This window comes from Parasteatoda tepidariorum, chromosome 1, assembly GCF_982258835.1.
Source record: "Parasteatoda tepidariorum strain Cologne lab strain chromosome 1, Ptep-v5.0, whole genome shotgun sequence".
NCBI classification, from domain to species: Eukaryota; Metazoa; Arthropoda; class Arachnida; order Araneae; family Theridiidae; genus Parasteatoda; species Parasteatoda tepidariorum.
This window is the reverse complement of record NC_141755.1, coordinates 94,369,092-94,505,959: the sequence shown is the minus strand read 5'-3', so window position 1 is coordinate 94,505,959 and position 136,868 is coordinate 94,369,092. Positions and strand designations below refer to the sequence as shown.

At 30.3% G+C, this 136,868-nt stretch overlaps 1 protein-coding gene across 2 annotated transcripts; it reads right to left on the bottom strand.

Annotated features, from left to right (window-relative positions):
• Positions 1–51,602: 51,602 nt before the first annotated feature.
• LOC107441408 (prostaglandin E2 receptor EP3 subtype-like) lies at positions 51,603–127,074 on the bottom strand. 2 transcript variants are annotated; one of them, XM_016054648.4, is made up of 4 exons: positions 125,848–127,074; positions 56,725–57,141; positions 55,086–55,329; positions 51,603–52,445 (listed from the first exon to the last, which is right to left on the bottom strand). In XM_016054648.4, exons 1-4 carry the CDS (start codon positions 126,337–126,339, stop codon positions 52,258–52,260), a joined length of 1,341 nt encoding a protein of 446 aa, XP_015910134.1. In that variant the 5' UTR covers positions 126,340–127,074; the 3' UTR covers positions 51,603–52,257. The 2 variants fall into 2 exon arrangements, with proteins under 2 accessions (XP_015910134.1, XP_015910136.1); XM_016054650.4 differs by having other exon boundaries at positions 55,107–55,329; positions 125,848–127,064.
• Between the last annotated feature and the right edge of the window lie 9,794 nt (positions 127,075–136,868).

The following is a 136,868-nucleotide window of genomic DNA, read 5'->3' as shown; positions in this document are numbered from 1 at the left end:
GTTACTTAACAAAATCTATTTTGGCCCATTATGTGACCCCTAAATAGTGTATAAAAATTTCCTGTGTGGCGATTGTTTGGTATACAGAACTGTAATTTCTGGCAGAGTTTGAAAATTATAAGTTAATATTAAAGGGAGTTACGGAGTGAGTGGTGTGCGTAGCTCCGGAGTCGCAATTTATCCGTTTTTCAGCTATTATTCCCTCTTTCCCAAGGAAAAATAATTATTTTTATATATATAACACTTTATTCATGTTGAAATATCGAAAAATAAATTTAAAAAAATAAAATAAAGTAAATAGAAGAAAAAAATTAACCCGTGACCAGGACCGAACCCCTGACCAACGAGTCTACAAACTTCGTTACCCATGCCGCTAACAACCACGCCACGACTCACATATTGCTTACACGAATATATAGCTTAAAGAACTTCCTTCCGGTTAATTTACAAAATCTATTTTGGCCCATTATGTGCCCCCTAATTAGTGTATAAAAATTTCCTTTGGCACGATTGTTTTGTATATAAAACTCTAATTTCTGGCAGAGTTTGAAAATTATAAGTTAATATTAAAGGGAGTTACGGAGTGAGTGGTGTGCGTAGCTCCGGAGTCGAAATTTATCCGTTTTTCAGCTATTATTCCCACTTTCCCAAAGAAAAATAATTATTTTTATATATATAACACTTTATTCACGTTGAAATATCGAAAAATAAATTTTAAAAAATAAATTTAAAAAAATAAATTTAAAAAAAAAATTTTAAGAAATAAATTTTAAAAAATAAAATAAAGTCAATAGAAAAAAAAATTTAAAATTAACCCGTGACCAGGACCAAACCCCTGACCAACGAGTCTACAAACTTCGTTACCCATGCCGCTAACAACCACGCCACGACTCACATATTGCTTCCACGAATATATAGCTTAAAGAACTTCCTTCCGGTTACATAACAAAATCTATTTTGGCCCATTATGTGCCCCCTAATTAGTGAATAAAAATTTCCTTTGTGGCGATTGTTTGGTATATAGAACTCTAATTTCTGGCAGAGTTTGAAAATTATAAGTTAATATTAAAGGGAGTTACGGAGTGAGTCGTGTTCGTAGCTCCGGAGTCGAAATTTATCCGTTTTTCAGCTATTATTCCCTCTTTCCCAAAGAAAATTAATTATTTTTATATACATAACACTTTATTCACGTTGAAGTATCAAAAAATAAATTTAAAAAAATAAAATAAAGTAAATAGAAAAAAAAATAACCCGTGAGAAGGTCCGAACCCCTGACCATCGAGTCTACAAACTTCTTTACGCATGCCGTTAACAACCACGCCACGACTCACACGTTGCTTCCACGAATATATAGCTTAAAGAACTTCCATCCGGTTACTTAACAAAATCTATTTTAGCCCATTATGTGCCCCCTAATTAGTGCATAAAAATTTCCTTTGTGGCGATTGTTTAGTATATAGAACTCTAATTTCTGGCAGAGTTTGAAAATTATAAGTTAATATTAAAGGGAGTTACGGAATGAGTCGTGTGCGTAGCTCCGGAATCGAAATTTATCCGGTTTTCAGTTATTATTCCAACTTTCCCAAAGAAAAATAATTATTTTTATATATATAACACTTTATTCACGTTGAAATATCGAAAAATAAATTTAAAAACATAAAATAAAGTAAGTCGGAAAAAAAATTAAAAATTAAAACGTAACCAGGACCGAACCCCTGACCACCGAGTCTACAAACTTCTTTTCGCACGCCGCTAACAACCACGCCACGACTCACATATTGCTTCCACGAATATATAGCTTAAAGAACTTCTTTTCCATTTAATTAACAAAAATTATTTTGGCCCATTATGAGCCCCCTAATTAGTGTATAAAAATTTCCTTTGGTACGATTGTTTTGCATCTAAAACTCTAATTTCTGGCAGAGTTTGAAAATTATAAGTTAATATTAAAGGGAGTTACGGAGTGAGTCATGTGCGTAGCTCCGGAGTTGAAATTTATCCGCTTTTCAGCTATTATTCCCTCTTTCCCAAAGAAAAATAATTATTTTTATATATATAACACTTTATTCACGTTGAAATATCGAAAAATAAATTTAAAAAAATAAAATAAAGTAAATAGAAAAAAAAATTAACCCGTGAGTAGGTCCGAACCCCTGACCACCGAGTCAACAAACTTCTTTACGCATGCCGCTAACAACCACGCCACGACTCACACGTTGCTTCCACGAATATATAGCTTAAAGAACTTCCTTCCGGTTACTTAACATAATCTATTTTGGCCCATTTTGTGCCCCCTAATTAGTTTATAAAAATTTCCTTTGTGGCGATTGTTTGGTATATAGAACTCTAATTTCTGGCAGAGTTTGAAAATTATAAGTTAATATTAAAGGGAGTTACGGAGTGAGTCGTGTGCGTAGCTCCGGAGTCGAAATTTAACCGTTTTTCAGCTATTATTCCCTCTTTCCCAAAGAAAAATAATTATTTTTATATATAAACACTTTATTCACGTTGAAATATCGAAAAATAAATTTAAAAAAATAGAATAAAGAAAGTAGGAAAAAAAATTAAAAATTAACCCGTTACCAGGACCGAACCCCTGACCACCGAGTCTACAAACTTCTTTACGCATGCCGCTAACAACCACGCCACGACTCACATTTTGCTTCCACGAATATATAGATTAAAGAACTTCGTTCCGGTTACTTAACAAAATCTATTTTGGCCCATTATGTGACCCCTAAATAGTGTATAAAAATTTCCTGTGTGGCGATTGTTTGGTATACAGAACTGTAATTTCTGGCAGAGTTTGAAAATTATAAGTTAATATTAAAGGGAGTTACGGAGTGAGTGGTGTGCGTAGCTCCGGAGTCGCAATTTATCCGTTTTTCAGCTATTATTCCCTCTTTCCCAAGGAAAAATAATTATTTTTATATATATAACACTTTATTCATGTTGAAATATCGAAAAATAAATTTAAAAAAATAAAATAAAGTAAATAGAAGAAAAAAATTAACCCGTGACCAGGACCGAACCCCTGACCAACGAGTCTACAAACTTCGTTACCCATGCCGCTAACAACCACGCCACGTCTCACATATTGCTTACACGAATATATAGCTTAAAGAACTTCCTTCCGGTTAATTTACAAAATCTATTTTGGCCCATTATGTGCCCCCTAATTAGTGAATAAAAATTTCCTTTGTGGCGATTGTTTGGTATATAGAACTCTAATTTCTGGCAGAGTTTGAAAATTATAAGTTAATTTTAAAGGGAGTTACGGAATGAGTCGTGTGCGTAGCTCCGGAATCGAAATTTATCCGGTTTTCAGTTATTATTCCAACTTTCCCAAAGAAAAATAATTATTTTTATATATATAACACTTTATTCACGTTGAAATATCGAAAAATAAATTTAAAAACATAAAATAAAGTAAGTCGGAAAAAAAATTAAAAATTAAAACGTAACCAGGACCGAACCCCTGACCACCGAGTCTACAAACTTCTTTTCGCACGCCGCTAACAACCACGCCACGACTCACATATTGCTTCCACGAATATATAGCTTAAAGAACTTCTTTTCCATTTAATTAACAAAAATTATTTTGGCCCATTATGAGCCCCCTAATTAGTGTATAAAAATTTCCTTTGGTACGATTGTTTTGCATCTAAAACTCTAATTTCTGGCAGAGTTTGAAAATTATAAGTTAATATTAAAGGGAGTTACGGAGTGAGTCATGTGCGTAGCTCCGGAGTTGAAATTTATCCGCTTTTCAGCTATTATTCCCTCTTTCCCAAAGAAAAATAATTATTTTTATATATATAACACTTTATTCACGTTGAAATATCGAAAAATAAATTTAAAAAAATAAAATAAAGTAAATAGAAAAAAAAATTAACCCGTGAGTAGGTCCGAACCCCTGACCACCGAGTCAACAAACTTCTTTACGCATGCCGCTAACAACCACGCCACGACTCACACGTTGCTTCCACGAATATATAGCTTAAAGAACTTCCTTCCGGTTACTTAACATAATCTATTTTGGCCCATTTTGTGCCCCCTAATTAGTTTATAAAAATTTCCTTTGTGGCGATTGTTTGGTATATAGAACTCTAATTTCTGGCAGAGTTTGAAAATTATAAGTTAATATTAAAGGGAGTTACGGAGTGAGTCGTGTGCGTAGCTCCGGAGTCGAAATTTAACCGTTTTTCAGCTATTATTCCCTCTTTCCCAAAGAAAAATAATTATTTTTATATATAAAACACTTTATTCACGTTGAAATATCGAAAAATAAATTTAAAAAAATAGAATAAAGAAAGTAGGAAAAAAAATTAAAAATTAACCCGTTACCAGGACCGAACCCCTGACCACCGAGTCTACAAACTTCTTTACGCATGCCGCTAACAACCACGCCACGACTCACATTTTGCTTCCACGAATATATAGATTAAAGAACTTCGTTCCGGTTACTTAACAAAATCTATTTTGGCCCATTATGTGACCCCTAAATAGTGTATAAAAATTTCCTGTGTGGCGATTGTTTGGTATACAGAACTGTAATTTCTGGCAGAGTTTGAAAATTATAAGTTAATATTAAAGGGAGTTGCGGAGTGAGTGGTGTGCGTAGCTCCGGAGTCGCAATTTATCCGTTTTTCAGCTATTATTCCCTCTTTCCCAAGGAAAAATAATTATTTTTATATATATAACACTTTATTCATGTTGAAATATCGAAAAATAAATTTAAAAAAATAAAATAAAGTTAATAGAAAAAAAAAATTAATCCGTGAAAAGGTCCGAACCCCTGACCACCGAGTCTACAAACTTCTCTACCCATGGCGCTAATAACCCCACCACGACTCACACGTTGCTTCCACGAATATATAGCTTAAAGAACTTCCTTCCGGTTACATAACAAAATCTATTTTGGCCCATTATGTGCCCCCTAATTAGTGAATAAAAATTTCCTTTGTGGCGATTGTTTGGTATATAGAACTCTAATTTCTGGCAGAGTTTGAAAATTATAAGTTAATATTAAAGGGAAGTACGGAGTGAGTCGTGTTCGTAGCTCCGGAGTCGAAATTTATCCGTTTTTCAGCTATTATTCCCTCTTTCCCAAAGAAAATTAATTATTTTTATATATATAACACTTTATTCACGTTGAAGTATCAAAAAATAAATTTAAAAAAATAAAATAAAGTAAATAGAAAAAAAAATTAACCCGTGAGAAGGTCCGAACCCCTGACCATCGAGTCTACAAACTTCTTTACGCATGCCGTTAACAACCACGCCACGACTCACACGTTGCTTCCACAAATATATAGCTTAAAGAACTTCCATCCGGTTACTTAACAAAATCTATTTTAGCCCATTATGTGCCCCCTAATTAGTGCATAAAAATTTCCTTTGTGGCGATTGTTTAGTATATAGAACTCTAATTTCTGGCAGAGTTTGAAAATTATAAGTTAATATTAAAGGGAGTTACGGAATGAGTCGTGTGCGTAGCTCCGGAATCGAAATTTATCCGGTTTTCAGTTATTATTCCAACTTTCCCAAAGAAAAATAATTATTTTTATATATATAACACTTTATTCACGTTGAAATATCGAAAAATAAATTTAAAAACATAAAATAAAGTAAGTCGGAAAAAAAATTAAAAATTAAAACGTAACCAGGACCGAACCCCTGACCACCGAGTCTACAAACTTCTTTTCGCACGCCGCTAACAACCACGCCACGACTCACATATTGCTTCCACGAATATATAGCTTAAAGAACTTCTTTTCCATTTAATTAACAAAAATTATTTTGGCCCATTATGAGCCCCCTAATTAGTGTATAAAAATTTCCTTTGGTACGATTGTTTTGCATCTAAAACTCTAATTTCTGGCAGAGTTTGAAAATTATAAGTTAATATTAAAGGGAGTTACGGAGTGAGTCATGTGCGTAGCTCCGGAGTTGAAATTTATCCGCTTTTCAGCTATTTTTCCCTCTTTCCCAAAGAAAAATAATTATTTTTATATATATAACACTTTATTCACGTTGAAATATCGAAAAATAAATTTAAAAAAATAAAATAAAGTAAATAGAAAAAAAAAATTAACCCGTGAGTAGGTCCGAACCCCTGACCACCGAGTCAACAACCTTCTTTCCGCATGCCGCTAACAACCACGCCACGACTCACACGTTGCTTCCACGAATATATAGCTTAAAGAACTTTCTTCCGGTTACTTAACATAATCTATTTTGGCCCATTTTGTGCCCCCTAATTAGTTTATAAAAATTTCCTTCGTGGCGATTGTTTGGTATATAGAACTCTAATTTCTGGCAGAGTTTGAAAATTATAAGTTAATATTAAAGGGAGTTACGGAGTGAGTCGTGTGCGTAGCTCCGGAGTCGAAATTTAACCGTTTTTCAGCTATTATTCCCTCTTTCCCAAAGAAAAATAATTATTTTTATATATAAAACACTTTATTCACGTTGAAATATCGAAAAATAAATTTAAAAAAATAGAATAAAGAAAGTAGGAAAAAAAATTAAAAATTAACCCGTTACCAGGACCGAACCCCTGACCACCGAGTCTACAAACTTCTTTACGCATGCCGCTAACAACCACGCCACGACTCACATTTTGCTTCCACGAATATATAGATTAAAGAACTTCGTTCCGGTTACTTAACAAAATCTATTTTGGCCCATTATGTGACCCCTAAATAGTGTATAAAAATTTCCTGTGTGGCGATTGTTTGGTATACAGAACTGTAATTTCTGGCAGAGTTTGAAAATTATAAGTTAATATTAAAGGGAGTTACGGAGTGAGAGGTGTGCGTAGCTCCGGAGTCGCAATTTATCCGTTTTTCAGCTATTATTCCCTCTTTCCCAAGGAAAAATAATTATTTTTATATATATAACACTTTATTCATGTTGAAATATCGAAAAATAAATTTAAAAAAATAAAATAAAGTTAATAGAAAAAAAAAATTAATCCGTGAAAAGGTCCGAACCCCTGACCACCGAGTCTACAAACTTCTCTACCCATGGCGCTTATAACCCCACCACGACTCACACGTTGCATCCACGAATATATAGCTTAAAGAACTTCCTTCCGGTTACATAACAAAATCTATTTTGGCCCATTATGTGCCCCCTAATTAGTGAATAAAAATTTCCTTTGTGGCGATTGTTTGGTATATAGAACTCTAATTTCTGGCAGAGTTTGAAAATTATAAGTTAATATTAAAGGGAGTTACGGAGTGAGTCGTGTTCGTAGCTCCGGAGTCGAAATTTATCCGTTTTTCAGCTATTATTCCCTCTTTCCCAAAGAAAAATAATTATTTTTATATATATAACTCTTTATTCACGTTGAAGTATCAAAAAATAAATTTAAAAAAATAAAATAAAGTAAATAGAAAAAAAAATTAACCCGTGAGTAGGTCCGAACCCCTTACCATCGAGTCTACAAACTTCTTTACGCATGCCGTTAACAACCACGCCACGACTCCCACGTTGCTTCCACGAATATATAGCTTAAAGAACTTCCATCCGGTTACTTAACAAAATCTATTTTAGCCCATTATGTGCCCCCTAATTAGTGCATAAAAATTTCCTTTGTGGCGATTGTTTAGTATATAGAACTCTAATTTCTGGCAGAGTTTGAAAATTATAAGTTAATATTAAAGGGAGTTACGGAGTGAGTCGTGTGCGTAGCTCCGGAGTCGAAATTTAACCGTTTTTCAGCTATTATTCCCTCTTTCCCAAAGAAAAATAATTATTTTTATATATAAAACACTTTATTCACGTTGAAATATCGAAAAATAAATTTAAAAAAATAGAATAAAGAAAGTAGGAAAAAAAAATTAAAAATTAACCCGTTACCAGGACCGAACCCCTGACCACCGAGTCTACAAACTTCTTTACGCATGCCGCTAACAACCACGCCACGACTCACATATTGTTTCCACGAATATATAGATTAAAGAACTTCGTTCCGGTTACTTAACAAAATCTATTTTGGCCCATTATGTGCCCCCTAATTAGTGCATAAAAATTTCCTTTGTGGCGATTGTTTAGTATATAGAACTCTAATTTCTGGCAGAGTTTGAAAATTATAAGTTAATATTAAAGGGAGTTACGGAGTGAGTGGTGTGCGTAGCTCCGGAGTCGCAATTTATCCGTTTTTCAGCTATTATTCCCTCTTTCCCAAGGAAAAATAATTATTTTTATATATATAACACTTTATTCATGTTGAAATATCGAAAAATAAATTTAAAAAAATAAAATAATGTAAATAGAAGAAAAAAATTGACCCGTGACCAGGACCGAACCCCTGACCAACGAGTCTACAAACTTCGTTACCCATGCCGCTAACAACCACGCCACGACTCACATATTGCTTACACGAATATATAGCTTAAAGAACTTCCTTCCGGTTAATTTACAAAATCTATTTTGGCCCATTATGTGCCCCCTAATTTGTGTATAAAAATTTCCTTTGGCACGATTGTTTTGTATATAAAACTCTAATTTCTGGCAGAGTTTGAAAATTATAAAATAATATTAAAGGGAGTTACGGAGTGAGTCGTGTGCGTAGCTCCGGAGTCGAAATTTATCCGTTTTTCAGCTATTATTCCCTCTTTCCCAAAGGAAAATAATTATTTTTATATATATAACACTTTATTCACGTTGAAATATCGAAAAATGAATTTTAAAAAATAAATTTTAAAAAATAAATTTTAAAAAATAAAATAAAGTAAATAGAAAAAGAAATTAAAAATTAACCCGTGACCAGGACCGAACCCCTGACCAACGAGTCTACAAACTTCGTTACCCATGCCGCTAACAACCACGCCACGACTCACATATTGCTTCCACGAATATATAGCTTAAAGAACTTCCTTCCGGTTAATTTACAAAATCTATTTTGGCCCATTACGTGCCCCCTAATTAGTGTATAAAAATTTCCTTTGGTACGATTGTTTGGTATATTAAACTCTAATTTCTGGCAGAGTTTGAAAATTATAAGTTAATATTAAAGGGAGTTACGGAGTGAGTCGTGTACGTAGCTCCGGAGTCGAAATTTATCCGTTTTTCAGCTATTATTCCCTCTTTCCCAAAGGAAAATAATTATTTTTATATATATAACACTTTATTCACGTTGAAATATCGAAAAATAAATTTTAAAAAATAAATTTTAAAAAATAAAATAAAGTAAATAGATAAAAAAATTAAAAATTTACCCGTGACCAGGACCGAACCCCTGACCAACGAGTCTACAAACTTCGTTACCCATGCCGCTAACAACCACGCCAAGACTCACATATTGCTTCCACGAATATATAGCTTAAAGAACTCCCTTCCGATTAATTTACAAAATCTATTTTGGCCCATTATGTGCCCCCTAATTAGTGTATAAAAATTTCCTTTGGTACGATTGTTTGGTATATAAAACTCTAATTTCTGGCAGAGTGTGAAAATTTTAAGTTAATATTAAAGGGAGTTACGGAGTGAGTCGTGTGCGTAGCTCCAGAGTCGAAATTTATCCGTTTTTCAGCTATTATTCCCTCTTTCCCAAAGGAAAAAAATTATTTTTATATATATAACACTTTATTCACGTTGAAATATCGAAAAATAAATTTTAAAAAATACATTTTAAAAAATAAAATAAAGTAAGTAGAAAAAAAAATTAAAAATTATATCGTGACCAGGACCGAACCCCTGACCAACGAGTCTACAAACTTCGTTACCCATGCCGCTAACAACCACGCCACGACTCACATATTGCTTCCACGAATATATAGCTTAAAGAACTTCCTTCCGGTTAATTTACAAAATCTATTTTGGCCCATTATGTGCCCCCTAATTAGTGTATAAAAATTTCCTTTGGTACGATTGTTTGGTATATAAAACTCTAATTTCTGGCAGAGTTTAAAAATTATAAGTTAATATTAAAGGGAGTTACGGAGTGAGTCGTGTTCGTAGCTCCGGATTCGAAATTTATCCGTTTTTCAGCTATTATTCCCTCTTTCCCAATGAAAAAATAATTATTTTTATATATATAACTCTTTATTCACGTTGAAGTATCAAAAAATAAATTTAAAAAAATAAAATAAAGTAAATAGAAAAAAAAATTAACCCGTGAGTAGGTCCGAACCCCTGACCATCGAGTCTACAAACTTCTTTACGCATGCCGTTAACAACCACGCCACGACTCCCACGTTGCTTCCACGAATATATAGCTTAAAGAACTTCCATCCGGTTACTTAACAAAATCTATTTTAGCCCATTATGTGCCCCCTAATTAGTGCATAAAAATTTCCTTTGTGGCGATTGTTTAGTATATAGAACTCTAATTTCTGGCAGAGTTTGAAAATTATAAGTTAATATTAAAGGGAGTTACGGAGTGAGTCGTGTGCGTAGCTCCGGAGTCGAAATTTATCCGTTTTTCAGCTATTATTCCCTCTTTCCCAAGGAAAAATAATTATTTTTATATATATAACACTTTATTCATGTTGAAATATCGAAAAATAAATTTAAAAAAATAAAATAAAGTAAATAGAAGAAAAAAATTAACCCGTGACCAGGACCGAACCCCTGACCAACGAGTCTACAAACTTCGTTACCCATGCCGCTAACAACCACGCCACGACTCACATATTGCTTACACGAATATATAGCTTAAAGAACTTCCTTCCGGTTAATTTACAAAATCTATTTTGGCCCATTATGTGCCCCCTAATTAGTGTATAAAAATTTCCTTTGGCACGATTGTTTTGTATATAAAACTCTAATTTCTGGCAGAGTTTGAAAATTATAAGTTAATATTAAAGGGAGTTACGGAGTGAGTCGTGTGCGTAGCTCCGGAGTCGAAATTTATCCGTTTTTCAGCTATTATTCCCTCTTTCCCAAAGGAAAATAATTATTTTTATATATATAACACTTTATTCACGTTGAAATATCGAAAAATAAATTTTAAAAAATAAATTTTAAAAAATAAATTTTAAAAAATAAATTTTAAGTAATAAATTTTAAAATATAAATTTTAAAAAATAAAATAAAGTAAATAGAAAAGAAATTAAAAATTAACCCGTGACCAGGACCGAACCCCTGACCAACGAGTCTACAAACTTCGTTACCCATGCCGCTAACAACCACGCCACGACTCACATATTGCTTCCACGAATATATAGCTTCAAGAACTTCCTTCCGGTTAATTTACAAAATCTATTTTGGCCCATTACGTGCCCCCTAATTAGTGTATAAAAATTTCCTTTGGTACGATTGTTTGGTATATTAAACTCTAATTTCTGGCAGAGTTTAAAAATTATAAGTTAATATTAAAGGGAGTTACGGAGTGAGTCGTGTTCGTAGCTCCGGATTCGAAATTTATCCGTTTTTCAGCTATTATTCCCTCTTTCCCAATGAAAAATAATTATTTTTATATATATAACTCTTTATTCACGTTGAAGTATCAAAAAATAAATTTAAAAAAATAAAATAAAGTAAATAGAAAAAAAAATTAACCCGTGAGTAGGTCCGAACCCCTGACCATCGAGTCTACAAACTTCTTTACGCATGCCGTTAACAACCACGCCACGACTCCCACGTTGCTTCCACGAATATATAGCTTAAAGAACTTCCATCCGGTTACTTAACAAAATCTATTTTAGCCCATTATGTGCCCCCTAATTAGTGCATAAAAATTTCCTTTGTGGCGATTGTTTAGTATATAGAACTCTAATTTCTGGCAGAGTTTGAAAATTATAAGTTAATATTAAAGGGAGTTACGGAGTGAGTCGTGTGCGTAGCTCCGGAGTCGAAATTTATCCGTTTTTCAGCTATTATTCCCTCTTTCCCAAGGAAAAATAATTATTTTTATATATATAACACTTTATTCATGTTGAAATATCGAAAAATAAATTTAAAAAAATAAAATAAAGTAAATAGAAGAAAAAAATTAACCCGTGACCAGGACCGAACCCCTGACCAACGAGTCTACAAACTTCGTTACCCATGCCGCTAACAACCACGCCACGACTCACATATTGCTTACACGAATATATAGCTTAAAGAACTTCCTTCCGGTTAATTTACAAAATCTATTTTGGCCCATTATGTGCCCCCTAATTAGTGTATAAAAATTTCCTTTGGCACGATTGTTTTGTATATAAAACTCTAATTTCTGGCAGAGTTTGAAAATTATAAGTTAATATTAAAGGGAGTTACGGAGTGAGTCGTGTTCGTAGCTCCGGATTCGAAATTTATCCGTTTTTCAGCTATTATTCCCTCTTTCCCAATGAAAAATAATTATTTTTATATATATAACTCTTTATTCACGTTGAAGTATCAAAAAATAAATTTAAAAAAATAAAATAAAGTAAATAGAAAAAAAAATTAACCCGTGAGTAGGTCCGAACCCCTGACCATCGAGTCTACAAACTTCTTTACGCATGCCGTTAACAACCACGCCACGACTCCCACGTTGCTTCCACGAATATATAGCTTAAAGAACTTCCATCCGGTTACTTAACAAAATCTATTTTAGCCCATTATGTGCCCCCTAATTAGTGCATAAAAATTTCCTTTGTGGCGATTGTTTAGTATATAGAACTCTAATTTCTGGCAGAGTTTGAAAATTATAAGTTAATATTAAAGGGAGTTACGGAGTGAGTCGTGTGCGTAGCTCCGGAGTCGAAATTTATCCGTTTTTCAGCTATTATTCCCTCTTTCCCAAGGAAAAATAATTATTTTTATATATATAACACTTTATTCATGTTGAAATATCGAAAAATAAATTTAAAAAAATAAAATAAAGTAAATAGAAGAAAAAAATTAACCCGTGACCAGGACCGAACCCCTGACCAACGAGTCTACAAACTTCGTTACCCATGCCGCTAACAACCACGCCACGACTCACATATTGCTTACACGAATATATAGCTTAAAGAACTTCCTTCCGGTTAATTTACAAAATCTATTTTGGCCCATTATGTGCCCCCTAATTAGTGTATAAAAATTTCCTTTGGCACGATTGTTTTGTATATAAAACTCTAATTTCTGGCAGAGTTTGAAAATTATAAGTTAATATTAAAGGGAGTTACGGAGTGAGTCGTGTTCGTAGCTCCGGATTCGAAATTTATCCGTTTTTCAGCTATTATTCCCTCTTTCCCAATGAAAAATAATTATTTTTATATATATAACTCTTTATTCACGTTGAAGTATCAAAAAATAAATTTAAAAAAATAAAATAAAGTAAATAGAAAAAAAAATTAACCCGTGAGTAGGTCCGAACCCCTGACCATCGAGTCTACAAACTTCTTTACGCATGCCGTTAACAACCACGCCACGACTCCCACGTTGCTTCCACGAATATATAGCTTAAAGAACTTCCATCCGGTTACTTAACAAAATCTATTTTAGCCCATTATGTGCCCCCTAATTAGTGCATAAAAATTTCCTTTGTGGCGATTGTTTAGTATATAGAACTCTAATTTCTGGCAGAGTTTGAAAATTATAAGTTAATATTAAAGGGAGTTACGGAGTGAGTCGTGTGCGTAGCTCCGGAGTCGAAATTTATCCGTTTTTCAGCTATTATTCCCTCTTTCCCAAGGAAAAATAATTATTTTTATATATATAACACTTTATTCATGTTGAAATATCGAAAAATAAATTTAAAAAAATAAAATAAAGTAAATAGAAGAAAAAAATTAACCCGTGACCAGGACCGAACCCCTGACCAACGAGTCTACAAACTTCGTTACCCATGCCGCTAACAACCACGCCACGACTCACATATTGCTTACACGAATATATAGCTTAAAGAACTTCCTTCCGGTTAATTTACAAAATCTATTTTGGCCCATTATGTGCCCCCTAATTAGTGTATAAAAATTTCCTTTGGCACGATTGTTTTGTATATAAAACTCTAATTTCTGGCAGAGTTTGAAAATTATAAGTTAATATTAAAGGGAGTTACGGAGTGAGTCGTGTGCGTAGCTCCGGAGTCGAAATTTATCCGTTTTTCAGCTATTATTCCCTCTTTCCCAAAGGAAAATAATTATTTTTATATATATAACACTTTATTCACGTTGAAATATCGAAAAATAAATTTTAAAAAATAAATTTTAAAAAATAAATTTTAAAAAATAAATTTTAAGTAATAAATTTTAAAAAATAAATTTTAAAAAATAAAATAAAGTAAATAGAAAAGAAATTAAAAATTAACCCGTGACCAGGACCGAACCCCTGACCAACGAGTCTACAAACTTCGTTACCCATGCCGCTAACAACCACGCCACGACTCACATATTGCTTCCACGAATATATAGCTTCAAGAACTTCCTTCCGGTTAATTTACAAAATCTATTTTGGCCCATTACGTGCCCCCTAATTAGTGTATAAAAATTTCCTTTGGTACGATTGTTTGGTATATTAAACTCTAATTTCTGGCAGAGTTTGAAAATTATAAGTTAATATTAAAGGGAGTTACGGAGTGAGTCGTGTACGTAGCTCCGGAGTCGAAATTTATCCGTTTTTCAGCTATTATTCCCTCTTTCCCAAAGGAAAATAATTATTTTTATATATATAACACTTTATTCACGTTGAAATATCGAAAAATAAATTTTAAAAAATAAATTTTAAAAAATAAAATAAAGTAAATAGATAAAAAAATTAAAAATTTACCCGTGACTAGGACCGAACCCCTGACCAACGAGTCTACAAACTTCGTTACCCATGCCGCTAACAACCACGCCAAGACTCACATATTGCTTCCACGAATATATAGCTTAAAGAACTCCCTTCCGATTAATTTACAAAATCTATTTTGGCCCATTATGTGCCCCCTAATTAGTGTATAAAAATTTCCTTTGGTACGATTGTTTGGTATATAAAACTCTAATTTCTGGCAGAGTGTGAAAATTTTAAGTTAATATTAAAGGGAGTTACGGAGTGAGTCGTGTGCGTAGCTCCGGAGTCGAAATTTATCCGTTTTTCAGCTATTATTCCCTCTTTCCCAAAGGAAAATAATTATTTTTATATATATAACACTTTATTCACGTTGAAATATCGAAAAATAAATTTTAAAAAATAAATTTTAAAAAATAAATTTTAAAAAATAAATTTTAAGTAATAAATTTTAAAAAATAAATTTTAAAAAATAAAATAAAGTAAATAGAAAAGAAATTAAAAATTAACCCGTGACCAGGACCGAACCCCTGACCAACGAGTCTACAAACTTCGTTACCCATGCCGCTAACAACCACGCCACGACTCACATATTGCTTCCACGAATATATAGCTTCAAGAACTTCCTTCCGGTTAATTTACAAAATCTATTTTGGCCCATTACGTGCCCCCTAATTAGTGTATAAAAATTTCCTTTGGTACGATTGTTTGGTATATTAAACTCTAATTTCTGGCAGAGTTTGAAAATTATAAGTTAATATTAAAGGGAGTTACGGAGTGAGTCGTGTACGTAGCTCCGGAGTCGAAATTTATCCGTTTTTCAGCTATTATTCCCTCTTTCCCAAAGGAAAATAATTATTTTTATATATATAACACTTTATTCACGTTGAAATATCGAAAAATAAATTTTAAAAAATAAATTTTAAAAAATAAAATAAAGTAAATAGATAAAAAAATTAAAAATTTACCCGTGACTAGGACCGAACCCCTGACCAACGAGTCTACAAACTTCGTTACCCATGCCGCTAACAACCACGCCAAGACTCACATATTGCTTCCACGAATATATAGCTTAAAGAACTCCCTTCCGATTAATTTACAAAATCTATTTTGGCCCATTATGTGCCCCCTAATTAGTGTATAAAAATTTCCTTTGGTACGATTGTTTGGTATATAAAACTCTAATTTCGGGCAGAGTGTGAAAATTTTAAGTTAATATTAAAGGGAGTTACGGAGTGAGTCGTGTGCGTAGCTCCGGAGTCGAAATTTATCCGTTTTTCAGCTATTATTCCCTCTTTCCCAAAGGAAAAAAATTATTTTTATATATATAACACTTTATTCACGTTGAAATATTGAAAAATAAATTTTAAAAAATACATTTTAAAAAATAAAATAAAATAAGTAGAAAAAAAAATTAAAAATTATATCGTGACCAGGACCGAACCCCTGACCAACGAGTCTACAAACTTCGTTACCCATGCCGCTAACAACCACGCCACGACTCACATATTGCTTCCACGAATATATAGCTTAAAGAACTTCCTTCCGGTTAATTTACAAAATCTATTTTGGCCCATTATGTGCCCCCTAATTAGTGTATAAAAATTTCCTTTGGTACGATTGTTTGGTATATAAAACTCTAATTTCTGGCAGAGTTTAAAAATTATAAGTTAATATTAAAGGGAGTTACGGAGTGAGTCGTGTTCGTAGCTCCGGAGTCGAAATTTATCCGTTTTTCAGCTATTATTCCCTCTTTCCCAAAGAAAAATAATTATTTTTATATATATAACTCTTTATTCACGTTGAAGTATCAAAAAATAAATTTAAAAAAATAAAATAAAGTAAATAGAAAAAAAAATTAACCCGTGAGTAGGTCCGAACCCCTGACCATCGAGTCTACAAACTTCTTTACGCATGCCGTTAACAACCACGCCACGACTCCCACGTTGCTTCCACGAATATATAGCTTAAAGAACTTCCATCCGGTTACTTAACAAAATCTATTTTAGCCCATTATGTGCCCCCTAATAAGTGCATAAAAATTTCCTTTGTGGCGATTGTTTAGTATATAGAACTCTAATTTCTTGTAGAGTTTGAAAATTATAAGTTAATATTAAAGGGAGTTACGGAGTGAGTCGTGTGCGTAGCTCCGGAGTCGAAATTTAACCGTTTTTCAGCTATTATTCCCTCTTTCCCAAAGAAAAATAATTATTTTTATATATAAAACACTTTATTCACGTTGAAATATCAAAAAATAAATTTAAAAAAATAGAATAAAGAAAGTAGGAAAAAAAATTAAAAATTAACCCGTTACCAGGACCGAACCCCTGACCACCGAGTCTACAAACTTCTTTACGCATGCCGCTAACAACCACGCCACGACTCACATATTGCTTCCACGAATATATAGATTAAAGAACTTCGTTCCGGTTACTTAACAAAATCTATTTTGGCCCATTATGTGACCCCTAAATAGTGTATAAAAATTTCCTGTGTGGCGATTGTTTGGTATACAGAACTGTAATTTCTGGCAGAGTTTGAAAATTATAAGTTAATATTAAAGGGAGTTACGGAGTGAGTGGTGTGCGTAGCTCCGGAGTCGCAATTTATCCGTTTTTCAGCTATTATTCCCTCTTTCCCAAGGAAAAATAATTATTTTTATATATATAACACTTTATTCATGTTGAAATATCGAAAAATAAATTTAAGAAAATAAAATAAAGTAAATAGAAGAAAAAAATTAACCCGTGACCTGGACCGAACCCCTGACCAACGAGTCTACAAACTTCGTTACCCATGCCGCTAACATTCACGCCACGACTCACATATTGCTTACACGAATATATAGCTTAAAGAACTTCCTTCCGGTTAATTTACAAAATCTATTTTGGTCCATTATGTGCCCCCTAATTAGTGTATAAAAATTTCCTTTGGTACGATTGTTTGGTATATAAAACTCTAATTTCTGGCAGAGTTTGAAAATTATAAGTTAATATTAAAGGGAGTTACGGAGTGAGTCGTGTGCGTAGCTCCGGAGTCGAAATTTATCCGTTTTTCAGCTATTATTCCCTCTTTCCCAAAGGAAAATAATTATTTTTATATATATAACACTTTATTCACGTTGAAATATCGAAAAATAAATTTTAAAAAATAAATTTTAAAAAATAAAATAAAGTAAATAGAAAAAGAAATTAAAAATTAACCCGTGACCAGGACCGAACCCCTGACCAACGAGTCTACACACTTCGTTACCCATGCCGCTACCAACCACGCTACGACTCACATATTGCTTCCACGAATATATAGCTTAAAAAACTTCCTTCCGGTTAATTTATAAAATCTATTTTGGCCCATTACGTGCCCCCTAATTAGTGTATAAAAATTTCCTTTGGTACGATTGTTTGGTATATTAAACTCTAATTTCTGGCAGAGTTTGAAAATTATAAGTTAATATTAAAGGGAGTTACGGAGTGAGTCGTGTACGTAGCTCCGGAGTCGAAATTTATCCGTTTTTCAGCTATTATTCCCTCTTTCCCAAAGGAAAATAATTATTTTTATATATATAACACTTTATTCACATTGAAATATCGAAAAATAAATTTTAAAAAATAAATTTTAAAAAATAAAATAAAGTAAATAGAAAAAAAAATTAAAAATTTACCCGTGACCAGGACCGAACCCCTGACCAACGAGTCTACAAACTTCGTTACCCATGCCGCTAACAACCACGCCACGACTCACATATTGCTTCCACGAATATATAGCTTAAAGAACTCCCTTCCGATAAATTTACAAAATCTATTTTGGCCCATTATGTGCCCCCTAATAAGTGTATAAAAATTTCCTTTGGTACGATTGTTTGGTATATAAAACTCTAATTTCTGGCAGAGTGTGAAAATTATAAGTTAATATTAAAGGGAGTTACGGAGTGAATCGTGTGCGTAGCTCCGGAGTCGAAATTTATCCTTTTTTCAGCTATTATTCCCTCTTTCCCAAAGGAAAATAATTATTTTTATATATATAACACTTTATTCACGTTGAAATATCGAAAAATAAATTTTAAAAAATAAATTTTAAAAAATAAATTTCAAAAAATAAAGTAAATAGAAAAAGAAATTAAAAATTTACCCGTGACCAGGACCGAACCCCTGACCAACGAGTCTACAAACTTCGTTACCCATGCCGCTAACAACCACGCTACGACTCACATATTGCTTCCACGAATATATAGCTTAAAGAACTTCCTTCCGGTTAATTTACAAAATCTATTTTGGCCCATTACGTGCCCCCTAATTAGTGTATAAAAATTTCCTTTGGTACGATTGTTTGGTATATTAAACTCTAATTTCTGGCAGAGTTTGAAAATTATAAGTTAATATTAAAGGGAGTTACGGAGTGAGTCGTGTACGTAGCTCCGGAGTCGAAATTTATCCGTTTTTCAGCTATTATTCCCTCTTTCCCAAAGGAAAATAATTATTTTTATATATATAACACTTTATTCACATTGAAATATCGAAAAATAAATTTTAAAAAATAAATTTTAAAAAATAAAATAAAGTAAATAGAAAAAAAAAATTAAAAATTTGCCCGTGACCAGGACCGAACCCCTGACCAATGAGTCTACAAACTTCGTTACCCATGCCGCTACCAACCACGCCACGACTCACATATTGCTTCCACGAATATATAGTTTAAAGAACTTCCTTCCGGTTAATTTACAAAATCTATTTTGGCCCATTATGTGCCTCCTAATTAGTGTATAAAAATTTCCTTTGGTACGATTGTTTGGTATATAAAACTCTAATTTCTGGCAGAGTGTGAAAATTATAAGTTAATATTAAAGGGAGTTACGGAGTGAGTCGTGTGCGTAGCTCCGGAGTCGAAATTTATCCGTTTTTCAGCTATTATTCCCTCTTTCCCAAAGGAAAATAATTATTTTTATATATATAACACTTTATTCACGTTGAAATATCGAAAAATAAATTTTAAAAAATAAAATAAAGTAAATAGAAAAAAAACTTAAAAATTATATCGTGACCAGGACCGAACCCCTGACCAACGAGTCTACAAACTTCGTTACCCATGCCGCTCACAACCACGCCACGACTCACATATTGCTTCCACGAATATATAGCTTAAAGAACTTCCTTCCGGTTAATTTACAAAATCTATTTTGGCCCATTATGTGCCCCCTAATAAGTGTATAAAAATTTCCTTTGGTACGATTGTTTGGTATATAAAACTCTAATTTCTGGCAGAGTGTGAAAATTATAAGTTAATATTAAAGGGAGTTACGGAGTGAATCGTGTGCGTAGCTCCGGAGTCGAAATTTATCCTTTTTTCAGCTATTATTCCCTCTTTCCCAAAGGAAAATAATTATTTTTATATATATAACACTTTATTCACGTTGAAATATCGAAAAATAAATTTTAAAAAATAAATTTTAAAAAATAAATTTCAAAAAATAAAATAAAGTAAATAGAAAAAGAAATTAAAAATTTACCCGTGACCAGGACCGAACCCCTGACCAACGAGTCTACAAACTTCGTTACCCATGCCGCTAACAACCACGCCACGACTCACATATTGCTTCCACGAATATATAGCTTAAAGAACTTCCTTCCGGTTAATTTACAAAATCTATTTTGGCCCATTATGTGCCCCCTAATTAGTGTATAAAAATTTCCTTTGGTACGATTGTTTGGTATATAAAACTCTAATTTCTGGCAGAGTTTGAAAATTATAAGTTAATATTAAAGGGAGTTACGGAGTGAGTCGTGTGCGTAGCTCCGGAGTCGAAATTTATCCGTTTTTCAGCTATTATTCCCTCTTTCCCAAAGGAAAATAATTATTTTTATATATATAACACTTTACTCACGTTGAAATATCGAAAAATAAATTTTAAAAAATAAATTTTAAAAAATAAAATAAAGTAAATAGAAAAAGAAATTAAAAATTAACCCGTGACCAGGACCGAACCCCTGACCAACGAGTCTACAAACTTCGTTACCCATGCCGCTAACAACCACGCTACGACTCTTATATTGCTTCCACGAATATATAGCTTAAAGAACTTCCTTCCGGTTAATTTACAAAATCTATTTTGGCCCATTACGTGCCCCCTAATTAGTGTATAAAAATTTCCTTTGGTACGATTGTTTGGTATATTAAACTCTAATTTCTGGCAGAGTTTGAAAATTATAAGTTAATATTAAAGGGAGTTACGGAGTGAGTCGTGTACGTAGCTCCGGAGTCGAAATTTATCCGTTTTTCAGCTATTATTCCCTCTTTCCCAAAGGAAAATAATTATTTTTATATATATAACACTTTATTCACATTGAAATATCGAAAAATAAATTTTAAAAAATAAATTTTAAAAAATAAAATAAAGTAAATAGAAAAAAAACTTAAAAATTATATCGTGACCAGGACCGAACCCCTGACCAACGAGTCTACAAACTTCGTTACCCATGCCGCTCACAACCACGCCACGACTCACATATTGCTTCCACGAATATATAGCTTAAAGAACTTCCTTCCGGTTAATTTACAAAATCTATTTTGGCCCATTATGTGCCCCCTAATTAGTGTATAAAAATTTCCTTTGGTACGATTGTTTGGTATATAAAACTCTAATTTCTGGCGGAGTTTGAAAATTGTAAGTTAATATTAAAGGGAGTTACGGAGTGAGTCGTGTGCGTAGCTCCGGAGTCGAAATTTATCCGTTTTTCAGCTATTATTCTCTCTTTCCCAAAGGAAAATAATTATTTTTATATATATAACACTTTATTCACGTTGAAATATCGAAAAATAAATTTTAAAAAATAAATTTTAAAAAATAAATTTCAAAAAATAAAATAAAGTAAATAGAAAAAGAAATTAAAAATTTAAACGTGACCAGGACCGAACCCCTGACCAACGAGGCTACAAACTTCGTTACCCATGCCGCTAACAACCACGCCACGACTCACATATTGCTTCCACGAATATATAGCTTAAAGAACTTCCTTCCGATTAATTTACAAAATCTATCTTGGCCCATTATGTGCCCCCTAATTAGTGTATAAAAATTTCCTTTGGTACGATTGTTTGTTATATAAAACTCTAATTTCTGGCAGAGTGTGAAAATTATAAGTTAATATTAAAGGGAGTTACGGAGTGAGTCGTGTGCGTAGCTCCGGAGTAGAAATTTATCCGTTTTTAAGCTATTATTGCCTCTTTCCCAAAGGAAAATAATTATTTTTATATATATAACACTTTATTCACGTTGAAATATCGAAAAATAAATTTTAAAAAATAAATTTTAAAAAATAAAATAAAGTAAATAGAAAAAAAACTTAAAAATTATATCGTGACCAGGACCGAACCCCTGACCAACGAGTCTACAAACTTCGTTACCCATGCCGCTCACAACCACGCCACGACTCACATATTGCTTCCACGAATATATAGCTTAAAGAACTTCCTTCCGGTTAATTTACAAAATCTATTTTGGCCCATTATGTGCCCCCTAATTAGTGTATAAAAATTTCCTTTGGTACGATTGTTTGGTATATAAAACTCTAATTTCTGGCAGAGTTTGAAAATTATAAGTTAATATTAAAGGGAGTTACGGAGTGAGTCGTGTGCGTAGCTCCGGAGTCGAAATTTATCCGTTTTTCAGCTATTATTCTCTCTTTCCCAAAGGAAAATAATTATTTTTATATATATAACACTTTATTCACGTTGAAATATCGAAAAATAAATTTTAAAAAATAAATTTTAAAAAATAAATTTTAAAAAATAAAATAAAGTAAATAGAAAAAGAAATTAAAAATTTAAACGTGACCAGGACCGAACCCCTGACCAACGAGTCTACAAACTTCGTTACCCATGCCGCTAACAACCACGCCACGACTCACATATTGCTTCCACGAATATATAGCTTAAAGAACTTCCTTCCGGTTAATTTACAAAATCTATTTTGGCCCATTATGTGCCCCCTAATTAGTGTATAAAAATTTCCTTTGTGGCGATTGTTTGGTATATAGAACTCTAATTTCTGGCAGAGTTTGAAAATTATAAGTTAATATTAAAGGGAGTTACGGAGTGAGTCGTGTGCGTAGCTCCGGAGTCGAAATTTATCCGTTTTTCAGCTATTATTCCCTCTTTCCCAAAGGAAAATAATTATTTTTATATATATAACACTTTATTCACGTTGAATATCGAAAAATAAATTTTAAAAAATAAATTTTAAAAAATAAAATAAAGTAAATAGAAAAAAAACTTAAAAATTATATCGTGACCAGGACCGAACCCCTGACCAACGAGTCTACAAACTTCGTTACCCATGCCGCTAACATCCACGCCACGACTCACATATTGCTTCCACGAATATATAGCTTAAAGAACTTCCTTCCGGTTAATTTACAAAATCTATTTTGGCCCATTATGAGCCCCCTAATTAGTGTATAAAAATTTCCTTTGGTACGATTGTTTGGTATATAAAACTCTAATTTCTGGCAGAGTTTGAAAATTATAAGTTAATATTAAAGGGAGTTACGGAGTGAGTCGTGTGCGTAGCTCCGGAGTCGAAATTTATCCGTTTTTCAGCTATTATTCCCTCTTTCCCAAAGGAAAATAATTATTTTTATATATATAACACTTTATTCACGTTGAAATATCGAAAAATAAATTTTAAAAAATAAATTTTAAAAAATAAATTTCAAAAAATAAAACAAAGTAAATAGAAAAAGAAATTAAAAATTTACCCGTGACCAGGACCGAACCCCTGACCAACGGGTCTACAAACTTCGTTACCCATGCCGCTAACAACCACGCCACGACTCACATATTGCTTCTACGAATATATAGCTTAAAGAACTTCCTTCCGGTTAATTTACAAAATCTATTTTGGCCCATTATGTGCCCCCTAATTAGTGTATAAAAATTTCCTTTGTGGCGATTGTTTGGTATATAGAACTCTAATTTCTGGCAGAGTTTGAAAATTATAAGTTAATATTAAAGGGAGTTACGGAGTGAGTCGTGTGCGTAGCTCCGGAGTCGAAATTTATCCGTTTTTCAGCTATTATTCCCTCTTTCCCAAAGGAAAATAATTATTTTTATATATATAACACTTTATTCACGTTGAAATATCGAAAAATAAATTTTAAAAAATAAAATAAAGTAAATAGAAAAAAAAATTAAAAATTAACCCGTGACCAGGACCGAACCCCTGACCAACGAGTCTACAAACTTCGTTACCCATGCCGCTAACAACCACGCCACGACTCACATATTGCTTCCACGAATATATAGCTTAAAGAACTTCCTTCCGGTTAATTTACAAAATCTATTTTGGCCCATTACGTGCCCCCTAATTAGTGTATAAAAATTTCCTTTGGTACGATTGTTTGGTATATTAAACTCTAATTTCTGGCAGAGTTTGAAAATTATAAGTTAATATTAAAGGGAGTTACGGAGTGAGTCGTGTACGAAGTTCCGGAGTCGAAATTTATCCGTTTTCAGCTATTATTCCCTCTTTCCCAAAGGAAAATAATTATTTTTATATATATAACACTTTATTCACGTTGAAATATCGAAAAATAAATTTTAAAAAATAAATTTTAAAAAATAAAATAAAGTAAATAGAAAAAAAAATTAAAAATTAACCCGTGACCAGGACCGAACCCCTGACCAACGAGCCTACAAACTTCGTTACCCATGCCGCTAACAACCACGCCACGACTCACATATTGCTTCCACGAATATATAGCTTAAAGAACTTCCTTCCGGTTAATTTACAAAATCTATTTTGGCCCATTATGTGCCCCCTAATTAGTGTATAAAAATTTCCTTTGGTACGATTGTTTGGTATATAAAACTCTAATTTCTGGCAGAGTGTGAAAATTATAAGTTAATATTAAAGGGAGTTACGGAGTGAGTCGTGTGCGTAGCTCCGGAGTCGAAATTTATCCGTTTTTCAGCTATTATTCCCTCTTTCCCAAAGGGAAAAAATTATTTTTATATATATAACACTTTATTCACGTTGAAATATCGAAAAATAAATTTTAAAAAATACATTTTAAAAAATAAAATAAAGTAAGTAGAAAAAAAAATTAAAAATTATATCATGACCAGGACCGAACCCCTGACCAACGAGTCTACAAACTTCGTTACCCATGCCGCTAACAACCACGCCACGACTCACATATTGCTTCCACGAATATATAGCTTAAAGAACTTCCTTCCGGTTAATTTACAAAATCTATTTTGGCCCATTATGTGCCCCCTAATTAGTGTATAAAAATTTCCTTTGTGGCGATTGTTTGGTATATAGAACTCTAATTTCTGGCAGAGTTTGAAAATTATAAGTTAATATTAAAGGGAGTTACGGAGTGAGTCGTGTGCGTAGCTCCGGAGTCAAAATTTATCCGTTTTTCAGCTATTATTCCCTCTTTTCCAAAGGAAAATAATTATTTTTATATATAAAACACTTTATTCACGTTGAAATATCGAAAAATAAATTTTAAAAAATAAAATAAAGTAAAAAGAAAAAAAAATTTAAAATTAACCCGTGACCAGGACCGAACCCCTGACCAACGAGTCTACAAACTTCGTTACCCATGCCGCTAACAACCACGCCACGACTCACATATTGCTTCCACGAATATATAGCTTAAAGAACTTCCTTCCGGTTAATTTACAAAATCTATTTTGGCCCATTATGTGCCCCCTAATTAGTGTATAAAAATTTCCTTTGTGGCGATTGTTTGGTATATAGATCTCTAATTTCTGGCAGAGTTTGAAAATTATAAGTTAATATTAAAGGGAGTTACGGAGTGAGTCGTGTGCGTAGCTCCGGAGTCGAAATTTATCCGTTTTTCAGCTATTATTCCCTCTTTCCCAAAGGAAAATAATTATTTTTATATATAAAACACTTTATTCACGTTGAAATATCGAAAAATAAATTTTAAAAAATAAAATAAAGTAAAAAGAAAAAAAAATTAAAAATTAACCCGTGACCAGGACCGAACCCCTGACCAACGAGTCTACAAACTTCGTTACCCATGCCGCTAACAACCACGCCACGACTCACATATTACTTCCACGAATATATAGCTTAAAGAACTTCCTTCCGGTTAATTTACAAAATCTATTTTAGCCCATTACGTGCCCCCTAATTAGTGTATAAAAATTTCCTTTGGTACGATTGTTTGGTATATTAAACTCTAATTTCTGGCAGAGTTTGAAAATTATAAGTTAATATTAAAGGGAGTTACGGAGTGAGTCGTGTACGTAGCTCCGGAGTCGAAATTTATCCGTTTTTCAGCTATTATTCCCTCTTTCCCAAAGGAAAATAATTATTTTTATATATATAACACTTTATTCACGTTGAAATATCGAAAAATAAATTTTAAAAAATAAATTTTAAAAAGTAAAATAAAGTAAATAGATAAAAAAATTAAAAATTTACCCGTGACCAGGACCGAACCCCTGACCAACGAGTCTACAAACTTCGTTACCCATGCCGCTAACAACCACGCCACGACTCACATATTGCTTACACGAATATATAGCTTAAAGAACTTCCTTCCGGTTAATTTACAAAATCTATTTTGGCCCATTATGTGCCCCCTAATTAGTGTATAAAAATTTCCTTTGGCACGATTGTTTTGTATATAAAACTCTAATTTCTGGCGGAGTTTGAAAATTATAAGTTAATATTAAAGGGAGTTACGGAGTGAGTGGTGTGCGTAGCTCCGGAGTCGAAATTTATCCGTTTTTCAGCTATTATTCCCACTTTCCCAAAGAAAAATAATTATTTTTATATATATAACACTTTATTCACGTTGAAATATCGAAAAATAAATTTTAAAAAATAAATTTAAAAAAATAAATTTAAAAAAAAAATTTTAAGAAATAAATTTTAAAAAATAAAATAAAGTCAATAGAAAAAAAAATTTAAAATTAACCCGTGACCAGGACCAAACCCCTGACCAACGAGTCTACAAACTTCGTTACCCATGCCGCTAACAACCACGCCACGACTCACATATTGCTTCCACGAATATATAGCTTAAAGAACTTCCTTCCGGTTACATAACAAAATCTATTTTGGCCCATTATGTGCCCCCTAATTAGTGAATAAAAATTTCCTTTGTGGCGATTGTTTGGTATATAGAACTCTAATTTCTGGCAGAGTTTGAAAATTATAAGTTAATATTAAAGGGAGTTACGGAATGAGTCGTGTGCGTAGCTCCGGAATCGAAATTTATCCGGTTTTCAGTTATTATTCCAACTTTCCCAAAGAAAAATAATTATTTTTATATATATAACACTTTATTCACGTTGAAATATCGAAAAATAAATTTAAAAACATAAAATAAAGTAAGTCGGAAAAAAAATTAAAAATTAAAACGTAACCAGGACCGAACCCCTGACCACCGAGTCTACAAACTTCTTTTCGCACGCCGCTAACAACCACGCCACGACTCACATATTGCTTCCACGAATATATAGCTTAAAGAACTTCTTTTCCATTTAATTAACAAAAATTATTTTGGCCCATTATGAGCCCCCTAATTAGTGTATAAAAATTTCCTTTGGTACGATTGTTTTGCATCTAAAACTCTAATTTCTGGCAGAGTTTGAAAATTATAAGTTAATATTAAAGGGAGTTACGGAGTGAGTCATGTGCGTAGCTCCGGAGTTGAAATTTATCCGCTTTTCAGCTATTATTCCCTCTTTCCCAAAGAAAAATAATTATTTTTATATATATAACACTTTATTCACGTTGAAATATCGAAAAATAAATTTAAAAAAATAAAATAAAGTAAATAGAAAAAAAAATTAACCCGTGAGTAGGTCCGAACCCCTGACCACCGAGTCAACAAACTTCTTTACGCATGCCGCTAACAACCACGCCACGACTCACACGTTGCTTCCACGAATATATAGCTTAAAGAACTTCCTTCCGGTTACTTAACATAATCTATTTTGGCCCATTTTGTGCCCCCTAATTAGTTTATAAAAATTTCCTTTGTGGCGATTGTTTGGTATATAGAACTCTAATTTCTGGCAGAGTTTGAAAATTATAAGTTAATATTAAAGGGAGTTACGGAGTGAGTCGTGTGCGTAGCTCCGGAGTCGAAATTTAACCGTTTTTCAGCTATTATTCCCTCTTTCCCAAAGAAAAATAATTATTTTTATATATAAAACACTTTATTCACGTTGAAATATCGAAAAATAAATTTAAAAAAATAGAATAAAGTAAATAGAAAAAAAACTTAAAAATTATATCGTGACCAGGACCGAACCCCTGACCAACGAGTCTACAAACTTCGTTACCCATGCCGCTCACAACCACGCCACGACTCACATATTGCTTCCACGAATATATAGCTTAAAGAACTTCCTTCCGGTTAATTTACAAAATCTATTTTGGCCCATTATGTGCCCCCTAATTAGTGTATAAAAATTTCCTTTGGTACGATTGTTTGGTATATAAAACTCTAATTTCTGGCAGAGTTTGAAAATTATAAGTTAATATTAAAGGGAGTTACGGAGTGAGTCGTGTGCGTTGCTCCGGAGTCGAAATTTATCCGTTTTTCAGCTATTATTCTCTCTTTCCCAAAGGAAAATAATTATTTTTATATATATAACACTTTATTCACGTTGAAATATCGAAAAATAAATTTTAAAAAATAAATTTTAAAAAATAAATTTTAAAAAATAAAATAAAGTAAATAGAAAAAGAAATTAAAAATTTAAACGTGACCAGGACCGAACCCCTGACCAACGAGTCTACAAACTTCGTTACCCATGCCGCTAACAACCACGCCACGACTCACATATTGCTTCCACGAATATATAGCTTAAAGAACTTCCTTCCGGTTAATTTACAAAATCTATTTTGGCCCATTATGTGCCCCCTAATTAGTGTATAAAAATTTCCTTTGTGGCGATTGTTTGGTATATAGAACTCTAATTTCTGGCAGAGTTTGAAAATTATAAGTTAATATTAAAGGGAGTTACGGAGTGAGTCGTGTGCGTAGCTCCGGAGTCGAAATTTATCCGTTTTTCAGCTATTATTCCCTCTTTCCCAAAGGAAAATAATTATTTTTATATATATAACACTTTATTCACGTTGAATATCGAAAAATAAATTTTAAAAAATAAATTTTAAAAAATAAAATAAAGTAAATAGAAAAAAAACTTAAAAATTATATCGTGACCAGGACCGAACCCCTGACCAACGAGTCTACAAACTTCGTTACCCATGCCGCTAACATCCACGCCACGACTCACATATTGCTTCCACGAATATATAGCTTAAAGAACTTCCTTCCGGTTAATTTACAAAATCTATTTTGGCCCATTATGAGCCCCCTAATTAGTGTATAAAAATTTCCTTTGGTACGATTGTTTGGTATATAAAACTCTAATTTCTGGCAGAGTTTGAAAATTATAAGTTAATATTAAAGGGAGTTACGGAGTGAGTCGTGTGCGTAGCTCCGGAGTCGAAATTTATCCGTTTTTCAGCTATTATTCCCTCTTTCCCAAAGGAAAATAATTATTTTTATATATATAACACTTTATTCACGTTGAAATATCGAAAAATAAATTTTAAAAAATAAATTTTAAAAAATAAATTTCAAAAAATAAAACAAAGTAAATAGAAAAAGAAATTAAAAATTTACCCGTGACCAGGACCGAACCCCTGACCAACGGGTCTACAAACTTCGTTACCCATGCCGCTAACAACCACGCCACGACTCACATATTGCTTCTACGAATATATAGCTTAAAGAACTTCCTTCCGGTTAATTTACAAAATCTATTTTGGCCCATTATGTGCCCACTAATTAGTGTATAAAAATTTCCTTTGTGGCGATTGTTTGGTATATAGAACTCTAATTTCTGGCAGAGTTTGAAAATTATAAGTTAATATTAAAGGGAGTTACGGAGTGAGTCGTGTGCGTAGCTCCGGAGTCGAAATTTATCCGTTTTTCAGCTATTATTCCCTCTTTCCCAAAGGAAAATAATTATTTTTATATATATAACACTTTATTCACGTTGAAATATCGAAAAATAAATTTTAAAAAATAAAATAAAGTAAATAGAAAAAAAAATTAAAAATTAACCCGTGACCAGGACCGAACCCCTGACCAACGAGTCTACAAACTTCGTTACCCATGCCGCTAACAACCACGCCACGACTCACATATTGCTTCCACGAATATATAGCTTAAAGAACTTCCTTCCGGTTAATTTACAAAATCTATTTTGGCTCATTACGTGCCCCCTAATTAGTGTATAAAAATTTCCTTTGGTACGATTGTTTGGTATATTAAACTCTAATTTCTGGCAGAGTTTGAAAATTATAAGTTAATATTAAAGGGAGTTACGGAGTGAGTCGTGTACGTAGTTCCGGAGTCGAAATTTATCCGTTTTCAGCTATTATTCCCTCTTTCCCAAAGGAAAATAATTATTTTTATATATATAACACTTTATTCACGTTGAAATATCGAAAAATAAATTTTAAAAAATAAATTTTAAAAAATAAAATAAAGTAAATAGAAAAAAAAATTAAAAATTAACCCGTGACCAGGACCGAACCCCTGACCAACGAGCCTACAAACTTCGTTACCCATGCCGCTAACAACCACGCCACGACTCACATATTGCTTCCACGAATATATAGCTTAAAGAACTTCCTTCCGGTTAATTTACAAAATCTATTTTGGCCCATTATGTGCCCCCTAATTAGTGTATAAAAATTTCCTTTGGTACGATTGTTTGGTATATAAAACTCTAATTTCTGGCAGAGTGTGAAAATTATAAGTTAATATTAAAGGGAGTTACGGAGTGAGTCGTGTGCGTAGCTCCGGAGTCGAAATTTATCCGTTTTTCAGCTATTATTCCCTCTTTCAAAAAGGGAAAAAATTATTTTTATATATATAACACTTTATTCACGTTGAAATATCGAAAAATAAATTTTAAAAAATACATTTTAAAAAATAAAATAAAGTAAGTAGAAAAAAAAATTAAAAATTATATCATGACCAGGACCGAACCCCTGACCAACGAGTCTACAAACTTCGTTACCCATGCCGCTAACAACCACGCCACGACTCACATATTGCTTCCACGAATATATAGCTTAAAGAACTTCCTTCCGGTTAATTTACAAAATCTATTTTGGCCCATTATGTGCCCCCTAATTAGTGTATAAAAATTTCCTTTGTGGCGATTGTTTCGTATATAGAACTCTAATTTCTGGCAGAGTTTGAAAATTATAAGTTAATATTAAAGGGAGTTACGGAGTGAGTCGTGTGCGTAGCTCCGGAGTCAAAATTTATCCGTTTTTCAGCTATTATTCCCTCTTTCCCAAAGGAAAATAATTATTTTTATATATAAAACACTTTATTCACGTTGAAATATCGAAAAATAAATTTTAAAAAATAAAATAAAGTAAAAAGAAAAAAAAATTTAAAATTAACCCGTGACCAGGACCGAACCCCTGACCAACGAGTCTACAAACTTCGTTACCCATGCCGCTAACAACCACGCCACGACTCACATATTGCTTCCACGAATATATAGCTTAAAGAACTTCCTTCCGGTTAATTTACAAAATCTATTTTGGCCCATTATGTGCCCCCTAATTAGTGTATAAAAATTTCCTTTGTGGCGATTGTTTGGTATATAGAACTCTAATTTCTGGCAGAGTTTGAAAATTATAAGTTAATATTAAAGGGAGTTACGGAGTGAGTCGTGTGCGTAGCTCCGGAGTCGAAATTTATCCGTTTTTCAGCTATTATTCCCTCTTTCCCAAAGGAAAATAATTATTTTTATATATAAAACACTTTATTCACGTTGAAATATCGAAAAATAAATTTTAAAAAATAAAATAAAGTAAAAAGAAAAAAAAATTAAAAATTAACCCGTGACCAGGACCGAACCCCTGACCAACGAGTCTACAAACTTCGTTACCCATGCCGCTAACAACCACGCCACGACTCACATATTGCTTCCACGAATATATAGCTTAAAGAACTTCCTTCCGGTTAATTTACAAAATCTATTTTAGCCCATTACGTGCCCCCTAATTAGTGTATAAAAATTTCCTTTGGTACGATTGTTTGGTATATTAAACTCTAATTTCTGGCAGAGTTTGAAAATTATAAGTTAATATTAAAGGGAGTTACGGAGTGAGTCGTGTACGTAGCTCCGGAGTCGAAATTTATCCGTTTTTCAGCTATTATTCCCTCTTTCCCAAAGGAAAATAATTATTTTTATATATATAACACTTTATTCACGTTGAAATATCGAAAAATAAATTTTAAAAAATAAATTTTAAAAAGTAAAATAAAGTAAATAGATAAAAAAATTAAAAATTTACCCGTGACCAGGACCGAACCCCTGACCAACGAGTCTACAAACTTCGTTACCCATGCCGCTAACAACCACGCCACGACTCACATATTGCTTACACGAATATATAGCTTAAAGAACTTCCTTCCGGTTAATTTACAAAATCTATTTTGGCCCATTATGTGCCCCCTAATTAGTGTATAAAAATTTCCTTTGGCACGATTGTTTTGTATATAAAACTCTAATTTCTGGCGGAGTTTGAAAATTATAAGTTAATATTAAAGGGAGTTACGGAGTGAGTGGTGTGCGTAGCTCCGGAGTCGAAATTTATCCGTTTTTCAGCTATTATTCCCACTTTCCCAAAGAAAAATAATTATTTTTATATATATAACACTTTATTCACGTTGAAATATCGAAAAATAAATTTTAAAAAATAAATTTAAAAAAATAAATTTAAAAAAAAAAATTTTAAGAAATAAATTTTAAAAAATAAAATAAAGTCAATAGAAAAAAAAATTTAAAATTAACCCGTGACCAGGACCAAACCCCTGACCAACGAGTCTACAAACTTCGTTACCCATGCCGCTAACAACCACGCCACGACTCACATATTGCTTCCACGAATATATAGCTTAAAGAACTTCCTTCCGGTTACATAACAAAATCTATTTTGGCCCATTATGTGCCCCCTAATTAGTGAATAAAAATTTCCTTTGTGGCGATTGTTTGGTATATAGAACTCTAATTTCTGGCAGAGTTTGAAAATTATAAGTTAATATTAAAGGGAGTTACGGAATGAGTCGTGTGCGTAGCTCCGGAATCGAAATTTATCCGGTTTTCAGTTATTATTCCAACTTTCCCAAAGAAAAATAATTATTTTTATATATATAACACTTTATTCACGTTGAAATATCGAAAAATAAATTTAAAAACATAAAATAAAGTAAGTCGGAAAAAAAATTAAAAATTAAAACGTAACCAGGACCGAACCCCTGACCACCGAGTCTACAAACTTCTTTTCGCACGCCGCTAACAACCACGCCACGACTCACATATTGCTTCCACGAATATATAGCTTAAAGAACTTCTTTTCCATTTAATTAACAAAAATTATTTTGGCCCATTATGAGCCCCCTAATTAGTGTATAAAAATTTCCTTTGGTACGATTGTTTTGCATCTAAAACTCTAATTTCTGGCAGAGTTTGAAAATTATAAGTTAATATTAAAGGGAGTTACGGAGTGAGTCATGTGCGTAGCTCCGGAGTTGAAATTTATCCGCTTTTCAGCTATTATTCCCTCTTTCCCAAAGAAAAATAATTATTTTTATATATATAACACTTTATTCACGTTGAAATATCGAAAAATAAATTTAAAAAAATAAAATAAAGTAAATAGAAAAAAAAATTAACCCGTGAGTAGGTCCGAACCCCTGACCACCGAGTCAACAAACTTCTTTACGCATGCCGCTAACAACCACGCCACGACTCACACGTTGCTTCCACGAATATATAGCTTAAAGAACTTCCTTCCGGTTACTTAACATAATCTATTTTGGCCCATTTTGTGCCCCCTAATTAGTTTATAAAAATTTCCTTTGTGGCGATTGTTTGGTATATAGAACTCTAATTTCTGGCAGAGTTTGAAAATTATAAGTTAATATTAAAGGGATTTACGGAGTGAGTCGTGTGCGTAGCTCCGGAGTCGAAATTTAACCGTTTTTCAGCTATTATTCCCTCTTTCCCAAAGAAAAATAATTATTTTTATATATAAAACACTTTATTCACGTTGAAATATCGAAAAATAAATTTAAAAAAATAGAATAAAGAAAGTAGGAAAAAAAATTAAAAATTAACCCGTTACCAGGACCGAACCCCTGACCACCGAGTCTACAAACTTCTTTACGCATGCCGCTAACAACCACGCCACGACTCACATTTTGCTGTCACGAATATATAGATTAAAGAACTTCGTTCCGGTTACTTAACAAAATCTATTTTGGCCCATTATGTGACCCCTAAATAGTGTATAAAAATTTCCTGTGTGGCGATTGTTTGGTATACAGAACTGTAATTTCTGGCAGAGTTTGAAAATTATAAGTTAATATTAAAGGGAGTTACGGAGTGAGTGGTGTGCGTAGCTCCGGAGTCGCAATTTATCCGTTTTTCAGCTATTATTCCCTCTTTCCCAAGGAAAAATAATTATTTTTATATATATAACACTTTATTCATGTTGAAATATCGAAAAATAAATTTAAAAAAATAAAATAAAGTTAATAGAAAAAAAAATTTAATCCGTGAAAAGGTCCGAACCCCTGACCACCGAGTCTACAAACTTCTCTACCCATGGCGCTAATAACCCCACCACGACTCACACGTTGCTTCCACGAATATATAGCTTAAAGAACTTCCTTCCGGTTACATAACAAAATCTATTTTGGCCCATTATGTGCCCCCTAATTAGTGAATAAAAATTTCCTTTGTGGCGATTGTTTGGTATATAGAACTCTAATTTCTGGCAGAGTTTGAAAATTATAAGTTAATATTAAAGGGAAGTACGGAGTGAGTCGTGTTCGTAGCTCCGGAGTCGAAATTTATCCGTTTTTCAGCTATTATTCCCTCTTTCCCAAAGAAAATTAATTATTTTTATATATATAACACTTTATTCACGTTGAAGTATCAAAAAATAAATTTAAAAAAATAAAATAAAGTAAATAGAAAAAAAAATTAACCCGTGAGAAGGTCCGAACCCCTGACCATCGAGTCTACAAACTTCTTTTCGCATGCCGTTAACAACCACGCCACGACTCACACGTTGCTTCCACAAATATATAGCTTAAAGAACTTCCATCCGGTTACTTAACAAAATCTATTTTAGCCCATTATGTGCCCCCTAATTAGTGCATAAAAATTTCCTTTGTGGCGATTGTTTAGTATATAGAACTCTAATTTCTGGCAGAGTTTGAAAATTATAAGTTAATATTAAAGGGAGTTACGGAATGAGTCGTGTGCGTAGCTCCGGAATCGAAATTTATCCGGTTTTCAGTTATTATTCCAACATTCCCAAAGGAAAAAAATTATTTTTATATATATAACACTTTATTCACGTTGAAATATCGAAAAATAAATTTTAAAAAATACATTTTAAAAAATAAAATAAAGTAAGTAGAAAAAAAAATTAAAAATTATATCGTGACCAGGACCGAACCCCTGACCAACGAGTCTACAAACTTCGTTACCCATGCCGCTAACAACCACGCCACGACTCACATATTGCTTCCACGAATATATAGCTTAAAGAACTTCCTTCCGGTTAATTTACAAAATATATTTTGCCCCATTATGTGCCCCCTAATTAGTGTATAAAAATTTCCTTTGTGGCGATTGTTTGGTATATAGAACTCTAATTTCTGGCAGAGTTTGAAAATTATAAGTTAATATTAAAGGGAGTTACGGAGTGAGTCGTGTGCGTAGCTCCGGAGTCGAAATTTATCCGTTTTTCAGCTATTATTCCCTCTCTCCCAAAGAAAAATAATTATTTTTATATATATAACACTTTATTCACGTTGAAATTTCGAAAAATAAATTTTAAAAAATAAATTTAAAAAAATAAATTTTAAAAAATAAATTTTAAGAAATAAATTTTAAAAAATAAAATAAAGTAAATAGAAAAAAAAATTAAAATTAACCCGTGACCAGGACCGAACCCCTGACCAACGAGTCTACAAACTTCGTTACCCATGCCGCTAACAACCACGCCACGACTCACATATTACTTCCACGAATATATAGCTTAAAGAACTTCGTTCCGGTTACTTAACAAAATCTATTTTGGCCCATTATGTGCCCCCTAATTAGTGCATAAAAATTTCCTTTGGTACGATTGTTTTGTATATAAAACTCTAATTTCTGGCAGAGTTTGAAAATTATAAGTTAATATTAAAGGGAGTTACGGAGTGAGTCGTGTGCGTAGCTCCGGAGTCAAAATTTATCCGTTTTTCAGCTATTATTCCCTCTTTCAAAAAGGGAAAAAATTATTTTTATATATATAACACTTTATTCACGTTGAAATATCGAAAAATAAATTTTAAAAAATACATTTTAAAAAATAAAATAAAGTAAGTAGAAAAAAAAATTAAAAATTATATCATGACCAGGACCGAACCCCTGACCAACGAGTCTACAAACTTCGTTACCCATGCCGCTAACAACCACGCCACGACTCACATATTGCTTCCACGAATATATAGCTTAAAGAACTTCCTTCCGGTTAATTTACAAAATCTATTTTGGCCCATTATGTGCCCCCTAATTAGTGTATAAAAATTTCCTTTGTGGCGATTGTTTCGTATATAGAACTCTAATTTCTGGCAGAGTTTGAAAATTATAAGTTAATATTAAAGGGAGTTACGGAGTGAGTCGTGTGCGTAGCTCCGGAGTCAAAATTTATCCGTTTTTCAGCTATTATTCCCTCTTTCCCAAAGGAAAATAATTATTTTTATATATAAAACACTTTATTCACGTTGAAATATCGAAAAATAAATTTTAAAAAATAAAATAAAGTAAAAAGAAAAAAAAATTTAAAATTAACCCGTGACCAGGACCGAACCCCTGACCAACGAGTCTACAAACTTCGTTACCCATGCCGCTAACAACCACGCCACGACTCACATATTGCTTCCACGAATATATAGCTTAAAGAACTTCCTTCCGGTTAATTTACAAAATCTATTTTGGCCCATTATGTGCCCCCTAATTAGTGTATAAAAATTTCCTTTGTGGCGATTGTTTGGTATATAGAACTCTAATTTCTGGCAGAGTTTGAAAATTATAAGTTAATATTAAAGGGAGTTACGGAGTGAGTCGTGTGCGTAGCTCCGGAGTCGAAATTTATCCGTTTTTCAGCTATTATTCCCTCTTTCCCAAAGGAAAATAATTATTTTTATATATAAAACACTTTATTCACGTTGAAATATCGAAAAATAAATTTTAAAAAATAAAATAAAGTAAAAAGAAAAAAAAATTAAAAATTAACCCGTGACCAGGACCGAACCCCTGACCAACGAGTCTACAAACTTCGTTACCCATGCCGCTAACAACCACGCCACGACTCACATATTGCTTCCACGAATATATAGCTTAAAGAACTTCCTTCCGGTTAATTTACAAAATCTATTTTAGCCCATTACGTGCCCCCTAATTAGTGTATAAAAATTTCCTTTGGTACGATTGTTTGGTATATTAAACTCTAATTTCTGGCAGAGTTTGAAAATTATAAGTTAATATTAAAGGGAGTTACGGAGTGAGTCGTGTACGTAGCTCCGGAGTCGAAATTTATCCGTTTTTCAGCTATTATTCCCTCTTTCCCAAAGGAAAATAATTATTTTTATATATATAACACTTTATTCACGTTGAAATATCGAAAAATAAATTTTAAAAAATAAATTTTAAAAAGTAAAATAAAGTAAATAGATAAAAAAATTAAAAATTTACCCGTGACCAGGACCGAACCCCTGACCAACGAGTCTACAAACTTCGTTACCCATGCCGCTAACAACCACGCCACGACTCACATATTGCTTACACGAATATATAGCTTAAAGAACTTCCTTCCGGTTAATTTACAAAATCTATTTTGGCCCATTATGTGCCCCCTAATTAGTGTATAAAAATTTCCTTTGGCACGATTGTTTTGTATATAAAACTCTAATTTCTGGCGGAGTTTGAAAATTATAAGTTAATATTAAAGGGAGTTACGGAGTGAGTGGTGTGCGTAGCTCCGGAGTCGAAATTTATCCGTTTTTCAGCTATTATTCCCACTTTCCCAAAGAAAAATAATTATTTTTATATATATAACACTTTATTCACGTTGAAATATCGAAAAATAAATTTTAAAAAATAAATTTAAAAAAATAAATTTAAAAAAAAAAATTTTAAGAAATAAATTTTAAAAAATAAAATAAAGTCAATAGAAAAAAAAATTTAAAATTAACCCGTGACCAGGACCAAACCCCTGACCAACGAGTCTACAAACTTCGTTACCCATGCCGCTAACAACCACGCCACGACTCACATATTGCTTCCACGAATATATAGCTTAAAGAACTTCCTTCCGGTTACATAACAAAATCTATTTTGGCCCATTATGTGCCCCCTAATTAGTGAATAAAAATTTCCTTTGTGGCGATTGTTTGGTATATAGAACTCTAATTTCTGGCAGAGTTTGAAAATTATAAGTTAATATTAAAGGGAGTTACGGAATGAGTCGTGTGCGTAGCTCCGGAATCGAAATTTATCCGGTTTTCAGTTATTATTCCAACTTTCCCAAAGAAAAATAATTATTTTTATATATATAACACTTTATTCACGTTGAAATATCGAAAAATAAATTTAAAAACATAAAATAAAGTAAGTCGGAAAAAAAATTAAAAATTAAAACGTAACCAGGACCGAACCCCTGACCACCGAGTCTACAAACTTCTTTTCGCACGCCGCTAACAACCACGCCACGACTCACATATTGCTTCCACGAATATATAGCTTAAAGAACTTCTTTTCCATTTAATTAACAAAAATTATTTTGGCCCATTATGAGCCCCCTAATTAGTGTATAAAAATTTCCTTTGGTACGATTGTTTTGCATCTAAAACTCTAATTTCTGGCAGAGTTTGAAAATTATAAGTTAATATTAAAGGGAGTTACGGAGTGAGTCATGTGCGTAGCTCCGGAGTTGAAATTTATCCGCTTTTCAGCTATTATTCCCTCTTTCCCAAAGAAAAATAATTATTTTTATATATATAACACTTTATTCACGTTGAAATATCGAAAAATAAATTTAAAAAAATAAAATAAAGTAAATAGAAAAAAAAATTAACCCGTGAGTAGGTCCGAACCCCTGACCACCGAGTCAACAAACTTCTTTACGCATGCCGCTAACAACCACGCCACGACTCACACGTTGCTTCCACGAATATATAGCTTAAAGAACTTCCTTCCGGTTACTTAACATAATCTATTTTGGCCCATTTTGTGCCCCCTAATTAGTTTATAAAAATTTCCTTTGTGGCGATTGTTTGGTATATAGAACCCTAATTTCTGGCAGAGTTTGAAAATTATAAGTTAATATTAAAGGGATTTACGGAGTGAGTCGTGTGCGTAGCTCCGGAGTCGAAATTTAACCGTTTTTCAGCTATTATTCCCTCTTTCCCAAAGAAAAATAATTATTTTTATATATAAAACACTTTATTCACGTTGAAATATCGAAAAATAAATTTAAAAAAATAGAATAAAGAAAGTAGGAAAAAAAATTAAAAATTAACCCGTTACCAGGACCGAACCCCTGACCACCGAGTCTACAAACTTCTTTACGCATGCCGCTAACAACCACGCCACGACTCACATTTTGCTGTCACGAATATATAGATTAAAGAACTTCGTTCCGGTTACTTAACAAAATCTATTTTGGCCCATTATGTGACCCCTAAATAGTGTATAAAAATTTCCTGTGTGGCGATTGTTTGGTATACAGAACTGTAATTTCTGGCAGAGTTTGAAAATTATAAGTTAATATTAAAGGGAGTTACGGAGTGAGTGGTGTGCGTAGCTCCGGAGTCGCAATTTATCCGTTTTTCAGCTATTATTCCCTCTTTCCCAAGGAAAAATAATTATTTTTATATATATAACACTTTATTCATGTTGAAATATCGAAAAATAAATTTAAAAAAATAAAATAAAGTTAATAGAAAAAAAAATTTAATCCGTGAAAAGGTCCGAACCCCTGACCACCGAGTCTACAAACTTCTCTACCCATGGCGCTAATAACCCCACCACGACTCACACGTTGCTTCCACGAATATATAGCTTAAAGAACTTCCTTCCGGTTACATAACAAAATCTATTTTGGCCCATTATGTGCCCCCTAATTAGTGAATAAAAATTTCCTTTGTGGCGATTGTTTGGTATATAGAACTCTAATTTCTGGCAGAGTTTGAAAATTATAAGTTAATATTAAAGGGAAGTACGGAGTGAGTCGTGTTCGTAGCTCCGGAGTCGAAATTTATCCGTTTTTCAGCTATTATTCCCTCTTTCCCAAAGAAAATTAATTATTTTTATATATATAACACTTTATTCACGTTGAAGTATCAAAAAATAAATTTAAAAAAATAAAATAAAGTAAATAGAAAAAAAAATTAACCCGTGAGAAGGTCCGAACCCCTGACCATCGAGTCTACAAACTTCTTTTCGCATGCCGTTAACAACCACGCCACGACTCACACGTTGCTTCCACAAATATATAGCTTAAAGAACTTCCATCCGGTTACTTAACAAAATCTATTTTAGCCCATTATGTGCCCCCTAATTAGTGCATAAAAATTTCCTTTGTGGCGATTGTTTAGTATATAGAACTCTAATTTCTGGCAGAGTTTGAAAATTATAAGTTAATATTAAAGGGAGTTACGGAATGAGTCGTGTGCGTAGCTCCGGAATCGAAATTTATCCGGTTTTCAGTTATTATTCCAACTTTCCCAAAGGAAAAAAATTATTTTTATATATATAACACTTTATTCACGTTGAAATATCGAAAAATAAATTTTAAAAAATACATTTTAAAAAATAAAATAAAGTAAGTAGAAAAAAAAATTAAAAATTATATCGTGACCAGGACCGAACCCCTGACCAACGAGTCTACAAACTTCGTTACCCATGCCGCTAACAACCACGCCACGACTCACATATTGCTTCCACGAATATATAGCTTAAAGAACTTCCTTCCGGTTAATTTACAAAATATATTTTGCCCCATTATGTGCCCCCTAATTAGTGTATAAAAATTTCCTTTGTGGCGATTGTTTGGTATATAGAACTCTAATTTCTGGCAGAGTTTGAAAATTATAAGTTAATATTAAAGGGAGTTACGGAGTGAGTCGTGTGCGTAGCTCCGGAGTCGAAATTTATCCGTTTTTCAGCTATTATTCCCTCTCTCCCAAAGAAAAATAATTATTTTTATATATATAACACTTTATTCACGTTGAAATTTCGAAAAATAAATTTTAAAAAATAAATTTAAAAAAATAAATTTTAAAAAATAAATTTTAAGAAATAAATTTTAAAAAATAAAATAAAGTAAATAGAAAAAAAAATTAAAATTAACCCGTGACCAGGACCGAACCCCTGACCAACGAGTCTACAAACTTCGTTACCCATGCCGCTAACAACCACGCCACGACTCACATATTACTTCCACGAATATATAGCTTAAAGAACTTCGTTCCGGTTACTTAACAAAATCTATTTTGGCCCATTATGTGCCCCCTAATTAGTGCATAAAAATTTCCTTTGGTACGATTGTTTTGTATATAAAACTCTAATTTCTGGCAGAGTTTGAAAATTATAAGTTAATATTAAAGGGAGTTACGGAGTGAGTCGTGTGCGTAGCTCCGGAGTCGAAATTTATCCGTTTTTCAGCTATTATTCCCTCTTTCCCAAAGGAAAATAATTATTTTTATATATATATAACACTTTTCACGTTGAAATATCGAAAAATAAATTTTAAAAAATAAAATAAAGTAAATAGAAAAAAAAATTCAAAATTAACCCGTGACCAGGACCGAACCCCTGACCAACGAGTCTACAAACTTCCTTACCCATGCCGCTAACAACCACGCCACGACTCACATATTGCTTCCACGAATATATAGCTTAAAGAACTTCGTTCCGGTTACTTAACAAAATCTATTTTGGCCCATTATGTGCCCCTTAACTAGTGTATAAAAATTTCCTTTGGTACGATTGTTTTGTATATAAAACTCTAATTTCTGGCTGAGTTTGAAAATTATAAGTTAATATTAAAGGGAGTTACGGAGTGAGTCGTCTGCGTAACTCCGGAGTCGAAATTTATCCGTTTTTCAGCTATTATTCCCTCTTTCCCAAAGAAAAATAATTATTTTTATATATATAACACTTTATTCACGTTGAAATATCGAAAAATAAATTTTAAAAAATAAATTTTAAAAAATAAAATAAAGTAAATAGAAAAAAAAATTAAAAATTAACCCGTGACCAGGACCGAACCCCTGACCAACGAGTCTACAAACTTCGTTATCCATGGCGCTAACAATCACACCACGACTCTCATATTACTTCCACGAATATATAGCTTAAAGAACTTCCTTCCGGTTAATTTACAAAATCTATTTTGGCCCATTATGTGCCCCCTAATTAGTGCATAAAAATTTCCTTTGGTACGATTATTTTGTATATAAAACTCTAATTTTTGGCAGAGTTTGAAAATTATAAGTTAATATTAAAGGGAGTTACGGACTGAGTCGTGTGCGTAGCTCCGGAGTCGAAATTTATCCGTTTTTCAGCTATTATTCCCTCTTTCCCAAAGGAAAATAATTATTTTTATATATATAACACTTTATTCACGTTGAAATATCGAAAAATAAATTTTAAAAAATAAATTTTAAAAAATTAAATAAAGTAAATAGAAAAAAAAATTTAAAATTAACCCGTAACCAGGACCGAACCCCTGACCAACGAGTCTACAAACTTCGTTACCCATGCCGCTAACAACCACGCCACGACTCACATATTGCTTCAACGAATATATAGCTTAAAGAACTTCGTTCCGGTTACTTAACAAAATCTATTTTGGCCCATTATGTGCCCCCTAACTAGTGTATAAAAATTTCCTTTGGTACGATTGTTTTGTATATAAAACTCTAATTTCTGGCTGAGTTTGAAAATTATAAGTTAATATTAAAGGGAGTTACGGTGTGAGTCGTGTGCGTAGCTCCGGAGTCGAAATTTATCCGTTTTTCAGCTATTATTCCCTCTTTTCCAAAGAAAAATAATTATTTTTATATATATAACACTTTATTCACGTTGAAATATCGAAAAATAAATTTTAAAAAATAATATAAAGTAAATGGAAAAAAAAATTAAAAATTAATCCGTGACCAGGACCGAACCCCTGACCACCGAGTTTACAAACTTCTTTACCCATGGTGCTGACAAACGCACCACGACTCACACGTTGCTTCCACGAATATATAGCTTAAAAAACTTCCTTCCGGTTAATTAACAAAATCTATTTTGGCTCTTTATGTGCCCCCTAAATAGTGTATAAAAATACCCTTTGGTACGATTGTTTGGTATATTAAGATTGATTTATAAAATGTGAAAATTCAATCATTAGATCAAAATCTATTCAGGGTGGTCTGTCTTTTATTTTGTACTCTATACATCGAGTTCTGTGAACAAAATGTTCTTAAATTCTAGATTCTCAATTAATTAAATTATTCTCTTAAATTCTCAATTGTTCTTAAATGATATGATGAAAAAAACTGTGGGTCTAGGTTTTGAATCCACTCAGCTGTAGAGCGGGTACCAGCTTGTCAGGGAAATAAAGGCGGTAGGTGCGCAATGCTGATTTTATTTTCACCATCACTCCTCGTTAGTCATAAACGTGGAGTCTTAATATCGATGACCCTCTAGCTCACAATAGACTGTTGGGCGAATTTTTTCTGCACATATATATTTTAAATAGAATTCTCTTCGAGCGAATATTTTTTTGCTATACCATAATTAGGTTTGCAATAAGGTAAAATGAACGAGAGAAGGCCCTACATTTTAAAGGAACCGCAACGCATAGGACCCCTAAAGCCAAATTCGAGAAGGAAAAAAAATATGTAAAAAAATATTGAAGAGTCAATCTTAAACTCCAGATTCAAATTTTATTTATTATTTTAATGAGATTGTTCGAATGAAAGTTTCTAAAAAAGAACTATTACTTATACTTGTGTCGAGAAACCTTTCAAAGAAAGGTTTCGTATTGTATTTTAGCAGACTTTAAAAAAACAATCCAAAATCATGGTCTTAAGCTCATTTATTTGCTTTCCTTTAAATGAGGCCCTTTGCAAAATATTTTTTTATTATTTATTAATATTTTCGCTGAAAAGGTTAATATTTGCTTTATTTCGTTTCCTTTGAAAAAGGTTTTCGCTTAATATTTCTGCTAATCTAATCATGACAGCAAACAAAAATGCAAAAAATAAGGTTTACAATTTGCTTGTTTTTTAACCTAAATAACAATATTTTTAAAAAAAGATTTAAAAATCATTTAGTTTTCCTTTAAGGAGGAAAGGTTGGAAATTGCAATATTTTTACGTCATTGAAAAAAGGTTTTTACCGCAAACCTTTTCGTAACAATGAAAGTAAAGTTAAAAATCAAGGTTGTCGTAAGGTTACATGCTTTCTGGGTTACGAAGCTTATTGATAGTGATCAGGCTATCATGAAGATTTTTTCTTCTGTCGCTCAAAACATAAACTTTGATTTTTTGAAGGAATAAATAAATAAATAAATAAATAAATAAATAAATAAATAAATAAATAAATAAATAAATAAATAAATAAATAAATAAATAAATAAATAAATAAAAAGTTATAATCGAAACAACCCAGGCAGCAAAATTGCTTGAACCCTCGTTGGACCAACATTCATTAATCTTGACCCAATAAGTGTAAAAAGGACTGATATTTTTCCAATATTGGCCCTCTGTAGAATTGTTATTGCCCTATACGCCATTCTAGGACACACATTAAAAAATTTAGACATCCCAATATTTTTCTCACGTTCTTATGGACCTATATTGAGCCAATTTTGAGCAAAACTGGGGCCAAGTTAAAATTATTGATAGGAACACTTTAAACCCATTCATTTCCCTTGTGAGAACACTAAAAAATCACGCCTTTAAAATAGAATAAAATAATTTCGTTTTTTCTTTTTCAATGTTAACAAAATTGCAGTATTTAAAAACACACCCAAATATACATTAAAAAAATTCTAATTTTTTTAAAATTGAAAATTAAATTGTTATAAGAATTTGGGCAGCTACAAAGGATTGCTGAAAATTTATAAAAATAATACAGAAAAAAAATCCTTGAAAAATGGATGAAGGAAAATTTCAATTCCAAGTTAAAGTAGGTGGTAGGTGGTAAAATGTGTCCTATTGCTCGTGAAAAATTAGTAAACAATATGAATCTAAAACGCTTTCTCCTTTAGTAAATGCTTCCATTTGTAAATTAGGATGGTTCAGGAAATTTGACACTACAATAAACTAGAAAAAAGCAATGCAAAAAAGAATTTTTTTTTTATATTTTGGAGGGTTGGGACTGCATATTTCGAACAGCTCTGAGCAATGCTTAAAAAAGCGTTTTATTTTTACAAGCCCCTGCAATTCAAGGGGCCATAGGCTGCAGCCTATCTATCATATTTGTGAATCCGGCCTTGATTGAAGGGTGTGTGGAGCGTTTTTCAGACACCAATATGATTTTGATCAAATAATTTTCAAAATTCAGAAATAAGTTGTCTTATATAATAAGGATGTAATAAGTAATAGTTTTAAAATATAAAATGAGTATGTGAGTAAAACAAGCTCTTTTTCCAATCAAATTTTAAAACACAGTTCTTTTGCATTTTTTAACCCTTGCTCCTTTTAATCACAATATTCTGCCTCTTTCACACATATGATAGTTGCACACTCATGCAAAACCGATAAAAAAAAAATTTTTTACGCATTTAAAGATGAAAGTTTTGGCTTAATTTTGATTTAACCCCCTTTCTTACAGTTTTTTGCTTCAGATTTTAGAAATATTTCAAAGATATATATGAAGTGTAGTTATCATGGAACACACTGTATATATTGTTATCATTTTTGGGATAACTTTGAATTTCCAATCATCGTTTACGATATCATTTGTCCAACTATATCCTTTCATTCCACGTTCTAAGTGATATTATTATCCATGATCAATAATTCTATCTTTAAAAAGCAGTTAAAATTTTTCCCCATGATTTTTCCCTCAAAACACATTTAATTTTATATCAAAAATTATTAAACAGAAATAAATTTCAGGGTTTCGAAAATTCTTATTTATTAAACCTAAAATGCACTTCGTTCAGTTACTCAAACAGCCGTAATATCTATATTTTCACCTATATTAATCGAATTTAACGTGCGAATACATGATACCAGACGTAAATTGATAACGAAATCAAAAGACAAACCCTCCTTCCTCTTTTAATGTGTTTTTCAAAATGTTCACCAAAAAAGTTTACGATTTTCTCAAGTTCCAAAGAATGAACATGACCGTAGATTAATGCACATAATTGTAAAAATGTTGAATGGAGTTATGTCTTGGTAAAAAGTATCTTTCAAACATATCCTAAGCACTTGCGATTGCATACAGAATAAATATTTTTAATATGTCTAAATAAATATTTTTTGTTCCTCTTCACGACTAAGAAAAAGAATTTTAGAGTTATACATTTCGTTTTGACCTCAAAATCAACATGTATTCGCAGAAAAGGGATCTGCCCTCATTTACAAATTACAAAATCTTTAATTAATACAAATATGATCGATTGCACGGTTGTAATTCAGTGAAATAATTTATTCTGCATTTTTTTTTCTTATTTAATCACTCAAGTTTACATATCAGTTTTAAGAATTTTAAATCAATCATTACTCTGATTGAGTAAAATGGAATTTCTTTTAAAAGCTAACTACGTTGTTCCGTTTTCCAACCTCTGCTTGTCATCGTTCGTCAACTTCTGGAACTACTTGCGTAGTTGTTTTCAGATAATTTCGGTCGATCATTTAGCCTCCAGCTTCTACTCCAACTTCTATATTATTACTGATGCACGTTAAAATTCTGTTGAGTTGCTAAGTCCTTCATGTTCCCATTACAAATCAACACCTCTGGGGGTACTGTATTGGAGATCGATCGTTCTCTGATTCAGGTCAAAATTACGATCTGTGGATGAATGAATGGGTCCGCCTTATAAACAGGTGTGACGTATGATGTGGCGAAGTCGAATTCCTGGCCATAGATGGCGCCACTGAAAAACAAGAACCGCACACTCTGCCTTAAATTTGTTTGGTTTCACCAAGCAGGCATGCCTCTGTGGCAAATGGCATTAGAACCAACCAACCCAACCATAAATCATTTTATACTTTGAAATTTCTTTTAATAATTTCTTGATTAGCTACTCCTATCACTTGTGATCGCATGTAAACGCTCGTAATTTAGTTCTTTTCAGTTCATTTTTTTCGTTCATTTCACCTATCTGATTAACAAGCAAAATGGATTGCCTGAAAGGTAAGGGGAGAAAAATCAAGATAATGGAGAGGATTGTTACTTGCACACATTTTTAATGTTTTTAAATGAAAAATCATAACAAAAATTTAGCTGCTATTATTGCTAATCTGATTATCTTTAAACGTTGACTGAGAAAAAATTGGCATTTTCTCTACGCGAAATAAGTCAATTTACTATCATCGAAAGAAAGGAAAATTTAAAAAATATGTTACATAAAGAGGAAAATGTTCCGATTCGTTTTGCTCCATTACTGTTAATGTTTTTCTCATAAAGTTATATATGCACTGTGCTATTAAATTCCATGAAATAGTAGATGTTTTTGGTTTATCTACAATTTGTGATTTTTTGAATTCATTAAGTTTGGTAAAAAAAAATTAGAAAGAAATCAATTTTCACAGTAGTGTTTCACTTTAAGTAAAACCAAGAAACTAATTTCAGAGCATTTTATTTTAGTACAATTAATTCAGCAGATGATTCATAACGTCGAATATTACATAGACCTGATAAAGATAACAATAGACACTCATTCATAAGCATAAATACAATAGCATGAAAATTACGATTACGAACTTTTTACAACTATGCATTTAGTGCGTTGTAACGGCAGCTTTCTCCGAAGAACATTTTCTAAAAGAAATGTGTTGGAAAATAAAGTTAAGTAATCAAAAAATTTGACTGTAAACGCTTTACACTATTTACATTTTTTTTCTTCCAATTCTGCTTGATACACACAAAATGTCAACATAATAATTTTAATTGAATAGTCAAGGTATGAATAACAATATAATGAAATTGAAACTTTATGCAGCAATAGAAAAATAACATAAGTTAAAATGCTTGAAGTGAAATGCTGCTTAAAAATTCATCAAAATTTTTCTAACATATAGTACATCAATTTATTTAGGATACATACCATGCTTAAAAACATTTTGTTAAGTAGGTACTTTTTGTTGAGCAGAAAGATTGAATTTAAGACTTTTCCCTAATTTAAATATTTTTTTTACACAGCTCCTAAATTTTGTTTTAAAAAATTAATGTTTAAATTATGTTTTAAAAGTGATCAAAATCTAATTTTGTTTTCGACTATTCTTTTGTTTTAAGGTAAATCATATCTTAGATCACACTTTACACACTGCCTACGGGGAATAAGTACCCGTAATATGTCCTCTTTATACTCCTACACTAAAATATCATCAATGATAATTTATACGATTTGATTATGATGTGCTCTAAAATATTTTTTGAAGTTATAGATGCATTTATCTATCAGACCTTTACTCTGTCTAATAATCTAAATACATATTTTTCTTATGAGGCGTGATGAACGCGGATATTTCTCTATCGAAATTGGCAACACTATTTGTCTTGAGAAATAATTTTAGTAGTGTTAAATAGTTATGAGTTAAGGATTTATTTAAATAACTTCATTTTTTTTTTAGAAATAAAAACTTAGTTCCGAAGTAAGTTCATATTTAAATTTATTTTCGATCATTTTTAAAATGGCTGTAGAAATCTTACTCATAAGCGATGCTGAGGGGCCGCAGGGTGGATCCTAGAATAGCCCATGGCGATTTTTTTAAATCTCGCCAAGCAAGTTTTTAAAATTTCGCCAAACTAGGTTTCCGAAAGATATTTCGGGGAGATTACCCCAGCAAAATTCTTAAACCTTATTGGTTATTTGATATGTATACCTACGCGAAAGCTGGATTTCATTAGAAAAGAGGTAAAAGTTTTTTTCCCCGCCATTTATGTTTCTGATCTCTTGCTGTTAGAATCGCCGTTGTTATTTTATTTCTAACCGTTATTTGACTTATTACCGTTATTTCATTTTGTAATTTTTTTTGTGCGGTACCGGTTAAAAATGGCGAGCGAATGGACAAGTTAATTTGTAACTTTATTAAATGCAAAAGGTAAGAGAGCGATGATCGAATGGTGTATGAATCAAAATTTAATTTCGAAATAGTGTGAATGCCCTAAATCTGGAGAACAAATGAGTTTGATCGAGATTGTATTTTTTATTCTATTAGAAAATATTTTAAAAAATTTGTAATAATTTAAATTGCTTTTTTTTTTGATAATCAAAAAGCAGCATTAATCCCAGTAACAATCGCCAACTTGGCGAGATTTCAAAAATTCGCCAAGAGTTTGGATATTCTAGGATTTTACCGGGCCGCATACTGTCATACCAAATATTGGTGACGGAACTTGCCTTTTTCTAGCAATAACATATACGCATTACACGATATTTAAGTTATTGCTCGAGAGGTGCATAAGGAAGTAGTGCAGCAGCTACTGGAGCATTGGGATGAGTTTTATATATTATCTTTCAACAAGAGATGGAAATAGTTTTAATACTTGTGTTACCTACCAATGCTGAAATGTCCCGAACTCATATTTACGGTGGTTTGTGGGATTTAATGGTTGTCGGATAAATTTTAAATTATTATTAAAATTCCAAAAGTTACTTAAATACAGTTGTGTTTGTACATTTGGCTTGGTTACTATTAAAGTTTATATGTTGTACAACATAGTTTTGAAAGTTGACCAAGCTGGTGGCCAAAGGCGGACAGTTACATAATAATTTTACATATTATTGAAAGTGGTCACATAAACTGTGTATTTATTTTTCTCTTCCTTTAGAAAACTTTTGTTCACAATTTGGTATAAAGCAGTTCTTCCTCAGTCTCAATTCAATTTGGACTTAAGAAAGACTTTCCTGAATGTAACGGACGAGATTTTTAAGAACTTTCAAAATATAACGATTGTACCTAGACAAATATTTTGGAAGTTAGTTATGTTTTTAAAACTAAGATTACTGAATTAAGAATTAACCACCCCTAAAGAAATCATGAAAAGCCATTTTTAATGGAGGTTGGTCTGTTTTTTTTTGGAGATGCTTTTCCTATTTTAGACAGAACAAGCTCACCAATTTGACTCCTAATATAAATCAACATGTTAATTTTAACATTAATTATGAGCAGGAGTTCATTGATTTAAATGTGACTGGTTTTATGAACTCTCGCTCGTCCTACTGCATTTCTGATGGTCTGCAAAATCACCTAACTTGAGCGATTAAATTCTAAGGCGCCTAAACTGGATGAGACGCACATACAAAACCTCGTGAAATCACTTCCTAACTAAATCCGGATGGCTATCAAATCCAGAGGTGAACTCTAATAAATTATGCTTTTCATGATATCTTTAAGAGTGATTAATTTTTTTAGTATGATGACTATAAAATTGTTACACTACATTAAAATTTTTTCTCCAATTTAAGATTTAAGTTTATTTTGCTGTGCAATAGATAAATCATTGAAAGTGACAAAATTTTCAAAATTGAGATTTTTATATGCACTGTAAAAATGTTTGGTGTACAGTTACCACCATTTTTGGCATTGAGGTAAATTAAATTTTTCACCATGTCACATTTTTTTTAATTTTTTTCACTGTTTATAGTTTTATTCATTCATTTTTTTGTTTGTTTATTTACTGTAAACCCATATTTTCATGTGCATTATAAACAATTTATGGCTTCATTGAAAAAACATTTTGTTTAAAAAACAAGAACATTTATAGCAATATATTGGCACTAATTCTTCTACACAATTGTTGTTTTATCACTTTCATTTCATTTTTTACATGATTACTACTTTTTTATACATAAAAATGTATTCAGTTTACTTCAACATCAAAAATGTTGGCAACTATAAGCCAAAAGTTTTTGCAGTGTTGTTGACACTTTTTTAATGATAAACTATCCCTTGCAAAAAAAAAAATTCTTTTTCCAAAATCAATTTTGTATCAGTTTTTGAAATTTAATTTTCGTATTCAAGGCAAAAAAAAGGGGAAAAATAGTAGTCAAATCCCTTTTTCAGAAATCGATCAGGAATAGCTTATGCTATTTTTTCAATTGCGAGCTAGTAAAATTATCCAAAATTCAAATAATTATTAGTAGAATTTGACTAACAGCCAAATTAACCTAGGTAAATAGGGGAACTATAAAAACAAAATAATTTTTTTATAATACAAAGCGTGACATTTTTTTTGTTGCTATTTATCAAAAACCAAGAGAGTAATTTCTCTAGAATAAAAAAATCTAGACTGTTTTGTTAGAAACTACACGTGAAAGAGATTTTCTTTAAAAAAAACTTTTCTTAAAATTTGAATTGTAAAGACAATATTAGAATTGAGATTTACGCACAATTAAGTATGAGGCAGATTTTGTCTTTATGCACATTATCTGTATATATATTATATAAATTTTTCATAAATTTTTCATTTTACAGCTTAACCTTGCAAAAAAAGAAGCATTTTATGAGCCATAGTTCTGCTAAGTTAATGAACAGGTTTAGTTTTTCATTCAAATGACAAACAAACAGGATTAACAAAGGTAACAAACAGGCTGGTTTAACAAAGAATTATATTACAATGTTTATAACATTAATTACAAATAAAGACAAAGACACTTAATATTATCTATAAACAGTTCTTTCATTGTTTTTAAAATATACATAATATTTTAATGTACACCACTTTTGACAAGGTTACTTAAACAACAGATTCAAACACCTGAGTCTCCTTAGTACAAATTAATCTGTTAAAAAAGATATTTCACGGACATTGACGATATAAGATGAATTCTATTACATTATGCTCAATTTAAAATGAGAATTAGATATTTACAATTAAGGAATTAGATATTACAATTATAATTACATAAATATATACAAATTCATTCTTAACACAGGCTTGCTCAATAAATACAATCTCCGTTTGGAAAATTGACGTCAGCTTTGATAATGTAGCACTTAATCATTTATTTGAAGTTTCTCCATCAAATTTTAACTCTTTTCAAACAATAAATAGATAATTTAAAGCCGAAGAGTTTGAACTTAAAATGACAGAAACCAAACTGTATTGTTTCATAACCCCCTTCTCAAAATTGCTTTCAGCAATTGGTGTTCCAAATTGGATGTCTAAATATCAGATTTCGTAGCCGAATCTGAGCAAATTACCGCAATCTCCATTCATGAACCATTTTTTTTCGGAGTTAAGTTCGATCTATGAATTCGATGAATCGTCTTTCAGCGATGATGGTTGGCTTCCATTGGCTTTCTTTGAAGTCGCTGTGTTGAAAATGATGCGGAGTTTTGGATTCATTTTATTCATTTGTTCCAATATGATGCAATCTTTTTGGGAACTGTGGCTGAGGCTGTGTTGATTCAATTCTTTAGTTATTTTGCTTCCTTCTACAAAAGATAAGTTATTAAAAGTTTTCTTTTTTAAAAAGATTAATAAATTAGAAATTTTACACTTGTTTAGTCGTATCATTAAGAAGATGCTATATGACGGGAGAAACTTCTCTTGACAAATTCCCTTTTCTTTCCATAAGTAATTTAAAATTTAAAGGATCATAAAAGTGAGTTTATAACCGTCGTTGAACAGTAGGCCCAATTTTTGAGTTATACGTCTTCTAACGTTCAACTCCGGAGCCTTGTGATTTTGAACCTAATTCAGAAAACAAGGGAACTCCTGGATCAAGTATTGGAAGAAATTTGCCTTCGTGGAAGATTTTTTTGATGGAGCTAACCCACATTTACGTTACATGGAGTGGAAAAACACGAAAACCTTCCACGGTTAGCCTGATGGCACGAGTACATTAATCCATGATCCGTCTACCCCTATTGATATTTTACGTCGACACTGTGGTCGGTGCGAGCCGAGTGCGATATTCGGAGAAATTTACCAGAGAAATTCACACGGATACACTGCAAAAAGTTCCGGATCAAATTTAGGTAAAAAGTACTGGCAACCTGAGAGCAGCATCTGTAAAAACTCTTTTTACCGTTACGTTTTGTACCGAAATTTTAACAGTGATATTTATTTAATTATAGTGATTCAGTGATTTTACAGTAAATATCACTTTATAGAAATTATGGTATATCAGATATTTTTCCGTAAAATTTTACGGTTAAAATTGATTTCACGGTAAAGATTACTATCAAACTATGTGTCGCCACTTTTTATCGTAATTGAATACGGAATTTTTTACAGTATACAGTGCTCTGAATTTGGTACCATAGATTTTAATATTTTTAGATTCCTGACTGAATATTCGAAACTAATTTCTGCATTATCAATAAAATATTATTGAATATGAGTTTGTTTTATATTCATGACTGTACATGACAAAATAAGGTATTTTAACAAAATACCTTATTTTGACAAAATAAGGTAACAAAATAAGATATTGGTTACAATATCTTATTTTGTATTTTAATAAGATATTGTAACCAATATCTTATTTAACAAAACAAAACAAAATAAGCTTTTTTAACAAAATAAGGTATTGAAATCTTTAAAAAAATATCCTTAAATTATGATAAACAACGTTAAGATTACGATAAGGTGAAAATAAGAAAGTTCTTAACATTCAATGCTTAAAAACATTCTCATGCATGCTTCTGAAATTTTTTTTTACATTTCGAAAATTCAACTGCAAATTTTTTCTTGTGACATATTTCACTACATCTTATTCTATTTTATCTTCCTTTATGCTTTTAAGAAAAGGGAGTTAGATAAAACTTTTTTGGAAAGAAAAATATGATACATCTGAACAATCACTTAAGCCTGTTAAAAAAGATCAAAATACTGTGAAAGAGATTGATGAAAATATGTGACAAGTAAAATTTTTCATACTGTTTTATCGTCTTTTTAATATGACGCTGCACAATAAAATTAGTTTGATTATTGCTTGGTTTTGTTTATTTTTCTCATGACTGATAGAAAAATCAATGAAACTTTTTAGGGATTGAACAACACATTATTTTGAAAAAATAAGTGGGAAATTTTACTTTTGAGCATAAATAAGGAATATTTATAAGCAGAGGAAAAGACTCTCAAGCTTTGCAGTATACTTTTTAGAAGAGGTGCGTGAAAAATATTATTTAGACTTGTTGTTTTTGTGAGGCCATATTACTCCTAAGGTATTTTTTTATATTTTTATGACCTCTATATTTTATTGTTCCATATTACGAGTAAAGTGGGCATATAAGACATACCCTTATAAGACATACCCTTTAAATTTCATATTAGAAAATGTTCCCGTTTGTCTCGAATTTCTCACATCGATTTGCACTGACGCGCAAGCTCTTTTTTTTATTATTGGCATAGATAAACAAGTTGAGTTGCTTTCATAAAGCAATAAGTAAAGGTTTTGCTGGAGTAAAGACATTTCTTTTACCACAAAATGTTTTTCTTTTAAATTATTGTCTTTAATGTTTCTTGCGTGCTATTGGCTTTTTAGCAGTCAGTTTCTTCAGGGACTTCAAATCACAAACCTGCTGCTTTCCTTGTTGTTGGTCAGTGAAGTCAAACTTACAAGCATTGCAAGCAATCATAATAATTCTTCCAAGTAGTTGTTCCTAATTAGAATTGGGTTGCTGCTACGATCTTTTAGGCATAAATAGCATATAAAAATTATGTTAAAAACAGTGTTAAAATATCCTTAGATCTTTATTTCCCATCTTTATCTATTATCTATTTCATGTGTTATTGCGCATCAAAGTTTCAAGATTCGGGAAAATAATTTGAAATCACCCTGTATATATTATTAAAATTAAGAATACAGCTTTAGAATAGCTTAGAATTTTCATAACAAATACAAGGTTTTTATACAAGAGACCTAATCTACATTTCATTTCCTTTATCATATTCTCGCTACAATACTTTTAACATGATTAAATAGATAGTCTCACCTTTATAAGTTACTATTTACTTGATCATGAAATTGCTTTCTGGCAAGCACATAAAGTGGACAAATGCAACCACACGCTTGAAGAAGGGGTAGGAAGGTGCAGGCATGATTTAAAAAGTACTAATCTACTTACGCCATAAAACCTGGGGCATACCTTGGGATGACCTCATGGAAGGTGTTCGATGGTCCTGTGGCCAGCAAGACTGGCACAACGGTTTCATCAGTTTGCGAAGTCCCCTGCGATGGGGACGTCTTGACAGTACATAGACAACTGGATCCAGGGTGAAGTTGAGGGCCATGCAGATATCGGCTATTCGATAGAAAGGATGTGGTTTTGATGGATTTTCCGGGTGCATTTGAGCCATTATAATTGTCACCTAATAATAGAAAAGTTTAAAAGCCATGAAGTTATAGTTTGTTTAATTTAGTAAGAAACATTTTTTTAATGTGATTTTTTGTTTAGTAAGTCTACAGGGTGGATTTTAGCTGATACCAACTTGAAGAGGAGGTAGGGTACACCATATGGATTCAGAATTGTGTAGTAACCGATGTCTGAATGTCATCGTGTGCTATTAAGGGTCCTTTCCCATTACGAAATGATTGTTCGTATGCATTTGAAACAGCTCTCTTACCCATCTAATGCAGCTTAACTTAGTGTTAATTTGACGTTTTCTAGTAATTATTGTCAAAGCTTGCATTCATACGACTCAAAAATAGCTGATTTATTGTAATTTAATGATTTGGTGAGCAATATAGAGAGCATAACAAATTAGTCTCCAGATCATTCAATATCGATGTAACAAGCATTTCTCAGTCTATTTGAATGCAATTTTTAACGATGCTACTCATTTTAAATGACCGAGTTAAAATAGCTCAGCTTGAGTTAAATTTTACTCATTTGTTTGGATAAAAGAAGTCTTATCATCTTGAGTTAAATTTTACTCATTTGTCTGGATAAAATAAGTCTTATCATCTTGAGTTAAATTCACTCGAGTCAAAGAGTCAAATGAACTAACTCAAGTTAGAATGCATAATTTTAACGTGAACTTGAATTATTATCATTTTTGATTGGTCATCAGTATCACTTGAGTGGATCGTTTTAACTCAAATTTGAGTTAATTTTAGTCGGTGTCAGTTTTGATTGATAATCATCATCATCATTCGAATGCTTCACTTTAACTCGAACTCGAGTGAATTTCAATCATATTTGATAGACTATTGGCATAACTTAAATGCATGATTTCAACTCGAACTTGAGTGAATATCAAATTAATTTAAACTCCTCATCGAATTAATTTAACATTAAAATAATTTAGATAAATAAAAGTACCATTTGAAATGCGTACAAGCAGCTAATTCATAATGGAAAAGGCTTCCCTAACAGCGTACGATGATGTTTCCGAACATAGGCTAATTGCCTTGCAATTCTCAATCCTCATAATGTGCCTGACATCCCCTCCAAGTTTACAGCAACTGAACTGAATCACTATAAACTATTTGTAAAAACTGCGAAAGTAACGTTTCTCGACTATAATATAACATGTAAAAATGTAAATAGATTGTTATAAAAGCGAAAGTTATGCAAATGAAAGCGAGGAATCGATATTCTAAATATCTTTTAACGTAGTTTATAAATGTAGCAGATCATCGATTGCTTTTTTATTTCCCAAACAGACATGGATAAAAAAAAAGAGTTTAAATAAGAAAAAGTCATGTAATTATTTAAAACTCAATCAAACTACAAATTTCAAATTACATTTGTGATGACTCACCATTTGCGGCACCCAACATGCCACAAAAAAGATGCACAGAATGACCATCAGCTTTGCAAAGGATAACTCTTCAGGTGTGGTGTGGTTGAAGGATAACTCCCTGCTATCTTTTCGGACAGTTGTTCTCCCGCAGTGAGCCAGACTCTTGCGTCCCATTCTGCAGAGCGCCCGGACGACTGCTAAGTTGCAACATACGATCACCAAGCAGAGCCAACATCCAAAAGCGAAGACGACGAATGCGTAGACAATGTCTGACAGTTCACTGGCTGATCGATATCGCTTACATCGAGATCTTCCAGTAATCGACGTGCTTTCATCGTAATACAACCCAAAGCCGGTGAAGGGTAAGCACACAAGAAATAAGGCAATCATCCATAATGTGAAGATGGCCCGTTTGATAAGTGCGTGTGTCACATGCTGTGAAAAAAGAGAAACATGAGAATTAGTGTAACAAAAAATTACTAAACTAAGCCCCAACGCATAAAACATAGATGCATTTTTTAATCAATATGATATAGTTATATGGTGGAAGTGACCTATTGATGTCTCTAACAGCAATGGATTAGCCACTATGGTACAGTGGTTAAAGTCACTGAGCTGACATTGTGAAAGACAGGGGTTCGATCTTCAGGGGCGGCTTGAAGCCAACCCAGTTGCACACCGATGGATACTAGCTTGTCAAGGAAATAAAGACAGCTTGTGTGTAAGGCTGACCACATTGTCGCAATCATGTCGTTGGTTACGGAATTGTGAGGCTTTAATCGCCATGATCTTCTAAATCTCATCGAGCTGATGCGAGATTGTTTTTATTTACTTTTCATCAGCAATGACTGATGGAAAGTTGTGTTTCAAAGTGTCGTATTACCGCTTGCCTCGCCCTCTACAGGAATTGTGTGTATTTTACAGGAATTGAGTCATTAAACTGAATTCAATGTTCTGAAAAAACCATAATATCTTTTGATATTGGATGTAACTCATCGAACCAGACGTGAGTCACCTAGAAAGAGGTGGAAGGTCCAATCACTGTTTTTGTGACGTCACACATTACAATCCTTATACGTTTCTGTCTTGGGAGAGATATCAGTATCTTAGTACAAAAGCTGAATGATATTTTACTACTCTTATTTTTCTAATTAAAGCAAGGCTTTTCAACATAATTGCGTAAAAAAAGTATTAAGTAACAATCCAATTTTTGGAAATATTACCGTTTTTTAATGACTGATTTTGTAAGGAAGTGAAAACTTTTTCTGAAATTTACCTTTAAATTGCCTTAGAGTAATAAAAGCAGCATCTGTTTTTAAATACATTATCTTTTAGCCTAATTAAATAAGTGTTTTTGACTGGCAGTAATTCGGATTAAAATGTAATTCTAAGTTCGAATTTAATTTGTTTCAAGCATAAATTATTAAAAATATAATTCAAGGTTGATTTAGTTACTTTAAAAATGATTTTAATAAATATTTTTCAGGTGTCTTTAATTGCATTTGAACACATAATTAATATGTATCGCATTTTTTTCTATTTATTTACGTAATATAACGCATTTTAAGTTTTATTTTAAAATTCAAACTTTCCGATCATCATTACATTAAATTTGGATAAAATGACGAAAATATTTCTGTAACGTTTTTTTCTTCTTCTTTAATTTGAGCCCCCTTTACATTTCTTAATTTTCTCAATGCATTAAGATAAAGCGGGATAATAATAATGACAAGAAATAACATTAACACTAAGAGTTCAGGACCTTCTATAGTGATGATGATTGCTGCATATTCTTCATATTTTAAGGGCTGAAAATTTAAAAATGGCGTTTTTAGCTAGAATTTTTTTTTTTTTTAATCTGCTTAAATATCATAACCTTACGCTTGGTACTAATTTTTAGCATATCCTAAATCTGACTTTCGAATAAAGAATAAAATTTAAGTATGGGGTCCCTTTACACCCGGCATAACGTCACAAATGAAAATAATTCTTTCTCCTTTTGTTGTTGCAGATTTCGACATCAGGAGTTGTGCAAAATAGTCCGAGGAAGAAGCCTTAGAAGAAATTTAATTCAAGAGCTCTAAATCTTTGCAGAAACCCTCCGAATGTGACAGGTGACGCATTCCAAACCCATACACGAGGCCTTATTTGGTGTCGCCAAGTCACTCTTAAAAAGAAATTCTTGGCGACCCATAAAATAAAAGAATCTCAGTTTACGATAACTATTTAATAGAATTTCACACTCTGCTACTTCAGCAGGACAATAAAATAATAACAATTTATATTTAATGATTTATTCATTTATTTATTTTTTACCAGCCAATGGTGAGAAAACGTTTTAGAAAATGTAGAATAATGTCTGTATTTTAGCTTTATTGTAATGTTGATTGATATGAATCCTGATGATATAGAATTAAAATATTAAAAAATCAAAATATTTCGGAAATTAAGATGCATTTCAGAGTGTTTCAAAAAATTTGTTTTGTTTACACATTTTGTGCAAGAAATCCTCTTAAATTTTGAAATTTAAAACTGAAAAGAAACGCAAAATTAAAATTTTTATTTAATATCTATTTAATTACTGTTTAAATGGGTTAATTTCTTCTGTTCAAACGGACACCTTTTTTTAGCTGAATGCCCTAAATCGGCGCCTCCTTTGGTACTAGATCAGCAAGTCACTAATAACAACAGAAAGATTATTAAATCAATGATGTACTGCGAATTTTGATATTTATTGCTAGAATCCACGTTTTTTTTCCTTCTAGATATTTAAATTATAAATTTCTTTGCCATAAAAATAGATATTGTTTGCCAGAATTTTTTTCTCAGTGAAGGAAGGAAGTTGTAGAAAATTTGAAATCAAACGTTTTTACAATTTTTGTTTTATCTCTATTTGGTTGAAATAATAATAATAATAATAATATTAATAATAATAATAATAATAATATTAAAAATAATAAGAATAATAATATTAAAAATAATAATAATAATAATATTAAAAATAATAAGAATAATAATATTAAAAATAATAATAATAATAATAATAATATTAAAAATAATAATAATAATAATAATAATATTAAAAATAATAATAATAATAATAAAATAGCTGAAAAAATTTGTTGAATATATTTTATGACAGTGTTTCCCAAAGTGTGGTACGCGTACCCCCAGGGATATGGGAACAGTTTAGCGGGGGTACGCGTACTTATGCGAAATATCTTGCAACAAACGAAAATTTAAAAAAATGTTATTTAAAAACAAAGCTAGCCATGAAAATTTTCGATTAGGTATTTTTCTATTGGCTATTTTTTGCAGAGTTAATAATTAGTGGTGTCAACAGCCAGTTGTGATTTTTAACTTTTGTGCAATTTCGAAAAAAGAAATATATTATTGGATGTGGAATCGCATCTCAGACTAAAATTGACCACAAGAGAACCGAATTATGATGTACTGTTATCACAGCAAAAACAATATCATCTTTCTCACTGATGCAAATAAACTTATTAACAAAACTTTGTACCAAAAAATAAAAATAAACATATTTTAAAAAAATACAGAAGGGTACACAAAAGTCATAAGTTTGGAAAACACTGCTTTATGATAACGCACTGGAAATTGCGACAGAAAAAAAGCTTGATTTATTTTATTTTGCACAGTTTTCAATTTATTTAACAAAAGCACTTTGTTAATTACAATAACATTTAGAGAAATGGCAAATAAGTTCCGTCATGGAAGACTTGAAAGTTCTAAAAATTAACGGATGGAAATTCTAGATAGTGAGCAATCGAAGGTTTAATTACTTCATTGTAATGTTCCCAACAAACAATTATTTTAACTCTACATAAGAAAATTTCAAACAAGAATTTCATCATTAATAAATTTTAATTGCGTAAAACGTATCGTATTTCAAATTATATATAATTCGATTCTCAAATATACATATTTAAATGCTTAGTTGTATTGTATTTCAATAATGAATTTCAAAGTTTGAAGCACTTTTAAATAACTTTTAGTTCCGCTTTTGTCTACTTGTAATTCAATTGTATCAGGTTCTAAATTATCTTAATTATTAACAGTTTAATTCTTATAAATATTGTTCAAGGAGGAAAAGGTAATTAATTTGTAAAGTTTGAAATGGAATTAGGGCTAGAGATGTTTAGTTTAATCAGTTTAGTTCATCAAAATTACGCAGTTGAATAAGAAGCAGTTAGAAGCAGTTATACATTAGAATTGTTTTAAACCATTTATTCATATTTATTAGGTCCATTACTGTTTAGTTTCTTGGAAAAAAGTACCCTTTATGTCCATCAGTCAGTTTACCTGCTTATCAACCTCTACAGAGGAGAATCCAATTAAAATTGCGAAATTTTATTTCTTTAAATGTTGGTTCTTTTTACATCGTTCGAGGAGTTAGCGAACCAAATCTTTGATTAATTATAACAAATTTCAATTATTTTCATTTATTCTGTCACTGGATAATTTTATTAAAACGATTTTAAAATTTCTCGTTGGAACCCTTAATGACTAGCGACCAAACCCTACTGATTGCAGGCACTTGTTTTGTTTTACAAAAATAAAAGAGAGACTTTCAATTTTCGAAATTTTTCCTTTTTAAAATTTCTCAAGAAATACTTAGAGGATTATTTTGTAACTTAAGAGATGTTCAGTTCATGCGATTTTTTAAACTAAACATTAAGGTTTAAATGCTTTCAGAGGCTTGAAGGGTTGACAATAAATTACGAAAGTAAGCAAGTATTTGTAAACACTCTATGCCAGAAAATCAAGTATGTAAATTGTATCAATTACTTTCATTGTTATTTGGAGTGATTGCATAAAATTTCGTAAACTTAATTTAATTTAAATATTAATGAAGATATGAACCTTTTTATAAGAAAATTTTTGTTTGTCTTGCTTTTTTTTTGCAGTGATTTTAAAAATATATCTTATAAAAATGAACAAAATTATTGGAGCAATTTAAAATTAATTACGTATTTATTGCATCAAAATTTAAAATTAATTAGTTTAAAACTGCGTAAGATATGAGTATTTAAAGTAGTTTTTATGCACTGCGGAAAAAATTTTAAAAAAATTACATAATGTTGTAGTGAATCGTATTTGGCAACTAATGAAAAAAGTCCAGTTTGAATGTCTTAAAAATTTAAAATGTTTCAAGCAATATTCTAAGTAGTTTTTGTACATTTTAAAAGAAAACTAAAAATGATCAAGAGCTTTCCACAAATTTCAATTTGTTACATTGCAAATTACACAACCCAATAATAACTTATATTGAAATTTGTGTTACTCCTTATTGCTTTGAGCTTCCCTTTAAAATATACATAAAACTACTTAGAAAATTAAAAGTTTTTAAGATATTTAAATCAGGTTTTTTTCATTCATTTCCAGATACGATTCAATACAAAATTTTAAAAAATCATTTTAAAATTTTTTTTCTGATCATGTGCAATATAAAAGACCTTTCTTTAAATACTTATATCTTGCGGAGTTTTTAACGAATTTATTTCAAATTCTAAAACAATAATTTTGTAATTACTTTTAAATTGCTCTGAAAATTTTATTTAATTTTATGGAATATTTTTAAAGTTACAGCAATAAATGTAAGTAAAAAAAAATTCTGTAAAATTGTCCGTATCTCCATAAATATTTAAGCTAGGTTTACGAAATTTTATGTAGTTATTGCAAATAACAACAAATTAATTGAATCAATTTACAAACTTATTGTTTCATTTCTTGGCAGGAATAGGATTTTCAGAAATACTTGTTTTCCTTGCAATTTTTTTATCGGACTATCAAACCTCTGAAACCTTAAAATTATATATTCTATACTTGCACATTAGTTTCTTAAATAATTGAGTCTTCTTTTCTCGAAAAATAATAATTATAGGCATGCTGAAATACCTTTGTTTTTTTAATGTAACTAGGGTACCTTATACTAACCAAGTATTTGAACCTATTTGGGGTTATGGGTTAACTACCAAAATAATTAAAAGGCCACCCTTGCCCCTCACGTCAATTTTGGGTTTAAGGTTCAGTATATACGTTCTTATAAGGTAACACATAAATGATTAAATAAGCTCTTAAATTGGATTGAATTATGAAAAGTCAGAAAGGCTCAATATAAGTTATCAGTAAGTATCATTTTTTAAGTAAGAGCAACAAAAAAACAAAAGGAAAAAAAAAGAGAAACTTCCTAAGTCATTCTAGTATTAAAAATGAAAGAATGAGTTTTTCTTGACTTTGTTTTTTGGACAGCAAAAATATTCGTATAAGATCTGTTTTTAACTTAGGAATAAATTATGAAATGTAATTTTGCGATGTTTGAATGTAGAGCATTTCATTGCATTTGTTATAAGGTTAAAGGTTGAAATTAGAAACTGGTTTATAGTTTGAGAAGTAAAAAAAATGATTACAATAAAAAAATATTGTCAAAATTTTATTACAGTTAAAACACATTTTAGCTTGTGGTCTCTTACTTTTTTTTTTTTTTTTTTTTTTTTTTTTTTTTTTTTTTTTTTTTACAAACACAAATATAACTTTATTGAGAACAAAACACATAAATACAAAGAATATATATTCGTCGTCAAGAGGAAAATCCTGTCCAGGCGACAAAGAAAAGTAATACAATAAATTTAAAATAGAAATTAAAAAAAAAAAAAAAAAAAAAAAAAAAAAAAAAAAAAAGGGGGTATTACAATCATAAATTATTTTGCTCATCATAAGACGTCATATATTGTTGAACACTGTAATAATAGAAAACAAAAAAAATGCATGAAACTATATATATATATATATATTAAAAAAAAAATATATATATATATAACAAAGGTAACATAAGAAATTCATTTGGATTGGCACAAGACTGGTATAAAAAATCAAATGCTTCCTTTAAAGTGAAAAATAAAGATCTAAATCGTCAATGTTCATCACAAATTGAAATAAAGCACGCTTAAAAGAAGAATATATTTTGATGTTTTGCAACTGAAATGGCAATTTATTATATAATTTAGGTGCTAAGTAAAAAAACTGTTTTCGTGAAATTTCTTTTGTAAAGAGGGGAATCTCATACATTTCAGTTGGTCTCCTTTCAGACACATTAGTTTTTAATTTGCATATTAATTTATTGTTGTGTAAATAGAGTAAAATACGAAAAAATACATTATGGCGAAATGGTAATAGGTTAATTCTTGTATATATATTGGTAGTAGTTACACTTGAATTATTTATATTTAGAGAATTAATAATCTTGAAGCATTTATTCTGAACTGAGATTAAGGGAAGTAAATTAGTTTTATATTCACCGCCATATATTATTGCACCATAATTAATTAAAGAATAAAACCAGGAGTAATAGAGTGCTTTCACAAAATTAAAATGAATTTTATTCTTAAGGTGATAAAATTTAACTAAAACGAAACGCAATTTTTTAACTAAATTGTTAATATGTGTTTTCCATTTTAAATTAGAATCGATATATAGTCCTAAATATTTGATATTATTTACAGATTGTAGAATATAGCATTGACAATTTTCATTAGTACTTTTGCAGGAGAGAGAGTGAAATTTTAAATTTAAGTTAAATTCTGATTTTCTTAAACTGAAATAAATATATTTAGTTTTATTTAGATTTAAATTTAAGTCATTTATTGTAAACCATTTTGAAATTATGCGTAAATCAGATTCAATTTGAAAAATTAGTTGATTTAAATCAGTGCAAGAATACAAAATTACGGAATCATCAGCATATGTTATTATCTTACCAAAAAGTTTGAGTTGACAAAAGTCATTGATGAATATAATAAATAATAAGGGTCCTAGAATAGATCCTTGTGGAACACCACGGTTTGAAAAAATATAATTACTAAAATTACTTCGGATTTTAACTCTATGTTCTCTGTTTGAAAGATATGAAATAAACCAATTTAACATAATTCCTCTGAAACCAGCAAATTCTAATTTTTTAATTAAAAGATTGTGATTGACATTATCGAAAGCTTTTGATATATCAAGAAATATAGCTACTGTTATCTTATTATCTGCAATACTATTATGAATAAATTTTGAAAATTCCAAAAGAGCTTTTTCTGTACTTTTGCCTTTAATAAATCCATGTTGATTAACAGAGAAAAAATTTGTATGTTTTAAGTAATTGTACATTTTATCAGCTAGAGCTTTTTCAATGATTTTGGAAAAAACAGGTAATATTGAAATTGGTCTATAGTTTGATAAGCAATTTTTATCGCCGGTTTTAAAAATAGGAGTTATGGTTGCTCTTTTTAAAGAAGTTGGAAATATGGATGACTTGATTGAGGTATTGATGAAATTAGTTATAAAATTTATATTATTGAGAGCAAATAGTTTAATTAATTTTACATTAATACCGTCATAGTCAAAGGAGTTTTTATTAGAAAGAGAATTTATTAAGTGAAGTACTTCACAATCATTCAATTCTAGGAAAACAAACGAGGTTAAACTTGGTGAAATATATATTCGCAAACTGTTTGAATTTGGGTTTGAGGTACTGTAGGCATTTGCAAATGATTTATTGAATTGATCAGAAGATTCATAGTCGTTTAAAATATCAGGTAAAGTAAGTGATTTGCTCTGATTACCAATAATATTATTTACAAGATCCCATTTTTGTTTATTTGAATCACAATTTAACAATTTGAATTTGAAATATTCTGATTTTGCTGTTTTAATTAAGTTCTTAAGCTCAGAAACTATAGTGTTGTATGCTGTTTTGTAAATAATATCCCATGGATATTTTCTAGTTTTTTTGAATAGTTTTTCCTTTCTTCGAATTAAAATCAAGATATTACTAGTCATCCAGTTATTTTTGGCTTTTTTGTTTGATTTATGCTTATATTTAAAATTATTTTTTAAATTATTGAGTTTGAAAACAAAACTTCGATATTGTTGATCAAGAGAATCTTGAGGATCGTAATTAAATTTGTAATTTGACAGATAATTATTGAGCTTATTATAGTTGATTGAAATTTTATTTTCAGCTTCCTTAATTTTATTTACCTCATCGTAATGAACACTGCAAAAGGTTGGATAGTGATCGCTTATGTCATTTATGAATATTCCGGATTTGATTGAAAATTTATTTGTTTTTACGAAAACATGATCAATGCAAGTTGATGAGGAATTTACTCTAGTTGGTTTGTCTATGTAATTTTGAAATCCAAATTGGCATAATAAATTAATATATTCATGAGTAATAAAATCATCACTTAGAATATCAATATTTATATCACCCATCAGTATTATATTAGGATATTTAAGCTTAGAGATTATTACTTTAAGTTCAGTATTAAAAAAATCAACAGTAAAATCATGAGATCTATATAAAGATAGAAATAATAAATCTAAAGATTTGCAATAAAGTAATATAGATTCTGCGGAAACAAAATGTATAGCTAACTCTGAAATATCAAGACATTTTTTAATAAAAACACAAACACCTCCAGAGCGATTATTATTTCTGCAATTAAAGAATGAATTATAACCATCTATTGAGTAAAAATTAGTTTCATTTTGGTAAATCCAAATTTCCGACATAATTATGACACTTATATTTTCAATCATGCTAGAAATATGTGAAATAAAATTATCAAAGTTGGCTCTTAAACTTCTAATATTTATATGTAAAATATTAATGTTTAACTTACAGGTTGAGGTAATAAAAAACTTTAAATCGTCCAAATTTTCAATTTTTAGGCAGTCCGGCACAGATAAAAATGTTTCTTCAGTTGGATGGAATATTAAGGTCTTGAGATGATTTCACACGTATTATTTTGGACGATTCATCTTTTCTCAGGAATATTTTACCATCACGAACCCAACAAAACTTGAATCCCTTTTCAGATTTAGCCTTACGTGAAAGATAAAATAGATGCTTCAGTTCGGGAGTCAAATGTTCATTGAAGTAAACAGGCATTTCAGTGAGTCTGGAGTTGACTTCGCAGGTTGAAAGTTTACGATTTCTCAGTTTCTTTAAGAGCTCATCACGTACAGATTTGGATTTAACTTGAACGATGATGGGTTTAGGTTTATCTTTATTAAAGCTGGGGACTCTGTGAGCGGTGATCAGATTTTCGGATATATTAGTATTCGCAACATTATCAATCTGGGATATTACTTGCTGTATATCTTCATTTTCACATTCGGGTAAGTTACTTATTTCAAAGTTGGATCTTCGAGAAAATTGCTTGAGTTCAATAACTGCTTCTTTTAGTTCATTCAGTTCCTTTTTTATTTCTGCGTTTTCTCTAGTTAGCTGATCATTTTTTGCTTGTAAAGTTTTGTTTACGTTCTGTAGCTCTGTGATAGAATTTTTCAACTCTTGAATTACTTCACTGTTGAATTCAATTGAACGGGTTAAGTCATTGAATTTGTTAGTTATTAACTCTTTTAGGTCTTTATTTTGCTGTAAGATATCCTCGAGAATGTCTGGGCTAGTTGCACTTTTTATTTTCGTTGAATTTTCCTGTGATTTTGAACATTGTACGCAGGTCCACTTTTGTTTTTTATCAACAGTAAGTCTTCTAAAAGCTCTTTCAGAGAAACCACCACAATGAAAATGAAAAACAGAATTGCATTCACCTTTGCATGTTAATCCATCCGAGTCTTCCAGAATTGGTTCGGTACATGCTTTACACAAAATTTTTGACGAAGACATTGTTTGAAGCAATATTTATGTATAGAAAGCTTGCTTACTAAAACATTAAATTGATATTTTCAAATTTTTATAATTATAAGTGAAATTAGACTTAAAACAATGGGTAAAATCAAAATATTCAAGGAGCGAGAAAAAGCGTATGCAACAGAGGCTACCAGCTGTTGCCCAAACTTAAAAACTTAAAAACATGAAGTTGTTTGGAAAGAAGCTATAAAATCGAGTAGCTTGAAGAACAAAGAAAAATAAAGTTTGTGATAAACAGATTTTAAAGAGAGTGAGATGTTGAGAAATTTATTACACTCTTTTTTATACACCACCCTCAATCTCAATTTCATGCATGTTGATAAAAAAACTCGTGGCGACCGCAAGGCGGCGCTCTGGACACTTTTCTTCGTGAATGCCAACGATGATAAAAGAAAAACACAGAACATTTCGACGGCCTGTGTATTCCTAAAAATAACAACCATTGGTGACAAATACTCTCATTTTTACCCTTTTTGCTTTTCTTTTTATTCAGTGACCAATTTCCAAGCTTTTTCCCCGCAACCGTGTTTGTCTGTAAAAAGGTTTATTCTCGACTTTTTTGAAAGTGAACCCTAAGATGGAATGGTACCATTTATCAGAGATCATTCAACTACAAGCATTTTTTCTTCTTCTTTCATCTTGTTAAGGATAAATAAGCAAAATGTGTTTTTGGTATGGAAACACACCTAAGTGATTTAGTTAAGTGATAAAAACAGATGATGTTTTACTTTGTGACTTTCAAGAGATAGTGAAAAATCACGTGTCTGAGTATCACTTCCGGGATGAAGGATGGAACAATTTCCTACATCTTGTTTGTAAACACTTACTGTGTATTGCCTATAGAATTACTCAACCTGCCACTAATTAAAACCTCATTCTTGTTATTTTTTAGTTCATCATTTCAGCATAGAGGATACACAATTTTATAAATTTAAATAAAATTGATAAATTTTTTTTATACAACAAGGTGGGTCCCCCCTCTGGACCGCACCTCAACACCCATAATTACTTAACAGCCATCTTTGTTTTTTGATGTGAAGCAAAAATTTTAGTTAAAAACGAAATTTATCCTATTTTTATAACGTTTTAATTACTCAATTTCGTATTTTTGAGGGTGAGATCTTGTAAAATTAACCATTTTTTTCGACTAGCTAGAGTGCTCAAAACTGGAACTCTGTGAATGACTATAATATAAGTTGAAATTGTTCTGTAAGCTGGGCAAGCGAACTTTTTTATTTCGACCACTTTTTGACTTAAACAAATTAACTGACACCAAGCTAAAAATAAGAACATCATAGTATTAAATAAAAGATGTAAAGGCTAAATTTTTTAAGTAGATCAAGAAAAGGGGGAAAAATTTTAATTTTGTAAGACTTCAAACGAAACATACTTTGGTAGCTTTTATCATCACCAGAACTTCACTTACGTTTTTCTGAAGTGATGAGCTCAACGTTTTCGATCTGGCAGGGGATTATTTTCCCCCATTTACTATATTTGAAAAACATAGTTACTAAAACGCTTGTTTTATTTCATTATATATCTTTCCCCATCGCCCATCTCTTTATTCTTCATAATATCGAATTCCTTTTAAAAGAATTAGATATTTTAAAATTCAATTTAGAACAATTTAAAGTTCAATTTAGAAGACAAATCTAGGTCTCTTGTTAAGTCTAAGATGAAAAATAGAACAATATTTTTTTTTAAAAATTAGGGCAATTTCTTGGAAAAGTATACGCATACCAAACCGCTCTTAAAAAAGGCAAATTGCAAAAAAGAGTAATTTGTTCAACTTACAAATTTTATTACAAAAAAACTGATCATAGTCACTGAGTTTAATAAATTACTGATCTAGTTCAAACTTTGTTTAGTTTATCAGTCTGTATATAAGCTTATCTGTTATATTTTCTAAAGAGAGATAAAAGTGAGTAAAATGTAAAACAGCAAGGGTACCATTCGTTTGAATGCTGTCTTATTGTCTCCGCATTCTTATTGTCACCGCAATTTTTTTTAATTGTATCCCTACATAAAAAATCGTCTCGAACGGAATGTGATTAAAATGATCCTTTCATCTGAAATTCTTGATGAAAAATTTCAATCAAGAATTTCTCTCCGGAGAATTTGTTTAAGTAATTGCAATTACTTAATTTACTGAAATTACTGAATTTGTTTGAGTAAAATGTAAAACAGCAAGGATACCATTCGTTTGAATGCTGTCTTATTGTCTCCGCATTCTTAATGTCACCGCAATTTTCTTAATTGTATCCCTACATAAAAAATCGTCTCGAACGGAATGTGATTAAAATAATCCTTTCATCCGAAATTCATTGATGAAAAATTTCAATCAAGAATTTTTCCCCGGAGAATTTCTTTAAGAGGCCTCTACTCTCGCCATCTTGGATTTTCGGTTATAATTTTAATTCGTGCTTTTCCTTCTTTTTTTTTTTTTTGAATTTAATAAACTTCTGATGATATAGTATTATTAGACAGCGCAATACTTTTAAAAACCACTGTTGGATTCTTAGTGTACAAAAGTAACTAAATTACCAGTCTGATCATTTAATCAATGTAACCACTGAACTGATGATTCAGTGATGATTCAAAACAGTAACTAAATCATCAATTTAATCATGTAAACATAGAATGTGGCCGGCTTGATAAATTAAGACATTAGTCTATACAAAAGCTTTCCCTCTATTTTTTTATTCTAATCAAAAATTGCGTCTGCGGCTCATTTTGTTAACACAGAACGTTCTATATTATAAATTTAGTGTATCATTCCATACGTAAGTAACTAAATATTCAATCTAATCATGTAAGCAAAAAATGATCTGTATAATAAAGTCTATCAGTCTACACATAAGTTTACTCCGTATTTTTTAATACTGTCAAAAATTATTCCACTTAGGAATTTTGTAGAACTTGAATTTAATGTATCGGTTTGCATATAATGTAATTCTAAATTTTAACGAAAGTTTTGCTTTATTCCAGATATTCATAGAATGTATAAGAATGTCTTACTGATACGTTAACGACCGTACTTGACAATTTTTTCTGCCTTTAGGTTTCATTGCATTGAATAAACCAAACACAATTAATTTCAGCGACACAAGCGAAGAGACATTTCAAAAGTGATATTAAATCAGCGCTTGTCACGGGGTCGTTTATTATGCTGGCAGAAATGGATGGGAGTTGCTAATTTCTAAAATGTTCCATATCTCCAGAAAAGATTGCGAATGTGGACCACACGCAACATTTGGAAAACTCTCTTAATCCCCTTGACACCGGGAGTCGAGAACACACCACGAGTTAAAATCGTTTGTAAACAACATTGCAGCAATTTGTTCCTCTCAACTTTTCCCAAAATAGCTGAATATTCTCTATGCCTACTTTTAAGAGCAAACGATTTTTTTTAGATAATTGTAATCAATGATATAAATTAAATAATAAGAAAATCACCATTTAAATCCCGATTTTATTAGCTTGATTTTACAAAAGTAAAAAATAAAATAATTATGATAATTTGTATTTTTATAAAACAATCATGATAATTTCTAAATTCTGTATGTTTATTTTTGAAAATAAACAAGATATTTGGATAATAGAGATCAACTATTTAAATCAAGGAAAGAAATCATCGATTTAAATCTCGATTTTAACCATGGTTTTATTGGCTTGATTTTATTAAAGTCAAAATAAAATAATTATAATAATTTTTATAGTTATAGAATAATTATGATATTTTATATTGTTGTACAACAATTATGAATAAACAAAAATTTTAGATAACTGCAAACAGCGATTTAAATAAAGCAATTCAAATCACGATTTTAATCACTTTATTTCGCAAAAGTAAAAATAATTATGATAAAAAAGCGTATAATAATTTTGATAAATAGCGGCCACCAAAAGGTATGAGATCGAAACATTTAAAGCGAAGCTGTTGAAGCTTTTCGAATTTTTTTTAGGTAGTGCTGAAATAAGTAACAAAAAGGTGGAGATAATAAAAATAAGAAGAATTATTTTTTATTAGGCGCGTTTGTTACTGTTACTAGCGAGTAGGTTTTTGTGCACTGAGCGAAAAGGCCAACCTTGAATAACTTTTCATCTAATGATTAGATCTTCGCTCTCTAAGACTTGATCTTAATGGTTCATGGGGTTTATCTCATATATGCTAATTAATTTATGCAGACGATATTTTAAGATACGAAATCAGACACAAAAACTTACTTTCACTGAATAAACATACTTTTTTTCTGACGCATGGAATCCTTACCTACGTTTTGGATTCCTTACTCTCAAAATATTGGGGGTAGCCTCATACTGGAAAATATGGTCCCAATAGTTAAGTTAGGAGAGTACTCCAAAGTTTGGACCCCTTGATGTTAATTTCACTTTTTGTGTATTTCATTATATCTCTAGAACTTTTTAAGCGAATTGAAAAATTTTTGCACACGATTATAAAATTCGTTTATCCAAAGATAATCCCATGCAAACCATAACTTCTAGTAAATATTGATTATTTTATTTATTAATGGTCGAAGCAATTTTGAATAGTAAGGTATAGAATTTTTGCATCATTTTAAAGAACGTAATTTTTCATGGCAAAATACAAAATTTGGACAAAATCGGTTGAATAGTTCCTGAGAAATCGAATATTACACGTGTGCCGTTTTCGAAATTTAATTTCTCAGGAACTATACAACAGATTTTGTTCAAATTTTGTACTTCATAATGAAAACTTATATTCTTTTAAATGTACATTACATTTTCGTGTCTGATTTCGTAACTTAAAATATCGTCTGTCCTAACTAATCAGCTCCTTGAACCATTAAGATTGAGTCCTAGAACATGAAGATCCGATCATTAGATCAAAAGTTATTTAATGTGGTCCGTTTTTTAAGCGCACTGAACATAAGCACAAAGGACATTTATGCCACGGTTTTTAATATATATTTATTCCTTTTATCTCCAATCGATACCCTTCTCATTTTCGATTTTTTGAGGAATTTTAAAATTGCGTATTAAAGGTTGTCTTTACGGAACATCCTGTGTTTAGTAGTATAGTTTTATTGGAATTTAGAATTTATAAATGTTCTACGGTTTGTCTCAATTTTACATTTTCTCAAATTATTTTTATTAACTTACAAGGCGTGACAATCAGACGATGTTAAAAATACGGATTTTAAAAGGATTTAAAAACATATTCATATTTTATTATGTTGACTTCATTATGTTCCACTATTTATTGTAAAAATACACTTTCAATTGAGACTATATAATAGTTTCTACCACTTAGTCCATCCCTGGAAAGTGAGACGCAAGATAAATATCTACACTTAAGAACAAATTCCACATACATTTTGTGGCAATATACTCTGCAATAGTCTGCAGATTGACGTACTGAGTACATAAAACTGAAACATATGACGACATCAGGCGACGAACACAATTTAAATCGCGACAGATCTGTCTGATTGGAAATCCTAAATCACAGAACTTATTCCAATATCGTTTCCAATCCGAATTTCATTCCAAACTAACTTTTAAAATTTGTGTTTGTCTCCAACTGTCTCAATATATTTTATTGATCGGTTTTAGAATTTACAAGTGGTTGTAGATTTGGTATCGTCAATGAGTTTTGTTTGAATATAGTTTTAGTTTGAGTTGCGTAATTGGTTTAAATTTTAAAGGGCATTGATCTAAAGACTATATTACAGGAAAAAAGGCATTCATTTTTATATATTCAAATACTTTTTTCATGTTTTACATATATTATATTCATATTTTTTTTATTTTGTTTACGTTTTTTTCTATTTTGTATTTACTCATACATTATTCATATAGAATTCATTTCATATTTATTCATATAGGAGAAGGTTGCTATCGTTGTGCCTCACTTGTTTTTAGCAATTAATTTAAACATCAAATTTGGAAATTTTATAGTTTTGTACATGTTAATGTGATTATTGTAATATTATAATGCAATTATATTGCTTATAATAAGAAAACAATCCAATCAGCGTATGCAACTAAAATAATGAATATAAATTGTAAAATATTTGCACTATTACTAAATCTCTTGTCTAAATTAATTACAATATTCAAGTTAAGATTGTTAAACAAATGAGATTGTTAGCGCACGAAAATCTGATTGCTAGATAAAAAGTTATTAAGATGCTCCGTTTTTCATTTTGTGAACTTAACAACTAAAATAATGATTTAAGAACGCTCATAATTGTATATTTAAAAAAAAAACACTTTATTTAGCTTGGATTTTAAACAAACAAGCATTCAAATTAAATTTTGTGCAAAAGAGTATTTTTTTAAATTTTTTGAAAAATCTTTTGTATAATAATGATAAATATTATTTTGATAAAAATAAAACATGTTTTGCTTTCATTTGGGACTTTTTTATATTTTATTTAAGAGAATATAGTTTAAAAAGTTCTCTTCAAACGCAATAGCGATAGTAACCGGAAATTCCGGAAGCCATATCTGAATCAACCTAATAATTGTTTTAATTGGCAAGGGGCCTTTTAAGGAAACATTTCCAAGTTGAAATCATAGATTTTAACCAAATTTTTACAGGCTTTATGTATGGCTCATAATATCTTCCATGCGAAACTATCTACTGAATTATAAAGGATAAGTTGTAAAAATATATTATTTCAATCGAGTCGAGTCGTTATTATCAAGTCGAGAGTAACCTTACTATACATAGAGTTGGCGAGTAATAAAAATCAATTTTAAAGCATATTAATCATACTTTAAATGAACTCGAAAGTCCTCAATATAACAACATAATTATAATAAAAATCCGTTAATAAGTTTGTTGGGTTAAATAATTTCTTTTCCCCTTTTTTTTTTGATAATTATAAATATTTTGATAAGTGCACAGAGCGCTAAATATATAAATTTCCAGGATTGTCAGTAAAATGAATTTAAACAACTATGCTCATTTAGAAAATTAATATTTATATGTGAAAAAAAACGAACAAATAGCGTTATCAATCTCTGATGAAGCATTATTGAAGCATTAGCGAAGCAAAGCAGGGATTAAAAACATCCAAAACCAGTTTAGTTTTGAAATTGACATTAGGAAAGTTTGATACTTTAACTACATTATAAAAAGGCATCGTACGTTCGAAATTGGTCAGGGGTGATCCTTGAACTTCTCCAAAACATTTTTTAATACATGTTGTCAAATTTTACTTCATCCTGTTAGACTCTTGAAATTTTTGTTAATTGAGACCGAAGTTTTGATCTAGTTCTACTACCCCTTTTGCTTATCTTTATGCATTGGTCTAGTTCCAGTTCTATTTGTTTATCGTATGAATTGATACAATCTTACTACCTATTTATTTCTAGTACTACTACCTGTTTGTTTATCTTATTCCTTGATCTAGTTCTACTAACCATTTGTTTATGTTAAGCATCGTTCTAGTTCTTTTGCCTATTTGCTTATCTTTTGAATTGACACAGTCCTACTACCTAGTTGTTTATCTTATAAATTGATACAGTCCTGCTACCTATTTGTTTATCTTATTCCTTGATCTAGTCCTACTAACCATTTGTTTATCTTATGCGCTGGTATAGCATTACCCATTTTTTTATCTAATGCATTGGTCTAGTTCTCTACCTATTTCTTTATCGTATGTATTGGTATAGTTCTACTACCTACTTGTTTATCTTATGCATTGTTCTACTACTCATTTGTTTATCTTTTGCATTGGTATAGTTCCACATCCTATTTGTTTATCTTATTGATTTAGTTCTACTATCCCTTTAATTATCTTAATGAATTTATCTAGTTGTATCTAAACGCAAATGTGCTCTGTTTCTGTAAAACTTGTTGAAAATAAATTACTTTTAAATTATTTTAATCCCTGATTTTCAGTGATAATCAATATATGATTTCCCTTAATATGATAATACTTTACTCTGATTTATGCATAAATTTGTGATTCCTAAGTTGTGAAGATTATTTCTTTGATATACTTTTTTATAATTGTTGTTAAAATAGATGTTAGAGGCGATCCTTACAGATCTTCTTGTTTATTTAGAATAAAGTTACAATAAAAAATATGTTTAATTCTAGTCCAACCAGGAAATGGAAGGAATGAAACTTGTACCAATTATGATAACTGCAGTTCTAGACTCGCTGAAAGATAAAGGGAAAATGTCGGAGAATAAACTTAAAAGAGAGACTCTCCCGTATTTATAAAACTTTCATTCCCTTCATAATAAATTTTTCTTAGAGAGTTTCAGATTCAGAAAAGTTGGCGATTATTTTTAGAAAAATCGGAAGACAGAAAAGATAATGAAAGTGGCAATGAGCCCGCCGAAATGGCGCCAAGGTGCAGAGACACTTACAAAAGAGAAGTTCGATGATTTTGCTTGTCACTTAAGGGTTCAGTGGCTACAAAATAAACAAAGAAGTCCTTTTTGCATTGCATATAAACTTTGTTTTCGAATATATTAAGTCGAAATGATCTACTGTGAATGGGTCAATCGTTTTTGTCTCCATCCTTGTGAGCTTTTCGACTTCTTTCTTGAAGCATTGGTCATAAAAGTATAAATGTTCGTTACTAAAACTATATTAGAATGGTTATATTTTTCGAGCGTTTATCCGGGATTAGCTGAAGTAAATGACCGGATTTTAAATATTCCAAAACTATTGCCTATATTACAATGAATGTTTGAAATATTTACAAATATTTTTAAGAGATTACACGTATGAGGAATATTAATATTTACAAAAATAAAGAAAAAAGTACGGAGTTCTCAATGTGTGACCCTTATGTTACTTTTCAAGTTCCGTTCATGCTGTGTTCACAAGAAGTGTCTTTAAAGTAACCCCATAAATAGAGATCACATGGTGTAAGGTTCTATGATATTGGTGGTCATGTGTTTCTACTTATCATTCGGATGCCCAAGACACTATTCATGAACTACCGGTACTCTAAATACAGCAGGAATTCAGCAACGTTAGTGCTGCAATATAAATCACTCAGAGTCAAACGAAATGTAGAAAAAAACTACAGATTGATTGATTGATTATAAATTGTTCCAAAAACTGCTACACAGAAAACATTTTTAGCTTAAACAAATGGTAAAATTCGTGTATCAATTATTATAATAGTTTCGAAAGTATAAGTATTTAAAGTCCGGTCCCATTTTCAGTTTTTTAGAAGTTGAGAAATGCAGTTTAGAAACAGAAATGCTTTTGGAATTGTTAAAGATGCCGCTTTGGAACAGATATACTTTTGAAAACTGTAAAAGAGGCAGATTTAGAATTGTAGAGCTAAAGAAAAGATGCATTTTGCATTTTTAGAGATGTTTTGAAAAAAAACAGGTTTCGGGAAAAAAGGATAATATCAAAAACCAAAAAAGTTTATTATTGAATTATTATGCACATATGGAAATATATTAATTAATTAAATTTAAAGAGTTGTTTTGAAAATAATTTTAGAAATAGAAAAGAAAATGTTTCTTTTTCGCATACTAGATATGTCTGTTACTTATAGTAACAATAATATTGAAGCGATTACATTTTTAGAATGGGTGCATTTTTGGAATCGTTCTGAAAACAAGTAATTGAAAATTGAAATTACAATGCGTAATTCTGTCTTTAAAAAATCACCCACGATTAACATCTTATAAGAAGTTTTAGTTAATCCATTCGAAATCTGTGCCCTCATAAAACGATTGTAACTCAATTGTACAGAACATTAATTGCATTTAGATTAAAATTATAAAACAGTAATTTGTTTTACCAAGATATTTAATAATAATTATTTCAAAGTAAAAAAAAGTTTTTCAAATATCTCCCTATTCATTTGAAAGTCATTTTTTAAAACAATACACTAAAATGTAGCTCAACATATTTCTTTACTGAGCTCATGAAACATTTTTTAAATAGTAATTATAGTATTAAAGTAAAATGTAATTCTACCTCTAAGATGAAGAGTAATTTTACCTCCAAGGTAAAATGTAATTTTACCTCCTAGGCAAAATGTAATATACCTCTAAGGCAAAGTGTAATTCTAGCTCCCAGACAAAATGTAATTCTACATATATAGAATGTAATTCTACCTAAGATCTTTTGCCTTTAAGACAAAATCCAATTCTACCTCTACAAAATATAATTCTATCTCTAAGACAGAGTGCAATTCTACCTCCAAGACAAAGGGTATTTCTACCTCTACGAAATGTAATTCTACCTCCGAAGATTTCATGAAATTGTTCAGCTATTACATTTGAAAATTATATCACTCTAAAGCGCTTGTGTCTGATAATATGTTTAGAATAACAATAATATGAACAGACTATAAGTATAGAACATTGATTTAAATGGCAAAGTATTTAAATTGGTCGGTTTTCTTAGTGGTAAAAAAAAATTTCTAAGCATCTTCGATGTTTCTTTCTATCCTAAAGCAGATTTTTCACGAATTCCCAAAATTGTTACTCAAATTCTTTTTCCCACTCCAAGGCGTATGACAAAAATCCATTTATATCCCTGAAAAAATTGAACGTGAGATGAAGAATTCATAAGATGATTTAGCTACTCCGTCCAGAAAAGTATAATGTCTCTCCAAAAAGCTTGCGCCTCATAATATTTGTCTTGGACCACTTAACTCTATCTTTCCCGCCAAAAATAATGGCAAAAAAAGCACAGATCTTGATTAGAAGCAATTTCAGAGGATAGGAAGAGGAGGGAGGATTGGAATAAGAAAATAGATGAATCGTGTTTAGATATGAGTCGTTGAGACATATTTGGAGACTCATTTTTAGTACGATTGACTTCGACAGTTTGTTTATCAGTATCTTGAAAGCTTTGAATGTTTCATATCTTCCGATCCGAAGCTTTTTCAACAAGCACTTTTAAGATCTGAAACTTTCGCCAAGCCAGAGCCAGCTCATAATGTTGGCAGCCATTGGAAATCTTATCTGTTTTCTAGATGGGCATGAAAAGCGTTTCTTTCCTCAGACGCATACTTAGCATTTTGAAGAGGATTTGTAGCTGTTTGAATATTTTAGTTTAATCAAGAAGATGAAGAAAAATAAGAAATGATTATATAAGAAAAAGGATTCATAATTTTTATGGGGAAATTTTTTTACTTGTTAATTCAGCAAGTAAAACAGATTTACAAAGAAGTTTATCATTTTTATGTTTCAAATATTTTTGTTTCTATAATCATTTGGCTGAAACAAAACGTTTGCCGATGATTTGTCTTTGGCCACTGTAGGTTGAGGGTAAAAATTCCTGTCATTTGCCTCCTATTAAAATTGCGGCGTTTACTTTTGTCATTTAAATACAATGCACTATTCTTCTTCTTCTATCCAACTATGATAAGGAAAACTTCAACTTTTTAGTAAGTAATTGGAGTAAAAAGTTTTAAAAAAAAGCAACTCTTTTTTAAAAATATTTAAGGAATCTAATGATTTTTCTACAAAAGTATATATTGTTTGATGCAGTTTGAATAAATATATGCTACTAAATCTAGTTTTGCGCTATTTATGAAAGAAAAGTTGAATTCAACTCTTTTTAAATCAATTTCTTAAATATATTAGATATATTAATTAGATTAAATATATTCAAAGACGTAGATTCTCATTTGAAAAGAGTTTAACAATTAAGTTTTACATTTGTATTATAGTTTGTCGCCTATTTCCTAAACTTTTCATCCTTGAATTAAATCTTTAATCAAACCTGGCTATCAACAAAAGCGTTTTGAATGGAAGTATTTATAACTCAAACGTAAAAATCATTTACTGTTCCTGCCAAAAATGTATGTTAATAGAATGTTCCGTTATAGTGATTATTAAAGAACACTCTGTATAAATTTATTTTTCTCAACGGTAAAAAACATGTTTTTTACCATTTTTGCTAAAGATGTATGCTGATAGAGTGTTCTGTTATAGTGGCTATTACGGAACACTCTCTAAATGTTATTATTACGGAACACTCTCTAAATGTTATTATTACGGAACACTCTCTAAATGTTATAAGACTCTGCATAAATGTTATTATTCTCAATTGTAAAAAACCATGTTTTTAACAGTCCTGCTAAAAATGCTTGTTAATGGAGTGTTCCTTAACACTGGCTATTACGGAATACTCTGCATAAATGTTACCATTCGCAACGATAAAAAACACGTCTCTCACCAATCTTCATAAAAATGTATGTTAATAGAGTGTTCCGTTATATAAGTTATTACGGAACACATAGTATAAATATCATTTTTCAGAACCATTTTGTTTTAGTTTCATTATTATACTTTTTGAATACTAATAATCTGTGGCTCTTCCATTTTTGAAAGTTGTTTGCACATAGTGCAAAAATGTGCTATTAAGCAAAGTATTTCAAAACTTCAAAACAACATATTAATTAAATACCATGAATTGGACTTTTTTTTCGTTTACTGTGCATTTGACATAAATAATAAAATAAATTGTACAGTGTACAAACACACCTTTTTAAAAGTTCCATTTTTCAAACATTATTTTTAACAACAACTTCACTGAATAAGCTAAAGGAGAAAAATCCAAATTCATGTTAAGGAAGTACTTTAGAGCAAGGAAATTCGATATGACAATTAAATGGCTATTCATCATTTTTGACACGTCTTTCTTCAGAAAGACAATTTTTTTCCAACTCTTCTCCCGGAATTTCTAGGCATCTTTCAGAGAACGCTAATTACATATTTAGACTTGCACGTGCTCACCATGTTTTTTTTATTTCAAGGTGTTGTTTTTATTTTGACTTGGAATTCAAATTAAATATTTTTGAAAATGAACCACAAGATCATCGCACATAAAATGTTTATTCAGTGTTTGTGATGAATGGAATGTTTATTTGAAATGAATGATGAATTTGAAATGAATCATGATGATTAGAAAATTTTTTGAATAAGGGCGTAATTACTATGTTTATTTGCAAGCAGCTATTCTTTGTTGTTGATGTTGATTTGAATGATTCTTGTGACAAGCCAAGTTCGCTAGCCATCGGCCTTCTGTGAATAAAATCAGGAAAGTGCGCCTTTCATTTGACAAGAGAATACCGCATGGGTGAAAGTTTTTCTTAACTCAGGATCCTGAGGATAGATGGCAGCACCACTCATTCATGAGACCACTTCGTCAATTTAGTCATAAATTTGAAGAGAAGGAAATTTTCTTCAACCTATACCCATACTGCTCAGCAACAGATCACAGGACTTTCGATTCCAGTCTTTGTGATTCTCCGATTCTGGGTTACCTTAGACCACTTTACCTCATTCTAAACTTTACACAACTCACAAATTCAATAGGACAGTTTCTGAGGAGTTGAATACGGAAATAATTAAGAAAAAGCTGGCAATTATTTTAAAAGTTGGGGTTTGGGCTTAATATGAATACTTGAAATTTGCCCCTCCGCTGGGGTGAGCTTTAATCGCCATCTTGAATGTACTGAGGGAAGAGAGTAGTTAAAAGGTGAAAAATTACAGTATATCTAAACAAATGAGGTATTGTTTCCTGCATATTTTTTTTGCACTGAATTTAATAACACCAATATTGAGTCTACAATAGGTCAGAAATTATAATGGATTTAGTAAGTATGAAGCATAATTATGCATCTGAAATTCCTATTTTGGCAAGTTTTGTTATTACAGCCTTATGTATATTTTTTGTGAATGAAAAAATAAGAGTCAATAGGACTAATAGTTCAAAAGTTATTACTGTTTTTATGCATAAAAAGTACAGTTTTGCACTTTTATCTTTTTAAAACTCTGGTGTTTATGTCAAGTGCTGGATCCTATGTAGTTTCTATGCCAAATTCGAATTGCATGAGATCAAAATAAAGTCAATCAAACGAATAGTTTAAAAGAGAGTTAAAAAATCAATTCTTCCCTTATACTTTTTACGCATTTAACCCCTACTTAGCTAATAGTTCTATCTACTTACTCTGAATTTTTTTGAATCTAATGTAAGAAAATACATAAGAAATAATGTCTCACTTGTCATGATTGTAATGACAGACGTGAAACTATGTACAAAAATTGTACTTTTTATGCATGAAACATCAGATCATCTAAGTCTTATAACTTCTAAAATGTTAGTCCTAAAAATCCACCTTCCTTGCGTATTTGTTTGGAATAAAATAAGAAAGTATATGAAAGTTACTAATTAATCTAGCATTTCGCTTGAAAATTTGCATTTTTAAAACTACCATTAACGTATTTCTTTCAAATTACATTAACACGAAGTTTTCTAATACTTTATCAACAGAAGACAACAGGCTAATAATAAATTCTTTTTTCTATTAATGTTAAAGGACAAAAACTTAAATATTTCTCAAACACAATTTAACACATTCTTTAAAATTTCTAAACAACTTATTGACATTTCTTTTTAGAAATTGTGGATGAAAAGTTTTCTTTGTGTTAGCAGTAAGTTACAACAATCTTGATATTTTTGAACAGCAAATTATCCGCTCAAATTTTTACATTCCCAAGAACAATTTTAATATCTTCTTTCAGAAAACATGAAAGCAGTATTTTCATATAATTTAACATTAGGCTTAATATTTACCAGTAAAAAATTTTAAACTCTGACTTTAAAAATTCCAGTAACTTATACATTTTCTTTTAAAAAATATAAATGTTAAGTTTCCTATATTCGAACTTTGTGAGACAACAGTCTTAATATTATTCAATTACAAAGTTTCAACAATAGAACTTTTATGCATCTTATTATCGTTAAAACTCCGATTACTTTATTCCCAAAGGCTCAATTATTCCAAAAGCAAACATTTAAATATGTCAATGACTTGACTTGTTCACTTAAAACCCATTAGAAGTCCATTGAAATGCACTTTATTCGCCAAATGAATGAGACAAATCGGATGCATAACAAAGTTTTTATCGAACTTGTTTTCATAAGGCTTTACTATACTTATTTTCTTTGTTCTGTTCTGGAAAAAGGATCATCAATTGGTCAAAGTGCCACGCCCATATTTTTTCAATGAAGCCATCCAGAACAGTCGGAGTCAAATTAAGCTCTCGTTATGACCAAAGATATGAGTATCGCTTGTAAATTTATTACTACTTTCAAGTCGACTCATTGGATTACAGAGCACTTTGTTTATACGATGTTTTACTGGTTGGACCTCTTTTTTTCTCTCGCCAAGGCGTTAAAATAGTAATAATTTCCTCTTTCATTATTCATGTCGTTGTGAATTGATAACAATGTTGTTCTTTCGTCGCGGTTAAAAAAATGAAAATAAAATCTATACGTTGTTTTATTTGTAAAGAAAAGTAATGTATATTCTATTTGGAGGTTTTAGTTCTGTGAGATCTGTATTTTAGGTGTCTTTTACGTTTGTAATTTTTTTAAAGAAATATGTAAATACGTTTTAAAATTAAATTTAAATTTGGCACAATCTGAAAACCCTGCCCTAAACTTAGACCATGAAGCAATTCAAGTCGCGTCACAGTTTGCAGTTAAGTTTGAATAGAATTCACTATTAAATTAGACAGAGTTGCGGTGGCTCAGGGGATAGAGAGCTGGCCCACCAATGAGGTGGGAGATGACTTAGATTTGAATCACAGTGATAACTGGTCGATACGAGTCATGCTTCCAGCTCACACCGACCACAATGCTGACGTAATATATTCTCAATGGATCATGAGTTAAAATAACATTTTGCCGTCAGGCTAACCGTAGGTGTTATAAGTGATTTTCCTCCCAATGTAATTCAAATACAGGTTAATACCATCAAAAAGTTCTTCGCGTAGCTAATTTGCCCGAATGCTTGGTTCAGTAGCTCCTTTGTCTTCTTGGCTCTGTTCAAAATTACAAGGCTGCTCTACGTAATTGAACATAGATAGCCGTAAGCTCGATACTGGATTTACTGTTCAGCAGCAAATATAAACTGAAATTAAATTAGCTTTAATAATAAGTAAGTTAATGAGCAACGTATGGTATAGTTTTAAAGAGTTAGCGCTTAATCTAGTGTCTCTCAAATTTTTCATTCACTCCATTTTAGTTAATTTCTTATTTAATTATATTGTAAGATATATTCTACTATTGAGAAAGAAAATGGAAATCTATATTGATAATTTATTCAAAGAATTAGCAATAACGTTTTCCTTATTTATTCTTCTTTTTGTGTAAAAAACAAAATAATTTTGCATGTCAAGCATTTGAATACATCACATTCAACGCGTAGGAACAGATTTAAGAACATAAAATATAGAGAGAAGTTAAAATTAAAATTTAAATCAAATCGCAATTTGCTTCAAGTGTTAAAATAATTTACTTTGCATTCATTATGGCACGACATCTTTAAGGAATGACATACCTGCATTACATACAATTAAAATACAGCAAACTTATAAGCAAACGATTAAAAAGAATTTTATGAATACAGTTGGAAATAAGGAAAGAAAACGATAAAATAATCGTCTATATAATAACTAACTGTAAAAAAAAAAATCCGGATCAAATTACGGTTTTTAAAAAAAAACTGGCACCGTCAAAATCTAGTCTTACCGTAAAATTTTGTTCAAAAATTATTGCAGTAAAATTTATTTAAATACGGTGATTAAACATGAAAGATTACTTTAAAAATTACGGTATATTTAGATTTTTGTTCCGTAAAATTTTTAGAATAAAAATGGATCTTATGGTAAGAAGTACCGCACCCTAAGCACCGATATTCTTTGTCGTAATGTGATGCGAAATGTTTTGATGTGGGGCATGGTATACGTTAGAGAAAAAAACGTAGCAAAAAGAAAGGCGTAACTTTCTCACGTAATATAGCATTAGAATTTAGACTCGTTACTACGTCTTTGTGTCTTAAATAATTTTTTCACCAAAAAAAAAAAAGGTATCTTGGCAAGTTTATTTTGTTCTACAACAAAAGTTCTAAAATTCATACTATGTTTTATAATATAATTATTGTAACTCAGACAATAGTTATAAGACACAATTTTATAACTACTGTATCTTATTAAAATATCTTATTAAAGTATTAAAATATTTAATTTTATGTTTATAACTTTAGCTAAAAGGAAAGGTAATCTGAAAATTTTTGTTCTTCTCACTTTCAATAGTATATTCTTAAATAGAGTAAATATCAAGAGAATTTTTTACAAAAATATTATTTCAAAGAAATAGATAATAGGTTATGCAGAATTTGAAAACTACTTTTTACATATTTTTGCACAAAATAGAATTAACATAGACAATAAATTTTCTTATTTATTTTAAATGAATTGTTACTAAATTCGTAAGTTTGCAATTCTTTGTTAAAAAAAAAACTTTCTGGGTTTTTTACAATTAAATGGAAACTATTAATTGAAAAGAAAAAATCATGTATGCACCTTATTTATTTATTTATTTATTTACTTATATATATTTTTCTTTTGTCGGAATGATAATAACATCTCAAATGATTCCTGTTGCTCGAGTTAATAGAATCGTTTTTTATTTGCTTTATTTTTATGATTTAATGTGCTTTATATTAAAACTTAAATTTTCGCCATCTTAAGTTTTTATTTTAAAGAAAAAAGATTTGTGTACAATTTTAAAAGTTTTATTTATAAAAGCCTTTAATTTGTTCTGAAAATAAAGTTACGAAATTTTTATGCAATTTTTTATGAGCTTTTATTATGAAATATTCACATCATTTAATTATTTTTTTCAAAAGAAAATAAAAGTAAATTGAAATTTTACACTGCTTTCAAATTATTAGAGAAATACAGCTTATTCTTCAATGATATTATTCATTCTTTCAATGTTTCATATTTTATTCGAACAAAATATCTAAAAATTTGACAGAGTTTTTCTAAAAACCCTTTTAAATAATGAAATACATTTGAAAAGGTTACTTTAATACTAAATTCGTCCATTCTATTACTATCTATAGTCTATTTCCAAATGTAACCGAAACCATACTTGAAACAATGAATACTCTCATAATATTATCGCATTTATCAAATGTCATTGAATTATAAGTTTGTTTAAAATTGATTAGAGTTTAAATGATTCTATTCTCTCAACTGGAGTGTTTTAGTGATTTCATTGGCGCCAATGCACTTTGATTTAGCATTCATAACCTGTGAATAAACACTAATTCCAATTCATTTGAAGGTCGAGGTCTCCCAGCATATCACGTAACCTTTTAACGATTCAAATATGTTAAATTAATTAACGAGTCGACATAAAATTCAAATAAGTTCTCGCCAAAGCTGTAGGATTCATATTAATTGGAAGGAAAAAAATTTCGCAGAATTTTTGTGTGTAAAAAAAATAAACAAATAAATATATTTGATGTGTAAATCTGAAGTTCAAACTTACACTTAATGAGTCTTTTAACATCTTTTCTCCATAGGTTTTTTACACTAAAAATAATAACAATAATTTTTATTTTAATTGAATTCTCAACCTCACTCAGTAAAAAATAAATAAAATATGTATGTTTACGCTCCGATCAGATTACGGTAAAAAGTACCAGCACTCAGGGTACCGCTACTTTTTACCATTTTTAACGGAACGTGTTACGGAACAAAAAATCTGATGTACCTAATTTTTCAGTAATTACTGAAAAATCACTGAATCACTCGAATTAGATGAATATAATTTTAAAAATACATCATATTTTTTACAGTAAAAATGAATTTTACAGATGATGCACTCAAAATGCCCGAATTTTTTACAGTGCAGTGCAGAGTGTCTTAAAATAAAATGATTGTCTTATAATGAACTAATGGTTTGAAAAATAAATTAAAGAAAAACATAAGAAGATAGATGGTTTCCTGTGATATTTTAAGGAAACTGGATAATTTATTCTTCTCGAGTTTCAAACTTAGTAATAATGTTTGCCAACAGATGGTGCTGATGACAAGAAAAGAGAAAGAATGAGTTATGCTGAATATTGAAATATTCGCAAAGGAGTCTGCTAATTTCGTCTTCAGATTGCGCCACATTTTATATACAAGTGGTGGTAATAGGGTAAAAGTAAAAACATAATATTTATAGTTTCTAGTAAGCAGTACCATCTGTTGACGACATTTGCAATTAACTTTGAATTAAGTGAAATTAAAATCCTTATTTTCTAAATCGAACGCCAAAAAATTGTCTGTTTCCGTCTTTTTTAAATTGATATTTGAAATCGTTTAGTTAGGTATCAGCAAACAACAAAAAATAATTAAAGTATGGAAATGAATTTTTACTTAAAATTTTGACTTTATTTTTTATTGACATTTTAAATTTTTTATCAAAAAATTTTAAAGCCTCATTTTACAGTTGATAAATGACGTCAAGAAAAAAATAAAAATCTTCGCATGGTTCGTTCCTCTCAACACTAGATAGTGTATAAACTAAACACTTTATGGATATTTAGTGAGCAAATATTCATTGCTGTAAGAAAAATAAAGGAAGAGGTAAAAGTATAAGCAGATTTCTGATAAATCATCCACCACTTTTACATACGAACAACTTAAATTATCCAAGTTTCATGAAAAGTAAAAACAAAAGCTCAGAAGCTGATTGTTGGAAAGAGTGTTTAGGTAAAAAATCAATTTCAATTACGTAAATAGAGAATTTTTTAGAGAAAAGTGTATTTTTTACAGACCTTTATGAGATATTTTAAAGAAAAATTATTTAAATAGAATATTGATGGCCAAAGAGATTAATAAACAATGAAAATGCATTAAATAAACAATGCATTAAATAAACAATGAAAAATAATATTCGCTAAATTAAACTTATTTCTTAAAGTTAAATACTTTCACACTGTAAACTTCTTTTGTCGTCACTAAAATTCTGTTACATTTTGTAGGTCTAAATTGTTAAAGAAATTTAGAAAAAACAAGACCAGGGTCAACACTTTTTAATTAAGTAACTTTTCTTCATCCCTGTACCGAACATGAGCGATAAATGTAAATGTTTTGTACTAAGTTTGCTTAGTCAATGCAAAAAGGATGTTTTTTATTATTTTTATTCCGAACGGAGAAAAATATTCTGTTAAAATACCGTACTTGATGGTAATGACATTTCTACTTATAGAAAGAAAAAAAAATTGGGAATAAAACCAAAATATACAGTATTTAAGCCATTCGTTTGGATAATTTCTCCTTCATTTGGTAACAGCTTACCGTAAATTCTGGTATTCAGAAAATTAGTTCTTATTACCACACATTTAGTAAGAAATACAAAACTGAAGAGTAAATACAACCAAAGAAATGGTTTCTATTGCCATGCTCTAAGGTATGATGATAAAATTACCAAATTTTACCACACTTGCTAATTTTAAGCAAACATTATTAAACCATATTTTATTATTAATTTTACAAAAGCATTACCAAAGCGTTGAATAAAAATTACAGAGCTAATAAAATATGGTCATGGTACATTGTATACGATACAAAAAGGTTTATTAAATATTTGAAAATTTGGTCAAGAATCCCCAAAAAAATTTTTTTTTACGGAGGCAAAAATTCCTCAATTTATTTTCTATATAGGCTGCAAATAGCACTATCAGATGAATATTTGAAAAATAATCAATTTTTCAAGTTTTAATATAAGTTATAATATAGTTTATAAAGGGACACACATTTCAGACCTATTTCGTGAGAATTACTTCTATGTGTAATCTTCAGTCACTTAAATAAAGTTAATAATTTATTAATCTGTTTTATGAGAAAACAATTAGAGTGATTGCCACCCACAACTTTCATAATGACATCGGAGGTAATTGCCATTATAATAATCGATGAAGAGTCATCATCATTTCTACTTCAGGTGAAACCTTCTTCGTTTACGTTTAGAAGCAGTTATGTCATATAAAGGATTTTAATAACATAAGAGTACTATAGAAATATGTATTATTATTTACTTTTCTAGATAAAGAATACAATGTAACGTGCTAAAAATTTAAAAAAGAAGTTTTACCTTTAATTTATTATTTATAAATTGGCATCAATTTGATATTTCTCTGAATTTTACTGAAATTAAAGTTATATTTAATTTGGTTATCTACATTTATTTCTATACTATCTATCTATCTATGTATCTATTCATATCTATATATCTGTCAATATTTTTATCTATATTTATATCTTTACTATCTATTTATGTTTCTTATCTATATGTCTATATTATTGTATTTTTATATCTATATTTTTTATATTATCTGTATATCAATCTATAGTATTTTATATTTATGTCTGTACAATCTATCTATATTTTTTATCTATATTTATATCTGTATTATCAAATATTTATGTCTATTCAATCCATATTTTAAAATTATTTTACCAACAGAAAGCTATCCATATTCTTAACGTATCAATATAATATGTAACGTGAATAAACATGATATTAAATGGTGACTGGGACTGGGCTTTAAATCGATGTATCGAGACATATCGATTTAACGCATATATCGGCAAGACGATACAGTGACTTTCATTCAAGGTGATGCATCAGAAATTTGATTTAAGCCGTCGAGTAAAGACAACGAGCGCAAAACGATATAGCGATATAAGACACGCAAGGATATAAGGTAACGATATAGCGATATAAGACTCTTCTCTTACGTTCCGATGTCGACTCGCGCTGTGGAAGACGATGTTCGTTTCGTTATGTTGAAATAACCTTGATTGGTGAGCTGTAGAATCAGAATCAGAGTTTTGAGAACACATATCGTTATATCGCATATTCCTTTTCGCACCTCTTAGCTTTTTTTTTTCTTTGTCGCGACTTTTCTTGTAGATTATTTTCAGTAGGACTAACTTCGTGATAGCCGATGCTACCTTGTTCTGAAGGCAATCTATTATTGAAAAGAATATATAAGGAAGAGTTTCTTCATTAATTAGATAAGTTTTTTGTTTAAAAAATCTTCTTTTTATATTTAAGTGTGAAAATTATCGGCAATCTAATTTAGGCGCCCAAAGAATTGAATTTGTTAGGTTATTTTCTTGCTTTCTTTTAATTTATTAAAAACTTTTTGGATGAAACTTCTAATAATTTAATGAGTTTTTATTACTGATTTTAAATTTATAAATTTTGTTGTTTTTATTTTTAGAAATAAAGTTAAAACAAAATTTATTTTTGTCATTTAGATTTGGACATAAGTCAATCAACTTTGTTTATACAAAAAAATTTGAAAGGTTTGTGTATTTTATTCATTTTTTTAAATCACTTAGCACTTTTAAAAAATATTCTTTTCATATTATTTGTTAATTAGCTAAATATATTATAGAATATCAAATTTTTTTTATTTTTAAGAAATTAAATCTTACTTTGTTTTTCGTTCATTATTCGGTCATTATATAATTTAATTTAATTATTTATCTGAAATGATAAGGTCCCGCAGTGGACTGATCGTTAAGACACGGTTCCCTGCAGATCACCGAAGTGAAGCATCACTGGCTGCGGTCAGTGTGCGGGTGAGTGAACACTTGGATCAGTCTGAGTAGGGACCGAGGGTGCCAGGTATTTGTCCTCGTTAAACTGTTCTACCGTAAAGTGCTCGACTTCGCGTGCAGGTCGTCGAGCTACCGAAGCAGGGGGTGCCATCCCATCTGCAGAGGATCAAAATTGTGATGGCATGTCTTCGGATCATCCTCAGGGATGTTTTCTAGATCGTCGCCAATAGCCCATTGTGCAGCTCTAGTGTGACGTAAATGAACTATAATAGAACTATAATAACTGAAATGATAATAATAAAAAATAGTGTTTTAAAAGCGTTTTTTTTTCTAAAATTTATATAGCACTTTGTTTTAAACATACAAATAATTTTTAACGTTTAATTTAGAAATTGAACATTACGATCGAACTTAATAATTATGTAATTATTTATGCATAATAGTACAAGAAAATATTAGTTTGTAAAAAACGCTTTAAAAAAAGTTTTTAACACTTTGTTTTACGCGTATTATGAATTTCTAAACAAACATTTCAATAAATATTTTAAGTAAGATTTGTAAATTGTAGTCAATTTATTTAATATCTTTCTTAAGCAAAACATATATATCTTCAAATTTATAAATTGATTTAAATCAATCTGAGTATGAAGTTTTGATAGAAATCTGACTTTCTGTGCCTTACAAGTAAATGAAATTCAAAAATACTATATCGCGATACATCGCTATATCGCGATGCAAAACTGACGATGCATCACGATATATAATTTCTAATATCGCCCAGTCCTAATGGTGACTATTTAAAAACTTTTTATTATTATTTTTAAATTTTAAATCAGAGCTAGGCAACAACGTGATATTTTGATGAGTTTAAGGTATATTCTTATTTTGTTGTTTATCAATATTTTTAAGTTCTTTTGAGCAACAGCAAATTATCCTGTATCAAAACATTGTGAAAAGTGTACCCTGGACAAACATGATGTAAAAGCTTTTTTTACTTAAAATTTTTTTTAACTTTTTCTCAGTTTAAAACAAAGATAAATGCAAAATCTTGATATTTTCGCGAATGTAAGCTGTATTTTTTGTTTTGTTTGTTTATCTACTGTAACATTGTCATCTAATTTAAAAAGAAAATAGAGGTTTTGGTTAGTATAATATATTTTTATATCTGACTGCATCAGTTAATTATTATTTCATATTTATCTATCACCACAAGTACATTACTCAAATTATTAAAATTCGCATGTTTATGGTTTATCAAATATGATTTAATGGTTATATTTTTGGCCGTAATTATTTAAATAATTTATTAGCTACATTTACACAGGAAATAGTCATATGTATCTTTTGTTTCAAAAATTATTCTTTTGATAAATAAAAAAATAATCACAATTTTAAGGGCTTTTTCTTAATTATCATTAATATTTTAGCCAAATCACCATATTATTTCAATTTTATTTCCAATTCTCTTACATAAAAACTACTTTTTTACACTCTAATGGTTTTTACTTTTTGAAAATAGTGAGAGATTAACAATAATTAGCTTAATATTTGATTATAGTTCATATAATATCGAATATGATGCTCAAAAATGACATTTTTCAAACGATTATTATTTCTATTTCCTATAAATGATATATTTTTCAATAACTGCAGACGCAAATATTATAAAAAAAATATTCTATAGATTTTAGAATTTTCTTATTTTCGTTCTCCTATTTCGTTTGAAAATCGTTTTTCTTTTTTGCAATAATAAAAAGTAATAACTGTAGAAACCATTAATAATAATTCTCGTTTCAAACCAACTCCAACTCAATCGTCTAGGTTATTTTTGGCTATATCAATTTTAATAGTTAGATATAGTTAATAATACTTTAGATACTTTTAAATTTGTTTTAAAGAACGTTCTGTTACAAATTTGTAACCATGTAGCAAAAATGCACAAACAATACTCATTTTTTTAGTACTAAACTCATAATTATTTCTCCAGTTTCCGTTTATGATATATAGGGACAAAAATTTTTAAAATACACAAATCATCAGTTCCGAATTGTTCTATAATTGATGTTTTATGAATGAAAATGTTTAATTCAAATAAGTTTCATAACATAAAATTGCTCGTAAAATTGCTCGTTGAAAGAAAAAAAAACGTTAATGTCGAGTAATAAAATATGTTACAAAATAATTAGTTTAATGCTACTTACATTAAGTTTTCATGCTATTATATGCCATATACAATTTAGCAAATTCGCATGGTATAAAAAATTTATTTTTTGATGAATTTATTGATATTTCTAGCTAAATAGTTTTTATTGTGGAAAATATTGCAAATGAACTAACATTGAAACTATCTTTTTATATATAAAAAAGATGTCTCCGTTTTTTTTTCAAAAGAAAAGTTATTTTTTTGTTTAAAAAAAGCATTTGATAATTTGTAAGTTTTATATTGAGCATACCATAAATTTCGCATTAAAAAAATATGAATATGATTTGAAATGTGCATTTAAAAAAGATAATTTGTAAGTTTTATATTGAATATACCATAAATTACGCATTAAAAAAATATGAATATGATTTGAAATGTGCATTTAAAAAAGATAATTTGTAAGTTTTATATTGAACATACCATAAATTTCGCATTAAAAAAATATGAATATGATTTGAAATGTGCATTTAAAAAAGATAATTTGTAAGTTTTATATTGAACATACCATAAATTACGCATTAAAAAAATATGAATATGATTTGAAATGTGCATTTAAAAAAGATAATTTGTAAGTTTTATATTGAGCATACCATGAATTTCGCATTAAAAAAATATGAATATGATTTGAAATGTGCATTTAAAAAAGATAATTTGTAAGTTTTATATTGAACATACCATAAATTACGCATTAAAAAAATATGAATATGATTTGAAATGTGCATTTAAAAAAGATAATTTGTAAGTTTTATATTGAGCATACCATAAATTTCGCATTAAAAAATATGAATATGATTTGAAATGTGCATTTAAAAAAGATAATTTGTAAGTTTTATATTGAACATACCATAAATTACGCATTAAAAAAATATGAATATGATTTGAAATGTGCATTTAAAAAAGATAATTTGTAAGTTTTATATTGAGCATACCATAAATTTCGCATTAAAAAAATATGAATATGATTTGAAATGTGCATTTAAAAAAGATAATTTGTAAGTTTTATATTGAGCATACCATAAATTTCGCATTAAAAAAATATGAATATGATTTGAAATGTGCATTTAAAAAAAGGGGCTTCAAATGTGTTCAAAAATTTCTGAACTATTAAAGAAATGGGCATTGCTTAATTTATAAGTTTGAAATTGAAAAAAAAAATGGGTATAACAGAAAGTGTGAGTTTTTGAAATAGATACAGCTTGAAATGCGCATTTGAAAAATTGGTAAAATGAGAATATTTAAAGCCCAAAATGTACATTTAAGAAAATGGGTGCAGCTATAGTAAAAAGATATAGCATCTGATTCGGTTTATGGACTACTTATAAGATTATTATGTTTTAAAATAATTAAATTGAGAATAATGAATTTTATTTGTAGTTAAAAAAAACTAGGAGATTTATCATATTAATTTGATTTAAGCTTTCAATGTAACGTAAGGTTTAAAAACTTGGGTTTTTACGGGATTTTTTTGGGTTCAATAACGAAAATACGCATTTTGCGCTATGAACAGTTTCAATAACGCTTATTCTACACGGAGAAATAAATTCTGCAAAAATAACCGTATTGTATGATAACGACATTCAAACCCGTAATTCTGGTTTCAAAAAACCAAAATACATGATATTCAAATAATTTATTAGCTAATTTTTCAGTTTATATGGCAAAGATTTGCAGAAAACTTTGGTTTTCAAACTTAAACTTATTGCCACACATTTTTTTTTTTTAAATACAAAACTGAAAATTTTTTTAACCTAATAAATGACTTTTCTAAGCTGAGGTTAATCTAAGGTATGATAAGATAACCAAATTTTATCCAATTTCATAAAACCATATTTTTTTTTTAATTTTACTAATATCATATCTTGAGTGCTTCGATAAAAATTTTGGTGTTTTCATAGTGCCACAAACACGATAAATTTTACCATATTCTGGTAGTTTTGACCACACTTTTTTTTTCTCACTGTAAGCAATGTCCTTTTTTCGAGTACGCATTTCAATGTCCGTTGTTCTTTTATTACCCATTATAAGCTTTTTTTATTAATTTATTTATAATTATTTTTTTTATGTCCGTCTCTGAACAGCCGACCCAATTTTGTGTTTACGACTACTAATGCTCCTTAGCCTTGTAATTTTGAACTCAATCCAGAAGACAAGGAAACTCTTGGATCAGTACCCCCCAGAGGTTTGATTTGTTATGGGAACATGGAGGACTTTGTGACTTGATAGATTTATCGTGTATCAGTTACCATTTACTACACGGGGAGTCTTCGGCCTGCTGGGATCGAACCAACGAACTCTTGGACATGGACTCAGTGCCCTACCAGCCAGGCTATCCCGGCCTCCATTATTTTTTGCCCATTTTTTTCCTACACGCATTTCAAGTTATATCTCCTTTTGCTAAACACACACAAGTTGTGTCCAATTTTCAAACACGTACGCCAAACTATATCCTTTTCTTTAAACATATTTTTGGCTGTGTTCAAGTAGAGAAGTTTACTAAAACTATTAAACAACAACATCATCATTTGTTACATTATATCAAAAATTCCAAGCCAATCGAATGTATTATTTCTAGTGTAAGCAATATAAATTGGCAGAGGCATTTTTTTTCTTGAATGAACCAGAAATAACAAAACTAAAATGATCACAACATATTTGTTACTCTTAATTTGCCACAAGGACACAGTAAAATACAAACAACACTTATCAATAAATCAAAATGCTGGGTGTCGCTTCATTCTTAGTATTAAGATATAAAAAAAATACAGAACCTTCTAAAATAAATAGAATTTCTGCTTATGGAACCTTTCTTTGGAATATACCGGATAGAGAAGATGTTTACAGGAGCAGTTTCCGCTTCGATTAAAAATCTCTGCTTTCAAGGTCGGTAGTTAATCCTTTTTCCGAAAGAATACATCAACTTTGTCTCCCTGCGTCCTAAAGTTCGAGTTTTAATTTCCTATTTGGGTGCAGAAATTGATCACCAACACAAAATTGTCCCTTGATAGTTTTTGAAAAGAGATCTCTTTTTCCCAATTAGTCTCAAAGCGGCGTCTATTTCTGAAAATATTGAATAATTCATATGACAAAAACTACATCGGTATCTTATTAAGTTATCAAAGATAGAGAACATGTGTGGAAGATGGATTGGGAAATTGTTTTGATTCTATAAAAAATATATGTTTTTGGACGTAATAAATCAATTATCCGTGTTACGCTATATGCTTTTTTTAGGAGAATTGATAAAAACCTAACCAAAATATCAAAACTTAGTTTCAAAACAAAATCAATCTCGTTGGTGTTTTGTTGAAAATGAACTTTATATTACAAATATTTAAGAATTTTTTCTTGGAATGCCAAAAAATTCCTTTTATAAAATTTATAAGGGCTCAAACGCGTCGTAACACACAAATCCATAATTATTTCATCGAATTTGCTGTGTCTCAAAAAAAAATTTCACACTAATAAACGATCTGTAAAAGTATTCATTTAAAAAAAATTACTCGAATTTGAATTTTTTTATCAGACAACTTCAATATGGCATTTAATATAATAAATTAAATAAAAATTAGTTTAAATATAAATAAAACTAGATAAATCTTTAAAAATGTTGCTAATGATTTTTAAACTTTATTAAATCTTCTAGCTATCGAATCTCCAATTCTCGAGTTATAAAAATTTTCACCAAAAAATAAATAAATAAAAAATACGCGCAATGATCAAATTTTAAAATATTTTAATTTAATGTATCAAATAATTTATGTTTATTCGAAACATTGTTTCTAAAAATAGTTTTGAAGCACTTTAATGTTTTCTGTTTAGTGTCGTTGAAAAGGGCAATTTTTTCCTGCCCTTTTCAACGCTGATGCGTCATATTGTATTTTTCTTAATTATTATTATTTAATAATTTGAGATACAAATTATGTTATACTTTTTATTTAATTTCAAAGAAGAATTGAAAAAATCTATATAAAATTTTGTAATTACAAAACACCCTGTAAGTAGAACTTTTTATAGACTAAAATTTAATTAATTTAAAATTTTAGTGATCAAAATATAAATACTCTTTACTCATAAAAATGTAACTTCTAATTTAAGCCTTAAAAAATTTATCTTTCCAACCGATTTTATATTCTTTTAGTTCGAAAAATCTTTTTTCCTAAGAAACCCCGTGACTCTAAATGCTGAAATTTTTATTTAAATCGTGCACTAGTCCTTTAGCTACAAAAACAAAAAATATTTAATGCAAGCATCTATATTTTTAAGGGTTAATTAATCATTTTCAGGAAGTATACTGAAACTGGGTATATATAGTGGCTTAAAAATCAATAAGAATAAGGAATATAATTCTAATTTATCATAAATGAAGTCAATTGATGAGATTTAAGGTCAGAAATCACGAATAAAATCTTTATCATGCTGCTCTGTAATGCTATAAACTTCATATGCCCATTGCTTGAAATGCACTGAACTGACAAAAGTCTTGAGAAACCTCCAAATATAGTGTTGGACTTGATCTAGCTCTATGAAGTGCAACAACTCGGCGTGGCATGAATTCAACAAGTACCTAGATAACTCATGCTAGAAGTTTCAGCCATGCAGCCTCAATAGATGTCCATAACTGCAAAAATGTTTTTTTTTCAATGCCCACCTGTGTTAACATTTTTCGTCAATTCAGGCATTTACAGGGCAGTTTTGTTGGCCTCTCTTTCTGGGCACCATATTAGGTGGCCAACGTTGCTCCCACAGTAAGGACAGATAGTACAGAGAAGGTAAGAACATCCATGCCTTGTCGGGGATTCGAACCCAGAACCTTTCTGATGCAAGGGCAGTTCCCTAAACCCTACACAAACCGGTCAGCACTGCAAAAATGTTTGCGGGTGCAAAACTTTCGCGCACTAACTAACCTCTTGATTATATACCATAAAAGTTCGATGGGATTCATGTCAGGTGATCTGAAGTTGCTAAATCATTCGCTAGAATTGTCCAGAGTGTTCTTCAAACCAGTCACGAGTAATCAAAGCATCAATACATGACGCATTGTCATCCATAAACATTTTCCAGTTGCTTGGGAACATTAAGTCCATGAATAAGTGGTCTCCATGTAGCTGATCATAACCATTGCCAGTTAATGATACCAGTAAATACCATTGCCATTAAATTCTGCAGCAAGATGTTATTGCATGTAAAATACATGTGTCACTAAATGAACTATTTTCGTGTGTAGGAATGAGAAGTGTTGCCATGATCTAAAGATATGGTACATTGATATACGAGCTCTACATACTATATAGTTAAACTTTATTTTACAGTAAAACTCTATTCAAAATTGCTGTGATTATTAAATATGTTCAAATAGAAATTTAATTTATTTAATAAAAAAAATTTCCATTATGCATGCAATAAAAGTGAAATTTTTTAAAAACCGATAAAGATGATTATAATATAGTTTGTGATAAGTACGATACAATACTCCTTCCAATTCAGGTGACATATTCTGTAACAAGATGTTATTGCACTTAAAAGATATGTGTCACTAAATGAAGAATTTTCGTGTGTTGGAATGAGAAGTGTTCTGAGAGTGAGTCCAAGATCTGCTCATAAAAAAGATAAGGTGTATTGATTTACGGGCTCTATAGGCTTCAGAAGTAATGTCTTTTCAAGATAAAAGGCGGCTTTCAGCGTGAATTATTTGACGCTAATAAGAAACTTTTTAGTTTATTGTCTATTCGTCAATATTTTTCTTTCTCAGTAGTTTGTGTGGTGTGGTAACTTTAGACTAGATGGATTGAACAAACAGCCGGAAAATGTCAAAATTTCGAAGCTTCGTTATTATTACAAATAAGTGCCGAGAATAATGAGTCTGTGGAACTTTCCTGACTCGCGCCTTTTTTCAAATTCTTGTGATCCTTCAAGTTGAAGTTATAGTTTTTTTTTTGGACATACTTTTGTTAGAAAAAATTGTTTTAATAAAAGAAGGTTTATAATAATTTAATTGGTGCACTGACAGTTACAGAAACGGTTTTATGTATCATATTTTATAGGGTGCGTAGTCAAATTTTTCAACAAAAAATAAGCACCTTTTAAGTACTTGTTAAGCACTCAAAAAAATTTTTTTAACACTTTTAAGCAAAATATTATAATTAGGATATGCGCACTAATGTTTTTTTTCCTTTATATTGTTGAAAGTTCTTCATATATATATGTTAACAAAATTCAAAATATTTTTATAAAGTGACATGATCATAATATAATAACTAGCTTCTAACAAAGAATTATTTTCGTGATTATATTAGCCACCGTAAAAACATTTTAACAATTTTAAATACATTCAATTTTGAGTGAGCCATTCAATTTTTTAAATTTATAATTACTTTACACAATTATGCAACAAAAAATTATTCAAAATTATAAATAATTAAGAGATTATCTCTCCTGCAAAATGCAGCAGAGTTGCTCATGAGAATGCGTGAATCCTTCCCACTGAATCCAGCTCAGTATTCGAACCCACAAGTATTTCATAAAATGATTGGCGCTTTCATACGCTACAGACCGATGGTATGTCGAAATAGATTGTGGTTGAAGGAATTATGAAATCGTTGAATAGAACAATATGAAAACCACGCTTTTTGAGTAATTCGAAGCAAAAATTGATATGGTAAAGAAAAGAATCTCATTTTGGAAAAGGGAAAATTAAGCACTTTTTAAAAACGCTACGCACCCTGTTTTAGTTATTCGAAAACAAAAATTAATAATATTTTTTTTTCTCTTAAAAGCGACATTAAAAATTTCATTTTGCTTAAAGAGTAAAAAATATTTTATATTCTTATTACACAGCGAAATATATACGGAGTTTTCACGCCATTGTTAGAGCACATAATAAGGCAAAAGAAGAGAAAAAAAAAACACCCTGAATTTTGATCTAATAATCGGATTTTTCACGAGCCAGGACACAATCTTAATGGTTCACAGAGATGACCTCAAATATGATAATTAATTTGTGCAGATGATATTTAAAGAATTGAAATATTTAAAGAATTGACCACATATTTATTTTACGTTGTACAAAAAACCACGTTTTTTTCAGCAAGTTGGGTTAATTTTTTGCATTTGTATTTTGTGTGAAATTTCTGTAAGCTTCATAATAAATATGCATTCTAACCATCCTTTTTTGAAAATTCTGTTTAATTTCAATTACATCTTAGTTGCTCTGAATTGAGTATTATATACTACGATTGACTCTCCCGAAATCCTTAGTTTAATAAATTTTATACCTATACTGAAGAAAAATATTTAATTTGTGCTATAGATAAAGCATCGGATAACGATACACAAAATCTACGCTAATCCGCTGTCATAAAACCAAACTCAGTTTATAACTGTAACTGACATCCAGTAAATTAGGCGTCTGGAGAAAAAGAACATTGTTTTGGAATAGCCTAGATTCTAGAACACCTTTTAACTACTCCCTCGCAGCTTTAACCAGTCACCAAACGGATATGAGAGGCATTTTTTAGTATTCCCTAATGATTAAAACGTTCTGCGTCACACAAGAAGTTATTTTGTGCCTTCTTTTTTCCCTTCGAAATTGTCTATTTAGGACAAGAAAATATCATCACTTCCTATGGGCAGAGTTGAATGCTCCATATTGTTTCTGTGGTACAGAAGAAATCTAATCTTTATTTAACAGAGAGGGTTGGACAAGAGTCTTTGAAATTAATTTAATCTATCATATGCATCAGTACGAGTTTGTCAAACGATTTTATCAAGTATTCATTCGGGAATGAGAGTGTATGCTTCTTATTTTTTATTTATTAATTGGTCTACTGTTTCCGGTGGCAACTTTGAGTTTCAATGGGACTGCATTGTGCACGTTGACCATCTTTTTTTTATCTATCTTTTTTGAATTTGCATATGTACTTATTTATTTTTATTGTGAAAAAGCAGTACTGTGAAAACTACCGAAATATGGTAACATTTACCGTGTTTTTGGCGTTATAGGAACATTAAAAAGATCTGTAATTCTAACCAAAGAGTTTTGGTATTACTTTTAGTAAAATTGGGAATGAAATATATGTTTTTATAATATGTGATAAGGTTTGGTAAAGTGGTGAAATTTAGTAATTTTATCATGATACATTCGAACATGGCTTGAAAAAGATTTATTCGGTTAAATCTTCTTTTCAGTTTTGTATTTTACTAGATTTGTGGTAATAAGAAATATAATTTTGAAAACCAGAATTTCCTGTGCCATACTGTTACCATACAAATGAAAAAATTACCAAATGAATGGTTTAAAGATCATATATTTTGATTTTATTACTAGGATAATTATTTATTTCTATTACCATAAATATCCATTCAAAACAAGCACCAGAAATTTTTTCTTCTTGTGCCACAAAAAATTATTTGCCAACAAGGTTAATATTTTATCAGCAAGCCAATTTTTTAAGACAAGGGAACACTGTGGTAAATTAGAAAGCTTTGCCCCCAGCTTGCAACTTTTATTATGACTGCACAATCTCTTTTTATTTTTGAAGGATTGTTGCATCAAAATTTATAGATCCTCAGAATTTTATATCAAAATTAAAAACTATTAAATCAAAAAATTCCAAAATGTTTTTTTAACGCAAAAAAAATATATATTTTGCTTACGATTTTATTGGAATAAAGTAAAAACCATATCATTTTACTCGGTTACCATTGTAACTTCCGCAATTTATGCTTTTTGTAACTTTTAATTCAATTTTTAGTCATTAAAAAAACTCGCTAAAGGTTTTTACTCAAAGGCATTGTTTTGTAAGATTACGAAAAAATAATTTCGAATAGTGTCTTACAATTTCGTATTCATTATTTTAATTACATATGTTAACTGGATACAGTTTTACATAAAGCTCCTAATGAAAAAAACTAACTTTTCAACATTTAGCAATTTTAAAAAGGTTTTTAAGTTAAATACAGACTTAACTTTCTTTATAATAAGATTTTGAGTATTAAGTAAATACCAAAGAATTATTTTACAATAAAAGCAACTGATTTTAATTCTAAATATTTAATTTAGAATAATAATAAAAAATGAAATATTAATTAAAAACGAAATAGCAGAAACGCAAAGGCACTAACGACAAGAAAATAAACAAATAGGCGAATATCGTAAAACGTAAGACAAAAAATAATATTCAGGTAAAAAATAGCTTATAACTTTTTATTAATTCTTTTCTGATGACAAAAAAAATTTGATCTTTTTTATTTTACAAATTAACCATGCCATGTGATTTTCTGGTCAATAAATTCTTATTGACCAGAATTCTTATTTTTTTCTTACGCGACAACGATGAAAAACGGTATCAGAACAGAAAGCTTTCACGTTATATGGAGAAAAGCTTCAACTATTTTGAAGTAGATATTAAGAGGAAGCTATATCACGGGAGAAACGCTTCATGGCAAATTCTTCTTTTACCTACATAAGTAATTTGAAGCTTAGAAATAAGGGAGTTCAAGTAAACTTTGACTAAAAAATAAAGTATCAGTTACTAAACTTTTTTTTCTTCAAAATATCAAAATGCAAACAAATTATGACACGATTACTTAAGATTACGTTGTAAAGAAGTAATCTTGCCATAACTTGTTTGCATTGACTTTGAAAAAACGATTTCAGCATGCGAAACTTCCCGCAAATTTCTCGGTAAAAATAGTTAAATAACAATTTATTCTATTGTTATTTTGCCATATTCTGAAACAGTCACATAAGATGGTATTCAAACAGTTAATTGGGAGAAAAACCGCCTATTAACTGCTTTCAACTACTACGGTTAAACAAGCAGAATTTTATCTCACCAACTTGATCCATCTAATGAATCCACTTAGTTCTTTGCAGATGGGTGCATATTATAGCCACGAGGGCTAATCTGTCAATTTCATGACTTAAAGAACCGGGGTTTGAGTCTCAGCGTTGACATCACAATATTACCTCCATTCTCTTCTACTTATGAAGAGGTTTTAGTGCCCTGTACTCCCCAATTCGTGATCCTGAGCTGTTAGAATACGATACTGTCATTCACATATAGATGGCTGCACCATAAAGCTGCTAAACTATCTCCAATGTCCAATTAAATTAATTTTTTTACTGTTTTGAAACTATGCTAGTTGTAAATGGTTAAAATACCACATTTGATTTACATTCGTCATTTTTTAACCATACTAGTTGTAAGCGGTTTCTAAACCGTAAAGGTGAAAAATCGTCCTCACCGTAAACTTTATAGTTAAATGGATGGGCAAACTGAAAGTGTTGCTGGCTTTAAAAAATTTATTTTCATTCAGGTAGGTTTTTCATTTAGATGATTTCAATGGGATATACAAATATTTTCAAAGTAGTTTTATATCTTACACTTGGACACGTTTTTGGGGGTTATTTTGAACTAAGTGTGCACAGTAAAAAAAAGCTATTCACATTATCCATAACCTATGAATGAGCTATATTAAAAACAACTTTAATTGTTGAAGTAATTGTTATGACTGTATGGCAATATAATGGTATTTAAAATTTAGTTTTTAAACTAGTAAAATCTTCTATTCATGATATAAAAAAAATAGATTTCTTTTTATTTCTTTCGAAATAGCCAGATTATGAAAATTAATTGTTATACAAATAAATTAAGGGCATAAAATGAATGAATTCAAATTAGCCTCAGTTAAAAACCCACATTTGTGATTAATAGTTAGATGAAGAGACTGTCCCTAATATTTTGGATTTTATTATCCTACATTTCATTTAAAAAAATAGGTTTACGGTTAAGAAGTTTAACAATCAAAGAAAATTAAAATTAATAAAAAAAATCCTTTGCAATTCGTCCATTTTGTTTAAGTTCAAATCAAAATTGTGACTAAATCATCACGAGACATATAATTTTACATAGTTTATACATTTCCGTTACTTTTTACGCCTATAAATTGCATTCTTTAAATACTTAATTTAAATTTTTATCTTCCTTTCCGTTGTAAAGCTAGTGTATTTTCGTACACATACGTTGACACGATGATGTTGAGTTTTTCTTTCCAAAAATAAAACAAAGGAATTTTTACAAGTTTCGCAAAACGAGCAGATAATAGCCCTTCTGAAGTGGTTGGGTGTTAATAAATGAGTTTTTCAAGAACACGCCCCCCCCCTCCCTCCTTCCGACGGTGTAAAAATGCCGATAAAAAACAACAAAGAATAACTGTCATGTTCCTTCTATTAACAGTCTGTTATGAGATTATTAAAGATGGGTTGTTTTCATTCCATGTGTTTATTTTGATGGTATATTGATAATTAAAATGACATTTCTGCTGATGGCATACTTAGCCTGCCAACATCCCGAAGTTATTTCATTTTTATTTACCTTTAAGTACTCATTTTAACTGCAAGTATTCTACAAATCAACTGTTCGGTATATGGAAAATTCGCTAAGTAGAAACTCGCATTTTGAAATGCTTAAACAACATAAAACAGGTCTTAAATTCATGAACACTAGACATAATTAAAATAGTAATTGATACACCTTTATCTTGTGAAGTAGTATTTACTATTTATTTTATAAATCTTAACCGGAAAAGAAATCTGCATGAAAAGCAAGAATAGAACAAAACATTATCCAGTGTTATACCATCATGCTACATATATTTTCAACCAAAAAAAAAGCTAAATTTATGCATAAAATTATATCTGCATTTATTATAAAATTAATTTTGAGCATACATTATCACATGCGTTCTTAAGTTTAATTGCTACTGCTAAAATTTGTTAATTTTGTCTGAGTTTTTAGTTTAAAATGCAAACAAGAAGGGAAAGGGAAATTTACTTCGCTATTTGGAAGTTATTTTCTGTCCGCAATGCACTTCATCCACCTTTACTTCCCCGGTAAGATCAGATTCATCTGAGGCTGGTTAAGCTTGAAATAGTGTTTTTCCTCCGGGGATCGAACCCGCTAGCTTCTCAATGGCAGCCAGTGGCTTACGCAGAATTTTTTCAAGGGGGGTGTTCATAATTTTCTGAAACTACTAAAAGAAATTCGTTAAAAAGCACTATTATTTCCCTAATTTAGGCAGCTGGACAATTTTGACTTTTTATTTAGACAACATTGTTTAGTTAAATTTTGATTTGATTTTTTAAGTTTAAGAACATAATGTAATATTTTCTGAAAAAAGTTTAATGTCATATGGGTGGAAAGTAACACTTTGAGGGCCACTTTCACATTCATCAGATTTTGTTATGCTAGAAACGTTTTCTTCAAAGGAAGTATCACATTTCTGTACAACAGAAAAACTTACATTGGTACTAGATGCTGTCACCTCACTAATTTCAGATCGTGATTTTTTCTCAAAATAATTAAAAATTGCTAAATTCTGGTGTTAAAAATTGTTTATCCTAAAGATCCAAGAACAGCAAATATATGTATATATTGGCATAGAAATATCCGCTATGCTACGATCTCAAAGTTTCGAGCTGGAATGAATAACTTCAACGAGCACAGTATCTCTGGTATTGTTACTGATTTCTTCACTAGTCGAAATACTGGCGACGACGGGTTCGGCGATTGAATGAACTTTTTGTTAAGACAAAACAAAACAGATTTAGCGACAAGCTCCGAAAGACAAGCGGCAGAGATAACTCTTAGTCATAGTGGCATCTTTGCCTGTGCTTGATGAGGCACCTGGGTCAACCTGACCCTTAAAACTCTTAGTCTGACTAACTAACTCCTCTGTACTCCGTTCCCCCTTTTATATAATTTTTCATCGCGTCTCCAAAATTCTGGAATTGTCTCAAAGACGACAGAACGTCTAGGATTCCAGAATCATCGCGTAAAGACCTCGCGAATGACAGCCAGTCTCGAAAACTATACTGGCAGGACAGAAAGGAACCAGTCCATAACAGTATCACGTGAATTTGGTTTCAAAAGTACAACTCTATTATAGTAAATGTTTTTTCAGTATTCTGAGAAATACCGTGAGAAAAAAAATGTAGGCATAAGGTTAATAAAAATATAATAGTCTTAAAAAATAATAGCTCGCATAATTTCTACTAAAATTTTTGTTTTTGCCATTTTGTCTGAGCTCAAGGGGGTGTTTAAACCCCTAAACCCCTCCCTTGCGTACGCCACTGATGGCAGCTCAGTAGTTTATAGTTTATGTCATGGTGTCCATCTAGACTTAAATTGCAAATTACTTAAAATTTTAAAAACCATCAGTTATGAAGCATTTTCTTGCCCTTTTTACAATGCTCTGAAAAAAAAAAAAAAACGTTTTCCTCATCTATCACCAATACAGCCTTCATTCTATGTATTTCCAACCCTTTGATGTGCGTGCACTCTAGTGATTTATTTATATTGCGTTTTCATATAAACTACTATTTCCATTCCATTTCATAAAAACAGCATCGAAGCAAACCATTTTGTTACACAAACGAAAAAAAGCACATTAGACCATTACGTTACATGGAAGAAGCAGGATATAAGTAAACCACTACATTACACTAATAAAACAGATTATAAAATCATTTTACTGCATGGATGAAACAGAATATACTGTAAAAAATTCTGGATCAAATTACGATAAAAAAGAAGGGCCGGCACCTAAAAATCCATTTTTGACGAATCATGTTACGGAACAAAAAAAATCTAATATACAATAATTTTTACAGTAATAATTACCGTAAAATCAAGAATCACGCTCAAAAATAGATATTACTGTAAAAATTACGGTATATCGATTTTACGGTAAAAGTCGATTTTCCGGATAATGATCCTAATGTTCCGGTACTTTATACAGAAATTTTTTACAGTGTATCAGAGCAGAGATAGAAACGTCCAAACCAAATTTAATTTTTAGTATTCAAATAAAGTGTAAAAGCAACGCATTACGTCAACTTCAAAGTACTCAAAGATTCTGAAATATTTTTATTGAAATTCAATTCATTAAATATGATATATTTTTAAAATTAAATTTAAGGAAAGATATTACGAATTTCTTTGAGAAACTTCCTTCATGCTTACATAATTTTAAATTTGATTAACACATATAGCATTATTTTTTTCGGCTAAATAATAAGTTTTACGAATCCTATTTCAAGAAATAATATATTTCTCTTAGTTAGAGAAAGAAATGATCGAGAAAGAAATTAAAGAAGATTATTCATATGTCAAATAGAACAAAAAATATCATACTGTCGTCCAGTCTTTTCTCATAAGATAAATCTTTATGTTATGCCAGATAACCATGTCTTAACGAATAATTCTCTTTTTCAAAGAATTCTAAATCGTTTTCTCTTCATCATAATTAAGAGATATCTCTTTCTAAATCTAACTTCTAAAATAGACGAACTTAATAAGACATCCGGTGGCATCAATGAATGTCATTCAAAACTCAAACAACTGAAGAAACTCAAACCATTCCCTGTCTTTGGGATCATTTAACTCAGTCTTCGTTCGTGAAGTCATTGTATATGCGCGGAACTAAAATAGAAAAGCGGATTACGATTTTCCAGGAAAAATATCATCGCCATTGATATCATTCTTACGAGTATCGACTTGACCACCTGTTGAGTTGAACGTCAGAACCACCTACAGTTAATACTGATTTATGTTTTCTCCATATATAGCATAAGAGACAAGCAAATTCACATTGACGTACGCGAGTATAATTTGTTGCGCTGTAGATATTGATTCTTCTTTTGCGTGCTTGTTTTTAGATTTCATTCAAGCTTTACAAAGCTTGCGGTTGATTCTTTGAAATAAATATATTTAGCTGCTAACAAACATTGTTTGTTTAAAAAATATTGGGAAAATATGCGTTGTGTGATACTTCAGTGGGTTTGTAAGAAATAAGTCTTATGATTGCCAAAAATAAACATAAGCTTATTTTTCTCCGCTATGCTTTTTACGCCTTATCTCATTAATTCCTAGACTATTTTCAATAATATTTTGCATATGAATGATAGATATCTTCAAATCAGATTGAAAAATGAAAAAAAAGAAAATTTCTTTCTATTTTTTTAGTAAAAGAAACCCCTATCCAACCCATTTAAAGTCAAGACAATTTTTATTATTAATTTGCATATTAATAATCGATAGGAGAACATTAATTTGAAAAATTAAATAAATACTACTTGAAATCTTCTTCTTTAACGAAAAGCCTTATTAAACACTCTAATACACGAGACAATTTCTATTAATATTATACTAACACATAGTGAAGTTAAAAATTCCCGCAACAGCCCGTTGTGGGCCAGGGAGGTCATGGAGATTAAGCGGCAGCAATTTTGTGACTAATGGCTTGATTGTAGCAATGTGATCAGCAGTGCCCAAAAATCACCTTTACTTTCCAGACAGCTAATATCCATCGATTCGAAGCTGGGTGGGTTTCAAGCCACCACTAGGGATCGAACCCCAGTTCTTCACATTGGCAGTTCAATGCTTAACCACTCAACCATCACTGCCTACTTCTGTTGACAGATTATTTAAAAAACAATTGAAACAGATTTGTGAAGTCAATTTTAAAAATTAAATGACTCCTTCCTGAAGTTTTTCCTTATTAAAGCCCTTATCTAACCCATTCATGCCTATGGTAATTCTTAATCTAAATAATATTTTCAATACATTTATAATTAATAGTTATTATTAACTAATATTATTTAATATTATAATTATATAAATACTGTCGCTAATAGGTTAAAATAAATAATGCGGACGCCTTTTAAATAAAATCAATCAAATGAACTACAAGTTCCACAGATGAATGACAACAATTATAAAACTTTAATCTTTTAATAACTAATAATTTAGCATCAAAAACGAATTCTAAAAATTATAATTCTAAATTACAACAAAAAAGAACAACAACAAAAACTATCTCCGGTTGCCACGCAACCTAAAGTGAAATATTAAAACAAATAAATCTAAGGAAAATTAAAGGTGGCGCTTCGGTCAAATATACATACGCTAATGACTTAAAATCTTAAACATACTCCCACCTTGCAAAGTGATATTATAAATAGCACTTTGGAACAATCATTTAGCATTTCTTTAAAATACAAACTAACTCATGTATATTGGTCACCTTTATATGAAACTAATAAAAAATATTCAGTCATTATGTAAATAACAAAAAGTTCATAAATCTAAACGTTGTGGAATTTTTATGATTCTTCCCAATCTGCCTTTGATAGGAGAATTCACTTCCAAATTATCAGGCACATCAACGGACTTGGGAATATTATCAACTTCCAAGTTAAGTTTCTTTGAAGACTTTTCCAGAACATCCATATCGTTCTTTGCTGATAACTCTAAAGGATAAAGTCTTTGGAAAGGTCGGATCCTTTCTCCTTGAGAGGTTCTTAATCTGGCTACTCTAGGAATACTGTCCTTTCCAGGATAAAGCTCCAAGACAATTCCAAGAGGCCAATCTATGCGTCGAGCATTATCTTGTCCTATTAAAACAATATCACCGATGTTTATAACATCATTCCTTCTTATTCCCTTGTGCACTAGCTGAGCAAGATATTCATTTCTAAATCTTTGTTTGAGATCTTCACGTAATTTTTGCAAAAATTTCACACGTTTCAACATAGAGGTTCGATTCACAAGGTCTAGATCGGGAGTTTCGTTGCTGTTGCTACCTTCCCCGTATATAAATGTTGCCGGAGTTAAAGGTACTAATTCAGATGGATTATCGTGAATGTAGGTCAATGGTCTGCTATTTATAACCGATTCACAGTCACATAAAATTGTAGTTAGTTCTTCATAATCCACAACAGATTTACCTAACACACGACGCAGAAGAGTCTTAAGCATTCCAACTATCCGCTCCCACCATCCACCCCACCATGCTGCTGTGGGTGGAATAAATTTCCAAATTATTTTCTGAGCTGTTGAGTACACAGCAATCTTATCCCAATCTAAATTCTTTAAATAATTGTTTGCTCCTACAAAGTTCTTTCCATTATCCGAGTAAATGACCGATATTCTACCTCTTCTTGCGATAAATCGTCTGAATGCTTGAATGAAAGCATCTGTAGTGAGAGACCGTACTAATTCAAAGTGAACTGCTCGGTACACAGCACAGGTAAACAAAACGATCCAAGCTTTTTCATTCGATTTTAGATACAGAGGACCGGCATAGTCCACACCAGACACTTGGAAAACTTTTGTCTGAGTAACTCTTTCTCTTGGAAGGGGCGCAAACGGAACTTCTACTGGTTTAGCTTGATGACGCTTACAAATCACACACTTGGAAATAACTTTATTTACTAACTTTTTAGCTTTAAGAATCCAGTATCGCTCTCTGAGTCTTGAGAGTAAGATGGAACGACCTGCATGCATCGCTTTTATATGCTCTTCACGGATTAATTCTAACACAACACTGTTAGCAGGTAAAAGGATTGGACATCTGAAATTCTCATTCTCATCACTATGTACAAGTTTGGTCTTTACTCTCAGAATATCACTTTTATCTCGAAAAGCTTGTATTTTGGCGAGAAATTTATCATCTTGGAAATGCGTTGTTTGCATTGACTTAAAAATCACACTTTCTGCCTTTGTTAACTCCTCACAGATTAAATTTCCCTTCAACTTATCCTGATGTGAAACGTTGTGGACAAAACGTAGGATCCAAGCTACTACTCTTACATTTCTGCCATATGTTGAAAAGTAATTACCCCATATTTCCGTTACTTCAATATTTACCATGGAAATAACTACTTGTTTTCTTTTTTCCAAATTTATTTCCTCTTCATTAACGGAAATTTCGTCAGCTGCAGCAGGCCATTGCGTGTGGGAAAGATATAGCCAGCTGGGGCCCTCCCACCACTTCGAATTGCCAAGTTGTTGAGCAGAGCAACCTCTACTTGGTAAGTCTGCGGGATTCATAGATCCGGGCAAATGCCTCCATGCTTTTACTGGAGTCAATTTCCTGATTTCTTGAACTCGATTTTCCACAAATACACCCCATGTGTCTTCTCTTTTAAGCCAAGCTAATACAGTTGTTGAGTCTGTCCAGAAATGAACTTTGTCCGTCGGAAACTGTTTTACTATTTCAATAGACAGACGAGCTGCAATTGTGGCACCAAGAAGTTCAAGTCGAGCAATCGTTGTTTCCTTTTTCCCGCTAGGTGCAATTCTTGCTTTACTCTGTATCAGGTGAACTTGAACATTGCTTTCATCTTCTATTCTCAGGAAAACTACTGTGGAATACGCAAATTTACTGGCATCACAAAAGAAATGTAATGAAATGCTTTCGTAACCTTTGTCACAATGTAACCACCTTGGGATTTCTATGTGCTTCAGATATTCAAGCTGACTTAGCCACTTTGTAAAATCTTCTCGTGTTTTTGTGTCAACTTCATCGTCCCAACCAATTCTAGCTTTCCACAAATTTTGTAACCATAATTTTGGTCGTAGCGATACCGGGCTAGTTATCCCCATAGGATCGAAAACTCTGTGTGAGGCAGCTAAAATGCTTCTTTTGGTGATTTTTTCAAGTTTTGTGTCTTTCATATCAGGAATATTAATTAACAGACTATCACTTTGTCTATTCCACTTCATTCCCAGAATATTGGTCTCACTAGAATTAGGTTCTGATGGGTTAGTAGACTCCCACCCTCGTAAATCAAATTGTCTTTCAGCCATAATATCAGTAGCAACTTCTATAAATTGTTTCAGCTCTGATTCAGTTTTCACGCTTGTGAGGCAATTATCTACATAAAAACTGCATATTAGTTCCTGTATAATCTCCTTAGGATATTTTTCATTCCCTCCCATTGCTTCTTCTAGTTTATTATTCAAATGGTATTGAATAGTAGCTCCTAGCAAAAACGGACTACAAGAAACGCCAAACACAACTCTTCGATGACGAAAATGTTTTAGCTGTCCATCTTCTCCATACCATAAGAATCGCAAGAAATTTCTATCATTTTCATAAAGACTTATTTGCAAAAAAGCCTTACGTATATCAGCTGTTACGCCAAATTGATATCTCCGAAATTTATTTATCATTGAGGGAATTACTTCTATCAAATTTAACCCTTTTTCTACACAATCATTTAAACTAGGAACTCCTTTTCTCTTAGAAGAAGCATTGAACACGGGCCTGATTTTAGTTGTGCTGCTCTCCTTTATCACAGGTCGATGAGGTAAGTAATGACAAGGTATCTCCATGTCTTCTTTTGGAACCTCTTCAATTATTTCCTCTTTCTCCCAGTCCTTGAACACTTCTCCATAGGCATCATACAATTTGTCGGTTTTCAACTTGCGTGTTGTCATTTGCAATCTCTTTAACGCCAAATCATAATTATCTGGCAAAGGCAAATGCCCATCAAGCCATGGCAGACTAACTATAAAACGGCCATCTCCTTCAACTTTCCCTGTATTTAAGAAATGTTCCATTGAGGCTTCTTGCAGTTCCTCTCTAGATTTTTGTTCTGAAGGATCTTTTATTCCTAAAGAATCTAATCTCCACATCTCAGAAATATCCATTTCTTTTACTAAAAGTGAAGTAACCAACATTGCGTTGCTTGACGGTAAATCATTTTCAGGTGCTTTCCCTGTTAAAGTCCATCCCAATAGTGTCTCTATTGCTACTAATCCACTTGACAAAACTCTTCGTTTTCCTGTCATAAGTTTTCCTATTACGTCAGCTCCAAGCAGAATTTGAACTGGTTGTGACTCATTTCCGACGTCTGACAACTTTATATTCATTTCTTCAAGCTCTTTTAACCAGGGTCCAAAGCTAACAGGTGTTATAGTATCACAAATAGATGCTTGATCCAAGGCTTCCATGTTACAAGTCAAGTTATTCTCTGGATTCCTTAATCTAATTCTATAACACGTGTGTTCAAATTTATCTGATTTATGACCACCAAACAAAGAGTGTATGAGAGTTTCTTTTCTCAAGGGAACATATTTCATCGTTTCAGCCAAATTTTTTAAAATATATGTTCTTTGTGATCCAGAATCTAAAACTGCTCTCACCACAATTTCTTTTCTATCAGATATCAGCTTTAGTTTCATAGTTTGAAGGAACACTTTCGGACCGTACGTGATGTTGGACATGTTTATTTCAGAACTTTCACTTTTCTGCCCAGATTTATCGGGTTCACGATTTTTTGCAGCTAAAGATTCACACATTAGTACCACATGTCTTTTACCGCATATGACACATTTTATAAAAGCTTTGCACTTACGAACTGGATGTCCTTGCATTAAACAGGCAAAACAACATTGACTTTCTCTTACTATGTTCTCTCTTTCAGCTAAAGTCATATTTCGAGCGGAAAAGCAATCTGAACTTTTATGTTTCCCTGAACAAAACACACACCCTTTCTTCAAATCTTTTACATCTGTAGTCAATAGATTTGCCGCTGTTGGAATTCTTTTTGTTGGGAAATCTCTTGCTTTCTTTTTAAAGGGTTGGCGTTTTTCATCAGATCCCAAGCCAAAACCAGACATGGCCAAATTAATTCTTTCTTCACCTTCCGTTTCTGCCTTCAGAAAAGCCATGATGTTCGTTAATCGCTCTTTGGCGTCAACTGAAGCAACGCGGGAAGAACTTCGAATCCAGGCTTTTAGAAACTCTTCTTGGAAACAAGATTCTACCATAGGGAATAGTATTGAAGCGCATTTCTCGGTCGTAACACCTAACGTTTCTAAAGCTCTAAGATATGACTCTAGTTTGTCATAAAGGGACGTCATAGATATCTTTTCATGCTTTTGAACGGAAACTATGAGCTTCAACAATTCCCTAACATAAACTTCGACCAAAAGGTCATCCTTGCCAAATCGGGCTTTGAGGCTATCTACTGCTTTGGTATAATTTGCAGCTGTTGGAGGAAAGCTTTCTACAACTTCTCTAGCTCTAGATCCAACAGTTGTAGCCTGAATCAGGTATTGAAATTTGTTTTCAGGGGCAATATCTGTATCATTATTAATTTGTTCAAATTGTCCCCAAAATGGTAGCCAATCTTTTAAATCTCCACTAAATTGCCTAAGTTCTAATTTTGGCAAATTAAACTGCTTTCTGGCACTGGCACTAATAATATTTGGCGGAGACTCACCGGTTCTTTGCGACGTAGCTTGAATTCTCGCCAACTCCAGTTCATGTTTTCTTATACTTTCTCTCTCTTCATATTCTCTTTGTTTCTCTTCATATTCTCTTCGTTTCTCTTTTTCTTCATATTCTCTTTGTCTCTCTTTTTCTTCATATTCCTCCTTTTGTCGTCGATCATTGACAGTAGCTACCAATACACTTGTTACAAAATCTGGATCAGCTAAATATTCTTTACTTTTCAAAATGATCGTTTTCAGATCCGCTACAGTAGCTTTTTGAGGTAATACTTCGCCAATTTCTTGGGCAACAATAATAAGATCTTCCTTTTTAAATCCTTTTGATGCTAAAAACATTTTTCAAATCAGAAATAGCGTATCAACCGTCCTGTCGCGGACGCCACAAAATGTCGCTAATAAGTTAAAATAAATAATGCTGACGCCTTTTAAATAAAATCAATCAAATGAACTACAAGTTCCACAGATGAATGACAACAATTATAAAACTTTAATCTTTTAATAACTAGTAATTTAGCATCAAAAACGAATTCTAAAAATTATAATTCTAAATTACAACAAAAAAGAACAACAACAAAAACTATCTCCGGTTGCCACGCAACCTAAAGTGAAATATTAAAACAAATAAATCTAAGGAAAATTTAAGGTGGCGCTTCGGTCAAATATACATACGCTAATGACTTAAAATCTTAAACAAATACTATTAATATGGATAAATCAGTTTGAACATTATATAAATCCTATCAGAAACTTTTTCACCATTAAACGCCTTAACTGACCAATTAATCCCCAAGACTATTTTCAATAATATTTTGTAATTCAATATTAGATACCTTGAAATCATTTTGAAAATATAAATCCCACTAGAACGTTTCTCAATTTCATTTGAAAAATTCAAAAATTTGAAAAGCAATGCGAAACGTCAACAAAAATATCAAAATCAGAATTTATGTCAAATTGAAGGAAAGAAATTCTTGTTACCAAAATTTTTGTTACCAAACTATTTACTGAATATAACTTTATCTATACATAATAATAAAAGCGGCTGTGTGTGTGTGTGTGTGTGTGTCTGTAATCACAATATATCGCCCCAGAAGCCTCGCCCAGGCACGAAACTCGGCACATAATTGTGTTTTGACATAATGAAGAAGTATTTTTTTTCTTTTTTAAAAATTTGGATTAGTTATTTAGTTATCAGTCATTTTGTAAGTCTATGCTTTTCGTCTGCTTTTTCGTCTTCAAAGAGCCATATTCAAAAAACTATTAAAAAATGCATATACTTTTCCCCACTCTTATAAATGTATGCTAATGCGAACCTTACAATTGAAATATTAATTTTCGACAACTTAAACCAATGATATACGAAGGAATTAATAATTTAATTGTAAAGTTCGCATTAGTTTACATTTATTAAAGTGGAGAAAAGTTTAACTTTTGTATTAAAAATGTGGCAACATATTCGATACGTAAATAGAACGCTTCGCTTTGATATATTTGTCGCTGTTCATAATTGTTATAATAAGTTTTTCTTCTTCTTTCCACGCTCTATTTTTTTTTCTTAAGCGAAGACGATAATTTTTATAGCGATATTGTAGTACTTTGCACAACTAAAAATTCTTTTCACAACACTTTAAAAATATTTGCTTTATTTTCTTTATATATACAGAGAACAGTCGGCAAAGAATTCGATTAGGTTGAAAAACATTTCGCTAAAAAGGAACGAATTCCAAAAGAAAAAATAAACAACTTAAGGAATAAAAATGTTGATGCCAGCCAATTTTTTGAAAGTTAACTTAGAAATAACAAACCAAACGATGTTAAATAACAAACCAAACGATGTTAACAAAATGACGTAGAAAGCGCAACTAGATCAAAATTATACAAGCACAACTAGATCAAATTATAATACCTGAGTGCTTGACGTAACAGATATAGAAATAGAATTTGATACCATAAAAAATTATATAGAAATAGAAATTGATACCATAAAAAATTTATTCGTTTTCGTGTTCTTTTCATGTATTTAGCATTTTAGTTTTTTATTTCTTAAGCGTTGTAGCTATATAATTTCAAACATCCTCAAGAGCTATAACATATCTGCAGCAGAACTGGATATGAAGACAAAATTGCAGGACAGGAACACTTTATCTATATACATAATAATAAAAGCGGCTGTGTGTGTGTGTGTCTGTAATCACAATATATCGCCCCAGAAGCCTCACCCAGGCACGAAACTCGGCACATAATTGTGTTTTGACATAATGAAGAAGTATTTTTTTTCTTTTTCAAAAATTTGGATTAGTTTCTTAGTTATCAGTCATTTTGTAAGAAAATCTATGCTTTTTCGTCTTCAAAGAGCCATATTCAAGAAACTATTAAAAAATGCATATACTTTTCTCCACTCTTATAAATGTATGCTAATGCGAACCTTACAATTGAAATATTAATTTTCGACAACTTAAACCAATAATATACGAAGGAATTAATAATTTAATTGTAAGGTTCGCATTAGTTTACATTTATCAAAGTGGATAAAACTTTAACTTTTGTACTAAAAATGTGGCAACATATTAGATACGTAAATAGAACGCTACGCTTTGATATATTTATCGCTGTTCATAATTGTTATAATAAGTTTTTCTTCTTCTTTCCACGCTCTTTTTTTTTTCTTAAGCGAAGACGATAAGGTAAAATTATACTTGAGGATGCCCCTTGGCGAGATTGGTGACTTATGTTTGGCGCTATTCCTGCTTGCGCGGAACACCGTGGTAACAGAAATAACGGCCGAAACATAATGATATTTCAAAAAACATTGGAAATTTCAACAAAACATCGGATAAAGCTTGCAATGAACCCAATATAAGCAAAATTAATAAATCCAATAAAAAGGATTTTGAATCGAAGCAAAGATTAATGGAGTAGGTGCAGAAAGAAAAGGAAAAAAACAACGACTCACTTCTTCATTAAGCTTGAATATACTCAGATTTAGGTGCACAGAATTATCTAATAACAGTTAGATACTGTCTAAATTTATCGTGAATAGAATCTGTGTACCTCCATCGTCACATAAATTCGGCGAAATATGAATCGAAAATGGCGTTTGTGGTACCAATCTGGTGATGACATTTTTTTATAAAGTCCCTTTTTATGACTGCCCACATACCTTCGATCTTATTGACCAGAAGTAAAAGTAACCTTACCAGCCGGTATCTAACGAAGAACTAATGGACCTCTGAAATTACGCATACCGTTGAACATTAATAACGCTAAAATCTAAACCGTTGAGAATCACGATTGGGTTTCAACATCGCCCAGCTTGGCGATCAACCGCGATCACAACTTGGCGAGAATCAAGGGGCACCCTCAAATATAGTCTACCCGACGTTAATTTTTGTAGCGATATAGAAATAGAAATTGATACCATAAAAAAATTATAGAGAAATAGATACCATAAAAAATTATTTCGTTTTCGTGTTCTTTTCATGTATTTAAAGCAACTTTTGTATGCTTTTACAATTTCTGAGGCCTTTTTTTAAGAAAAAAAAACAAGTCTCCACCTGATAGTTATATTATAGGTTAGGTTACCATAGCAAAGTTACATCTTCAAACATCCTCAAGAGCTATAACACATCTGCAGCAGAACTGGATATGAAGACAAAATTGCAGGACAGAAACACTTTAATTGTCCACTAATCTTCAGATTTCCTGCTATGTTTTAAAAAACTTTATTTGTGGAAACCTTTAGCTTGGCGGACAGATGGCCGCCTTAGGCGGCTAGTTAATTAATAAAAATTAAGTAAACAGCACTTACCTTCTGAATATTTTCTAAAAATTACTTCCTTTATGTTTACTTCTTTCATGTATGTGTACTATCACTTATAAAATTTAATAGAAAAGAGTTCTTAGAAGTAATTTATGTAAAATTTATGCCAAAAAAATATATCATTGAATCTTTAATAATGAAACAATTTCAATTTTCTTCTTTAAAATAAGATGATTAAAAAAAAAGTTTTTAAAATTATTGTTGCATAGTAGCTATTAAACCGTATATTAGCCTACAACTTATAGTTATCCTATAGTACTCATTAAATCGAAATCTTGAGTGAAGGACATAGAATTTCAGAGAGAGTCATATACTATACTATACTATACTATACTATACTATATTTTATACTATACTATACTGAGTGAATAAATGGATGAAAAAGTAAATGAAGCAATGAGAGAGTGACTTTTGAATGAATGAATAAATCGAGCATTAGGATAGAGAGAGCGGATTAATAAAGCTATGAGTAATAAATTTGGTATTTCCTAAATAAACAAATCAGGGAATCAGCTTAATCAGGAAATTAGGCAATCAGTTTGTAAGTAAATAAAATTAAGTTTAAAACACGGAACTTGTGGTAATGTGTTGTCGATATTCATAATTTTATTTCAATTACCATTATTATTAACCATCGTTAATTTATTATCCTCATTATGAAAAGCCATTTTCGATCACTATAAATCTGTTAAGTACGATTTATTTTCACGCTTTACTCTAGACTAGACCCATAATTAAACAGCTTGAAACACATTATATATCCTATCGAATTTAAATGTTCGAAATTACATCATTACGTTCATAGTGTGATTTTGATACTAAGTGTTACGCGTGGGAGGTAAAATTGTATCGAATCCGAACGCTGGCATTCATAATTAGGCAAACGATAGTCTCCGAATATTAGAGGAATTTAAGTGGTGCAAATAAAACTCCACGCAGATAATTCAAACTGTCGCTATAAATTACAATACAATGATAAACGCAAGCATATGGGGCAATTATATTCAAGATAGGATGAGCATGCAAAATTCCAGTATAATCACTAATTATTAAAAAAATTAGAGACTCTCAAGTCAGATATCAACTTTAATATAACTTTGATGGGCATTGAAAAAAGGGAAAAAATCGCCATAAATAACTCTTGCTTTAATAACTGGATTCTTACGTTTTTAGTTGCAAACAAAACACAGTCCACACTGTAAAAAATTCAGGATCAAATTAGGATAAGAAACCCGGCATTCAGAGTGCCGGTACTTCCTACCATAAAATCCTTTTTTACCGAAACATGATACGGAACAAAAAAAAAATCTGATAAACTGTAATTTTTGCAGAAATAATTACAGTAAAATCACCAAATCACTCCAAATGAGTATTACTGTAAGAATTATGGTATAATAGTTTACGTTAAAAAGGGTTTTATGGTAAAAGTGTCGGTACTTTTACCGTCACTTTGACTGGAATTTTTTTCAGTGCAGAGTGGCTGAAGAAAAACCACTTTAAATTCTTATAAATTAACGCTGAGTATGAGCTACGCTATCAAACCCAATTTTTCAATAAACATTCTTGACAGATTCAAATACTTTTTACCCTCAAAATATAGATTGCAGCTATAATCAGAAAAATTATGCCAAATGTATTGAAAAAAAAATTCAGATATATGTTTCGACCCCTTAATGATAGTTTTGTCTTTCACGATTTTCATTATAATTCCAGAACTAATCTCTGCGGTGTGAAAATTTTTAAAAACTTTTTTAATATGTTGAATAAAATATTGCTATTTTAAACTATTTTTATAATTAATTCCTCTGTGTAGTTTACAGTTATAGTTATTCGAGAAAAAGTTTAATTATCGGGTTGTTCGGAAAGTAATTTCGTTTTTCCGACAGAGGAAATAATTGTATTTTTTCACACCCAATTTTATACTTAAGCCGCATTATCATTATATGTTTTGAGTATGATATAGCAAGGCTTGTGTGTGAAAAAGTTCAATTAATTCTACGCAGTATTTTTTGGTTGGTGCCCCTTTAAATATGGAGAGCAATAAACAGCATTTTCATCTTATTTTACTTTTTTAATATAGAAAAGGTAAAAATGCTGTTCATGCCAGAAAGAAATTTACCGATATGTATGAATAAGATATGTTGACTGTACGCCAGTGCCAGAATTAGTTTGAAAAATTTCGATCCGGCAATTTTGATGTCGTAGATGCACCACGTTCTGGAAGGCCCGCTGAAGCTGATAAAGACACGATAAAGGCGTTAGTTGATGCAAATCGGCATATCGGCGAGAGTTAAATTTATCGAATTCAACTGTTTATGACCACTTGAAGGGCCTAGGTTTAACCTCGATCTATGGGTTCCCCATGTTATCACGGAGAGAAATTTGTGTCGTCACGTTGACGTCTGTGATTCGCTTCTCAAACGCCAAGAAAATGATCCATTTTTGAAGCGCATCGTTACTGGGGACGAAAAATGTGTTGTCTATAACAATGTCAAACGCAAGTAATCATGGAGCAAAGAAGATGAACCGGCTCAAAGCATTTCGAAAGCCAATGTCCATCAAAAAAAGGTGATACTGTCTGTTTGGTGGGATTTCAAAGGAATAGTTTTTTTGAGCTTTTACCGGATAACACAACACTTAATTCGAAAGTCTACTGTTGTCAGCTGGACAAACTGAATGATGCTCTTCAACAGAAAAGGCCAGAATTAATCAACAGAAAAGGTATAGTGTTCCACCAAGATGATGTGAGATCTCATACAAGTTTGGTCAGTCACCAAAATCTTTTACAGCTTGAATGGGATGCACTGCCACACCCACCATATTCTCCAGATCTGGCACCTTCGGATTATTATTTGTTCCGGTCACTACAAATTTTTTCGGACAGTAAAACCTTTACTTTAAATAAAGAGGTCAAAAATCACCTGGATCAGTTTTTTGCCAGAAAAGACCAAAAAATTTATGAGCGTGAAATCATGCTACTACCAGAAAGATAGCAAAAAGTGTTGGACCAGAATGGCCAATAAATAATTTAATAAAATATTCATTCATTATACGAAAACTGTCTTTCATTTCCCTCCAAAAAAACGAAATTACTTTCCAAACAACCCAATATAATATTTTTTTTAAAAAAATTGATGCGTAAAATAAAATACTTATTATTTTATCAAGTAATTTGAAATATTTTTAACTATTAACTGAAACAACGACAGAAATCTAAAATCATAATAAATTCATTCTTTTAATAATTTAGTCATAGTAGTTTTCGAATCATTTAATTGATAACTGTTAATATTTATAAAAAAAAAGGCTTAGCTCCCCTGCTGACCTCGCTTGCTAACCCCCATGATTGTTTGTCATGTATCATTGTTTTTTTAATCTCTCTCTATATATTTTCGTAAAAAGAGCAAAATTGTTTTGTTAATGAAATACATACTTAAATATAACTTAGGTCTCGCATAGTTTATTAATAGGTTCATATTAACGAAAAGGAATTACCTGTGGATTTGAAAAATAATCAACTGTGCTTGAAGAAAAAAAAAACTTAGTAATACAGAATATGTTATACTATAAGAAGAAATAAAACAATTTTTACTCATAAACGATACATAACGATAACTTTATAGTGTTATAACAATTCAAATAGGAAATGGAATTTTATCTCTCTTAATTCCTTACATTAATTTTTTACTTTAATGAAAATTTGAGCAAATAATTATTTAGAAAAAATTAGAGAAAAAGCACTTAAAACTACAATAACTTTCGAACGAATCGGTATTTCGAAGAAAAACTCGTTTTAAGTTTATAAAAAAATAACCTTTTCAGTTATCATATACCGAGTTTCTAAATCTATGGGGACATAAAAATTCGATAATTTTTACCGAATCACTTTGGTTATGGTTTTGGCAAAATTAATAGTAAAATAACATTTTATAATATGTGTTAAAATTTGATAAATGTGGTAAAATTTGGTAATTTTATCATGATACTACAGAGCATAGCATAAGAACCATTTATTCGATAAAATTTATTTTTTATGTATTTTTTAACTATGTGTGTGGCAATAAGAACTATAATTTTGAAAGGGGGAATTTCTGTTTAACCATAACCATATGAACTGAAAACTCACTAAATGAATGGTTTAAATACCGTATATTTTTGATTTATTAACCAGAATGCCATTTTTTGTTTTCGTCATTTGTTTTATTATCAGAAAAGCCATTACTATTCAGTACAGTAGTTTTATAAGAATTTTTTTTCATGTATTTATTAAAATACTTTTTAACATTTTAAAAAGAAATAATATATATTAAATTTTTTTTTCACATATTGGAAAGAAATAATATTGTAAAGTTATTTCAACTTTATGATATTTTAGAATAAAATAATTCTTTATTAGCTACTTTAACTTTTTAGCATTATGTACAAAAGTTTTAATTAGCTAAGCCAAGTTAACTTTATTCTACAAAGCTCAATGAACCTTGTTGTGATGATTGAAACAAATAACGCTTCCTCGCATTTACTTAAAAATATTTCAACGCACCACTTTATCTTGATGATCCTAAGGATGAAAAATTAGGAAAATGATCAACATTTCGGATAATTTTTCTTAAGATAATATCTTTGTTTACTTATGTCACGATCTCGGTTGCTAATTTTATGCAAAGCGCACATGAATATTTATAGACAAATTGCAACTTAAAACACGTGATATATCGTTATGTTGACAAGCAGAGACTAATTATAATTTAGAAACTCTAAATTTAACTACTAGGAATCATTGTTAACTTAAAATTTTAAAATGTAAATACAGTTTTATTGATGTATTTTAAAGCGATACGGGAATTAAAAATAGTAAAAGACTAACTTTTAAAATGATTTTTTGAAGTATTTTTAAGAATGCAAGCATTAATTCAAATTACGTGCTTGATTAAATAAACGTTTGCAATTTTATTATTAGACAATTTTTTAAATAGTTATAAAAAACTTTTAAAAAATATGTTTTTAGTTTTTGACAAAGATTTAAATTTTATACTTTAAAATAAATAGGTTTTACTTTAATTTTCTTTAACACTTTTTTTTTTGCAAAAAAAATTAAAAACTCTATAAATAAAGTAACAAATTTTTCATGCTTAGTACTTTAAAAAGCATAAAGCCCAGAAATATACTTTTCAAGTCTCTGAATACAAGTCTAGGATATATTTTAAAAATATAAATATTTAAAATATACATCTAACTTTTGAATTACTGTTTTTAAGTTGAAAAAAAATTAAATGTATCAAAATAATCATTGTGAAAACAAGTTCTCAAAGTTCACTTAACACTTTAGGCAAGAAACTAATGACTCTAAAAAACGAAACCAAGTTTTTACCTTAAGCTATAATTTAAGTATAAATATAATATTTTTTCTTTATTTGAAGGAAAATTAATGGCATCAGTTATTTAAATGATATAAAAATTTCAAAATTTTTAAAAGTTTTTTCCGGATTAAGTGATAATATGATCTTGTTGGGTATCAAAAAATAATTATAATAAATAATAATTTCCGAATTTTGAGAAATAATTTCAAAAACTTGTTAAAAAGAAAACAAAACAGAACAGACACTCATATTAAGATCCTCAATAGCCATATATAATATGATATCAGTAGTAAAAGAAGACTTAAAATTTTCGAATGAATATATATCATTTCTCGAATTTAACATCACAAAAATGTTTTCAAAATACCAGATGAAAGACAGCGAGATAGCGTTGTGGTTTAATTTCATAGATGTAAAAAGATAAAAGTTTAGTAATAAAAACTATTTCTAGCCCGAAAGGCCTCTTATCGTACGAAGAAACAAATTTTGGTAAAATTACCGTACTGGGCAGAAGTAACATTTCTGGCAACAAAAAAAAAAAAAACATCTGGTTAGTAAACTAAAATATATGGTATTATTTCGGTGATTTTTCTATTCATATAGTAACGGTTTACCAGATATTCTGGTTTTCAAAATTATAGCTCTTATTACCCCACAATTTAGTAAAAAAAATGCATAAATGAGAAGTAAATTTAACCGAATAAATGGTTTTTATGTCATGCTTTAAGCTATCATGATAAAATTAGCAAAGTTTACTACATTTACCAAATTTTAACGCATGTTACCAAACGTTATTTTACTATTAACTATATCAAGATCATTATCAAAGTGCTTTGGTAAAATGTACCAGGGTTTTCAGTGTTCCCATAGAGCCAAAAACACCATAAATTTTACCATATTCTGGTAGTTCTGGCCATACTTTTTTTCTCAATTTAGCAGTGACATGAAAAAGTCAGTGATATTAATATTTTTTATTCATCTAGGCTAAAAATAGAATTATCGCTGTTCGATATCAATCTTTTTTTATAAGTTGCATGAAAAATAATGAAATTTAATTCATAAGAAAAAACTGATCTATCGTCCCGCCGAAAAGAATTCTAAATTCTTCTTTAAAAAAGTCGATAAAAATTAAAAGAATTAAAAGAAAGAGTTTTATAATATAGAGGAACTAAAATGCACTGATGAAAGGGTAGAAAACTAAATTTTTATTAATTATAATTAATTATTTTGCACTTGTGCTAGGTAAGCTACTCTGTAATGAAAAAAAAAAGGAAAAAAAAAAACAGGCGTTTTATAATACAGAAGAACTAAAATGCACTGATGAAAACTAAAGGTAAAAGATAAACTAAAAGAGTAGGAAACTAAATTTTTATTAATTATAATTAATTATTTCGCATTTGTGCTAGGTCAGATACTTATCAAATTGATTATAAATCTTTTTTATTTCAATCTTCAACCAGTTGCTGTGAAATGAGGAAGCTAATGATAGTTGTATACAAAATGAAAAAGAAGGAACATGAAAACGACTAAATTTGCTCTTGGGATATTAATCCATCGTTTCTATATTTTCGGGATACTAGTCCAAATTTAGATTGTCGGTTACTTTGTTTTAATCAATGTGTTATAAATGCAAAATATTAAAACTACCAGCTATATATGATGCTCTCAGGATATTAGCTGTTTATTACATTATAGATTTTTCACCCGATGATTATCTCTAATATTTCATTAATTCTAAATAACTAAACTTTCATTTAAATAAACTACAGGGCTTTTGCTAGTTTTGGAAATTCGAAGTATTACCGTTGCGTTTGAACAACTTCAAATCTCGAGTTTTATCTCTTCTATATATTTTGATAAGGAATAAATAGCATTTTCCATAAACCACGTCACTTTTATTTAAATAAAGGAAATATGAAAATAATTTTTATTCATAGTGTATAACTCGAATGATTAATTACAATATAGCACTGACATAAGTTTGGCTATGTAAGGTAAATAGGTTATTTTGTTTTAGTCTTGAGGTTGTTTAGTTACTTATTATGTCTCCTTAGCCGATATATAACATGTATAAAATATTAAAGAAATAATAATAATAAGATAATCACCATATTGCTACACTATCGGCACATTAATCCCCAATCTATAGCCTTATAGCCGGGTCATTATTTATTATATACTGAAATGACCAACACCTTGTGGCACTCTTGGAATGTTTAGATGTCTCTGTAGAACTCTATAGATTGCGCTACATTTATAAGACTTAGTAATATTCAGTTTGTAGGCTGTTTTTTTTTTCAGTTTTGCAGCTGTTTTAACCGTTTTTTTTAGTCTAAATAGTAAGCATGCAAAATCTATATATGTATTGAAATAAGCAATATTTTGTGACGCTCTTGAAAAATTAGTCATCTTTTCATAGATATGTTTAACTTATAGAATAATATTCAGTTTGTAAGCTGTTTTATTTCAGACTTGCAGCTGTTTTCCCTGCTTTTTTAGTCTAACGAGCATGCATACAAAATTTAAAAATATATGTGTATTCAAATAACCACATTTTGTGATGCTCTAGGAATATAATTCGTCTCTCTATAGAACTCTATAGATTGCGCAATAGATAGATGACTTATAGAGTAATATTCAGTTTGTAAGCTGTTTTGTTTCAGCCTTATAGCTGTCTTAACTGTTTTCTTAATCTAAAGAGAACGCATACAAAATTTTAAAATGCACGTTCATTCAAATGACCAATATTTTGGGAGGCTAACGGAATGTTAGTAATATTTAGTTTGTCAGCTGTTTTATTTTAGTTTACAGATTTATCAGAATAATTAAAAAAATTAAGCTTATTGACACTATGCGACTCTCTGGGGATATAATTCGTCTCTCTATAGAACTCTATAGATTGTACTATATTAATACGACTAAGAGAGATTCAGTTTGTATTAAGCTGCATTGTTTCAGTCTTGCAAAGGTTTTAACTGTTTTTTTAATCAAAAAAGTACGTATGCAAAATTTATAAATATATGTGTATACAAATAAACAATATTTTGCGCGTTCTCAGAAAGTTAGTAACATCTGGTTTGTATTTTATTTTGTTTTGCAAATTATAATAAAATATTAAAAATATATTAATCTCGCTAACATTTTGTGACTCTCTAAGGATATTAGTCGTCTCACTAGATATAACACTAGATCACTTATAGGGTAATATTTAGTTCGCGAACTGTTTTGTTTCAGTCTTGCAGCAGTTTCAACTATTTTCTTTTAGACAGAAGATTATGGACATAATATAAATTAGTATATACATAATATAAAAATCTATGCTTATTTAACTAACCAAAATTTTGAGATGCACTCACAATATTAGTGACATTTAATTTGCAAGCAGCTTTGTTTCAGTTTACACACTATACGCACAAAGTTTTAAAAAAAATATTTAGCTCTTCGTGACACTCTTATAATTTAATTATCATAGTCGTGTCCAGTCTCCGGACTGTTAGTAACTATTAATTCATAATTAAATAAATGCTTACCTTTTGATAAAGGAATGGTCTTGTAAGTGCCATCCATCGCTCTGCTGCCATAACTATGGCAACGCATCCAGAAGAAAGTCCAAAAGTCCTTAACACTACCCTTAGAGCACAAAACCAACGACTGTCCACCAGCGGTTTACTCATATACAGTTGCATATACATCAACATAAACGAACCCAGCAATGCCACCAAATCATTGCAAGCCAGGCATCGAACCATGAGCGTCTGTTTTCGATTTCGTGCCGTTTCGCCTTTATATAAAAGTACTAGAGCACAGACATTAGCACTGATTCCAAAACCATAAAAGAAAGTTATGAGCACTTGTCCAAGAATCGACACATGACGTGTTGACATGGATGTCACATTGCCAACAGTCACATTGACTAGAGTGTCGTTGAGTCCTAGTGAATCTATACTAAACTCAACCAGTTCTTCAGCGTCCATGATGTTCAAGGTTTCCGCAACGTCGGAAAAAGCTTGCGAGTTAAACATGTCTCAATCTCAATATGTTCTTTTAGAATAAAACATGACTAATTTATTCTCATATTTTCAGGGAAAGTTTAATCAAAAACACTGTGCATTGTTTAAACAAATAATTACCCTTACTTCTATACCTCGATTAAAAAAATTTAAAATAATTACTTCAATGCGAATAATTTTTAATATCTATTTTGATAAGAAACATTTTTAACTTTTTCTGTTATATAATTAATATTTACCTTAGTTTAAAATCCTCTTCTATAAAAAGAACTTTTACTTTATAAAGCTAACTTTCCATTCATGTTTTAGAATTATGATAAAAATGCATAAAAATTTTTAGCATGCATATAATACGGAATATCTTTTAATTAATTACCACCCTAAAATTTAATCATTTACAATCAAATTATCAATCACTATTCTTGCAAAAATAAAATCTGTTGGGATATTCTTCTACCCGATCGCTTATATCTATAAAATCATCAGGTGACGATAATTAATCTGACAGATCAAACTGTTCCAAGAAAGTTTAATTGACCTTTTAAAACGACGAATAATATCCTGCATTTAGTCGGGTCACCGCATAATTTTTTTCTAATTACATGAACAGGTTTTAGTCCAATTAAATGAAGAAAATGCTAGAGTAAAAAGTGCGAACATTCTTAATTCGAATACAAACTTCCCTCCAGATAGAAAACGATTTGTGTCACATCTTGAACGACCAGCGAGCAACAAGTGAAGCATCTCAAAGGGGGCGCTGTTGTTCCCGGATTGAAGAAGATATCTATTGGAAGCTCAGGCTCAATCTCTCATTTTGTTTTTTTTTTATTCTTCATTTTCATCTTAGTGTTCCTCGGCGGTGATTGGTGAACGTAGAGTTAATAAATAGTTTGGGACTTACTTCATTCATGTTCTCGTGCGTTTTGTTATCTTTTTTACGCGCTGCGTGGCTTTCGGGGAAGGAAGCATTTATGTTTCCTTTTAGAATTTCTGGCATGTAGTCTGTGTCTTTTGCTTTAGAAAATGCAATTTGTTACGCCCCTTATCATCGGGAAGATGGGGGTGAATCACGGGAGGTTGCAGTGACAATCAATTTTAGAGTATGGAACGTTTGACGAGGAAGAACATATAAGTGTGTTTGACTTGTTTACTGAAATGTAGGATGATCTTAAAGATTATATCTAAGGACAAATTTAACCAGCAAAAAAAATTTTAAGAGTGTGCAAGTTTACTATTTTGTTTTCGATGGAATTCCATAAAATGAAAATAATCTGTTTCAAACATGAAAAATAACCAATGTTTTTATTTTTATTTTTATGGGTTGACCTAAATTAAAGTTTTAAACTCAAAATAACAACTTTAATAGGTAGCCTATTTTGCAAATTTTCAAAACACATTTATTTATTTTTATTTATTTAAAAAAAGACATTTTAAAATGTTTTTTTTCTAAAAAAAGCTTGAACTTCATTTGATTATTAGAAATGAAACTAATCAAGGTTTTAAATCTGCGATTATTTACTTATTTTTAAATTTATTAATAATTATGATTGCTTATATCAGAGCTGTGGAGTCGATCATTAAAATGCTCGACTCCAAGCTATTCTGAGAGTTCGACTCCAACTTGACTTCAACTTTCGACTTCACTTCAAGTCAGATTTCACAACTCTAATTAATATTGATCAAAATATATTCATACTTTTTTTCTTAATTTAAAATTCTACACTCAAGAATATTGAATCCATTCTTCCTCAATCTAGAAATTTTCAATTCAAAACTATTTGGATAATTCAATCTGTTCAAAACATTTAAAAACCTGTTCTTAGCTTTGTTTCGGACTCAACTGTAGTTTCATTTTTTGAAAGAATTTTTTGATTGTTTATATCAGAGCTAGGAAGTCGATCATTGAAATGTTCGACTCTGAACTATTCTAAGAGCTCGACTCCAACTTGACTTCAACTTTCGATTTCACTTCAAGTCAGACTCCACAACTCTAGTTAATATTGATCAAAATATATTCATACTTTTTTTCTTAATTTAAAATTCTGCACTCAAGAATATTTAATCCATTTTTCCCCAATCTAGAAATTTTCAATTCAAAACTATTTGGATAATTCAATCAATTCAAAACATTTAAAAACCTGTTCTTAGCTTTGTTTTGGACTCAACTACAATTTCATTTTTTGAAAGAATTATTAAAACATTTAACAAGCATAAATACTAATTTTAAAGAAAATTCGGTTGATGAAGAGGAGTGTTTAACAGAAGAAAACTATCAAACCTATGATTAAAATTGCAACTATGTAGGGGGATGGAAGATCATTGAATATCCACATTTTAGACATACTTTCATGTCCTTTAAGACGCAGTTAAAGAGTACGTATATGTACGTTTTATCGTATTTACCCAACATACAATAAACCCTCACCCTCTGACAAGAAATTTGATAAATGTTTCAAATATTAAATTTCCGAAATTTAACCTGAATTTATTCAAACTTTCAGCAATTTGGAAAACAATTTTCGGATAATAAGATGAAGACAAATTGTTAAAGTTCGAATAAGAGAGTTTGGTGGATCTACTGATTTTGCAATCAACAATATTAGTGGTCTATTTCCTCAATGAAGAACCTCCTTATCTTTCAGAGCTATAGCTAAGAACCGCGGTTTAACTTCTCAATAAAGAGCCATTATCTGAAAATCAATCCTCAAATTGCTAAGACTTTGAATAAAAGTGAGTTTAAGGACATTTTCTCCACTGTAAATGAACTAAATTTCTCCAATCTGAATGAATCTATTGCTGACATTAATAGCCTCGGTATTTATCAAATTTCCTGCCATTGCTTTAGTCTACATAGCACAAGTTACACACTATATTTTTTGGATTTATTTACTTTTTAAAAATAAGTAAATGCCTTATAAACACAAAAATATTCCATATTGCCGCTATCCTGACCATTATCATTCTTCTTTATGAGATCTTACGTATTGAATAATAAACACAACTTTTAAAATACACTTTAAAAAATAAAAATAAAAAATCATTTCAAGACATATTCAAAATCTATTTTCAAAGCGTAGAATAAAAATGCAGGTCCCATTCATTTTGAAAATGGTCAAATTCATTTCTTTAAATGAATTTACAGATTATATTATAAATTTTAAAGTAAAACACATATTTATAATTCTTATTATAATTATCGTAATTATTATTTTGTAAATACGTAGAAATATGTTAAAAAGAATTTATCACAAAATTTATACATAATTGTACATACTCGTATATTTCGATTTTCACATATAGATATTTATATTTAAAACAAACTTTCTTATTTGATAATAAAAAATCAAATAAAACTATTTATTTGTATTTGATTTTATTTATTTGATTATTTATATTTGATTATTTATACTTGATCATTGTTAATTACATAAATTTCTTCATTTCTATTTTCAATATCACTGCATAAACATCAATAGTCTTTTGACTTTTAAAACACTTTTTATAAAAGATTTCTTGTTACCATTTTCAAGACATATCACATGTGTTCATATTTTATTAGTTTTAAAAATGTCTATTCTTAAGCGAATTTATGGCTCATTAAAAACAAATGTGCACAGTTATTTTTGTATAATTAATTTGTTTTACTTAAAAATATTCACAAAATCATTCATTTTACTGAATTAAATTTACTTTATTTCATTTTATCACATATTATTTTAAGAATTAATAGTTTGGAAATCATTGATGCAATTTTTGTTGCACGTAGAATTTTTTAAACATATTTAAAAGGAAAAAAAAGTGCGAGACATTAAGAAATAATCAGCTCAAAAACCTAATTTAAACATTTAACTAATTAAAATCTATAAACAAAACAAAGGAAATAATACTTACAATGAAAACTACATCTCTACTGTGAAATTTTTTATGTAAGTCGGATTAAAATTGTAAGAGTTATCGGTCTATAATAATGGTATGAAAAATTCTGTTTCAAGAAAAGATGATTTCAAATTTATTTAAGCTTATATATTCTATGTAAGAGCCAATACAAAAAAGCGGGCTTATACTATACGCTATGAAGTTTTGCCATACTTTATCATAAAAATTATTTTATTATAGTTGTAGTCATTTTTAAATAAATTATTTTTAAAATAATATACATAAAGAAATGTTTCAAATTGAATTTAAAGAATAGTTTGATAGATACAGAAAACTTAGGAACTATATATCTGGATATTTATTTTAGAAAACCTAAACAGCAATATAAAATAATGAGGTTAATCATTGGGGAAAGAAATTTTAAAAACAGATGTGGTAATTAAATCATTTGTGTAATATTAAAAATTATTTAAAATGTTTGTACTTGAATTTCACTATATCTATCTAGTAAATGGTATATTCACACTTCTAAATTATTCACAAGAAAGATTATGGCAAGAAAAAGCAAGAAGAACTCTTCTAAATATTTGTGCTTAGAACTTTTTAAGTAGGTGATTAAAAATAATTGTTGTTTTTCAAGTAGTGTGTCTTGCTGAGTCGTCAAGGTTGAAATCTTAGCATCCCTTTCAAACACCTACACCTACATAACAACAAGTGCTTGTAAAAAATAAATAAATTAACGTATTAATGCTTTATTCTGATGAAATTCTGATTTTTTTTATGTTTTCAAAGAAGTGTAGCACTCTAAATATCCAGAAGTCTCTGTATCTATTAGTATTAATCATGATTTTCTAAAAATTTCAAAGAATTTAAAGGTTTATTTTTATAATTATGTGCATACATTCATCGAAGTATGATTTTAATAAACATTAGTTTATGACTTTCAATACGATATTTTGATCAAACTTTCTTAAAGTTTTTTTAAATTTAATTAATTATTTCTCAACGCACAAATTTTACCATTTTCGCTAAGGTTTACCACTTTCGCAAAAAAAATTTGAAAATAATTTATTTCTCAAATTTTTTATCCTATAAACATTTTTAAAAAGTTAATTTTTTACATGATTGTAGGGAAGCGAGTTTGGAAATATTCTTCTCCAGAAGTCGTTAAAATGCACGAATGAAGAAAAATGAACCAGATCAAAAAAATTGTCCCTAAGAAAAGGGGACAATTTTTTTAAAATTTCTTTGAACTTAAGAGGGCTCCACCCTCGCCATCTTTGGTTTCAGGTTAAATTTTTAATTTCTGTTTTCTTGATATTGTTTTCGATTTAGAAAACTTTTGGTTATGTTATTAGACAGTAGAATACCTTTTAAAAAGGTAGAAAATAAAGGAGATACTTTATTTGATTACGAGAAATAACGCTTGATAATTTTAAAAGTTTCTATAAAGTTTTTCGTGAAACTTTGAAGCCATCAAATGATGCGTTTTTTTCTGGTTTTGAGTAATTAATTTAAAACTGCACTTTTCTCAGTTTTTAGAGTTTTTAAAATCTAAATAGTTTAAACTGATGGAAACTAGGATCACGCTAAAAAATTCTTTTAACATTAATTGCATCAAAACAAAGATGTGTTACACAATAAGAAGAAATTTTACTTGTTAAAAATTTATATAAATTACCTAGTTTTTAAGAAAAGTCGGCCTATAGCAAAATACAGCTCTGCAATTAACACCAAAGGTAGTCACTTTAAAAATTGGAAAAGCATGTCACAGATAGTAATGTTTTCTAGTTTATTTAATAATAATGTTTTCATTAACATTAAAATTTCGTACAATATATGGTTATTTATTGCCATCCTACAATTAAATTCATTTTTTAAGGTTTGTTACGTACCGAAATTATTATTAAATAAATAAATAATGTAAAGTATCGTTAAGTGAGAAAAAGAAAATATTTTTGGGTAAACGACTCTATAAATTTCAAACGTACTTAAAAACGTACTTAACGTACTTAATAGTACGTACTTAATAGTAAACAGCTGATAGAAATCAAGCTATTATTATTTACCTAAACTGTAACAATGTCTTGTAATAAAAGAAATAAACTATATAATGCAGATAGTTTGTAATTTATTATATATATTACTCGTCGGAAAAAAAAATTTCATTTTTCATATTTTTCTTTCAATTTTCTTTATCTTTTTTTTCTTCTTTATTATAGGGAGAAAAAAACTCTGCAAGACTAACTCAAACATTTGTACCTCCTTTTTTATTTCTCCTAATAACAGCAATAATGTATTAGTGCTATAAAGATGACTACTAAATTTCCTTGCGTTTGTTAGGCACAATTAACCTTAAAAACAATTAACTCAATAAATAAGAGAATTATAACCTCTTTATTTACTCTTTTGTTTACCTTAATTTTTGATTCAATAAATGCCCATCTGTTGTTTACCAACAACATCATCTGAAAGATATTTGATTCCTCACGTGGGGCTATTAACGAGCCTTATTTACCTCGTTTTGACGTTCCCAATCGCCATTTCCACGAGCTACTTAAGCCATCAGTCATCAGTTACAAAGAAAATAGCACCAAGCATCCATTGCCGTATCTCTCACAGCAATTGTAATATTATCCCTTTTGGGGGAGGAACTAGATTCGTTGCATTCCCAATTTAATTGCTCCATTTATCAAATTGGGGGAATTGAAGATAAACGAAATCATATATCCCTTGAGAATTTTTTTTTCTTTTCCTCTTTTTCTTTTTTACTTCTTTAATGGCACACAGAAAACAAATTGTGTAAGAAGAGAAAAAGAGTTGACATTATAATGTTTTCTTTAAGTTATTGTTTTTGATATTTGTTTATTTACCAGTTTTATTAGTAGATGGTTTAGTATGAACGGGTTTAGGGATTTAACTTACAGCAGCTTTAGTATTAGGGATTTAAATCAAGACCACCGGGACAAATAACTAAAAGGTACGATTTTTTATTACTTTTAATCTTTTTTTTTTCAAAAAAGTTAAATTATTTATGAAAAATATTTATTAAGAGTAATATTTTGAAATTTTTGGCACTATCTTCAAGCACTTTCTTTTAAAAAAAATACATTCAAATGTTTTACATTGAAATATAAAGAAAATAATTATTATGAAATTTCTATTACTAAGCAATGTCTGAAAAAAAATTAAATTTGAAATAATAAGCAAAAATTTTATTTGTTATTCAGACTAATGACCGTTTTTTAATTTTCCATTAAAACAGCTTTTCTTTCGCAGTTTTTAAAAGGCATTTAAAATAAAACATTACACATCGAAAAGCTAAGTTTATTAATTTTGATTAATTTATTCCTTTCAGACTTAATTATTTGTGATAAAATTTATTTTGAAATTTCTTTCAATTATTTTCACACAATATTTTAAGTAGCAATTAAGTTTTTTTTAAGTTTAAATACTACCCAAAACTTTTTTTTTTCCAGAGAAACTTCAATTTTTAATTCTCTCTAAATTGATCTTTCTGTAGTTTAACTCAAAAGGCAAGAAACTTTAAAAAAAAAAAAAGGAAAAAAATCGCTTCAGATCACAAAGATAAGCTCGGAAATTTCACCTGATCTTTACAGATCCTTCACTTCGCAGCCTAAATTTTATCTGTAAAAAATATATATATTTCAAATTGTTTTGTAATCATTCTCACACAATATTCAATTCAACAATAGCATTAAAGTTTTTAAATTTGAAATTTTAAACGAAATTCTGCGATTTTCCAAACAACTTCAATATTCATTCTTTTTTAAAACTGCCTTTTCCTTTTTTTTTGCAATTTAGCACAAATCACATTGAGAAAAAAAATTTCTTCCACAAATTCTGCTCGGTTTGCTCTTTGCAAAATAAATATTTATAATAAGACTTTTTGGAAGTTTTTAGCAATCATTTTAAAACAATGTTTTTTATTCTAAATTTTGAATTAAATGCTTTCATATTTCAGTAAAAACTACAAAATTTAATTCTCTGTAAAACATTATTCCGCTCAATTCAACATAAAACCCAGAAAACAACGGCTACGGTTTAAAAAAGTTTGAGTAAAAGATTTATTTCCTTTTAAATCTATTCCTCGAAAATTAAAGTGTCGACACTTAAATTTGTTTTCAAATGTCTTGCAAATCATTTTAAAAAATCATAATCAAATATTTAGTTTAAAATCTTAAGTAAATACATTTCACATTTCATTAAAAATTGCAATATTTAATCCCTTATGAAACTGTATCCTACACAACTCAACTTTTATTAATGAAAGAAAAAAAAATTTACGCACTGGAAAATTTGATTTCGAAAACAAATGATTTCTCTATTCTTCGAAGTATTTATTAAAAATTTTCTTCATAAGAAGATGTCATAAAAAATTTGGAAAAATATTGAAATTTGAAAGTTTAATATTAGAAATTAAAGTTAAATTTAGGGAAAGAAAAAGTTGAAAAAAAATCTTTAATGGATTTAGAGTCACCAATGATCACCAATGAAAAACACAAAGAAATCCAAAAGAATGTTCTACTCAAAGCCTTAAAAAATAAATTTAAGCATAAATTAAGTTTTATAAAATTTATAATTTTTTAAAATTATTTTTCCAAACAACTACACTATTCATTCCTTTTCAAAACTGTTTTTTGCAGTTTACCTCAAATCACATGGAGGAAAAAAAAATTCTGCAACAAATTTTTCTCGCTTTGCTCTGTACAAAATAAATATTTATAATAAAACTTTTTTTTTTAATTTTTTGCAATCATTTCAAAGCAATGCTTAAAAAAATAAAAAATTACTTCGTTTCTAGTTTGAAATTTTAAATTAAATTAACTTTTGATCACTAAAGAAAAACACGAAAAATTTCTAATGAATATTCGACTCAAAGTTTTAGTTTAAAACTTTAAATTAAATCATCTTTTGATCACCAAATAAAAACACGAAAAATTCCTGAAAAATGTTCTTCTTAAAATTTTAAAAAATAAATTCAAACATAAACTTAGTTTTATACAATATATAATTTTGTTTATTTAAATTTATTTCAAAAATTAGATTATTACAGTGTCTTACGCAAGCTTGGCTAATGCTCCTCTGCTCAACACCTCCTAGAAAAGAAAAGGTCTCCACACAGATTACCATAAACGAGAAATCCGATCCTACAGTAGTCGGAACGTAAATAGTACCTCTTTCGTATTTTCCCTCACTGCACAGTTTAGTAGCCTATACGTAATGACATATTTCATTTAACCCCCTCTGCACAGTTTATGTTTGTTACGTCAGACTACTAAATTTAATCTTGCAGAGGACTTCCTCCCTCTAGCAGGTGTTGCTCCACCCCCATTTAAGGAACAATAGGCGAAAACAAAACTCTGTCCCCTTAGGTGCTTTCGTAAAATTTGAACTGCCCCAAATTAAATATTTAACTTTTTTTTGTAGACAATTCGAGTATACAAAACAATAACTTGTAAAAGATGTCAAAGTCCAAACAAATGTCCTTAAAAAATGTCCTTGAAAAAAAATGTTCTTGTAAATAGATATGGATTTCGGCGAAACCCAAGAAATTATGTTCACGACAAATTGTCACTACGGCTATATGTGCTATCGAAGAATTGTGCTCTCGACGTATAGGGATCACGACAAATTGTCGTAGCGACAATTCGCCGACAAGTGCTAACGACGAATTGTGCCAATATAGTGCTCACAACGAACTGTCGTTGCGATGAGTTGTGTCCTCTAAGAATTGTTCTCACGATAAATGATTCCCACTATGAATTGTTGTTGCGACAAGTTATACCCGCGACGAAATGCGCGCAGCGTTTTGTCCAGTAATAAATATACGTGGCACCTTTTCAAACAATGTTTAAAATATGAACTATGGCTATTTTTTTCTAGTTTGAAAGCCTAAAAAAAAAGCTTGGAAATATTTTTTTTAGCTGTTCTTAGGAGATTTAATTAAAATTAGCAATTAAAATTGTTTCTACATTTCTTGAGATAATTTTCAAACTATGCTTTAAAAAAGTGAAAGCTACTTTATTTCTAGTTTGAAATCTTAAAATTAGCAAAAATTGCAATATTCATCCTCGGTAAAACTGTATTCTCGGCAGTTTAATTTTAAGGACAGAACAAAAATTTTACTCACTGTAAAAGTTAGCTGGAAGATATTTTCTTAAAAATCTATTCCTCGGAGATTAATCTATTAGCAATTAAATTTGCTTCCGAATTTCTTGCTATAATTTTTAAACAATGTTTTAAAAAAATGAACATTACTTTATTTTTAGTTGGAAATCTTGAAAGTTAGTTGGAAGAGAGAGAGGAGGTTATTAAGGTTAGTTTTTTTAAAACTCTATTTTTTGGAGATTAAATTATTAGCAATTAAAACTCTTTTAAAATTCTCGCAATCGTTTCAAACTAGGTTTAATACATGAAAATTACATTTTTAAAGTGAAATCTGAAATAAAATAATTTTATAACATGAAAATTGCAATTTTTCATCCCCTGTAAAACTGTATTTTCCGCATTTCAACTTTAAAGGCAGGAAAAAATGATTACTCAGAGAAAAAGTTAGTTGGAAGATATTTTTCTAAAAATCTAATATTCAAAGATTATTAGCAAATTAAAATTGTTTCCAAAATTTTTTGCTATAATTTTTA

What these genes read in the sequence shown, in the direction of transcription:
- LOC107441408 (XM_016054648.4), bottom strand. Translation starts at nt 126,339, where the DNA reads ATGTTTAACTCGCAAGCTTTTTCCGACGTTGCGGAAACCTTGAACATC. An exon ending in CATGTTGGGTGCCGCAAATG is followed by an intron (nt 55,330 to 56,724) that starts GTGAGTCATCAC and finishes TTCTATTATTAG; the next exon opens with GTGACAATTATAATGGCTCA. An exon ending in TATGCCCCAGGTTTTATGGC is followed by an intron (nt 52,446 to 55,085) that starts GTAAGTAGATTA and finishes TATCTTTTGTAG; the next exon opens with AAGGAAGCAAAATAACTAAA.